At 32.6% G+C, this 130694-nt stretch overlaps 3 protein-coding genes, 1 long non-coding RNA gene and 2 other non-coding genes across 6 annotated transcripts; 2 read left to right on the forward strand and 4 right to left on the reverse strand.

Moving 5' to 3' along the window:
- Nucleotides 1–8930: 8930 nt before the first annotated feature.
- LOC123656277 lies at nucleotides 8931–27363 on the reverse strand. The gene is made up of 2 exons (XR_006743511.1): nucleotides 27327–27363; nucleotides 8931–9074 (listed from the first exon to the last, which is right to left on the reverse strand). It is a non-coding gene; the product is annotated as an uncharacterized LOC123656277 (long non-coding RNA).
- Nucleotides 27364–29137: 1774 nt separating this feature from the next.
- Nucleotides 29138–37094, forward strand: LOC123656589. The gene is made up of 10 exons (XM_045592259.1): nucleotides 29138–29232; nucleotides 29311–29520; nucleotides 29682–29794; nucleotides 30975–31068; nucleotides 31213–31368; nucleotides 31899–32016; nucleotides 32362–32544; nucleotides 32803–32890; nucleotides 32966–33201; nucleotides 33280–37094. The coding sequence occupies exons 1-10, from the start codon at nucleotides 29153–29155 to the stop codon at nucleotides 36985–36987; spliced, it is 4986 nt and encodes a 1661-aa protein (XP_045448215.1). The 5' UTR covers nucleotides 29138–29152; the 3' UTR covers nucleotides 36988–37094.
- An 898-nt stretch (nucleotides 37095–37992) lies between these two features.
- On the reverse strand, nucleotides 37993–39468 carry LOC123656276 (zinc finger HIT domain-containing protein 3). The gene is made up of 3 exons (XM_045591982.1): nucleotides 39271–39468; nucleotides 38880–39025; nucleotides 37993–38221 (listed from the first exon to the last, which is right to left on the reverse strand). The coding sequence occupies exons 1-3, from the start codon at nucleotides 39330–39332 to the stop codon at nucleotides 38043–38045; spliced, it is 387 nt and encodes a 128-aa protein (XP_045447938.1). The 5' UTR covers nucleotides 39333–39468; the 3' UTR covers nucleotides 37993–38042.
- A 572-nt stretch (nucleotides 39469–40040) lies between these two features.
- Nucleotides 40041–61404, reverse strand: LOC123656590 (beta-glucuronidase). The gene is made up of 12 exons (XM_045592260.1): nucleotides 61147–61404; nucleotides 60262–60444; nucleotides 55456–55625; nucleotides 54375–54517; nucleotides 49294–49484; nucleotides 48735–48881; nucleotides 48210–48382; nucleotides 47464–47607; nucleotides 46873–46957; nucleotides 43451–43627; nucleotides 41731–41869; nucleotides 40041–41142 (listed from the first exon to the last, which is right to left on the reverse strand). Exons 1-12 carry the CDS (start codon nucleotides 61402–61404, stop codon nucleotides 40961–40963), a joined length of 1992 nt encoding a protein of 663 aa, XP_045448216.1. The 3' UTR covers nucleotides 40041–40960.
- A 31202-nt stretch (nucleotides 61405–92606) lies between these two features.
- Trnag-gcc lies at nucleotides 92607–92677 on the forward strand. Its single transcript has one exon. It is a non-coding gene; the product is annotated as a tRNA-Gly (tRNA).
- Nucleotides 92678–100839: 8162 nt separating this feature from the next.
- Nucleotides 100840–100912, reverse strand: Trnak-cuu. The gene has a single exon. It is a non-coding gene; the product is annotated as a tRNA-Lys (tRNA).
- Between the last annotated feature and the right edge of the window lie 29782 nt (nucleotides 100913–130694).

Here is a 130694-nt window from a genome sequence, read left to right on the forward strand (position 1 = left end):
AAATACTCTAAAATAATATTTAAGATCGAATTGGCAACTTCTAAACTTCTTATACTTTCGTGTTTAAAATAAAATTATGTCCTCCACTTCTATTTTCTTGCTCAATTGTTTTGTATGAGAAATATTTTTTTAGAAATTCTAATTTAACAAAATACTCGATTAATTTTATTAGTTATCGAAATATGTGACCTAATGGCGCCATCGTTATTTACTTTACGCTTGAAATATTTTTTGGGTAATAGGCGTAGCAACAATATTAAATTAACCTTGAAGGTCAATAATGTATTCTTGAAATTCTAACACAGCAAGTGTTAGCACTAACTTCATTGCTTGTATCTCTGCTGCACATTTATATGGAGTTAAGTAAATATAGATACCAAGTCAGTGTATTTTTAAAATATTAATTAAATAATAGTACAACCAATTTAGAATCAATCAGACTTATAAAATTTTCTTTTACCTCTACAGCAATAAGAATAAAGAGAACTATCAACGAACGGCTAAGCTGTTCTTAAATAGGGTTATTGCGCCTGTTCGCGTCCACCGCCCAATTCGCGTCCATTTTACGGATCTCACTTTCAAAAGTCTCGAAATTAAGTATACTAAGACACCAATAAGTCGAAAAGTAATTACCAGCAATACCTCAATGTATAAGAGGCACGCACGCATAGACAAAAGTTCTGTGCGTCCAAGCAATCCTGGGTAAAAAAAATAGTTAGTGAGGGCTGTTCAACAAGAGAGCGCGAAGGCACGGAATAATGAGAAGAAAATAGTGGGCAGCGGTTCGTTTGAAGGTAAGTCTTTTATTATTTTATGTCTATTTTGAATACATAGCTGTTTCTAGACGTTGGTTATGATAAAAGGAATTATAATAATTATGAATTTGCTTATTTTTTTTATAGTTAACAGTTAAAATAAGGTGGACGCGAACTACTACACCGAATTTATAAAATTTCCACTTTGCGTCCGCAATGGACGCAAACTATACCTAAAGGGATTAATAATAAAACTAAATCGCGTCCATTTCTTAAATTAATTCTATAAGTTTGATACATAAAACTAATAACTACAAGTTTAATACCTATTCTACTTTGAATGAAATAAGTAATTTCTTTCTTATTTTTTTTCTGTTTAAGATGAGTTCTTTGCAGATAAGAAGAAGAAAAAAAGAACATACACAGAGGAAGATTTAAGGGAAGTTTTGCATGACATTCAAGAGAAGAGGAAATCGGTAAGACAAGCACCTATGCAAAAAATATGCTATTCCGATATTGGACAAAATAAGTGGGTGCAGACCAAGAGGGTACAAAACTTATGTACACAAATAAATAAAATTGGAGTGTCTGTTTGTAATATTAAAGTAACAGCTTTATACTAAATGCATATTGATTTATACACGGTACATATACCAAAATAAGCAATCTCTTTACTGTATGATGCCCTAATAAGAAGTCAGCTTGAGTATAATGCGGTAGTATGGTCTCCACATGAAGTCAAATACAGTCTCATGCTGGAACGTATTCAAAATAAATTCACCAGGTTTCTTTACCTTAGGCTTAATGGCGTGTATCCCTTGTATCCCTTGATGTATCCAACATTGTTTGTATTGGGCATGGTTGGATACAACAAGTTGGAGACTAGGAGAGAGCTGGCTCTGGCAACTTATATTTTAAAATTATTCCGCGGTGTTGTCAATAATCCAGGGTTACTGCAGTGGATAGATTTGAGCGTACCCCATAGGTATCTACAACGAAAGCGGCGACCGAGCTTATTTGCAGTACCCCACGGCAGAACTGAGCTAGCTAGTATCAAATAAAACCAAGTAACGAAGAAGAAAACATAACGGTATTATTAATATTTAATGCGAATGGAGATATGTGTCCACCTCGTATTTTGTTTCCATAATTATTAATCAAGGCTGATCTTTGTGGTTCTGTGTGCTTACGGCATCAAAGAATATAGCTACCCCCTCTCTTCCCGTGGGTGTCGTAAGAGGCGACTAAGGGATAACATAGTTCCACTACCACCTTGGAACTCATAAAGCCGATCGATGGCGGGATAACCATCCAACTGCTGGCTTTAAAATACACAGGCCGAAGACGGGCAGCAGCATCTTCAGTTCGACAATGCCAGCCCTGCGGTCACCAACCCTTCTGCCCAGCGTTGTGACTATGGGCAAAACACAGGAGTGAACTTGTCGTGGCCTATGTCCAGTAGTCGACTGCGAAAGGCTGCTGTGATTGTAATTGCAGGCTGATCCTTTAGATTGCTTACATTCCTTTAAAATTCACAGAACAGATAATTGTTGAATTTTATAGGTGGAATTACTATTTACTTACTGAATACACGGGTACCTAATTTGTTTTTTAATTTGAAGTTCTATCAATGTTTAGAAGAATAAATAGGTGTTTTATTTTCTTTATAGTGATTTATTAATGTTAATATGTTGATTTTTAAATAACTATAATTCTTCAATAAATAAATTATTAAAATCCAACCTCTCTTTACATTATCATAAAAATATCACCTCTTTATTCCTTTTCTAAGCTGGTGGACGCGAAGTGGTCCAGCGGGTGGACGCAAATTGGATTTTATGGACGCAAACTGGGTAAATCGCCTAATTCTGAAGTTTGTATTTAAATAAAATAATAACAAGACATTTCGAACAAAACTGAAAATTAATCTTTAAATAGACTATATAATGAACACAGTTAATAAAATTTTCATAGAAATTAGTGCGGGGACATTTTTATTTTCTTCTTCAAACATGCCAACTGCACTAAGTGGACGCGAACAGGCGCAATGACCCTAATACAACTACGAAATTCTTAATAAATCACAATTCAAAATTCAAATCAAATTCAAATTACATTTGGCCACGCACCTTCACCTGTGCTTTTTTTTTTCGTGTGGAATTTACCAAGCATTGTACATACAAATGTTGGGGGATAGTGTAAAACTCAAACTCAGGATCAAGAATAAATCGTTATGTCACGAGACCGTCATAAATAGATACATGTAGATGTACTAATACTAGGTACTTACTTATAACTATCGTCTTTTAGTCATGTGCTTAATAGAGGTCGCTTATGAGTTATAATATCCCTTCTGTATGAAAATGTGTAACATTTTCAAGTAAAGATTTTTGTTCGCTGATGCATATAATCGGAAGTATCAGCTTTTACTCCATTCTAAAAAGTTTAACATGAGGTTTGTTAACTTGTTTCGAATATAATATGTATCTACTCCATTTGCCAAAACGTGAACTAAATAAAAATAGACCACAAATAAATCTTGATATATATTACGTGCACTATTTAAAAATTAACAAAATGTTGCGCGGGCGCATGCGCTCCAAGCTTCAACCGGGTGCGGGTGAACGACCGCCAAACCGCGAGCCCGCCATGTTGGATTCGTCACGGCGCTCGCGCAATATGTCTTCTGCGCCACACTAGCATCGTCTGTATCGCCGCGTGGCAATTTAAGATACAAAGTAACTAAAAAATACTAAGTTGTTTTGAGCTAGTAAGTTCGAAAAGAATATATTTCAGACTTACAATCCCATGAACTAGAACGATTTATATGAACGTAAACGTTTACTTAAGACATGCAATGATTAGATTTTAGTAACACAAAATAGGCAGCCAGTATTAAAAAAAATTTAGCTTTAAGGAAATTTTAATTTAACTAGAAAACTTTTCTAGGATTCACAGTCAATATCTTATTATCGATATGTTAATCGTACGTAGACTATTTATACTAAATTGGATATGATTAGATAAAAATATAAACCTGTCTCCTGTGATAAGTGATATAAGACAAGTTACATCCTTTTTGTGGTTTTAAAGGTAGCCATTGACGATCAGTTTTTCGCGTCAGTTTAATTGATCAGTTTTTGGCGTCAGTTAAACTGATCAGTTTTTCGCGTCAGTTGAAATATTTCCCCTCTGACTGGCGTCACTCCGGCTCTTCAGTTTTCGACCGACCGGGCTGTTTAAAGGATGTGTCGGTACCTACTACCTATTTTTGTTGAGGAAAAAAATGGTTCTGATTCCGAATAAGAAACATTAATTCTTAAAGCGGCTACTGTTTGTTGCCATATACTGGTCTACAATGGTCTATAATTCTATATGAACAGTTTTTATTATTAGTTGTACCTCATCTGTAATAAGTATGTCAATGGTCAATCGATCATGCACGGTGTCGTTAATGACATTAATTATAAATTACTTACACGTCCTTAAAACAGCCTGGTCGGTCGAAAACTGAAGAGCCGGAGTGACGCCAGTCAATGGGGAAATATTTCAACTAACGCGAAAAACTGATCAGTTTAACTGACGCCAAAAACTGATCAGTTAAACTGACGCGAAAAACTGATCGTCAATGGCAAGCTTAACTGGTGCATTCAGTGCGTGCATCAGGAAAAAAAATTAATTCTTTGTCCAAATCACGTTCTTTTATGCGCTATAATTGCAGAAATATTTTTTTTACAATGTGATGTGTTCAAACAATTCTGAAAATCGACATTTATCAAGTTGATCCTTTTTATCAGCACCTAATCAATTACACTAAGTATTCAGCACAATTTGCGTAGTTTGTGATTTTTTATTTATATAGATGAATTTCGACATGTATCACTTGGCGCAGCATTCAGCCTGTAACATCCCACTGCTAAGTATAGGCCTCTTTCTCCATATTGGAGAAGGAGGGTTTATGCGTATACTTGACTATTTTTTCGTCGACCTACGTTGTCTTATACCGCTTAACTTTTCACTGGATGTACCGATTATTATGATTTTTGTTTCAATCGAAATCGGATGCTTGTCATCTGATGACTACTTTTTGAGTAATCCTTGATAATACGTGTTTGTTTGACTATTTTTCGTCTACCTACATTGTATTACCTAATTATCGATGTAACTGAAGTCGGTTTTTTTTCATTCGCGAGCAAACACAATTATTAATACTATTTTTGCGATAAAAGTAGACAAATTCAAAGTATTTACTTTGTAAAAATGTATTTTACAAAGTTGAAATCTATCTAGATAACAATGTTGCAAATACTTACCGGCAATAAAAACGACACATTTAAAATAAATCTTAGTAAGATTATAATTATTAGTTCAATTTACGCCAACAATTAAAGGTAATTTCGACATTAATGTAATTTGATCCGTTGAGAAATGTGGTGTAAAATAAATATTAGCATCGCAAACGATTTAATGGTCTTAATATATCGCATGTAGGTGACATTCCGTTTGCAAAGGAGAAACTAGTCGGACTGCATTCAGGGCTCGCCCTTAGCCGAGGCCGAGTACCGTTGTTGCTAGTGCGATGTTGGGTGTTGGTAGGGCTACCTAATGTAATGTTTACCTTAAAAATAATATTAATTTATCTTCCACTTGTTATTACATTATGTATTAGTAAAAATATTTTTGCAAAATTTTCTCTTATGGGTTATAATTATTTGAAAAAAAAACTTAGACGCGTGACGTCTTGTCCGATCATTAAATTAAAAAGAACATGTTAAACAAAATATAATCTTTTTCTCAATTTTACGAACATGGTCGACAATAATGTCAATGGGAATCTTTTCATTCTATTATTTCTCACTAACTGTATTTAATATAGGTAGGTATTCTACTGAATTTTGAGTACTAATGATGATTCTGTCAGTCATTCAGTCAGTTAGATAGTGCATATTTTGTAAGGAGGTTAAGATAAATGGAGCAAATAGGCAGCAAAATGCATTTTGATTCAGTAAGCTCAGGATGCGGAAAAGATAGTTAATTCACATTCAAAGTTTACCCATTTGGATTCTAAGGTGTGAAAGTCACGGAAGGCTAACGCTACATTGTGGGTACCTAACTAGGCACCAGCTAGCCCTAATCGCACAATGGATCTAAGGCCTAGCTCATAAAGTCACGATCTATCCGTAAACTCGCTTTAGACACTGCAGAGCTTTTTAGACATTGAATTTATTATGGAAACTATTCCTATTGAAACTAGAAAGCTAGAAATTTTACCATACATTTTTAAAAATACTTATTTCTTCACGTCATTTATATCACAAAAATATACTAATTTGCATGACTAACAGTTTATAGAAAGCTTAAGAAAAATTTGTAAAGCTCAATCCACGGTTCTGTGTTAGAAGAAATTAATCAACCAACCTACGTAGTGAGAACGATCCTATTATTAGTTTTCGTTTAACTTAACACTTATTGCTTATACCACATATATTTCCACATTTAGTATCCTATAGTTATTTTTACATATAATGGTGAGTATAATATTTATATAAAGTTTATAACTTTGAAATTATTTGCTTAAATAATAAAAAGTATTTATGAATACATCTTATTAATATTAAAATCTCTACATAAAAACAAAACTAAAATATGAAATACGAAGACATAAAAATTATTTTAGTCGAAAAAAAATCAAAAGTTATAATACATGTATACCTATTTATAATTACATACAATAAATTGATAATAAGCATGTACTCGTATTACTTAATAATGAATTGTTTGAAATACATACTTGACATTATCACAATTTACTGTTTATAATAGCTATACTATTTATAAAAACACACCTAATACATTTTTTTATTATACGTGTATTTGAAATGGAATATCGAAAGGATATAATGCAGAGGAATGACCGGCCTTGAGGAATGCCGTCGCTGCTCATTGTAAGCAGATTCGCCAGCGAGGCTACTTGCCGACGCCTTCCTATCTCGAGTTTCATCTACAGCCAACGTACGACACACTTTAATTGGATCTAACTTTCGAAATATCTTCGCGTTGTTTCACCGATGTCACTATCAAACTTGTATACGAATTATTATTACTTATAACAAATATTCATACGGAAGTCATTATTAGCACATGGATAGTAAAATCTATTCAAAACTAATTAAATTAAGCTTTTTTTGGAAAAAAAATATGTGAATAGAAAAAAAGAAGTTCACTTGTTATTTTAGGTAACTAAATAGATTCATAAATGGACTCAACATGTTGTTCCTTGATAAGTTAACAGTATTTTGTTGCGTCTATCATATTCAAACTTTACTTATAATATCCATTAGATACATATACAATACATGTAGCGTATACACTACAAGAAATTTTATTTATAAGAAGAGTACAAATATTATTCTTCTCGTTTAAATTATAAGCAAATTATAGGCAAATAAATATACAGGTTGCATATAGATATACAAACATCTAACGACAAACCGATTATGTAATTATACCTCCATTTATTTCAATAAGCGTATCACTTTTTGCTGTGACGTTACCAAACTATTTTAGTTGCTGCTGTTTGTTCATCTGTAAAAGGATTTTTGAAATCATAGTAAGTAGACGCTTGGGATTTTCATGGAAAATGTATTAAATACTAAGGCCGCTAACGATACACACGAATAACAAAAAAATAAAGTTAATGAGTAAAGGGGTCCAACAAGTGACTAGTGAAAGTACCAATCGACTCCATTTCATTTTCACTGCGTGTTTTGACAAACATGATTATAGCTCAGTTACGAATTGCGGGAAGGTATGAATCATACTGGCACACAGTTACGTATTTTTCATCGTCAGACCCACAACAAACTCAATTCACTATACATTAAACTTTTTGATAAGTAAAACGCTACACAGAAAAGAAACACTCATACAAGGTATATTGGCCTAATTTTTATAGTTTTTGTAGCCTATTAGGGCACAATTAAGCATATTCTATTTTTCTATGATTTCCAGTGTTGCGTAAACGTAAGAGTAGATAGGTATCTAACTAAAAAAAACTAAAAAAAAAAACATCAAAAGAAAAGCTTTAGAATCCTTTGTGACATGCGAGTTGTATAAACGTCTTAAGTATTATATTTTACTTAATAAGTAAATTAATTACTAAATTAATATATTCAATAATTGTTATAGTTGGAATAGAGACAGCTCTGAATTTTCCGCTCTAAATTGAGGAGTCTAAACAAATGCGAGACATTAGCTGGGTGTTACAGACCAGTGCAGTACAGGTTACTGAGGTAGGGAACAGCAGGAAATGTACTGCTCAAAATTTGGAGTAGGCCGACTGGGGAAGTATCCACCAAATTTTACTGAAGATAGTAGTAGTGTTTGTTCTTTTGGTGAGTAAGGAAGCCAGAGTTCCGGCACGGGATTACGGTTGGCAATGCTCCTGGTGCTGCAGACATTCATAAGCTACGGCATCCGCTGGCTATTAGGCAGACCGTACCAAGTGTACGTTGATACGTTTGTAGTATTAAAAAAAGAAAAAATTTTAAACTTTTTTTTTTCATGTTTTATCCCTAGCACCATCTGCTGTAATTTGGTCAGGGTTGAGCTTCGACTATCTATATTCAGCATTTTGCTTAACTTGGTAGATTACAAAAAACAGGACAATGTCCACCGAATTTCATATCAGTCAGACTATAAAAGTTGTTTACTATTTAGTGACTAAAACTATTTTACGATCTTTAAATGGGCAAAGTATCTTTAGTCATAGCTAAGAACATTCTCGAATAAGTCACCTTTTCAACAAAAAATCTAGATCAAGATCAGTTCGCTCGTTTGGAACTTATGATAACTCGGAAAGAAACACATGTTAAATTAAATTTGTGGACATTTCAAAATAATATCAAAATACTATCTACTATTTTTTACAATTTTAATTTTGTTGACTTATACATGTTTTATTTAACACTTTTTGCAATCATATATATTTTTTTGGTTTTTTAAAAATTATTCAGATAATTCAACTTGATTTAACTAATAACGAAATTTTCCATGTTTGATTCAATCATTTTGAGAGAGCGGTAATGAGTCAGTGTGACGTGATGCACTCATTTCGCTGCGAATCATACACAAGGTTGTATTGCTGATTTCTAAACATGAGGTGACTAGTCATTGTAGTTATTTGAAGCTGACTTTTTAGTTGCGATTATTTACAGCGTATAATAACATCTTATTTTTACTAATACAAAGTCGAAAGTATTGTAAAGTGTACTGTAAATCCGGCATATACGCCCAAGCGGGATAGATGCCTCGACAAAACTGAAACAAAGTATAAAAATAATTGTGACTAAAAATCAATAAAAAGATAAGACCGAAATAAAAAATTAAAAAACAAAGAAAGTGCACAGCTATGAAAATATACAATACAAATGAAGAGGACCATAAAGAGAATATGGACCGTAGCTTTGAAATTGAAGACACAGAAAACTAAAGATTTTTTTTACCAAAAGCGCTAAAACCGCTGAGCCTGTTTTAACATACATAGTTCTGATGATGACAATTACGAACTTGATGACATGGATCTAGATGAAGATCACTGAGTGGAATGTCTCGATTATTATAGTAACACAAATCCAAAGTAGATTGGATTTAATTTATTTTGTATCAAAACTGTCTTCATGAGACATGCACATTATATCTCAATTCGCTCTAACGATTAGTGTGGCTGCAAAAAAAGTAAAATATATTGCTATCGTACCTAAGATGATTGTTACCTTCACGGTTTTGATTTATATGTTCAATGTTTTCCATGTTTAGTTAAGTATGAAAGGAGGTATATATAGTATCATCCAATGATTATGTTGTATGTTTTACTTGAAAATTTTTTATTGCTTGCGTTTAGTTGAGTAGGTAATTGCTTTATCCAATGACTAGTTTGGGAGTTTTTGATGTTATTATAATATTGATTGATCTCTTTGTGTTTAGCTAAAGATGTGTTTGTAATAGTTGTTTTTTTTTAATTCTAACTAGCTATATAACACGTCTTTAATAAAGAAATACTAAATACAAGTAGATGGTAATAAGCACAGGTATATCTCCTCTAGAAAATTAAGACTAGAGCATATACTTAGGTATATCGCGTTTGAGGCGTATATCCCGGTATACAGTTTTATTTTCAATCTAAAATACACAGTTTATTTATTGACTAGTCGACAAAAACAATACATGTTTATTCGAATAAAGGACCAAAGTCAATGAGCATAAGAAAATCAAGTGCATATTATTCGTACGCTATGAATACAATAAAAAAAGTTGTGCGAATATCACGGAATTACTATATACATTTTTTAAAGATATTCAGTGGTTGAATTACAATTTTAAATTAATTGTGTGAAAGCGCTAGAAGCCTATTTAATTGTGTTGTCAATAATGACATCATTCAACCGTTAAAATAAATACTTTTAACGCTAAAATTAGCGTTTTTGGGGTCTGCGGTTAATGAGGTGGAATGTTCAAAAGTCAACTTATAAACAACTGTGTTACTGTGAAGTGAAGAAGGGTGAATTACTTGAACTCCACAAATTAGTTTTACAATTAGCTTTTTATTGATATCCAACTTGGTCATATCATACGAGTATATATATTTATTAGCTTGTAAGCAGTTTCGTTCCAATTTAGTTATAAATAATTGGAAATGACTATAAATTTCTGTCTTTAATTAAAAATAGTTTTAAAAATATTTCAACTGGTTTCTAACCGGTAGAAACATTTAAAATAGATGTCATAAAACCGATATTTATTTAATGACAAATTAATTAAACTTACTGTCGACGTTGCATAAATAAAAATGTACTTATGTCACTTATCCGTGAATAATAAAGCCTGATAGCAATATATCATAAAACACATAGTGCCATTTGGAGAATTTGTTAATTAAATAAATAAATAATATGTTAATTAGTAATAATATGTTAGTAATTTATATGCCAATAAAATATAACAATTTATATACTTAATAAATTTAAAATACATTAATCAACAACATCTTTAACGGGAATAACTTTGGTGAAAGGAGCTTGGAGCTTCTATTGTACAAAGGCGATATACGATTTTACCGAGTTCGCTAGAATTGCAGTATCATAAAATCAAATCAAATTTTACTTAAGAACTAACTTGAGAGAGGCTAAAGTAGCGTCAATGTCCCAGCTTCAGACCGTAACGGGCAAGTAACGTTATACTCAATTTTAAGTAATAATTTTATTATTTTGTGTGGCATTAATTAGTCTCGTTAATTTCAAGACGCTCTCATAATGTATAAGCAATATTTGATATTTATACAAAGTTAAAATAATTTGATGTTTAAATTTACCGTAAATTATAGTCTATGAGACAACTTATAAATAGTGAGGATGTGTAAATCAATTATCTAAAGCGATACGTCGGCAGCTGTGACTGCGCCGTATAAGGGCTTAATTAACTAAGCGAACAGACATGGCATCGAGATCAGAGACGTTAGACGGCACAGACGACCGACCAGACGCGTGGAGGTGCAGGCGAGAGGGGAGGGAGAGGGAAGTGCAGACCGACAGTAAGGGGTCTTGGTGGGGAGCGGGGAGTGAAGGCTGTGTTACGTCAGACTGCCGCATCCGGGTTCGCAGCCGGCGGTTGCGCACGCGCCGATATGTATTGTCTGTGCGCTGCTGCTGTGCAGGTGGACCTCTCACTTGATCGGAAAATAGGTTTGACAGGAAAAAAATATTATGAGATAAATATGACCTCTATTTTTTATTTAGGTCATTTGACATTAATTATAACAATGCATTGACTACTGGATTTAAAATTATGCATTGCATATCGCTTCAGCCTATAATATCCCACTGCTGGGGATAGGCCTCTTTCCCCATGTAGGAGAAGGATCAGAGCTTAATCCACCACGCTGCTTCAATGCGGTTTGGCGGATATATCGCTATCAGGTGTACATGATAATAACCGGGACCGACAGCCTATTGTGCTCTGTAAGGCACAGTGGTGACACTCACAAAGACTGCATAAACACCCAGACCACGGCAAACAACTGTATGCCCAATACAAATGTTTGTCATGTGCGAGGATCGAACCCGCAATCGCCAGCGCAACAGCCACAAACTAGTGCTGTGACCGTTGCGCCAATGCGTCGTCATATAAAATACGTATTATAAACTACGTGTTGTGTATATGTTTCTAAATAGAACGTTTCTCGTTTATTGTGAGCGCTGTTGCTAAGCCAGTCGCTCGAGGCGGCTTGTGGCAATCGGAAATTGTCTAAATTCTGTAACGTTCCGTAACCATTCCCCATCCTTCCTTACTTGTATTGAGAAGACTAAAACCGGTACTTTATATCCTTTTTATGTATTATCAAGTGAGGATCGATTCGGATAATATAATTTAGGTCAAAACAATTCCTTTCATATTATAGGTTTAGATTTTGATTATTTAGGATAATCCGACGACATAGAAATAATTTTAAAATGTAGTCTACACAATATACATAGATATATTATTTTAGACTGGCAATAGCCACAGTCTTATCCTACACGACAGTACAGGTAAGCAATTGACACAAAAAAAAAATTGTCAAAAATTTAGTCAGAATTTTTAAACTTTTCAGCAAAGAAGTTCTATTAAAATTACCTATAAATCCTTCCTTACCTTTTAGGAGATAATCCAAAGCGTTCAACTCTGATTGATATTTAGCAAATTCATTTAAATAAATTTTTGAACATGAATTGTACATGTTTATTACGAATATTAGGCTAATTTTGCGTTTTTTAGATAACAGGAAATTACCCCGGAAAACATAGATCATATAGATAGATCATATAGAGACATATAGATAGTATCAACAAACATCAACTGTTGTCAAATCATAGATTAGCTAAAAACAATTGAAAAATATCACTCACTTCATTCAGTCTCATACAGATGTTATGGAAATTTAAAATAGTAGTTACTATTAAAAATAATATTGATTTACAAAAGCTTAGTTTAAAAAAAAAAGATTAGTTAGATTACTCGTAAATTCATTCTCAAATTTTTGACACGTGATTGCAATAAAACATTAATTTATTCTAAATTAATTAATGTAATCAAATTTATTAAGTTAGGTAAAGCCATAAATAATAACAAAGTACAACGAATACTCTTAAATCAAGTGTTTCCAGGGTCTATATGTGAAAATATCTAGTAATATCAGATTTATCGGCTAGTGCGAGGGCGCATGATCGAAGATAAATCACGAGCTGACGGCATCGATATATTCTGTAAAGATGCAGACATTTTATGCTCGAATAATTAAAATTGTCGTGTTTGAGGATATTTAAATATTACTCTTTGGAATGATAAATAAAATTACTTTATTTCTTTTTTGTAATTTTGAATGATTTTAACTAATTCATATTATCAACGGTGAACCGTGAATCATTATAAAGCACTGTAGGTTTGCTATAAATGTGCGTTCTAAAAAATTATGAAAGTACTTTAATTTCAATTAAAGAAGTGTAAACGCTGTTTATAAATGCACTATAAGCGCCATATTCATAATGAAAGTTACGAAGCTCTGACCATATAAATTGTTCAGGATCCGTGTTTTATGTTCACCGGTTGATTTTGGCGGGAGTCCAATAGCGTTGCATTTTTTGCGCTAGCATCGAACCGGTTACCGAAAGTTGCGATAACGGCATAGCTGGCGAGAGGCGCGAGATCGGTCGTGGGAAGACCGAGTTCCGGCTGTGCTACTTGCGGCACGCCTTTCACCGTGCAAGGTCGCTGCGTGGCCGCGCCACTTTCTTTTATATAATCTCCTGGCGTTCAGCGGAATGCGACATCCAAATTTATTGTGGTGACGTCACACCAAGGTGATTCACCGCTCCATTATTTAGGCAGCTTACTCTTTATCACGGCCGTGCAGGACTTGCTGATGTAACTTTGAACGTGTTGAGGATGTTAAGATGCACAAAAGGTCGGCTATTATTTAAATTTAGTTTTATTTGGTAAAACTTTCCTAGTATTGTCGGCTTACATTGCGCTGTTCATTAAATAAAATTACTTATGATAGGTACTTACTTTACGAATCTGGTAATTTTAAGTTTTTTTTTTGTGATTTTTATTAATTTTATTATAGTTTAGCGGCTACAATGCGTCCCTGAAACGTGTTAGATGAGCAATTCAGATTTAAACGTTGTAGGTATTATGTTTGACAATTAAGTCTATTATTATTTCAACCACACTGATCAATCTCCTTGATTTGATATTAGTAGAATCAATCACGATCGATTCTACCCACCTTATTCATATAGCCATCTCACTGGCCCCGTGGTAACACTAAGAGTCATTAAACCATTTAAGTTTGTAAATTCATATTTTGTGATTCCCTACATAAAAGTAAAATATTTTTTTCTTAAATTTATTTAATAATATTTTTTATTTCTTATTATATTGTCTCAAAGTTAACACATGTGCCTTTTTGAAGTTATACTTTTTTTTGGCGCGGTAGGGAAAAATGATGAGAGTAAATTTTTACAATGCGAGCACACCGTCACAAAAAATCGACACCCTGAAGTTAGCTAGTCAACGAATAAGAAGTTTGCAACGTGGAGTTAGCTATCCAACAAAGTAGGTATAACTTCTTACTTGCGTACATAAGTACACACATACTTTTTTGTTTTCATTTGTAACTTTTTAGTACATTACAATATATTCGCGAAAATATTTAAGTAACAGTCAGGAATATTATAACATTAAAGGTAATTTATGCTATAAGAAATTATAATTTTTTCAAATTATCTTCAATGCAATCAAAATATAGAATGTGAATGAAAATATAATATAAATATATTCCTTAGGCTCTATCAATGTATTTGTAATAAAAGATGTACAAATAGGTAAGTCCGTTTCTCCTGTAAAGCTTTTTGATTAAAGTAGGATGAGGGTTAGTCTAAAATCTAAACTTAACGGATGGATCAACATCGGAACATCAGTAACCACTACCCAGTATCATTTTAATGTTCATTTCAAAGATTATTAAAATACCCGAATATTGTAAAGCAATAGAAAGCGACCAGTAGTCATCCGGTTTAGGACATCCGCAATATTCCGGAACTGAGCTCGCTGTGAATACATTACATCATGAAGTCGATTATCGTCATATGTTAAATTAAAATCAGTTCCGGCATATAAAAAAGAAGAGCAATAATGTGCTATACTTAAAAAAAATCCTTAATCCTCTTGTCTGTCCTGCTGCTTCGCTTATGTGAGCCTAAATTGATTTGTGGCCTAATGCATTACCTTTTATAAAAACTGATTAAACTAAACTCCTATTTAGTACTTATTTAGTATTTAATTATATAAATACATCTAAATATTATTAAGTTACTGATCATATTACAAAGAAGTTTTTTAATATAAATAGTTTTTCACTTGAAAGTAAAATCTATCTATACCTTTCATATGGTAACAACGCTACATCAACCATTCAATAAATACTCACTAACGAAAAAAAAAAATCGACTTCAATTTACATCAATACGTAATACAACGTTGTCGAAAAAATAATCATAGAAATACATTAGAACTGATTCACAGAAACGTACCGGGGTCATATTTTTATTTATTTATTTATTCTTAATGTACACCGAAATACAGACACATATAAAGAAAGATACGATACAAGATGTACAATGGCGATCTTATCGCTAAATAGCGATTTCTTCCAGATAACCTTTGGGTACTGGACACGATACAGTAGCAGCGGTTAGAAGTGTGCACAAATTAAGGAGGAAAAATCAATAATAAATAGATAAGAACTACGATATGATAGACTTACATAACTATTTAAAAAAAAAACATATAAATAAGTAAATATTTTAGTATATAATATATAATACACATATACAAACATACATACATGCAAACATATATACATCTACATATATAAATATATACATACTGGGCTGGGCCGGAGTCACGAAAAATATGGCCCGACCAAATACAAATTAGTTTACCCCACAGCATACTATAAATGCATGTATCCCGTCCGTTGCACGTCCCGGCCCCAGCAAGGTGCGTTATGAGTCATTCTTAATGGTGCTTACGTATGACCGAGCTAAATCAATGTATGGATTTTTTTAGTTTTCTGTAATCGTTTTCCTTGTCTAAACTACTTACCGAATGTCATAAGACGTTCATTGAAGTTTATCTATTAATTGTTAGATAATTAGATTGAAATCAAAGAGGAACGTATGGACTGTGAAGTATGTGCAATGAAAAATATTTGCATAAACATATCAAATTTCGTTCGTGATTAATAAATGAATTACTTTATTAACAACCCTATTAAACGCAAAATATTTTACATGCTACGTCATTGCTACATTAGCTACGTCAGTTATTAAACTAATTATTATTATATAGGTATTTGTAGTATGCTGTTTTCTAGAAATATAATCCTAATATAGCTATAGCTTCGATTAATTCAGATTTAGTTATTGTCTCCGAATGGTATAAACAATATGGTCATACGGTTAATACATCAAAAAGTCAAGTAATCCTGATCGGTAGTCAGAAAATTACTGCAAAAATTCCGACCAAAACTGCGCTTCGAATTCACTTATGCTTTCGATTTCGGACTACGTTGACGTCTGCTATCGGAACCTCACTGAAAATCAGTTAAACAAACTTGAGCGACTTCAAAATATTGCTATTCGGTTCATATTTGGCTTGCGTAAATTTCAGAATTTCGTAAAAAGCTCAACTGGTCACCCAGACAATAATTGTTCGTCATGATTTTTCTGTCCTACCCCACCCCAGCCTATAAAATAATGATATTTGTAATTAAAAAAAAAAAAACTAATCGATAAATTTTTCAATAGCTCAACTCAATTACATTGTTCTTTAAAATTGGTCAGCCTTAAATTATTTAATTAAAAATCAATAGCCTTAGTTTTAGAGCCTTACAGTTCTTGAAGAAGACCGCTAAGGGAAATCCCACTTCTTCTTCTTCTTCTTCTTCACTACTACTTCTTCTTCTTCTTCTTCACTACTTATTCTTCTTCTTCTTCGCTACTTCTTAATAGAATAGGTATAAGAAATATAATAGGTATAAGAAGGTTCGAAGTCGCTGCAAATGACTTGTAGAGACGCACAACGACGCCATATCTATAAATCTGTCCTCGAGGAAGCAGACTCTGCCAAGGTATGGAAATTCCTCAAGTCACTCGGAGTTGGCAAATTCAAGCAAACCATTCCTACAAATTCTGTTGACATTAATGGCCTTAACAGTTACTTTACTAACTCATGTACTATCGATAGTACCACTAATACTATTAACAATCTTTCAGCCTTAAGTACTCCTTTTGAGTTTTCATCTTTCAACTTTAGTCAATTATCTGACTGTGGTGTTAAAGAGAATGAACTTGCTGTCAGCTCCAATGCTGTGGGCTGTGACTCCATTAGCCGAAAAATGATCGTTCCTATCATTGACTACATCGTTCCTGCCTTAATCCATATCCTTAACTATTCCTTCGCCTCTAGTACTTTTCCTTCCTGTTGGAAAGACGCCCATATTATTATTCCTTTACCTAAGAGATCCAACCCATCTGACATCTCCGATTTCCACCCAATATCTATCCTACCTTTCTTGTCCAAGGTTCTAGAGTGTCTTGTTTACCAACAGCTAAAATCATTACTTTCCTTAAACAATCTTCTAAATCCATTTCAATCCGGATTTCGGAGGGGTCATAGTACGGTAACAGCACTTGTCGAAATCGCTGACGACATCAGACACGCAATGGTCGATCGAAAACTTATGGTTCTGGCTTTACTTGACTTTAGTACTGTGACTTTAGTAGTGTGTAGCCTTTAATACTGTGGACTTCGATATACTGTTGTCTGTGTTAGGTTCCTTTAATATATCTCCACCAGTAATTGACTGGTTTCAACTGGTTCTTCTCTTCTTTTTTCTTTATCTATATCTATATCTATCTATTATCTATAATATATATAAACGCGAAAGGTCACTCATCACGAAATCTCCGAAACTATAAGACCTACAAACTTGAAATTTGGCAGGTAGACTCTTTATAAGACGTAGGCATCCGCTAAGAACGGATTTTACGAAACTCCACCCCTAAGGGAGTAAAACGGGGGCTGGAAGTTTCTACGAAAGTCCTATGTTTTTGAAGTAAGAGACTTGAAATTTAAAATGTATGCTCTATAGATGGTGAGGAGGCGTTCAATTAATGTATCTTTAGAAATCACCTCCCTTTTGGGGTTGAAACGGAGGATGGTAGGTTGACTCACACATCACGAAATCTCCGAAACTGTAACAGCTACAAACTTGAAATTTGGCAGATAGGTTCCTTATAAAGCGTAGACATCCGTTAAGAACGGATTTTACGAAACTCGATCCCTAAGGGGGTGAAACGGCGGTTTGAAGTTTGTATGAAAGTCCCATGTTTTTGAAGTAAGAGACTTGAAATTTAAAATGTATGCTCTATAGATGATGAAAAGGTGTCCAGATAATGTATCTTTAGAAATCAACTCCTTTTTGGGGTTAAAACGGGGGATCGTAGTTTGACTCACTCATCACGAAATCCCCGAAACTGTAACAGCTAAAAACTTGAAACTTGGCAAGTAGCTTTCTCTTATAAGGCGTAGACATCCGTTAAGAACGGATTTCACGAAACTCGACCCCTAAGGAGATAAAACGGGGGTTGGAAGTTTGTATGAAAGTCCTATGTTTTTGAAGTAAGAGACTTGAAATTTAAAATGTATGCTCTATAGATAATGAGAAGGTGTCCAAATAGTCTATCTTTAGAAATCAACTCCCTTTTGGAGTTAAAACGGGGGGATAGTAGGTGTTCCGGCAACGTGCGTATAATTGATTATGGGTAGTATTTAAAACGACACGTTGATTACCAGTACAATTTATTATAATTTTAAGCAATAACTTTTGCGGTCACAAAAATGGTATGAAGTTAAAATGGCTTCTAAGTTAAGGTCCAAACCTGTGACGTATAGCGTTCGACCAATCGAGATTGCCCGCGATTGGCCGGGACCGATATGTCGCGATATAGGAGGGATCCTATTGGTCGAACCCCACACATCGCAAATTTAGACCTTATTACAAATAGATATAAGAAAAACGGAGCGGAGCGAACAGTAGGTTGACTCACTCATGACGAAATCTCCAAAACTATAACAGCTATAAACTTGAAATTTGGCAGGTAGGTTTCTTATAGGGTGTACACATCCACTAAGAACCTATTTTACGATACTCGATCCTTAAGGGGATAACACGGGTGTTGAAAGTTTGTATGAAAGTCCTATGTTTTTGAAGTAAGCGATTTGAAATTTAAAATGTATGCTCTATAGATGGTAAGAAGGTGTCCAAATAATGTATCTTTAGAAATACATTTCTTTTTGGGGTTTAAACGGGGGATGGTAGGTTGAATTACTCATGACGAAATCTACGAAATTATAACAGTGACAAACTAGAAACTTGGCAAGTAGCTTCCTTATAAGGCGTAGACATCCGTTAAGAGCGGATTTTACGAAACTCGACCCCTAAGGGGATAAAATGGGGTTGGAAGTTTATATGAAAGTCCTATGTTTTTGAAGTAAGAGACCTGAAATTTAAAATGTATGCTCTATAGATAATGAGAAGAAGTCCAAATAGTCTATCTTTAGAAATCAACTCCCTTTTGGAGTTAAAACGGGGGGATGGTAGGTTGACTCACTCATGACGAAATCTCCGAAACTATAACAGCTATAAACTTGAAATTTGGCAGATAGGTTTCTTATGGGGTGTACACATCCACTAAGAACCTATTTTACGATACTCGATCCCCAAGGGGATAAAACGGGTGTTGAAAGTTTGTGTGAAAGTCCTATGTTTTTGAAGTAAGCGATTTGAAATTTAAAATGTATGCTCTATAGTGGTGAAAAGGTGTCCAAATAATGCATCGTAATATATATAAAAGAGAAAGGTCACTGTTTCACTCTTCTCGAGAACTCAAAAACCGCTGGATGGTCCATCCATCCAGGATAGACATAGATGAAATTTGGCAGGGAGGTAGATTATAGTTAGTAGACATCCGCTAAGAACGAATTTTGCGATATTTCACCGCTAAGGGGGTTTAATTGGGGTTGATAGTTTCTATGAAACATATACAGCAGGGTCGGCTTAAAGGACAATAACCGCGTTTGCAACTCTATGTGTTCAAGAAAGATTTATATTGATCACCTTTAAGTAGTACAAAAAAAAAAATTTTTTACTATATCCAACCTTTAGGTTACTAGAATACTTTTTTATTTACCCCTGTCGTCACGGAGTCCCGGAGGAGCGTGCGTTACGCTATTCCGTGGCATATATTTACGTAGAACTATATTAAAAACTAAATTGCATGCAGTATATTTTAAACATATTTACACTACAATACTATATTATTACTACATTATTTAATACCACAATTCTGACGAATTCAACGAACCATTTTGTTCGACGCGACGCGCGCTTCACGCGGACGTATTCGCGGGCAACAGTCAGTGTATTATAAAACAAAGTCCCCAAAAGTGTATGTGATCGATTCCCTCAAAATCTACGGAACGGATTTTCACGCGGTTTCACCGACGGAGACAGGGCTTCAAGAGGAAGGTTTACGGAACGGCTAAGCCGATTTTGATGAGAGGTTCACTGGAAGTTCACCGGGAAAACGCTGTAACACAGTGATTTAAACGCAGGCGAAGCTGCGGGCACAGCTAGTTATTTTATAAATTCAGTAACGACACACTTATCTTCTCTCTATCACCTGTATGCAGACGATCTTCAAATATACACTAACTTTAAGTTGGCTGATCTACCCACGAGTATTTACCAACTAAATAATGACTTGGACCTTATTTTTAAATGGAGTAACTTGTACGAGTTAAAAGTTAATCCTTCTAAGTCTCAAGTGATTATCGTGAGTAGTCCAAAACTAGTCAGTAGCATTGATTGATTAAAGTTGCTTTGAATGTTAGCATATCAATAGAATATATAGAATCTATATATAGAATATCTTTCGATCGTCATCTCTCTTGGTCACCTCAATTAACTGAGCTAAGCCGGAAATTGTTTGCAGCCGTCGGTTCACTCCGTCGACTCCAGTACTTTCGTCCCTTGCCTACCAAAATTGCGCTGGCACAATCACTACTTTTACTAATCCTTGACTATGCAGATACGTGTCTTCTGGATTTCAAAGAGGCGCAACTAAATAAGCTTGAACGCTTCAGCCTGTAATATCCCACTACTGGGCATAGGCCTCTTTCTCCATGTAGGAGAAGGATCAGAGCTTAATACACTACGCTTCTCTAATGCGGGTTGGTGGATATATTACCTTATATAAAAAGCTGGAGCGCCTTCAAAATCTCTGTATAAGGTTCATATTTGGTCTTTGCAAATATGACCACGTCTCCGATTTTCGCAGTAAGGTCAAGTGGCTCCCAATGGAAAACTATATATAAACTTTGTGACCTCCCATTCGAAAACTATATATAAACTTTGTGAGTAGCGCCTGGAGCATGATGCCCCCCCCCCCCCTACTACACCGTACCAAATTTCGAATCGATAGGACATATGGAAGGTAATCAGATCCCACCATTAACTATTAAAGAGCTGATGATTTCAAAACGGCTGACCAGGCCATGGTTACCTTACCTAGTCAGATCCCCTAATCAACTAGAAAAGAGCTGATGATTTTCAAACGGCTGAACAGATTTTCATGAGACATGGCTAAGACTCGGGCTAAAATTATTTACGACACAAAAAAAAAACTAAACGAAAATCGGTTCATCCGTTTGGGAGCTACGATACTACAGACAGATACACATACAGATACGTTAAACTTATAACACCCCTCTTTTTGCGTCGGGCGTTAATAATATATTTATTTATTTATTTATTTATTTATTTGGAGAACGGTACAGAAACAATTACAGAATAACAGCGTAGCATAAAACAGAAAAAAAATAGATACAAATTGTCCCCTCTATGTCTCACTAAGAACATAGGGATAAGATTTACAGCAAGGACAGTAATGATGATTAATTATTACTATTAATAGTCTAGAGCACCAAGAATGAAAACACCAAGGCAACTAATTGATCTAACTAAATAGCTTCCTAACTTTAGTTTTAAAAAGATGCCGGGAGCACGAGAACATATCAATATTATTAAATAAACTATTGTGTAGGACACACATTCTGTAAAGTGGCGCGCGTTGACCTATATTTGTTCTAGTTAATTCTGTATGGAAAAGGTTTTTAGACCGAGTTGGTTTAGCTGGAGCTCGAAAATACAGTTCTGCAAGAAGTTGTGGTGCGTTTATTTCACCCATGCAAATATGTCTGAGGGTAAGTGCATCAGCCATCGAACGTCTATCGCTAAGAGAAATCATGCTGTATCTATCTAATAATTCATCATAAGAGCACCTTGGGGAATGAATACGGTAGTTGAGGATACGTAAAAACTTTTTTTGTACAAGTTCTAGGCGATTTTTGTATGTATCGTAGTATGGGTTCCAAATGGGGGATAAATACTCAAGTTGTGAGCGCACTAAACTTTTGTAAAGACACATAAATGTTTCTTTTCGCTTAAAAGATTTCGTGATGCGGCAGATAAAACCTAACATGCGGTTAGATTTTTTTATTATGTGATCAATGTGTGTATCAAGCGTAAGCTTTGTATCCAGATAAACACCTAAGTCACGAATCAACGGTTCAGTATCGAGCATATGATCTCCCAGCGAAAAGGTGGATGGTATTATGTTTTTATTTCTTGAAAATCGATATATGTAGGAATGAGGTCACACTGGTTAATAATAATGTTAACACGAGATAGTTATAAGTTAACGGGGGGAGACTAACTTCTTAGCATTCGATGGATTCATTGTGTGGGTGCCGGATCCATCGTGTGGCAGAGGGTGAAACTCATAGCAGTTCCTAGGACTTCCGAACTAGGTGTAGGTTTAAGGAGACCCCTTTGAGATGCCCATCAACGCTCACCTTCCCTCAAATTAAAGATAGTAATTTTTTTATAGTAATATATTGAAAGAGACTAGGTTAAGCTACTAGTAGGATACAACAAGTGCACCGTGCCAAGCCAGAGCCAAGACCAAGCCAAGACTGCCTTAGCCGCGATTGCTCCGGACGTTTTATCAGAATGACTCCAGTAATAGACTGAGTGAGGGTAGGTGAGTATCGAACGATGAGCTAAGTGGCGTGATCGGTGCATCCGTTGTTTATAAATCTCTTGCTAATTACGTACGACAGCACAGGTGCTGACACATACAAATCTTTTTCTATGTATACTATTAGTGTAGTTTAGTATTACTAATTTAACTACTAAGTTTTAAGTTTTTTTAGTATTACTAATAAGACTACATAAGTTTATGGTCCTGATGATAAGTGATTATCATAGCCCATGAAAGCTTGCAACCTTAGGATTAAAAGAGCGTTGCTGGCCTTACTTACATACACACAGATCACACATAACACATAAAAAAGACTACTTGAGGTTAATTTATTTCTTTTCTTCATCTACAGATATACAAAATTCTCGAACACAAACTCATCAAACCAAACAGTACCGAGGCCGGTTATACTCAAAGTATTCGAACATTCACAAGAATTAGAAATAATAATGCCAGTAAAAAACAACGACTTCATATACAATACAGATACAACAACCGGTCGGGTACAGAAAGAATATAAGTTATTTACTTTAGCGGTTCCGGTTGAAGATATAAAGAAAGCAGTGAAAGGACTTAAGGCTCTGCCGACTGAAATCAATCATTGGTTCAATAATTCTGTTTTGTAAGTAAATTTTTGTTTGGTATCATCACTACATAGTATAAAACAAAGTCGCTTTCTCTGTCCCTATGTCCCTATGTATGCTTAAATCTTTAAAAAAAAAAAAAAAATCTAAAACGGATTTTGATGCGGTTTTTTTTTTTAAGAGGAAGGTTACTTATAATAACATCCATTAAATAGTGGAGAAATACTGTTATTTTTGAGGTTTCTAATGTGATGTCGTAAATAATTACATTTTTTCCGCTTATATTGCAAACGCAGCCCGAACCCTACGAGATTTATCAAAATAATGTACTAAGTATTGACACACAAAAAGTTCTACAGAAAACTCCGGTATGGTATATGTCTATCTCTTATGGATATCCCACAATAACATTTTTTTGTCATTTACTTTTTACGACAAATAATGGCTAATTTTCAAAGCGATTTTAACCAATACAGCATTAATCCTTATCTAATTAAATACATTGTTGATTCAATATAGATCTATATGGCTCTTTGCAGCATATGATTTAAATGAATATTTTCGAAGATATTACAGATTTAAAAATTGCGGTACGTAGCGTTTGCGGCGGTTCCGGCCGGCTTTTACTCTAAAGTTAACGCGTGCGGGCTACGGGCAGTAATGAATAAATCAAAACTACTAGATCGATTTTAATCATTTTTTCAGTGAATGACATAGGCTATAATTATATTTTTTCCCCTTGCGAAGCCGGAGCGGGTCGCTAGTTATAAATAAATTTGTGTTTTTTTTGAGAGTACATTGTAATAAAAGATTAGGGTGTATAGAGAAAGAGATGAGTGAGTGATAGCAAATAGAAAGAGAAAATATGAAGAAGTAGATAGTGAATGAACTGAAAATACTATTGCGCGAGTTTTTGAGTAAGTAATTAACCCTTTAACCGGCAACACCGTAATATTACGAGTACTTTCAACTAATTGTAAGTCTTTTAAATAAAATTGTTCTGTAACAATGTTAGTTACCATACTTCTCCAAAACGGCTGGACCGATTTTTATGACATTTTGTGTGTATATCAGGTAGGTCTGCCAACGGCCAACATTTATATTTCATACCCCTAAGTTACAAGAGGGGGGGGGGGAGGATTAAAGGGGTTAATAATATTTATGGCAAAACTACGTTTACTGAGTCAGCTAGTAGTTTTATGATTTTTACCAAAACAGAAAAAATCTAATGTCGATTTTCAAGGGTGAAATATCGATTCACTGAATCGATTCAGTACAACATATCGATTTAAAAATTGATTTATTTGGTTGTTGTTGTTTTAAAATTTGTCCCCAATAGGGAAAGGCAAAGGAATATAATACATACAACCTATTATAGTTTGAATTTGTAAGTTTCGTTCTGATATATCAAAAGGCCGGAGCCAAGGCTGAAGTAGTGAGTATCGATTTATTTGGTCGAGGATCGATTTTTCGATTATTCGATTTCAGATCGTCATGCCTAGCTTGAGTGTAACTTAAAATATTATATTTTATATTAACATACCTATAGCAAAGAGCAACACGGAGGGGAGTAGCCATGTACAGGCGTTCCCCTCTGTCAAGGTATAAGGCCAAATGGCCATATACATACAATAAAACTAGTTGCAGCCGCACTGATTACTAGACAATCTAGTTACGCGATTGAATCAACGTCCTTCAAAAAATGCCAAATTGTTCTGTTTTTTGCTGCAAAAAAAGATCTGCCACGTCAAATTTACTAAAACATGGCGTTACCTTTCATACATAAGTATTTTTTAATCACATTATTACTTGTATACTTCTTTTAAACATTTTTTAAACTTAAAAATTATAAATATTATCGTTCGTGTTGACTCGATTTGTTTACCAACACAGGCCGCTCGCCCTCATACAATATGCGGATCGGTCGAGCGACTGATCGGAGTCTATTTCCGAGAAGTCACTGTCGCCGAGCGATAGTGTTGTTACCGGTTTGTTTGTAGATGGTTATCGATAAAAACGGCAAAGGCAAAAGAGGAGACAGACATTTTTGAGATTTTGATTTATTTAAAATATTATATTGCTAGCTTTTTTTAATAAACATAGTTATATAATAAAATTGCATTAAATTAAATATAATACAAGTATTATGAGTATTAATACATTTTACTAGAATTAGTTAATGTGAACTTCGACCATAATGTTTTATATAAAAATTTGGCAGGTTTTCTAAAAATCCAAATTTAAGGGATACATGGAAAAAAATTGTAATAACAGATTAACTTGGACGCCCACAAAAAATAGTGTAATTTGTTCAGATCATATCAATACCACTAACTTTCAAGTGTTGGCGAACAATAGAAGGATTAGTCGAGGGCACCAAACCAACACTAACGCCACACTGTTTTTGTCCCGTAATTTTGTTTTGCCTCATATACAAGGTAATCAAGATATGTTTCACCTTAGTCATAGTAGTGAAATGAAGCTTTGATTTATCAACTTTGAAAATTAACAATGTCCATCCTTTCAGAGTCATCAACAAATCATTCAATCTAGCAGATGATAAGCTATCATCTTATGATGCCATTAGTGCTACGCTCCCTATTCCCGATTCGTTGAAATCACCGTGTACATCATCAACTCCTCAAAATGTATGTTAACCTTTGATCGTTTATTGTAGACTGGCATTGTTTGGCATAACAACGTTGCACCAAACGTATTGTGACATAATTATAATAGTTAGACATATGCTGCCGCGACACTTTTTAACCGAAAAAGGAGGAGGTTCTCAATTCGACTGTATTTTTTTATGTATGTTACTTCAGAACTTTTGACTGGGTGGACCGATTTTATGATTTTTAATTTAATAGAAAGCTGATGTTTATCATGTGGTCGCGTTCAAATTTCATCGAGATCTGATAACAACTTTTTGAGTAACCTTTGATAACGCGTATATATTACGTATATTGTATTACTTGTCGATGTAATTGAATTCAGTTTTTTTTCGTTTGCGAGCAAATACAATTATTGTAGATAATGATGTATTCTACAAAGTCTTACTACATTTTCTATTTCTATTATCATTAATTTTTGCAGCGCACGCAATGTAAGCAATTTTTTAGGTTATTTTTTTATCCCTTGGGTTACATCATTGGAGTTTTAGTAAGGATCCCTAATATTTTTGAAAATATTGTATAACCTATGTCACTCAAGGATAGTGTAGCTTCTCAACGGTGAAATAATTTTTTGAATCAGTCCAGTAGTTTGGGAGCCTATTCAATGCTAACAAACAAACAACAAATCTTTACTCTTTATAATCGTTTATTTTACATGAAGATGTTTGATTTGTAGTATATAATAAATTAAGTCAATTTTTATAGTAACATACCTTTGTATCACTTTAAAAACCTTATTTCCCTAACCGAGTACTTGAATTTATCGATAATGCATATCGACAGTTGTTACAACCACGGCTGTAAGCAACTTGTTAGTGTAGTTGCGGCGTGTCATTATACTGTAATGACACAAAATGTATCTATGTGTGTGTGAAAAATGTAAGTGTGATTTTAATTTAGTATGTGTAAGTTTCGTAGTGACAGAGGATTATTTTTGTGTGGGATTTAGATAAAGTGTGCATGTGTGTGATTTCCCCCCGCAAAAAATGACAGACAATTTTGTATCGGTAACAAACGCAATGGCTACTCCCCTCCGTGTTGCTCTATGACCTATAGCCTGTTTTTTTTCGCTACGGACTAAATTGACATAAGCTGTGTTGCTAGTTTTTTTGCGAATCATTAATAGTGATATGCCGCTACCGTAACTTTACGTAATTTACAATCTAGTATCGTTTTTCAGCAATAATTACAAAAATATGTCTTTAAAACTTTAGAATGTGGCGACAACCGTAATGTACCTATAGGCATACCTATATATGTACCTGTATGGCTAATGTATAGATATGATAAATAAAACACTTATTTTTTAAGTATTTATTAATCTTAGTAATCACATGCAAATTAAGGCTATCTTTTAGATTAAGAACTATCGAATTATGGGGTTTTGGGGAATGGAGGGTGGACGGTGGATGGGGAGCTATACTAGGTAACATCCGTTCGTGCCATCGTTCGGAAACCAATGGTTATGGAGATCTATCTATCTCAGTCTATGTTGTCTATACGGCTGTTTCAATAGTCTGGTTTTGCCTCTTAGCGATAGATTTTTGACGCAATTTCTATGGAGCTCACGTCAAAATTATATCTCTATTAAGCAAATTCAGAGATAGATAGAATATTGAAAGTGGTCTATGTCGTTTATTTCAGTTCGTATCGTTTATTGATCTTGCAGTCGAGATCAGTTTTACGTACTCCTGTTCGAAAATAACATGTGACATGTGAAATAAATGTGTAAAAGCTGCGGAATTCTTCTTCCAATCTCAAAACTTTAACCATGGATATCTCCATAATATCTGCATAACCATGGGGTTCCGAAGGGTGGCAGTGGTACCGGAGGTACCAGTTTCTCTTTATAATTTGCCTTATGTGCAACTTTTGGAGCGCTCAAATTCTCATTCTCCTTGTACTCCTTGAGCACTTTGTATACCGAACTCCTGGCTATGTTTAAAATTTCAGCAGTTTCTAAAACACATTCGTTTTTCTTCAGCGTTTAGGTTAGAGATTCTGTTCTCTTTTCGGTGTATACATATTTGTACGCGTTCATTATCATATTTTTTTCACTTTCGGCTAAAGAAATATGCTTTATCTTTTTCTTGGCGAAAAGTTTTCTTCATCGCGTTTACGCGACAAAGTTGAAGGCTGAGCGTCCATTATTTATGGTTCAAACAAAATAACAAAACTTAAGAACAAAAAAAAACGTAACAAAAAAAAAAAACAAAACAAACAAACTCAACGAAAAGGAAACAAATAATACGTGAAATCGCATACGACAACGGGCGCATTCGAACACTTCAGAGATTGAAGGACGAATGCCGTGTATTCAAAATAGCACCGTTTTCGTTTTTTGTGGCATAAGCTACATTCTATCGACCAATTTTTAACTTGTTATTGCGTATTCTTCAACAACAAATAAATAATTGTTGTATTTACTCCGTATAATGTGTAATTACAATTAAAAAAAAATATATTTTTTTTATTTGATGCTCCATAGTTAGCATGATTTTAAAAAGATTCGTCAAATAATAATAATAATATTATGTGGGCAAAGTAAAAAATTACGATGCATAAAACCGGTATCGTAGTACAGTACTATTACTAAAAAGCTGGTATCATTATTTCGAAAATTGACATTTGCATGTGTCAATTTAGTCCATAGCATGGAGCATAGAGAAAACAGAGTATAATCTGTCTATAATTTATAATTTGATTTTGAGTCAAACTGCTTAGCAAGATTAGGATTTGAATACATGTATAATATCATTAAATCGCATTTATTTTTCATTTTGTTTATTAATAGAGGTTACTTCACTTAAGTTTAAAGGATTGGGTGCCATCAAAACATATTTATAGGTTATTATCAAAATTAAAATTACTGTAATATGGATCAAGAACCTGAAAGTCCGCAAAAAGTATTGAAAAATATACTTTTGGACAAGATCAACAATAAAACATCTATAACGTAAGTGTCTAAGGTGGGTTAAAATATTTATTAAAAAAAAAAACACTAAGTATCATAACAGTCATATCTTTTGTACAGATGTTCTAAGGTGCCAGAATGTTTATTTGAAGCTAAAGCTGCGGAAAAGCATTTCAGTAAATTTGGTCGAGTTCAGAGGATTCGCTTGTACCCCAAGAGGTCTATGTGTATTGTTGAATATGATCAACAGAATTCAGCAGAGCGCGCTGTGCTTAATGCTGGGGCTTATGATGGTTTCATGTTTGATGTTACAAGAATGAAGCCTAGAGCGTAAGTTGATTACATTTTTATTGTTTATTAATCTTTTTTTTCCTAGATAACACATTTCATCAGTAAAATAAAAGTAAAAGTTTTTATTGTTATTGATTTGTTGTCTAATAACTCGTTTTTATTATGTTTCCATTGAAGTGACATGAATTTTAATATTTCAGGAGAATAAAGAGCAAGAAAGATGATGATCCTGACTGGGTGCCTGATCCTGAAGTTGAAGAAGAATTGTCAGCTATGAGTGGAGCGCCCGTGCATAGAATTTCTCGGCAAAAACGTAAAGAAATTATTTTCTTGATTTGTTGATCATCCTAATCTTGTGTTGTGGGTATTTAGAAGATTATTCCTATATTTTCAACCGACTTCCAAAAAAGAAGGAGGTGCTCAATTCGACTGTATTTTCTTTTCTTTTTTTTATGTATGTTACACCAGAACTTTTGACCGGGTGGAGCGATTTCGACAAATTTTCTTTTAATCGAAAGGTGGTGTGTGCCGATTGGTCCCATTTAAATTTATTTGAGATCTAACAACTTTTCGAGCTATATCTAATAATGCGTTTTTACTTGATGCTTTTTTCGTCGACCTACGTTGTATTATACTGCATAACTTTTTACTGGATGTACCGATTTTGATAATTCTTTTTTGTTGGAAAGGAGATATCCCAAGTTTAGTACCATGATAAGGAAACCAGGATCTGATGATGGGATCCTAAAGAAATTGATGGAAATTCTTGAAAATCCGCAACAACTTTTTACTGGGTGTACCGATTTTAATAATTCTTTTTTTGTTGGAAAGAAGATATCCTTAATTTAGTACCATGATAATGAAACCAGGATCTGATGATGGGATCCCAGAGAAATCGAGGGAACTTCTTGAAAATCCGCAATAACTTTTTACTGGGTGTACCGATTTTAATAATTTTTAATTTAATCGAAAGCTGATGTTTGTCATGTGGTTACATATAAATTTTTTTGAGATCTGATTACTACTTTTTGAGTAATCTTTGATAACGCGCAGTTACTTGACTATTTTTTCGTCGATCTACGTTGTACTACTCGTCGATGTAATTGAAGTCGGTTTTTTTCGTTTGCGAGCAAACACAATTATTTTAACTGTTGTGATGGCATAGGGTATAATTTTTAAAAGTGAAATAAGCCTTTAGAATTTTATTTCTTATTGTTTAATGCCTTCCAGAAACAAAACAGATAATTTCACATATATCTTGTAGGATGAAGAATATATAAATTCTAGAATACCAAAATATTTTTTTGAAAACTTACTCATTGTTATGGTTTTTATCAGAGCTGTTAACTCCAAGGTGATAGTATAACGACACTCAAATGAATTGTAATATGAATTGTGAATATAGTAATATTTCAAAAACTTCTTTTGTGCCTCAGTATTTACCTTACCCTTTTTAGTATTTTCTATTTATGATACTTTATTTTTTGTTACAGCAATGGATTTGGGTTCACCAACAACTTCTTTCAAACCGCCAATAAGGAAGAAAACAATTTTATCAACACCCAAACGAGTTAAAAAAGTAATTGTGTAAGTGATGAGAATGACCAGATGAGAATTGTTACATTTCAATTAATATTATATTATCTCGTAATTGGTAACTTCTTCTACTCTTTGGCTTTTATTGCCAGGGTCTTCATTCCAACTAAATCTAATTTGCGTAATCTTTTACAGACAAACACCTGCTATTAATATCGAGCCTCCTGTTGTGGTGACAACAGTACCAACGACTCTCAATACTAAAGAAGCAGCTGTGGAACTTCATAAACTTCGCTCTAGAGTGTCATTGACATCTGATGAGAAGTGGAGGACATTGGATGCAAGAGACAGGTGAAGCAATCATAAAATGTACTTTGAAAATAAGACATCTAAAAATTTAAGATGTTTTATTAATACAATATTTTAGTGCATACAAATCCTTCAGTATAGTATGCTAAGAATATGATCATACTTCTGTAAGTAACTTTTAAAAGTGATCATCTCAAAATTATTATTATTTTTTTTGATGAAAACAAGTTTTAAGGTTGTATCGTAATAAAACCTGAAAACTTACATGATATGTTTATACTTAAACTTAGAGGATATTATAGAACATAACCTTATTTCCTTTAAAATCAAGTCTAATTTATTGTAAATTCCTAATTTAGTCCCTTTAAAAAAAAATACAAAGAAGTTTATTATCATTGTTGGTGAAATTGTGGATGATATATGACTAGTTTTGGAAATTACCTCCTTAATTATTTTAGGATATTGTAAATTGTTGCTTGTAAATATAATTTTAGCCTTTTTTTAATATTTAAAGAATATTTTTATAAGGCATCTACCAATTGTAAAATAATAGAAAATTATATAATTGCCAGAATTCTTCGATCATGGGGTGGTGCAGGCTCGAGGGTAAAGGTTGGTGGTGCGACCATAGGTACGTGTCCTGATATGTGTCCAGAGAAAGAGTTACTACACAGACAAGCAGAACATCAAGTAAGTGATTCATCTTTTAATTATACTCATATGTATTTCAATTTGTAGATATAATATTTTAATAATACTAGTGTTACATCTCTTTTTGTGCATGTTGTGACAACTTAAAATGTTGCGCATTTAAGCTTAATTGTAGTACCTATGGTTTTTATGTGAAAATTGTAATGTAGCAACTACTGTTTGTCCAAATGAAATAAATAAATCTTCTTTATAAACTAAAAAGGGATTGCTAAATGTGTTGCTAAGCGTAAAAATCATAAATGGCTGGATATCAATCAGGATACTTTCTTTAGTTTTCTTAATACTTCATAGAAGTTTCTTATGAAATCGTAATATTATTTGTAGGTGATGACATTAGAAACAATAATTGATTCTGATGGTCTGTTGGAACCATGGCGTGCTGTGAAACAATACAGTCGCAGTTCAGCAGATCAGGAGATCCCAATGTGCTATGAACTCAGGCCTGCGACAGTCCTCATGAGAACATGTGCTTATCTCCTACATGAGATAGCTGATACTACAAGACAGGTAAATTGTAATTCTAAATATAACTCCTGTCTTTATTTATGAAATTCTGATGCCATGGCATTTTTGGAATTCAAAAAAAGTATGTTAGTTTCCACATTTTCTACTGTACTACTTTTCTTGTTTTATTATCAACAGTTTCTAAATTTGTGATGTTTAAGAATAACATACAATACATATAACATACACGTGTCTCTTATTTTAAGGATTTTTCTTTTTTAATATTGTGATAGTTTAATTTTTTTTTCTTGTTTCGTATAGGTGACTTTAGCCGACTGGTTTCATTTCATGTGGGATCGATTTCGTGGAATTCGCAAAGATATTACACAGCAAGCACTATGTTGTGCCGGTAATGAATATTGAGGTCTAAATTGAATTGTTACTTTATTTGTTGTATACTAATTCAAAACATATTTTTTTACAGATTCAATTCGTATGGTTGAAATATGTGCCCGTTTTCACGCACACTGTGCAGCCCGACTGGCTGACTTAGAACACACTCAATTTGACCAAAAGTTAAATACTGATAATCTTACAAAATGCCTGCAAACTCTCAAACATATGTATGCTGATGTTAGTCCTGACAAAAAACCTAATGAAGCTGAATTTAGAGGATACATTGCACTACTTAATCTTGGTGACGCAAATTTTTGGTGGGAGGTAACTACCAACCTAACTTGTTTTGACTTTAAGAAATAAAATCTAACATTTATTACATATTTTATTTTTATATTCCAGATAAAACAGTTACCACGAGAGATTCAAAAATCCGAATCAATTGTATTTGCTATAAAAGTATATACAACATTGGATAACAATAACTATGTCAAATTCTTCCGCCTTATTCGAGAGAAAGCTACTTATCTTCAAGCATGTATTCTGTTGAGATATTTCAATGACGTCAGAGCCAGAGCATTAGCAAGAATTATTAAAGCATATGCACCGAGAGGCGGGTCTCTATACCCAGCTGCAGATTTGATGAAAATACTTGCTTTTGAAACAGTTGAAAATATGAAGTCATTCATAAGTCACTATGGTTTACGATTTGCAAAAAATGAGGAAGAACTTACTGTTATTCTTAACAGAAACCAGTTTATCGAAGACAGTGATCCATACCCTCTTTCCCGAGCTATAAGTCTTATAGAATCCAAAAGACAAAGTACCGTCGGCGAAGTAATTTCTGGAGGTCTTTTACCTAATTATGATTTTGCTAAGCATCAATTGCATTCAAGTTTTACTGGTGATGGCAAACTAAAAGAATCAGCATTATTAGCTGAAGACTTGGGATATAATACTTTAAATGACAGTAATAAAGATGTAAAATCTTTAAAAATTGAATTAGATAATATTTTGCAGGGAGGTAAATACCATACAGCTACAGAAAGAGTAATAGAAACAAAAAAATCTAACTTGTTTGTTAAACCTGAACCAAGTCCTAGAAAAAATGCAAATTTGTTTTCTACATCAGGATATGATATACCCCAAAGTAAACATTTTTCATTTCAAGCAGCTATTCCTATTGCACCAAAAGAAGTTATATCAAATTCGCCAGAAAAAGTATTGGAAGAAAGTTCGAAAAATGTATTTGTGTTTTCTAAACCAGAAAAAACTGATCCAAATGTTTTGTCTGCTAACAGTACGGGCAGTTTATTTCAATCCTCAAGTGCCGATTTTGGAACTTTTTCAAATAGACAAAATATATTTGGTAAATCAAGTGAAATTAGTGCAAATGCTGCAAATAGTTTATTCAAGTCTAATGATGGTTTAAAAAAAATTGTCGGGAAATCTCTATTTAGTCAAAATGATATGAAAGATGAGACAAATATAGATAGCAGTAGAAATATTTTTAAGAGTGCAAATACTAATATATTTACTAAAGCAGAAGGCGGTGCCAGTAATAATGTTTTTGCTAAAATTGATAGTAATAACATATTTAAGAAGCCTATGGATAATTCTGGTCTTTTTTCTTCATCATTAAATCCTTCAACATCCAAAGCTACATTGGATGTGAAAGACAAATCAGCGTCAACGATTTCACCCGGAAGTTTGTTTAAAAGTGCAAATCAACCATTATCTGAGTCTTGGTTTCAAAGTAAAATTAAAGTACCATCTGTAGCTGAAGGTATATTTAAGTCTGTACCTCAGAATAATAATGTTCACGAATATGATGATAACGATGGTATATCGACGGCTGAAATGGCGCGTCTTATCGAACAAAAAAATGCAGAAGAAAAGAAGAGACAACTAGAAGCAATTAGAATGGAAGAAGAAAAGCTTGAGTTGCAAAGAAAAGAAGAAGCAAAACGGAAAGAGGAAGCTCAGCGAAAAATGGAAGAACAGAAAAAGATTGAAGAAAAACGTAAACAAGACGAGGAAAAAAAACAAGAAGAATTAAAAAGAAAATTGGAGGAAGAAAAGAAAATTCAATTAAAACTTAAAGCCGAAGAGAAAGAGAGGTTATTTAAAGAGAGAGTTGATAATGAATCTGTTGAAATTGTTGAAGAACTAATTGATGAAATAAGAGATGAAGAGGTAAAAATTATTTTGAAAGAAGAGTATGAACGTCTGAAACAGTTAGTTGCTTTGGCTAATGAAACTACTGAAAATATATGTTCCGAATTACTTAACGAAATATGTAATTCCGAATTACAAGCAGAATTATTCCGTGTAAGAAAAGTTATGAAAAAGTGGTTCTTTATATGGAGAAAGCAATTTATTAGAAACTATAAAAGACGAAGTCTTTTAGAAGGAACTCCAGTTTGGTTGCCAGATAATACACCTGAAGAGGAAGCAAGAAACTTGAGAAGATGCACTGAAAAAGCAGAATTAAAAAATATGAATGCCATTCATAGGGGTTACAGATTTACAGGAGAACTGAAACAGATACCAACACCTAAGCCATATAACCTCTTAGATATTATTAGGTCGCCTCTATTAAAGCGTATGAAACAAATAGAGTATCCATATGATAAATGTTTCTTCTGGAAAGTAGCTTTAGTTTCGCCAGGTTCTGCTAAATATCTTTATAAAAAAATAGATGTGGAAAAATGGCTTCACGATGTTTTTTGTGATCAAAAAGCACATAGTACAAGCGACAGCCTGATTTATGTTGATAAACAATCTTGGATTAATTTAATGGATTTTGCTATATCAATAAGTTTAATTAATAATAAGAAATTAAATATAGCAAATGAGGCAATGAATGGCGCTAATGGTGTAATATTTTATAACACTGAAAATGAGAATGACTATGTAGATGTCATAGAGCAAACATTGAAACATAAATATCAATATCAAATAATACCAATTGCTATTATAACAGCAAAACTTAAGGACTCTGATGCATTAAATCGTCTCCAAGAAAAATTAATTGTTTTAAAAAATAGTGAAATCATTTTAGACTTTAAAATTTATACTATTGATTCTGAACAAGTTTTAGATTCCATAAATATTTGTACTAAAAGTGCACTGAAATGGCTGGCGAGAAATTGTCCTAAATCACCACCTATTGAAATAGATTATCTTAAATCGATTTGTCAAAGATACTTAGGCAATGAAATATGGTATCGATTAAAGTCTGAAAAAGACGAAAATATAGATGTTGTGCTTCAAGACTTACAGAAATTGGTAATATGTTACAATAGAGCTGTTGATAATTTAACTCAAATAATAACAAATGAAGATATTTTTAATTACACATCTTTCCCTCTAGAGTTTAGTAAATATTTAGATAATACTTCACCATACCCTAAGCCTTATGAATTCGTAACTAGCAGTGTTAAACAATCAGATAACATAAATGCTATCAAGCACATTATGCAGAAATTAAAACTTTCAAATCCCACATCAGCCTTTCTACCCAAAAGTATAACAAATATGCAAGAGGAGATTAGGAAATACTGTAACCAAATAAGTTGGTTTCGTGATCCAGAAGAAGTAGTTTGTAAAGTTGTGGCAGTTTTACCAAATGAATTCTCTGACATAAATATGAAGATTGATCAATTCAATGAGTACTTCAAAAGTTATGATCTAATAGATTTATTAAATGTCATTGTATATGAAAAAATAAATAGTTTAAATAACTTTGAAAATAAATTTGCAGTGTACAAAAAATTGGAGTTACAGGAATATTGCAGTTATAATTGGTTATTTGAAGTGAATGAATATGCAAGTTGTAAACATAAGCCATTGGATTATGATGATGATATTGAATATCTTATAGAAGCAAAACGCCGAAAAATATGTGATGATTCATTGGAGAATTTAATGTTAGAAGATAAAGATTGTACCATGGTAGAAGAAAACATACAAAGAGCAGATCAGACTATAACAATATACAAGAATTACAAGGATGCTGTGTCAGAACTAGAGCAAAAGTTAAATGAAGAAAAGAAAAAGTCTGATGAACTTGAAAATTTATTGAGACAAGCACTTTCTAATGTTTAGTGGTAATAATTATGTCTTAGTAAAGGCCATAATAATGTGTTTACTTTTGAATAATTATTTTTGATGGAATAGAAAGTGATTGAATAAAAAATTGTTTTTATTTTTTACTTTGTCTTTTATTTAAGAAAAAAATATAGGTACATAGGTATTGTGTCCAAGATACAAGAACAATATTAGTGACAATTTAATAATATGACATTAGATTGTATAGTTCGCGTCATGTAAAAAGAACGCTGGCCTTGAAGCTGCGCAGAGGCAATTTATCGGTCTATTTGGTGGTATGAGGTAGGGGGGCGGGCGTGTTTATCACGCGTCGCATGCTTGCCGGTGTGCTATTGGTTGGACAGATCGACGTCGACTCAAAATACTATCGCGCACAAAAAGTTTTAAATTACGAAATAGTTTTACACAGAGAAGTGAGAAAAATTATTTATAACGTATAATTCGCGTCATGTAAAAAGAACGCTGGCTGTCAAAATGCGCAAAGACTATTTACAGTCTTGCCAACTCTTGAAAATTTTTTTTCCTACTGTCCATTTTTTTGGAAGTCTTATTTGGTAAATAAACCACTGTCAATCGTAATTCACGTTTTTTCCGCAATTTATCACTCACTTTCACAACACATTAGCATACGGACACTTGTAAAACTTCATTTACTATTTATTTCACTAAAAAACAAATATCAATTTATCATTTTAAGCACATAAAAACTATTAAAATACGAATATCGAGAGTACAGATAATATTGAATACGACATTTCAATAACTAAAAAATTTGTTATTTTTTTTGTTTAAAAAAAAATGTAATTTTGTAAAGTGATAATAATTATTATACTTATTTAGTCCGCATTATTCGCACTGGTATTTCTAGTATATTTTAATGTACCTACCAATAACCATTATACGAAGCCGCGGGTAAAAGCCTAATTAAAAAATAAAACTAGTACTTTCGGGCGCGAGTATTCCCCATGCGCAAACGCACCCCCTCCAGTTTCAGCGTTTTTTTTTACATGGCGCGAGTTTTACCTCATTCTTCTCAATTAGTTAGTTGACGTTCAACCATCATTACGGTTGTCTTGAACAACATTTAAACAAGCATCAACAAATTCTGTAAATATTGGTTCCTGCATATATTCACTTATTAGTAAGTCAGGATGTGCAGATGAGTCCAATATTTCAAGAATCTTCCTTACATGGGGGTTTTTTAAACAATTTCTTAATTCTGTTGATTGTTCTGAAATGAATTAATATAATTGGTTAAGACTGATTATTAGATATACTTAAAAAATAAAAATGTTATTTTTTACTATTATAATAAAAATCTTAACTCATTTATGGCTGTACGGTAATTTATGGATAACCAAATTTTTTTAGAAATTTAGTACTTTTCTATATGTTCTCTGTATATCATGCAAAAACAACTAATAAAAATAACACAAAATGTGATCTCGGCAGTGGTATTTTGTTAGAGGTTTAACTTAAAATTTAGTGCAGGTTTCAGGTCAGCTTCATCAGTTTATCTTCATCATTACAAACTATTGTAATGATGGTGAGGACTTTAAAATTTATTGCTTAACTTTCAATCATTGGAAATAAAATGTTTACATGCTTTATTTGGAAAGAATCGTTCACCAAACATGTACTTAACTATGAAACTAACTAACGGTAAATTATTATAAAGCATTTAGCCACGTTTTTTCATATTATAAATACCAAGAGTTCTTCACAGCAGACACTGAAAACCATTTTCTAAATTGGTGGTAGTATAATAGGATAAAAATTGACTTGATAATTACCATTTTAAAATTGACTTTTTACGATTTATAATTTGAAAACATGACACAACAATGGAAGTTTAAGATAAAACAGTAATAGAGGTAAATGTTTTTTACCTAATTGTTTTAGTTTTTCAGACGGTACTGTGTCTTCTGTAGGGAAATCATCAGTCATTGGTGACTCTTCTTTATTATCTATTTGTGGTTGTGGAGGTAGTGAACATGGAGTTTTTTTATGAAGCTTACAGCAGGCGACTGAACAACTGTAATATGAAATGATATTAATGCGATATGAGTTACAATTTGTTATTGTTTCAGTCTTGTATTATTATTATTATTCTTGAGCATAATGACTTTCAATTGTGCTAGGGGGCACTGTCGATTTCGCCAATGTCAATATAGTTGGTTGTGTGTAAATATCTCGTCTTACATTTGAATCTCAGCACAGTTACAATAAAAGTTTAAAAAAGTTCACTGTTTACTATATAATAGATTGTACGATACTTACTATGGCTGTCTGCATATTGGGCACTTATACTTAGAGTCTTTACCACATTCTATACAATCCATGGTGCTATATGATTTTTATTTTAATGTTTAAATTATATTTTATCACGTTTAACGAAAGTTCGAAACAAATTGTTTGACAACATTGGTTTGACAATTAAGCACATGGGCCTTATGTCAAATCAGTGTGGCCATTGTAAAAAAATGAACTTTTATTTATAATCAACAGGAAATTAAAAAAAAAATATACATAGTCTAAAAAAACAAAAAAGACACGCTTTTATAGCTAATTGAACTAAAAAGTAGAAAATAATTTTTAATTACGATTAGCTATAAAAGCGTGGTTTTTTAGTTTTTTTTAACTATTTTTTGTTATTATTCGATTTTTCAATTAATTATTTGCGGACATGGCATGCGCAGATCGCGCGCTAGCTTTATCTCTCTTACTTTCTTACAGAGGATCCACAAAAGAATTTATTAATCCTGGCGGTCCTAATAAGGATATTGGGAAACTGTTATTGAATTATTGCATTGTCATCAGTCCTTGATACGTTTGCAAAGTTTTAAATTAATCAAATTTCTGCAAATTGGTAAAAATTATGCTCAAAGATTCCATTACATACATACAACCCAAGCTAATAAAAGCGTGGTAAAAATACCGTTACAAGAGTAATTGTTTATCAATAACTTGTGAAATGGTGGTCAAACGCAAGCCTACCATTGTATATAAAAAAAAACATCTCTGTATGGACGGAATTAAAACTGCATCAATAATGTTTGTACTTTAATTACACACAATAAATATCAACAAACACAACATATCCGTTTCAATAGATTACATAAGGGAACATGTCAAATAATAAGGTAACACTATTCTAGGAATAAAAAGCTTTAAACAATATGTAAGTTAACTGAAATAATACAATAATTGATTACAAGCGTAAACATATACGTAAACAAACTTATTACTCAATATAGGTCAAATAGGTCTTTAGTTATGTATCGCTGGTGGGTTCCTATTTTTACTTTTCTAGAATTATCCTGGATACCAGGTTCTGTTTATTAAGTTGAGGTTTTACTTTTGTAGAAAATGTTTCTACAACTTTGTTACAGTCAGTACCTATGCTACAACTATACCCAAATGAATTGTTATTAATATAGAGGAATAATTTCAAAACATAAAAATACCACATGAATGTTGGACGGATAACAATATGTACAAGAAAAGGATTTAAAGGAATAATAATTAATTGACATAAATGATAGAAGTAGTTTACTGATAGGGGTTTAAATATGGAAAATATCTTAGAAACAATTGTAACGTAAATTTAAGTTAAATTATAACAGATAAAATATTTCGATCAGTAATTATGATTCTAATATCATCTCTAACGATATTAATTTGAAAAATAATGGCAAAACACAGTCATAACAATTTAAAATAAAAACACATGTTGTACACATGCATAGCATGTGCATTTATTTAAAACTGTAATGGCACTACGTGTAAAAGGCAAGTAGATTTTATTTTTTTCATGTTGTAACTTATAAAACTATCTAAAGTTCTCGAAACTGACAAGTTCGATTACATTTTAAGTATTTTTTATTTGGCAGCACGTCTCGTCTTCTCCCACTGCACACACAGATGCCTGGATGCCTGTCTGGGTGTGCGTCACCCACTACACACCACACTAGAGCTCCTCATGCCGGGCGGGCGTGTGGTCGCTGACATAGTAAGCGGGCGGTGGAGGCGCGGCCCCGGTGTCAGCGGCCGCCAGCGCGAGGTAGCGGTCGCGTAGGTGATGCGCGGCCGCCTTCGGCTGACGCTCGCGCGTGAATATACCCTTCTTGTTTCCCCCCACGCGTGTTATAGCTACGAACACAAGGTAACTATAGAAAATACCTCAAATGCAGCAGCAATATTAATGGATTGTTTTCTTTCAGATAAACGGCTTTTACGGAAGTTAATGTTTTTACAGGTTCTTACTACTTATATAAATTAACATTTCTACCTACCAAAATTAAGTTTGCATTGCATTGTAATTTTACAGACTACGATTGGTTAAATTTAGTTAGTGTACAAAGCTACCATTCTATCGAAAGTTAGAGAATCTAGGATCTAGGTTAGGTTCAAAATAAGAAAATTGTTGAAAAATAGTATAGCGTTAAATAAGGAATTCATAGTTGAAATTTTAAAAATTGGCGTTACGAATACTGGACCGTAAAAATTTTATTAAACAAAAATTTCCATTAGCGTCCATAAGATTTATTATAAAAAGTTGTAATATAGAAAGAATTATCTGTTTGTTTAAGAAATCGAAAGATAATTATTTATTTTGTCTGATAACAAAGAGTAAATATTTAAGACAAATTACGTAACTTCTGATATTTTAGTGTCAATGAACTAAACAATCTGAAGCAACCTTTATCTTATCAATACTACGAATTGATTGTAACTTACTTTGTGCAGTCTTAAAGTCGGCAAAGTTCCAAATAAACTCGCCGGCAAAGAATCCGGCTTGTCGTAGTCTATCGAATGCTTTGAAATGTTCCGACAATATTGCCACTTGGTATTCTTCCGACCATACGTATTCTGGTATCTGAAATTACAGATAATTATTGGAATTATTTTAAAAATGCAGCTAGGTCGACCGTTGCAGTAAGATAAGATTAAGATTACTTGCTTATTTGGGACATTTTTTACTGTGAAACTTAATGTGAAATGACAATAGCGAATAATAATTGTATATTCAGAAGCATATAGACCTGTAGGTATACGCTGTGACATATGTACGACATAAACACCCAAAGTGTCTCTATGACTTTCTCTTATCCATTTTTTCGTGAAGCAAGGACGCCTTAACTACTACAAACTATGATGTACCGTACCTAGGTGTTAGTCTTCCATTGCTTGACGAAGATTTCTTTTACGCTAAGTAAAAGAATTAAGGTTGGAGTTTTAAGAGCCATTTCACAATTTTACGCTCTGCAAGTTTAGGTAAAGGTCGCATCGCGCGAGTCGTACGAGCCGCGCGATCTTTGTGCTAGTACGTATAGTGTGACAACCAAAAGACCATCGTGATCATTTTCTGATGTATAATAAAAATTATAACTATGGTATAAAATGTTTTTTACATAATTAATTTGTTAAAAATTTCAAGTATGTTATATAACAACAGTCAATAAATTTAAAATAAAATTAAAAAAATCAATTTTATGAAACAATTTTTTTAAATTGATTTAGTTTTTTCAGTTTACGAATGAATCCAATATTTACGATATGAATAAAAAAGCATTTAATGACATCGACACCGACAAACATATTAATTAACAAATAACAAGACAAACAGATTGAAATGCCTATTTGTATTGATAGTGTGAGAAAAGAAAATTAAATTATACATTTGTTTACAGAAATTATCATTATATTATTTTACAGTCATTTTCGTAATATGTTTATTTTATTTATATTTTATTATGAAAGTATCAAATGCGTTTTATCCGCTATAACAACAGGCGCTTGGCGCGTGTGAGCGAAAGAGACGGCTGCGCAGAATTTGGCGTGGACCTTACCTCTAAGAGCGCTAGCGCTCGACTGATTTACCGGGCTTGATGCGTGGCAATATATACTATCTTTTTATTATTTAATATAAAATGTATTAAAAATAATTACATCTTTTAATTATTTTTTTTTTGTATTCCTTAATGATGTAAGTTTACTTTGATGAAGATAGTTCGTTAAAATTTCTTAGTTTTCTAAGAGAAATATCGCTTTTAAAATTGTACTTATTTGGAAAATATTCGTAACTTTAAATTTTTTTTATCGTTTAATAGAGATACAAATGGAATAAAAATCTATGATAGTGGACAACAAAATTATATTCCACATATTATGATATTTTTTTAAAATGGTTTCAACGTAGAGGTTATTGAAAAGTAGGACTTCAAAGTATACATTGCGACCGTTTACTCAGGGAGGAGGCTGATGAAAAGGTTAATAATTTTATACACATAATATAAATCAAAATTCTGATTGGACTATGGACTACAACAAAGGTTGCTCTATTATATTTCAAGAATATAAATTACATTATTGCATCCAACACTGAGATTAACGACGTCAAAATATTACAATTTCGCGGATTGTTACCGATTTTTGTGAAATGGCTCTTAATACATACCAAATGCAACCCAGCAATGGTATCGGCTCCGTACTCGGTCATGATGATTGGTTTGTTGTGTTTCCGGAACCAGGAAGTGGCCTCGTCTATGACGTACGTCGCGATGTCGAGCAGTGAGCCCGTGTTCGCGTACCAGCCGTTGTAGCGGTTGAAACAGATGACGTCCAGATGTTGACCCTGATTTAATTAATAAATAAGTGAAGAAAGTTTGTGCGTCAGCTCTCATTCGACTGGAGTTTACTCCATACAAACGATGATCGTGATTTTAAAAATATATTTATCTCTTTCTTGCAAGAGACGTTGCGCGGTAAAACGTCACTTTCAGCGTTACTGTTTCATAAGATTTCTCTCCATTATATTTTTAAACCACGCGCCTTATATCGTTTTTTATGGAGTAAACTCTAATAAATATCTTTAACTTCCAAACACAGTCGTATGTTACAACTTAATGGCTATAGATAGCAGACGGCATATATATATGTGTGTGTGTGTGTGTGTGTAATGTGGGATCCCAGAGAAAACGAGGGAAGCCCTTGAAAATCCGCATAAATTTTTACTGGGTGTACCGCTTTTGATGATTTTTAATTTAATCGAAAGCCACTGCTTATCATGTCTATATTATCATGTGTATATGTATTTTGAAATAATCTTTGATAATGCGTATTCACTTGACTATTTTTTCGTCTACCTACGTTTTATTACTTGTCGATGTAATTGAAGTCGGTTTTTTTTCGTTTGCCAGCAAACACAATTATCTCGACTCTTCTTGCTATAGTATAAAATTATAGCTCAAACATATAATATATAAGAAGTCTATACATTTAAATAAAATCGAAGTGCCTGTCTGTGATATAAAAATATTAAAATAACGAGTGCTTATTGCTATTTGCCTGATACTAAAATAGGAACAAACAATTTTAAAGGTTTTGTTTGTCTGTCTTTCTGTTAGCCGGGTAATCTCCGGAACAGCTTAACCGATTTTTATGGGACTTTCATTGGAAGATAGAGGAAGTTGTGGAGCAACACCTTTAATGCCTTTGACTGCCTTTAATCCCGGGATTCCCAAGAAACGGGATTTACACAAAAAAAACCTCCACATAGATATGAAATAACCATATATTTTACAATTTTTGCGCACAAAATAAAAAAATCCCGAAAGACTTAAAATGTAAAAAAAGACGTATGAGGGTGCGTTTTTAAGTTCGCGGAATGAGAGGGTTGGAGGGGGGTGATTAGGCTCATTAGGATCGTAACGTGTTTAGTGACTCATAATTAGTATAAATAGGAGATTTCATTGTTATTAGACTATTAGTCTTTGAGCTATCGCCAACCAAGCAACATAATCAGGAGTGAAAAGTTAAATATGGAAAAAATCGAATATCGTGCCGTTATAAAGTTCCTTACCAAGCGAGGAAAATCAGTTGCGACCATAATGGATGAGATGTCATCGGTTTACGGTGACTCTTGTCCAGGAGAAACCATGGTGTACAAGTGGCACAGTTTGTTTTAAAAAGGAAGGGAATCCCTTGAAGACGACCCGAGGCCGGGCAGGAGCATCGAGGTGATCACGCCAGAACTTATCCAAAAAGTCGAAATTCGTACTCAACGATGCTCGACTAAAGAAGAAACAACTTGCAGAAATGGTTGGCGTATCTGATACAACCATTTTTAAAATCCTGCACGATCATCTTGGCATGACTAAGGTCAGCGCAAGATGGGTACCGAGAATGCTCACGCCGCCGCAAAAATAACAACGCGTAGAGTGTTCACGTGCATTTTTGGACCTCTGCAATCAAGACAAGGATGGTGTATTGAGTCAAATTGTTACTGGAGACGAAACTTGGGTTCATCATTATGAACCTGAGTCGAAACAAGACTCTATGCAGTGGCATAAAAAGGGCACAGCACCCCCAAGAAGTTTAAGGTGTTACAGTCAGCTGGGAAACTCATGGCAACGGTCTTTTGGGACTCAGAAGGAATATTATTGATCGATTATAAAGATAAAGGTGTTTCTATAACCGGAGAATACTACGCTTAATATACGCTTCAATCTTAGAGCGATTAAAAGAAGCCATTAAACAGAAAAGACGGGGAAAATTGACGAAAGGTATGCTGCTTTTGCACGACAATGCGCCCGTCCACAAGAGCCGCGTTGCGTTGGCTGCCTTGCTTAAAGTGGGCTTCGATATTTTGAACCACCCACCCTACAGCCCAGACCTGGCCCCGAGTGATTATTACCTCTTTCCAAAAATGAAAAAAGAGCTGCGGGGTAAAAAATTTACCACCGTTGATGAAGTTAAGGAGGCAGTTTCAGCGTATTGTGAGGACAAAGACAAATTTTTATGAGGGTGTAAATAAATTAATTGAAATATCTGAAAATTGTGTCCGTCTTGCAGGTGAATATATTGAAAAGGAAAAATAATTTGGTTTTTTTATTTCAACCCCTTACCCTTCATTCCGCGAACATAAAAACGCTCCCTCGTACCTAATATACAATATATAAATGGTAACAAACAAATAAAATTAAACGTTCTGCATTTTGGCAAGTCTATAGTATTTTTTTTTATTTCCATGATGATAAATTGAAAACGGTTTTAAATGTTTGTCTATATGTCTGTACAACTGTCGCTGGAACGGCTTGGATAAAATAAATGAGATAAATGTCACATGGCAACATAATTATACTTTTCATCCCATAATTTCCACGTGATCCTGTCACGCCATTAAAAAAATACTGAATATCCAGTTTGAATCCCCCACGCGAAAGAAGTCGAAACGAAGTAGTATAACAAATTTCTTTAATTTATTTCGATATTTTACAACAATATTCATATTTACAAAGCAAAACTTAAAAAGTAATTAGTTACAGATTATTGTGGTATTGTATGTTACTATATTGTTTTTACTTTTGTGTATCGTACGTAACCTTCTGATAAATGTTAACCTTCTAATGATGTAAATACTAATGAAAACGGTACAAAAGTTGGTCCAGTACGTCATTATTACTGTTAACGGATATGAAAAAAAAATTAAGATTTTTTCTAATATGAAAACTATTGGGAAAATGTGATTTAATGGAGCAGCAATAAAGCAGCAGAGGTATTACTATGTATGGAAAAAAAAATTTTTTAAAGTTCTACTATTGATTTACCACAGTCGTTAATTAATAGATGTAATGTATCAAAAATTTCGCAGACGAAAGTAAATGTACCTTCTTCTAAAATTCAATAGTTTCATTAAACGTTTCTGGTCTTAGTAAAGCAAAAACATGAACTTTAAAACTGCCTATTTCTATGCCACTTATATGCTGTATCTACAAAATTATATATTATCTAAATTTATTATATGTATTAAATAATTATATAATTTTGTGGGTATGTAAAAATAAATGAAATAGTTCAATTTGTGTAAAGTATACGTACCGATTTATCAGTTACATAGCGTTGTGAGATTGCAATAGTCACCGGTCTCGACAGATCCATGGATTTCACGTGTTTCACCACTTTCCTGAAATATATTGGAGTGTAGTTGTTGAGACTTGTATTTATTCTGGAGACTTCTAGGTAACGCTTTTCAAATATACGGATATATTATTACTAAACATTACTAAATGTCGTAATGCCTCTGATACTAGTATAAACACCTAGAAACTTATGATACAAATAGAATCCAAAAAGTCCTGGAAATATAAACTAAATTTCAAACATCTATATTAATATTATATCATGGTCAGTAGCAGTATAACGTGAAACAAGCGATACAAATACCAATTCATTTACATTTCATGCTCTGTATTTAAAACTAGCAACATTTGTGCTATTTGCGCCTGTGGGGAATTTGGGATAGGGTCGACAACGCGCTTGCGATAGTTCTAGTGTTGCAACTGTCTATAAGCTGCGGTAATCACTTACCATCGGGTGAGCTGTACAATTATTTGCCGACTAAGTACCTCTACAAAAAAACCAGTACCTTTATTTAAAAAAAAAAAACATTTAGGGAGGTAAAAATCTTACGCAAAATAAGCATCAGCCTTGACGTTACTGGATCTTGGTTCGTTGGAGATGGACCACATGATGACGCTGGGGTGGTTCTTGTCACGACGGATGAGTTCCGTTAAAGACTGTTTGTGTTTCGCCAGCAAGGAGTCCGAGAACAAGCTATACATAACAAAAAATTCGCAATAAGTATCAACATAAATAAAAAATACTTAGATACAAATTACTTAGATATAATATAATAATAAGTACTGACACTCTTGACCTCAATCAGTCTTCACTAAAATTATTTAAAACAGGATATTTACCATGTTTTTATTTTTATTTTGCGGAGCTCGATATTTCAAATTTTCAACACTACCTACGAATGTTTTGTTCACGAGGTCGTTTTAAATAATTTTAGTAAGGAAAATAACCATCTTAAATGAATCAATCAGTCTTGCTTACTTGTGTCTTTAATATTTTCAGCAAAATACAACTATAGGAAATAAAGATGTCCTATAATCGTACCTAGACACATACTGATTTTGTGCTTAGTTAAACAATAGCTTACAGTTTATTCTTAAATTATATTTATGTTTAAAATTTATTTTAGTAAAGGTAGAATCAGTTTTTTTGCATGCCGTTATCTGTGCGAAAATAATTCTCATCCTTTTTTTCATTACCACGCAGTACATTTATAAATATTTTAGTTTTAAGTTAAACGAAAGAAGTCATGACTAAAAGTTTTGATTTCTTTGTATGCACAAAGCCTTAAATCTTACTCAGTATCGACGCCAGGACATTCGTCTATTATCATGATGCCGTGTTCGTCCGCCAGCTGGTAGATTTCTTCGGCGTACGGATAGTGGGAAGTGCGGAATGCGTTCGCTCCGACCCATTTAATGAGGTTAAAGTTTTTAACCCACAAAACTGGATCCCAGCCTTTACCGCGTAGCTGGTCATTAAATGTATAAATAGACATGAATATTAGTGTTATGATTATTTTTATTTAAGACTTATTATAAATTCAAAATAACATTAAAGATAATAACAATATTATAAATTAAAAAAAAGTGTAAAGGCGGTCTTGTCAGTAGATAATAGTGCCTGATCTCTTACGGAAACTCTAATAGAGAAAATATTGATAACATAAACAATGAGGTATGAAAATTATTTATTATAATTTTTGATGTTTTATATATTTATTTGTGATAGTCTAAGTTAATCACTCAATTCTAAATTAGGTTTATTTTTCAAAGATTATTTAAATCATAATATCGATATAAAAATACAACAGCTTAACTTACGTTTGAATCCTCATGCATACCAAATCCTCTTAAATATATTGGTTTTTCGTTGATATAGATCGTTGTGTTGCTCCATGTCACCGTCCTTATTCCTACTTTTAAACTGTATGTGTCTATTAACTCTCCTAAGGGACCTACTATTGACGCCTGTAAAGTACGATCGTATTAAAAAAGATGTAAAGGTTCCCTATGCGACTTTGGAAAATATTACCGTCAGAGTTTGTTAAATACATAATTCTTTCAATTTTATTTAGAAACTCAAAAGACAACTGTTATATATATAGTAATATTTAAAGTTAAGATTAACGATGACGTTTTCAAATTCAAGTATCAATAAAGTAAAGTAATTACAAAATTAAGAATTTAATAGTTTATTATTAATTAAATTAAAATACAGTAAACAGTAGTAGCTACATAGCAGTAGATTAAATACTTTTACATTTTTTATGTTTTACCGTAACACTCCTTCTTACATCTCTTAAGCTTGAATCTAAGATAAGGCTGTAGTTTTAATTCCGCATTCTGCTCAGTACATTTAATTTACATAAAATTTAATTACCTTTAAAGTATATAAGTATCCAGGCTCTGGGTGCATGAGGTAAGGCCACCAAAAGTTAGCGTTTCCGATTTCCAAGAGGCCAGCGCAGTCGCTAGCTCCGGCTACTTGAGAGCCATCCTTGTCGAACAATTGAATTAGACATTGTGTATTGTAGATCAAGTTTTTGTATGTCACATTGTAGACAATGAAACCTGTGTGGGTGGAAGCAAAGTTATTTTTAAGTAATCTATACTAATGTTATAAAACTGAAAAGTTTGCTTGTTTGTTAGTTTAAACGCACCAATATCAGGAGCTACTGGTTCGAATTGAAATATTCTTTTTGTGCTGGATAGACCATTGATTGATTTGACCCACCCACCCCTAAATATATTTTTTATTTTTTGACAAATTTTTATACTTTTATTTCATTATGATTTGGAATTAAAAATACATACAATCCTAAATTTTCATCCTTCTATTACCAACCCCTATTTTTTAATAGCGTTTAGCGGAAAGACAACGTTTGCCGGGTCAGCCAGTATAATGTATGGAAAGATCATCACGATCAAAACAGTGCCAGTTTGTTGGTTTGGTGTTTGTTGTGTGTTCGACAACTGTCTCGAGTCTGGGTGTGATATAAATTGATAATTATATGTATTACTAGCTGTGCTCGCGACTTCGTCCGCGTGGAATAGTGAATTTACATATTCAACGTGATTCTTTAAATTAGCATAACTTTTTTATTTATGAATTTGAAGACACAATTTGAAGATGATGAAGAACTAAAAGCCACCATAAACGATTTTTTTATGCGCCCAAGATGAAGATATATTTTCAAACGGAATTATGGCTTGAGAAAAAAAATATCTTAAATGTATTAACCTAAAGGTTGATTATGTAGAAAAATAAAATTATAATAAACCTAATAATTTATAACCTAGTTATTCTCATTACTTTTTGAACTCCCCTCGTATGGTTTGATAGTCACAGCCTACAGCCAAGCAACCTGTTTCTCATGAACCGTTATTGTTCGCCTGCCACGTTGATATGATCATTCCATTGTGGTTTACTGACTGATATATGTATGTAGGATAATTTATTCAAGGATAATGTGTACTTATTTAACTTTTGGTAAATCTATTTCATTTGTTTTTTAAATAAAAATGACTCATCGTAATGTATGTACGCGCGTAACTTCCGACAACTGTCCGAAATTTTCAAGTTTTGCATAAAAGAAAATTAAAAAAATATCGGTATGGTGAAAAAAAAAATTGTGGTACCAAGTACGCCGCATTGTGGAATATTTGGGTCCTTTTCGGATCAAAAATCCTATATTTTTACAGCGCTTTTTATCTTGTTTTAAAACGTGGGATTTACTTATAATATCTAGTTCCTCACAGAAAATGACAAGAATAATAAAATATGATGAGTTAAGTTTTAAAAGTAAAAAACAATTAGTTGATAAGTATACCACAACGTACTCATCAAAATAAAAAAGGAAGCCGCAATTGATATCCATTTCCGTTCCCAGACTCGCATTAAATTTTTTCATATATCTTTGTTATTAGCAAATATTAGCCGCTAATTTTTTCATATGTTTTTCAAGAGTATTTAAACTATAAAGAAACGTTAATTTCAAAGCATCGGGAGACGTCGGTAAGTGTTAAAAGCTTCGACGAAGTTCAGATATTTCTGTTTTTCTTCCAAGTCGTAAACATGTTCAAGAAAAAAATAAATATATTAAAATATTTTTTACAAATCTTCTCAAAATAAGTTTTTCAAAATTACATAATACTCAATACTTTACTTTTCAACATTTTTAACTTAACTATATCTTTTTGAAAATTGTAAAAGAAGTTGAATTTTTTCATTAATAAAAATCATGTAAAACAATTTATTTGCGCCAAAAACATAATTAATTGTTACATAATATTAAAGTCTGACTATCGAACTATTAAATAAAATTAATAAAGTAGCCTATTTCTGTCATTGGTAAAACTGATTTATAATGTGCCTTTGTTCAGCCATAATCCACAGTGCGCCGGTTCAGCTAGCAACTAGTGTACCTATACTTATAACCAACCAATAGAAATACACGTTTTTGTATGAAAACATGCTAGTCTGAATCCTATTTCTATAATAGTATGCAAAAAAACTACCTAACTTATGTTTAAATTATTACTTTAGATTTTGACTGTATTAGATTATATAAATTTTTAAACGTATTTTTGTTATTTATTAGGTCACGTTAGCTAGACATAGGCCTCCACAAGTTCGCGCCAAAAAATGGCGTGAACTCATGTGTGTTCCCTATAGTTACGACGCTGGGCAGGCGGGTTGGTGACCGCGGGGCTAACTTTGCTGCACCGAAGACTCTGCTGCCCGTCTTTGGCCAGTGTATTTGAAAGCCAGGAGTTGATGGTTATCCCGCCATCAGTCGGTTTTTTAAGTTTCGAGATGGTAGTGGTGGAACTGTGTAATCCCTTTATCGCCTCTTACGACACCCACGGGAAGAGAGGGGGTGGCTATTTTCTTTACTACCCTAACCACACAGATATTATCTGTAAATATTTAGTTCTTAAGTTGTTGATTGTTAATATTATGTGTGTATTGAAAAAATTCGAAATAAATTGGTTTTTGAAACATAGTCCATAGTCGTATTAATCATCTATTTCTATTTTTTGTATATTTTTTTGTTAATTTAATTAATTTTGTTGTATAATCTATTTTTTTTAATCTTGATAACAAGGTTTAATTAAATCAGTTAGCCTTGTTAGCTCGGTTTAGCCGTGAAAGTCAAGCAAATATACAATTCTCGTACAAAATTGTGTTCTTTATTTTATTCATAATATTTCCGCTATTTCATATCCTCGAATCCTAAATTCTTAATAATCTCCAACTTCAGTATCACGTACGTTTCATAGTTTCAATAACTATTTCTTAAGTCTCTTTACATAAGATAAGTATTTTATACCTATACATATTTATTTTAGAAATCTGAAGTTTTCATTGAACGCCTTTGTAAGATATGCTTACTTGTACCTACTATCGTGACGTAGGGACAACTTCAACTTTCGTTTGTATTGAGTGAGCTACACACCTGTTTCAGGGCCGTCTTTACGAAGGGTAAATAAACATTGATAGTATGAAAAACACTTACGTATTTATAAGTGTACTACATGCAATCGTTGTGAAGGCAAAACTTTTAATAAAGTGTAAGAAGAATTAATAATTTTAATTATTAATTAATCTAATACATATATAAAATTCTCGTGTCGCGGTGTTTGTAGTTAAACTCCTCCGAAACGGCTTGACCGATTCTCATGAAATTGTATGTGCATATTGGGTAGGTCTGAGAATCGAACAACATCTATTTTTCATATCCCTAAGTTATAGGGGGGGGATTTAGGGGGGTTAATAGCATATATGGCAAAACAACGTTTGCGGGGTCAGCTATTAGTTATTCTATAAATTTAATTCAAATTTTCGAACTATGACAACTTTGTTATTTTTCGATAGTCTTATACGGCTGATCTGAAGTGTCATTATAAAACGAACGCGGATAAGAAAAATTGGATGGTGTACAAAAAAGGTCACCAACAACTAATAGCCCGTGGATGTAGTACAAACTGCATTTAAAGTGTATCTATACTAATATTATAAAGCTGAAGAGCTTGTTTGTTAGTTTGATTGTTTGTTTGAATGTGCTTATCTCAGGAACTACTTGTCCTATTTGAAAAATTCTTTCAGTGTTGGATAGCCTTTTCATCGAGGAAGGTTATAGGCTATATTTGTCCAAATTAAAGCGCGTGAAGCTGCGGGGCACAGCTAGTATATTATATAGCGCGTATCAATCGATGAATTGACAAAATGTTTAAGCAAAATGTTCTTTATTAAAAAGTGACAATCATCGAAGTAAGTAATTACAAGAATAATTCAATATAATTAATTCAATTTACTTGCAATATAATTGATGTATCTAACAATTTGTGTGTTTTCTACTATGTAGTCGTATCTACCTGTAGTCAGTATGGGTCTCTTGTGTATGAAATTTTGTGCTTGTATCTTAGTTATATTAGTAATCTGCAAGTTTGTCAGACTGAATACATGTTTAGATGTTCCGGAAGTGCTACTGGTTCAGACTTATGGACATAAATCAACGAAGCGTAGGTAGTTATATTAATATAATGGCTGGACTAATTAGTGTAGGTTTACTTTATAAAATAATAATCGTATTTTGTTAGCATTTTTATAATAAATACAGTTCAACCTCTAATATCCCACCGCTGGGCATAGGCCTCTTTCGCCATTTTTCATATTAGGTTATAGAATACTTTAAAAGTCCCGCTGTCATACTCGCCCATAAGAAATTAATAACACTTGGTTCAGTCATGATTCACATTAGTATTATAATTGTAAAAGTAACTCTGTCTATATGTCAGGCTTTCACTGCCAAAACACTAATTAATACAAGGGGCGCAAGGGCCAATTACTATGAAAATATTTATTCAAGTGAGTTAAATAAAAAAAAATGAAATAAAAATAAACGAATACTCAAACGAGGTTACGTGGCATCATATCTTTGTAACTTATTTTATTTTCTTTAATTAAAAAATATGAAGAATTAAGGTTAAAGAAAATATACGTATTAGTAATTCCATACATGACACGTCATTCGCAATTTAACTAAACTACTGTTATATATACTATTGTTATATATAAAGTATCATATGTTATACGACTTTTTATTTTATAGGTGTTGTCTTTGTATAATGTTCACCAGAATCTTTTCAGTATTTGGTAAGTTTTTCACTTATAATAATCTAGCACACAATTTTATTTTTTATTTTATTAAGGTTTCTTATAAATCGTATCTACAGTAATCTATCTTTCTTATCTATTAAGTATCTATCTTAAGTAAAAAATATCTTACTTCTTTTATCCAAAGGTTGTGAAATTAAAAAAAATCATTGATGAAGCACAAAAACATTTTCGATAACCTAATAGACGAGCTAAGCCACTCATATGAAATATAAAAACAACCATTTGCTATAAAGCTCCCGCCATCATCCGTCATCGTCATCATAAAATCCATAACTCACCAGTCAATCCTTGTATATCCGTGTTCACGATAACATCGTCGATGTAAGTCTGCGGTGTGGTGTACAGGAACACGGAGCGATGGATGCCCGCATAGTTGAAGAAGTCGAATGTGTACGATTGTTCTTGACGTACTTTCGTATTACTAGTAAAGAAAGACAATTACTTATATTCTAATTAATAGTGTATTCACACTCATCACAAAACTATGGACACGGTAAATATTATTGTAATTTGACTTTATCTAAGCTAATATTATGAGTCAATTAGTTGTTCTTTTAATGGAAAATATAGATGAATAGTTTGCCGATGAAACGGCAAATATAAGATAAACGTGTAGATTTTGTGGGAAAATGTCATTCACATATTGTTGATTCTTATCCTAAAAGTAGACGTCAGTGAGATTTAATATTATTATAGACGTAGTCTCAGCAAAAAGCTCAGGCCGCTCTCCAACCATGAGGACTGAAGAAGACAGCGGGAAGCCGCTGGATTCAGAGGACGCAGGACATTCCTTTCTTAAATTTAGCTTCCTTTACTAACCACCATTATCTACTTACAAAATATTTGTTTTATCTCTAATTCAGTAAATATTTATAGACGGATGTGAAAATATAACATCAGACGAACCGGCTGATAACAAAAAATCTACATAAAAAAGAGTAACTTTTATTTGTTTTAGTAAAATCAATATAACAACACTAGAAAACCTGAATCATATCCAACCTCTCCTTTTGTCGTTGCGTACAAAGCTTACATTCAAATTTTTTGATATACAGGCACACAACTTACAAGCGAGAAGTATTAATTTAAACCAAGTATGTACTACAATAAATTCGTTTTAAGAAAATAGTGACTCATCGTTGTTGTTGTAGTTTAACCTTGCCTCTTGATTAAATTGTAGAAAATTAGCACGCGCTAATCATATTGACAGCTTTACCATTTCTAGGCTATGTGTAAAGACCAGAAAAATACAAGTAGCAGTTTAAGTTGATCTGTAAACCTATCATGTTATAGATGTAGTTTAATATCTCTTCTTCCTCGCTTGTATGTGTTTATATGCAAAGACTGTGAATTACTCACTCGACAATAATATCTCTGATGTTGCCCTGTGGCACCGTGTCGCTGAGCAACGTGTTGTCCACCACAACCGTGAGGAGGTTGCTGCTGGTGTAGTTTACGAACTGGGTGATTTCGACCTCGAAGGGTAAGTGACCGATTTCGTGGTAAGTCACCGCTTTTCCGTTGATCCACTAAGAAACAAAACAAATAAATTGCTGTAATAGGTGATATATATAATAATTCACTAAAAGATTGCGCGTAATGACGCTGGCTCTATCGAAATGATGTCACGATCTCATTTATTCATACCAAGTCTATTTTGTGATATTATAATGAATATTACTCGGGACAGGCTAATGAATATCAAAATCTAGTAGAATTATACAAACAAAATTAAATAATCTGTTTGTAAACAGCAAAGGAGCAAAGTTACGGAATAAACTCTAGCCTTGCGCTTTTATAGAAAGGAAGAAGAGAAAGGCTGGCCTGCTTCGCCTAGGACTTTTACATGTCAAATTATTTCAGTACTAAGATGATAACATGTTTTTTACGGATAGAAAAGCTCTGAATTAATGGACAGCTACTCAACTACCTCTACCTAATAAATTTCAAATGGAAGAAGTATCAAGTTAGCTTAAACAACAATGGAGTAGCAGTAGTTTTTGAAGTATGAGTCGTTTTACTCAATTTGTAAGTACTTTTATCTGTATTTCACTTTATCATAGAACGGAAGCTGTTCAAGCGATATTCCATTGAGATAACTAAATACCACTTAAGATTCACGAGTTAAATATTTTTACAGATAACATATTCCATAAAAAATTTGTGTAGTCATATGTATATTTATGATAACAAATAGATACATTTATGAAAATGTCTACTAATTTTGTGTTTATATTAAAAATTGCGTTAGCGCCGTTAAATTTTATATTCGTTTCATTTCTATAATTACCAAATCCGGTGGTAAGTACCTATGGTGAAAGAATTATTAAAATCACTTTCTTGATTTTATGAAATTACAAACAAATGAGTCTTTCCCCTACAGAACTCAAAAATAAGTTAGCATCGCAAACTTTTTTTTTTCTCTTACTCATTTAACCCTAATTCTATTTCCAAAATAAAGGTATTGAAAATAGCTGGATTTGAATTATTACTTAGTTACGAATTCAGCTACATATCAGATAGACTAGTCTTTTTAGATATTAGTAGAAATAAAAAGAGAAATTTAGGGCACAATGTTAGATATAAGTATTGTGCTAATATTAAATTATTAATTCATGCATTTTGAATATTTATTTTTTATTCAATAGGCTCAAAGCTCAACGACATACAGGCTCAGTAATGGGAATATTTCCCAGGTGGGTTTCTGACCGTGGGCTATTATATCACTCCTAACAGGCTTTACGCTTGGTTGAAGGGGAAAATATGAATATTAGTAATGCTTTCAAAATGAATATAAATATGTAAATAGTTTCACTTTTCATATGGTCTTAATTCGTTTGCGTTTATTGTTGTTTAATTTGCTCCCGATGGAAATGCCAATTATTTGATTTTTCTTGTTGTTGAATGAGGACCGCTCTGATTTAATGGTGCGTGTGCCGTGTCGGCGGCGCCTTAAACACCGACGCGACGGTCGCGTTTTCGATTCCCGCTCGGAGTGGATATTTGTATTTATACAAATATTTATTTCCGGTCTGGTTGTTAATGCTTGTGGTTCTATGCCCAGCAGTGGGATATTACAGGCTGAAGCGAGTGTTTAATGTCTATCATATACTTTTTTTTTATATCACTAAGTCGGCAAACAAGCGTACGGCTCACCTGATGGTAAGCGATTACGGTAGCTTATAGATACCTGCAACACCAGAAGCATCGCAAGCGCGTTGCCGACCCAATCCCCAATCCCCTCAGGAGCTCTGATCACCTTACTCACCAACAGGAACACAATACTGCTTAAAAACAGTATTATTTTGCTGTGATCTTCTGTAAGGTCGAGGTACTACCCCAGTCGGGCTGCTCCATATTTTGAGCAGGGAATTCCTGCTGTGCCCTACCTCAGTTAACTTTACTTTCCAGATATCTCTAGAAACATAGAACACTATAGAGGACTTTATCAAAAGATTATTTTTTTTATGTCTCTATGAAAACACTTTACAATTTTCGGATACTTTGACATCTGTTAGTTTTTTTCACGTGTCATTTGCGTTTTCCAAATCATGTAATTTTGTTAAAAAAAATTAACAACTGCAATTTTACCACATTCTATTTACATAACATAATTAATAAATTCTGATTTAGAACAATAGTTACAACTTATACCTCTTTTCATTCCAAAATTTGTCTCTTTGTTCTGAATTGAACAAGATGTAGACTAGTTAATGTAAGTTAACTTTCATCAGTTTCGTGTGACGATGTCTCGTATATCATGACGGTTACCGCATTCTTTAAATACGAATATATGCCACACTCTAACCGCATTATTAATTTCACCTATAGTATTACAAGATTCTAATGTAATGGCTTGAGAAAGCCAAGGGAAGACGTGTTTTCGCACGACTGTTCCATGAAGCGTGATTGAGAGCGAACTTTGCGAGCCGTCTGGTAGTTTTAACGCACAAAATGTGAACTACAAATGTTACCACATTGATGACTCATTAAACCCTAATTCTATTCCAACCATGAGATCATAAATTGTTCTAAAATAAAGTAGCGTTACTTTAGCTCCTCTAATTACAAAATAATTATCAATTTTTACGCGAGCGAAGCCGTGGGCAACTGCTAGTAAATAGATAAAAACATAAGTGATTTGATATTATAAAAATATGTGATATTTTTTATGAGGTATACAACAAATTGGACCACTAAATTCTTCCATATATTAATTTGTACTAATCACTAATGTGAGTAATGATAACTGATCAATAGCAATGCTACTTTCCTTGAATTAACTGAAAAAAATATTTTTACGGAACATTAAATATTGAAGTCACTACAAAAATTAATTGCTATAAACAGCAGAACGAAATGTTTTCAGTAGTATCTAATTCTTAATAGTAATTTTTTTAATATATTTCACAAGAGTAATAATCTACGTATTAAATTATTAATACGCGAAGCAAAAACTTTGTACCACTTTTTACAAAATTTGCGAGGACGGAGGAGTGTGAAATTTCGCAGTTATGTTTATACAATTACAAACAACCGCTCTGGTGTTGTGGTGTGAGTAGTCACCTAAAACACCGAAGGTTTGCTGGTTCGATTCCCGTTCGGAATGGATATTTTTATCTGTACAAATATTTCTTTCCTGTTTAGATGTCTATCCTTGTGGGTCTCTCCAACGTGCCTCGGAGAGCACGTTAAGCCATCGGTCCCGATTGTTATAAATAACTGATAGCGATCGATACTCATAGTAGGGAACATACCCGCCAACCCGCAGTGTAGCAGCGTGGTGGATTATGCCCAAGAGTGGGATTTTACAGGCTGAATGCATCCATGCATGCATAGTTTATATAGAGAAGGAGTACAGAATGATTTTTTTTTAATTATGCATAAAAATACATTAAATTAATTAAAAAAAAAAAAACATTACACTCATTACCATGTATTTGACACACACACACACACACACGCATATATAAAATCTTTTGTTTATTAATTAAGTATAGTTTTTGACAACAGAACCTTAATAATTTTCAAACTTGTAATTTTAAGTTAATTATGGTCGAATTTCGACCACTGGGCGACAACTAGTATTTATAATTGTTTTACCGTTATTATTTGGTAGCCATTACAAGTTTGACATGTCTGATCCTGCTCAAGACTTTAATGTATTTCATACTCTTATATCATAGGAGTATTTTTCTTCTGGGATCGTTCGGTGCGAGGTGTTATGAGACATTTGTAATGTCACGAGTTGAGACAGGTCAGTGGAGTGTGGCGTGTCGGGATCAATTGTGAATAAGTGACTCCATTCAAAAACATGTACTTGGATTCATTTAATCCGAATCTACTGAGATGTATCAGGTTAAAGGTCTATAATTTGTAGTTTTGGTAATAAACGAAAATTTGGCCATTAAAATCGTTCAAAAATCTTAATAGAAATCAAGATTTATCAAATGTATACTCAAGTTCTTATCTTTAATCGCGTTATTAAATTTAATAAAATTTAAGAATCATCTAGAAAAAAATATCTTGAAATTAATTTTGAAATTATTTATGTAAAATTTAATATGCTAATCTAAAAAATGAGCCTCCGAAATCCAAAAATGTTTGTAAAAAATAGCAGTATCAAGTTTGTTCTGTTAGCTATATCAACTAGTCATTTATTATTAAGAGAAGATAAAAATTTATTTGTTACCATAAAGTGGAAATTATTCAAATCACCATAACAGTGATATTCCAAGATTAGTTTAGTATTCATAATTTGACACAGCTTATAGGTCAGTATTGGTCATTCGATTTGTCGTAGTGGGCGCGGCGACCTAACGTGACACCCGTCTCGCGCGCCCTGATAAATTGTTCAATTATTCGAGCAATTGCCTAGTGACAGATGACTGGCACAGATACCTTAATTTTGAATTTACGTGACCCTTCTTCAGGTCCGTCGGAATAGGAATTTACTACAAATCCTAAATATTATGCCTATTACTAGGAAAAGGAATACCTGTCTACTTCATTTGACATTTCCTTCACATAATGTTTTATTTCAACGGGCAAAACCTAAATTTAAGGTTTTTGGGTTAATATTATCAGTTCTCCACTGATGCAAATGACATATAATGTTTTTGAAATATTATGAAGAAAAAAATTAATATAAGAAAATATTCTTACCACTTGAGCAGCGTAGTGAACACTTGAGAATCGGAGCCAAACGCGTTGTTCTTCTTTAATCCACCACGGTGGGACATGGAAACGCCTGTCATACCACACCAGACCAACGTGGTCTCTTAGCGATGCATCTTCGCCAATGTCGTTGTACGATGCCGGCACGGGCATATGTATTACTGGTCCCGTCTGTACCCAAATTTTTATCAATAACGCATTTTTTTTTTGTTTTATCTTTATACTTAAGGATTCCTAATTTTTTATTTAGTTAATAGTTATATGATTAGTTTCAGAGCTATTTTAATTATTAGGCTATTAAGGGTTTATTTCTGCTTTAAAAACAGACTTCTATTAAAATTTAATACAATTTTCTAGATGCGACAGGGGGTTTGAAAAAGTGACGATGGTGATAAAAATAGCCTATGTGTTATTCGGGATAGTTATTATCACCTAATTTGTAATATAATATGTAACTATATGATCCACATATTAATAATTTTACAACGTCTGTTTTGTCGATGCGATAACGATGTGACACGTGTGGGTGTGTGTGTGACAAAGACTTCAAGAAACATATCTGGCATAAATATTAAGTACAAAATAAATTCTGCAACAAACATATTTTGTAACAAAGCTTAAAAGTGTTTTATTGTAATTATACTTACATATACACATATTAATATTGATGATTCTAAAGATTTAAAAGTATGCTCGAGAAACCAGAACCCGAGGTTAATAACCTGGTGAGCTATGGTTGAATAAATATACCATACAAACAAAAAGGTGAGAAAACTTTAAAAACTTTTTATACTCATATGTTTTTATGGAATCTCCGATCAATTAATTATAAACAAATATTACGGTTGATGATTATATAGAATGAATATTAACCTTAACCAAATCCTGTTCATACCAGCCATTACGGTATCCGTATTCAGGGTCTGTTGGTGATCTTCTAAAGTTCCAAATTCCATCTAAATTTTTCAAATCTCTAGTCTCTGTCGCTTTCGGGTACAACGCGGCTCCATTATATTCGGATTTTGTCTTTTGCAATTGGTCGATATCGTTCGCGCTCGCTGTTCCCGGAACGGTCGCATTGATGGTTGATATGATAATGGATATGACTATTAAACTTGATTGACTCCTCATGATTATCTGCAAAGAATGCAGTATACATTGAGTATATTTCCTTAATACTCATTATATAGGCAACAAAGGTCAAAGGAATAAGTACCTATTCTAAATTGTACGTGTTTATTATCAATAACATATGTAATTTATTATTATTTAACACACATAACTTATATATTATTAAAAGATATGATACTGGAAAAAAATGCACTTATGGTAAGTGAAACGCTTTTGAAAGACAAGCAGTTTCGTTATTAGTTTATATTGCATGTTGATGTCGTGAGCTCTCATGAGGCGATAAGAAAGTGATATATTAACTTCTTTCATACATAACAAACTATCTTTGTATTCATTGTTATTGTTAACCGTTCCATAATTAAAACAAGTTTTTTTTTAATTTTTTCCTCCTTGACATCACGTCCAATTTATACAAATAAATAAAATTGTAGTGTCTGTTTGTAATATTAAAATAACCGTTATTTACTAAATGCATATGAATACACGGTACATAAACCAAAATAACATTTTTTACAATTTTTACCTGTTTGTGTGTTTGTTCCGGCTAATCTCTGAAACGGCTGAACTGATTTTGACGGGACTTTCACTGGCAGATAACTGATGTTATAAGGAGTCACTTAGACTTTCATTTTAGAAATTTATTTATTTTATAATGCTGTTAACTAAGCAATAACTTTACTGTTAAATTCCACGAGAACAAAGTCGCGGGCACAGCTATCAATAAATATAACACAAATTTATTTAGTGAGGTGCCACTGTGATAATTGTTCTAAAGTAGAGAAAGATAATTCGATCCGAATCTCTTGAATCCTTCGAATGAGAATTTTTACAAGATTTTGTGAAATTATGAGATCTTGAAAAAATTTTTTAAAGGTTTTTCGAAAATATCCAATTATTAACCTTTTTTACAACAAATGACTCCTTCAGAGAACTTCTTAAATATGACCAAGTAAATATTAATAAAACTAAAAAGTATTATTAGTGATAATTGTATCTTGTTTCAATTTCTTATTTTAATTACAAGCAATATAGGTTACATTGTTTTATTTCTCTTTTAATGCGAATGAATATTAAAATAAATCAATAAAATTTGCATGCATTTACGGTAATATTACTTTAATCACGTAAACGCGGAGAATTGACGAGATTGGATTTATGATATTGAGAGATGTCGGCTACTTCTAAAATATTACGAGTCTGTATTTCTGAATCAATTTTTTTTTAATTGACGGAATACTGTACTGAAGGAGTGAACTGCAACTGAAACGTACTCGTACGTATGTGGATAATGTCGGAACGACTGCCCCAAATAGGATAATTATTTTTTGTGCTCGTTATTGTCATGAAAGAGTTTGTATAAAAGAAAAAAATAATAATTCATATACTCCCAAAAATAAAATACAAAGGCAGTATAAAGTTATTAGTTGGGTTTGCTGATAAAAGTATGTGACAAAAAAGTATTTTAGTACTTTAATATCGATAGGTAATCTTACCACGTATAAAGCGATATAGATTTTGAACTGCTAAAGCTGAATGATCTACAAGCGGGTGAATAATTGGTTATATTGATGTGTGGTTGCGAAACTGTTCGGCTTTCTAGCGCATGCGCATAAACAATAGGACTAATAAAAATTCTGTTTCGGATTCCACATGCCTCCATAGCCGTTGCAGAATGTGACGATAAATGGATTTTTTACAAGCTTCACATAATTGTGACAGTATTTTATTACATAACTTTTAAATGATTAATTATGGCATTGTTTGTAATAGGCAAGTATATTTTCTATCATAGTTTATAAGTGTGACTTGAACGTCGTGACGAGGTGTTTAATCTATTGTGTTTTTATTTAATCTCAGATTGTTGTTAATAATTTATTGTTTTTATAAATTTATATATATTGTAGCAATTGAAATTTTTATCATAGTTTATTATGATTTATTGACTATCTTATATACTGGATTGATTGATGTGTTTCAAATATATCTGGATTTTTATAAGGTATACCATTATTCATTTATTAAAACATTGTAATAAATAAAAATAACATGCCCAAGATTCATCTTTATTGTTATCTATTAATGATAATTAGTAAATATTCGGGTGTAATTTATTTGTACTAAATAATACGTAAATAATTCTAATTTTTTTATTGTTAAAAATGTTTAAACCCAGTTCTTTGCTGATAAAAAAAACCTCAAAACTAAAAATTAATATTAAAATAAAAGTTATACTATTGGAATTTGAGATAGAATGCGAATGAACCTAAAATGAAAAAAAAAAAATGAATATTTGACACTGTCTCGGTACCTTCATTCTAGACAAAAAATTTGATCGACTGGGATTAAGAGGGTTAGCATTGGAATAGTATAACAGCTACATGTCAGCGCGGAATCAGTGTGTACGTGTATTAGGTGAGGTTATTAGCGAAAAATTTTCTATTGAATTCGGCGTGCTACAAAGAAGCGTCTTTGGACATGATTGTAGCAATACAAGGAAAGGAAGACACCATTTGCTATGCTGATGATACAGCGATAATCTTTCAAGGAACTACACGGGAAAAAACTTTCAAAGTGGCAGAGAAAGGATTGACACATGTCAGACAGAAGATTAGCCATTGAGAAACTTATTTTAAACCTTAATAAAACATATTATTATTAGCATTTCAAAAAACGCGAATTTCACAAACTCCCCTAACATTATGTTTAAATTTACATGTGTGCAGTCAAGCATCCGCATCCTGTTATTTTCATACAATAGCACAATATAAAATATTTGGGTGCTACAATAGATGAAAATTTTTTATACAAAAATCACATACACCATCTAGCATCGAGAATTCGCACACTTACCTATGTGTTCAAGTCCCTCAGACACTCAGCACCAGAAAAACTTATGTTGCATGTATACAAGGCACTTTGTCAATCCGTTCTTTGTCAACAGTTCGGGGCGGAGCCCCCAAAACAATTATGATGGGGATCAAGAGAGCTCAGAGATCAGTTGTCACTTAAACATTGACTCTTGGGACCAGATTATATAGACATAGAAAACATACTATAAAAACTGTAATCACGTACTCACACAGACACGAGAACTCGAATCGAAAACGAATTAGTACTTTAATTACTTATTTTTAATATTGTATTTTTACTTATCTAACTTAGTTTAGTTTTAGTATAGTTTAGTTCATAATAGATGTGTTTGGCCATCTGCAATACACAGTAAAAAATAGCAAGTAAGCACAGTAGTGCAGAGGCTAATAGTTATACGTTTCGTTATATACGTTATTGGCAAAAAATATTATTAGTATTAGGTAAAGTCCCAGTCCTAACATTTTATAAATAATAATTAATATGATATACAAATAATATAATATGCAAAATTAATATAGTATACATTGAAGCTAATTAAAATATTTTTATATACATACTTAAGAGGTCATCTATTGTTTAATCGTCACAAGAAATTAATTAACATTTTAATTTTTAACCTGATTATATCCGCATTACCATGTACAAGCTTCTTTATCTATTGCTATTTATATATCTAGTGCTGTTACAGAATTTTGTTGAGGTATATATATATATTTTGTTTTTACTGAACTTATCGCAAGGAAAGTATGTATAACGACGTAATTAGTAAGTGTTTTCAATATCCGGTGTCTGAATGTCGTCCTTTTTATTTTGTATTTTTTTTTCTTTCATTATGTTGTTAAATTAGTTTACGATAACTCCTTGTTCTTTTATTATTTATGTTTCTCATTTAATGTATACTGTAGTGTAAATGAGGCAGGGCACAGCGGGAGATATACTGCTCAAAATCTGGAGCAGCCTGACTGGGGAAGTACTCCAGATCTCTTACAGAAGATCACAGTTAAATAATACTGGTTTCGGGCAGTGTTGTGTTTCTGTGGTAAGGTGACAAGAGCTCTTTGGGAGTGTCGGGGATAGGGTTGATAAAGCGTTTGCGATGCTTCTGGTGTTGCAGGTGTCTACGGTAAAAGGTCAGGCTACGGTAATCGCTTACCATCATGCAAGCCGTAGGCTTGTTTTCCGACCTAGTTGGATAAAAAATGTATCGATGATAAATAATTTACGTATAATTAAACTCGTACCTATTTGGTATAAAAAATCCTATGAAAAGTTATCTCATTTATTACATCTACTATATAATTACGTATATTCAGAATATATCATAGCATAGTTGTGAACGAGCGATGACTACATTTATTTAAAGAAATTACAATTTTTTATGAGATTATTATTAATTTATAAACATTGATTAAGTACGTAACGATGAACCGTTCAGTGACCTTTACGAAGGAATATTATTTTTTATCGCTGCTTTTTTATGTGTGAAAACACGCAGATATACGTTAACTAAATGATACGGCAATTATTAGGTTGTTGATGTCGGATTGATTTTCATTTGATAACTGCTGTGCCCGCGAATTCGTCTATGTAGAATATAACAAAAAAGTTATTGTTCAGTTCGCAGAGTTATAAAATAAATAAATTTTTAAAATAAAGGTAACCTAAGTTACTCCTTATTACACCAGCTATCTGCTAGTGAAAGTCTCGTCAAAATCAGTTCAGCCGTTTCAGAGATTAGCCGGAACAAAGAGACAGACAGACAGACAGACAAAAATTGTAAAACATATTATTTTGGTTTATGTACCGTGTAGTACATTCATATGCATTTAGTAAAAAGCGGTTATTTTAATATTACAAACAGACACTCCAATTTTATTTATTTGTATAGATTGTCCATCTACATAAATAAAAATGAGTCGCCGAAATGAATGCACGCTCTTCACATTTCCAAACGACTGCCGAAAATTGGATATTTCTTTTTTTTTGTTTCGTTACTGTTCAGGATATGGTTTGTATGTATGAGAAAAAAATCGATATACCTATTCCCGAAAAAAAAATTGGCGGTATTGAACTCGCCGGGTCAGCTAGTTTTAAATATGAAGACATGTATCATTTTATTTTTAACCGACTTCCAAAAAAGGAGGAGGTTCTCAATTCGACTGTATTTTTTTTTTTTTTTTTTTTTTTTTTATGTATGTTACATCAGAACTTTTGCCCGTGTGGAACGATTTCGACAAATTTTGTTTTAATTGAAAGGTGGTGTGTGCCAATTGGTCCCATTTAAATTTATTTGAGATCTAACAACTACTTTTCGAGTTATATCTAATAATGCGTTTTTACTTGACGCTTTTTTCGTCGACCTACGTTGTATTATACCGCATAACTTTCTACTGGATGTACCGATGTTGATAATTCTTTTTTTGTTGGAAAGGGGATATCCCTAGTTTGGTACCGTGATAAGGAAACCAGGATCTGATGATGGGATCCCAGAGAAATCGAGGGAAAATCTCGAAAATCCGTAATAACTTTTTACTGGGTATACCGATTTTGATAATTTTTAATTTAATCGAAAGCTGATGTTTATCATGTGGTCACATATCAATTTTATCGAGATCTACTAACTACTTTTTGAGTAATCTTTAATAACGCGTAGTTCCTTGACCATTTTTTCGTTGATCTACGTTGTATTACTTGTCGATGTAATTGAAGTCGGTTTTTTTTTTCGTTTGCGTGCAAACACAATTATGTAATATTGTTTATAATGGCTTAACTTTTATACAGATTGAGTTTTTAAAGTAGTGTGGTTGGACAAATTTCAGTAGTTTTGTAGGCGTTGCATTTAATTTTTAATACAGTTTTTATTACGGTTAAAAAAAATAGCTTTCGTAAAGAAAAAAATCTTGTTTAAAACTTTTAAATATACTAATTATGTATTGATACATTTTTAACTACATATGAAATAAGCAAAGCATTGAAAACCAAAAACTAAAAATAAATTGACAGGTGATTGGGTGTCATCGAGGAGAAGTTTTTCAGAAAAACTTAATTGGATTTGGAACTTATGATTTGGTACTGGAGATCAGAAAGCGATGTGGGTTTATTCCAGCGCTGTGGGGATCGATCGGATTGTGAGGATTATATGCTATTAAAGGTTATATGATGTTATGCCCTTTTAGTGGTGGGTAGAACGTATAGTCAGTTACAAAGAAATAAGTTCTTGAGCGTGTCAGATATTAAATAGTATATGGGGCCCTACGCATTTCTGATGACGGAAAAATATTAATCAGCCAGTTTGCCTGGTGGGTGTGACTGTACAAAGGAATAGGTTTATTTTCCAACCGCCAGATTAAGGAATTTTTTCCACATACTTGTCACATTGTACGACGACAACTTACCACTACTACTAACTTTTTCTGATAATCTTTTTTTTTTAATAATCTAATCAGCTGGCCTATATGTTTGGCACATACAGGGCTCAAGCATGATTGGAGTACTGCACAAGGTACACGACTATCCCCACTATGTTATTTTGACACGCTCGGGTCACTGCCAAAATCCCCGGTAGGCTCGTCTATCATTTGATTAACTTGATGAGCTATTTAAAATGGTTATTTATTATGCAAAATTATAACTTATTTAATTTATCACTGTCAAACTACAACGCTTTCCCACAAGGAAAATAAGGGAAGGTCTGAGTCAGTCAGATACATTGGTCAAAGAATGTATATAATAGATATTAAAACATATTTTCCATATTGACATTGCAAGAAAAGATTGTGAAGTGCCCCAGTTAAAGGTAAAACATATTCAAATAAAAACTGCGTAAAATACCTATAAATAAAGATCTAGTTTTAGGAAAGTAATCCTACTATCTAAACTTTTTTCGTGTGTCGAAGGTCAGTAAGGAATATTCACCCAAGCCAATAGTATAGCTAAAAATAAAATGGATATCAAAAATAAATAATATGTTGTTGGAATCATAGACCGTTTTATATTAAGGAAAAGAGGAAATGAAAAGGAAATTACCTTTTTATTTTCCTAGCGATCACGAAAACTGTTTCAATTCGTGATTTGACACTTGTTTTAGTTCTTTATTTAATGGTCCACAAAATTCTTTCAGACTATATTAAAACTTTTCAAAATATGCGAGGTATCCTCCTTATATATATTAATATTGACATTATACAATTTATATAATTTAATGTTTGATTATATATTTGTTACTTTGTTTTATCGTTAGCTTTTCTCTATATTATTATAAAATTTTGCTCATGGTGTAACTAATTTATGATGATGAATGAATGTAGGTATACTATATGGATGTGGATGAATATGAGGTATATTTATTTATTTATTGTAATGTAATCTATAAAATTCTTTGTTTGTATTTGAAATTGATTTATTTTGTTGTATTTTCTTTGTTTTACGTAAACTATCTTGTATGCTTTTCTTCGTATGGACCTTCATCTGAAATAAACTTATATTATTATTATTATTATAGAATAAGCCTTATATTCCATATTACGGACAATGACAATTTATAGAATACGTAGTGCGACATTTCCTATTAGAACTTTTTACATAGTAATAGTAAATAAATTATTTAAATAATTACATCGATAATACATGTAATTAATGTTAGAAAAATAATTACTTGCCTTGAAAATGTGGACATTTATATAATAACTAAGAATAACTTCTATATTATAGACAATAAGACACATCTACAAACAGGTTCATATTCCTTTATAATATGAATATAACTATCACATTTGTTTTACGTTTAAAATGAATAAGCTTATTTTATAAGCAAATAATTGTCATAATTAATCATCTTCGTTAAACAGCGTTAATTTTTAGACAAACAATGTATAAAACCAATATAATTCATAAATAAGTATTCGAAGCTTGTTTACAAATAATATTTGTTCTACTCGGTTAAAAACCATAAAAAAATAATTTTATGGAAAACTATAAATGTATAAAATATTAATAAACAATAACTAATAACGTACAAAAACATCGTATGCTCTCAAGGTTACCAATCAAGTTTGATAGATCAGCTTTGATTACTCATGCACGATGAAGGTACCATAGGGCTGAGGATTAGTTTAATCCTATACCACGTCGTGTGCTCATTGTACTTCACTCCTTTGTTTTGCACGTACTTCATGAAAAGTTAATGGATAGCCGTTGACCTGACAAACGTCTCATTATAGAACAAGAAGTATAAATGGCTAAGCATTAGTTTTCACTTAACCCGTTTAACCTAACCGTTTGTTTCCATCGCGGTCATATTCAAATTGGTTTAAAAAATTAACTATGTTAAGTATTGTTGTTAGATAAGTAGGTATATTAAAAAAAAAACTAATTCTTGTTCTAAACAGGTATCGCATGCATGCCTATTTCTTTTATACGTCCAGTAGCTCGACTACTTGATCAAATATAGCAAAATATTAGTACTGTGCTTACATTGATGAGGTTTCTTGGCAAAGTTGTTTGTCTTAATAAGGGATGGATAGAGTTCATCACATCATCATCATTATCATCACAGCAGATTTTCGCAGTCCACTAGGGACATAGGCCTCCAAGTTCTCAACAACTTATGTGTTTTGCCCATAGTCACCACGCTGGGCCGGCGGGTTAGTGACCGCAGGCTGGCTTTGTCGCACCGAAGACGCTGCTGCCCGTCTTCGGCCAGTGTATTTTAAAGCCAGTAGTTGGATGGTTATCCCGCCATCGGTCGGCTTTTTAAGTTCCAAGGTAGTAGTGGAACTGTGTTATCCCTTAGTCGCCTCTTACGCCACCCACGGGAAGAGAGTGGGTGGCTATGTTCTTTGATGCCGTAACCACACAGCATATCTTCATAGAGTTAAAAGCTAAGCATTTGTTTAGTACATTTTAAGTATCTAGGTATATTTATATCATAATCAAAGTATTCATGTTATTCAGCTTTACGAAGGGGCATAGTAGGTATATCGAAACAACAATGTGTAAAATTGTATGTTTGTATATTTTTCGTAATCTATTAGTAGCCGTGAACAATGTAAGCAGGGTCTTAACACAATGACCCAGATTAATTTCCCAGCTAACATGATAGGTTTCGTTGGCAGTAACAAGCTTTGAACGTTATCGAATGCCGTATCTCGGCAACAAAGCGTCAAGTACCTCGTAAAATCTTATATCAACACTATAGAAGCCATACAGCCGCAATGCCATTTCCTTAACAAATATATTTAACTTTACATTATAAACATCGTAAGAATGAAAACGTTCGTTCCGTTCTTACGCTCTTTATGACTTTTTTTTTTAATAGTCGTATTTATTTTGCAATATTATTGAAACGCTAAAATACGCAACAAAGGTTACTCTTTATAAATAAATATTATATATCAAAATGCATACACTAAAATGAAGAAATAAGGTGCGAGATAGTGTAAACCAATAATGTACTTGAACGGGTCTCATTATCATTTATTAAGTACTATTTGTTTTCAGTCTATCGAACAATCAAGTAATTAAATATTATTACTTATATTTAGGTATAATTAATACGGATTTAATTTCTTAGTGCTTCAGGTAAATGTTTTATTGATGATGATGTTAGCATTAAATTGTAGAACAAAGTATATACCTACTAGGACCTTGTTCTTTTTACTGTCGAGGCGCAATACCTTTTTGTTAACTATTTGTACAACAATAATGTTTTGGTTTTGTCATAAAATGATAAATGTATATCTATCTATCATAGATCTAGAAGTCGATTTGAAACTTACAATTAGTATTCCCGTCGAGCTAGACCTTATAGCGTGTCAGTGTTTATATCACTTGTCCCACATTGTTATGGTGATTTGTCGGGCATACTAACTACTGAAAGTTTGAATCTTAGTAACGTGTAAATATACAAACCGTTCATATTGTTGCATCGAAACACGCTCCTTAATATTAATTAGTGGTCGTCCAGAGGTCGAATTTCGCCCATAATTAAAAAATTATATTAAAAAAACCAAAAAAAAATATGAAAATAAAGAACATTATACAAGTATAATTAATATGCGTGTGTGTGTCAAATACATGGTAGTGTGTGTAATGTTTTTTTTATAACATATTTATATGCATAGTTACAAAAAAAATATTAGCATTCTGCACTCCTTCTCTATATGAACTATAACTGTGCGAAATTTCATTTCATTTCATTTCATTCATCATTTCATTCTTCTCCGTCCACGCAAATTTGGTAAAAAGGGGTACAAAGTTTTTGTTTCACGTATTAATATATAGATAACGAATTACACAAACATCTATTGTATATTTTTTTGTCTTAATACTTGTGATTCTAATTATAAAACATATCTGATTCAAATTGAGAAATGTGATAACAATAAAAATTATTTAAAAAGATATTTAGTAACACATTAAATCCCATTACTTTTTAATCTTAAAACACTGGTATTATTTTGTAAACTGAAATTTTTGTCTCTTAAATTTTTGTTGTATTTTCAACAATCAAACTTTTCAAACGTTAGTTGTGATATTTATAGAAATGTACCTATACTAAATAAGACCAAAGATTTAATGTTAGTTATGTGGTCGAAATTTCATTATACATCATTCTTAAGTAATATTTATGTAAAAATGTATGATTGCTACGTTTAAAATAATAAATTTTATATTTTAATAAATAAGTAATTTTTTGATACTTTCTTGTCTGAAGACTGACTGTGTGAGTATGAATGTCTAGATAATGTATAAACAAAAAATATGAGAAACGGCAGTATCAAAGGAAACAATACGTGCTTTATATTATTTACACCATTTGTAACTCATATAATGTCTTAACAAAAATACCGAGTCTACTTAATTGTTATTTTGTTTAAAATGTTAGTAAACGGTTTAATGTATTTAATTCTATTATTACTTTTATGTATTTATGTGTTGTCAATTATCCACAGAGATTTAAGTCACGTACAAGATGTATTGTACAATATATATTTATAAATACATATTTTTATAGACGTTTTACATGTATTTTACAGTCACAACAATGCCCATTAAAATTACAATATAGCTGTACCAGTCTGGTCTAGGTTGGTCTGAATTCTTTTGTATTGAAAATAGAGCTATTTTTTTTTAAGTAACACGATGCAAATATATTAAGATTGAAACTCGACAGTGAAAAAGTAATATACCTACTTCATAAAGTTTTATCTAGTGGATAATAATCAGTGTATTATTAAAGTCGTCTACTTTTTTTCCTGGCGACTTTAAATGTCAGCGAGATATTATTAGCAAACGATACAATATCAAAAATACAATTTAAATAATAAATAATATGTATATGCATATACAATAAAATATCTTCAAATGATTGATTATTAGGGTCTGCACTAAAAATAAACATATGTCTATTATTCTATAATTTCGAAATAAATTATAGAATGTATTGTATAGAAAAAAATGTGTTTAATAATTGGACAAAAAAATTGATCTTAGTCACAACACATTTTAATTCGTATGATTTATTTTTGTGTTACCCACACATTAGGATTATGATGATGATTAGGATTTACAACACATTTTTAACCGACCTCCAAAAAAGGAGGAGGTTCTCAATTCGACTGTATTTTTTTTTTTATGTATGTTACATCAGAACTTTTGACTGGGTGGAGCGATTTTGACAAATTTTCTTTTAATCGAAAGGTGGTGCGTGCCAATTGGTCCCATTTAAATTTATTTGAGATCTAACAACTACTTTTTTGAGCTATATCTGATAATGCGTTTTTACTTGACGCTTTTTTCATCGACCTACGTTGTATTATACCGCATAACTTTCTATTGGATATACCGATTTTAATAATTCTTTTTTTGTTGGAAAGGAGATATCCCAAGTTTAGTACCATGATAAGGAAGCCAGGATCTGATGATGGGATCCTAGAGAAATCGAGGGAAACTCTTGAAAATCCGCAATAACTTTTTACTAGGTATACCGATTTTGATAATTCTTTTTTTGCTGGAAAGAAGATATCCCTAGTTTAGTACCATGATAAGGAAACCAGGATCTGATGATGGTATCCCAGAGAAATCGAGGGAACTTCTTGAAAATCCGCAATAACTTTTTATTAGGTGTATCGATTTTAATGATTTTTAATTTAATCGAAAGCCGATGTTTATCATGTGGTCACATTTAAATTTCATCGAGATCTGATAACTACTTTTTGAGTGATCTTTGAAAATGCGTTGTTACTTGACTATTTTTTCGTCGATCTACGTTGTATTACTCGTCGATGTAATTGAAGTCGGTTTTTTTTTTCGTTTGCGAGCAAACACAATTATTATAACTAAAAAATAAACGAAAAAAATTTAGAAAAATATAAAAAAATAAGAAATCGTTGCAATACAATATGCAGAGATAAACGACGTCACCACATTCACAAGCACGTGACCGAGGAAGTCGATCCTTCTAAAGTCTGGAAATTTCTACAAACGCTTGGAGTTGGTAAAGCTAAACAAAACATCGAATCCAATAAATTAGACTTCAATCAGCTTAATCAGCATTTCTTAACTTCTGATTCTATTGATGGATCGATCAAATTAAATACACTTTCACAAATTTCAGCTACATCCACTCCAACTTTCCCCTCATTTACTTTCAGTCAGTTCACTGTACGTGATGTTAAGAGGAATATTTTAGAAATTAGCTCTAATTCTGTTGGCGCTGACAGCATAAGCCGTAAAATGATCATGCCGATTATTGATGTTGTAGCTCCTATTATTACATCAATCTTTAACTTTTCTATCCAATCCTGCTCCTTTCCATCTGTGTGGAAAGATGCTCAAATTATCCCTCTACCAAAAAAGCTGAATCCCTCTAATTATTCTGACTATCGTCCTATAGCTATTCTTCCCTTCCTTTCAAAAGTACTTGAGCGACTTATTTACAAACAAATGACTCCTTTTCTTCTTCAACACAACCTCTTCAATCCTATGCAATCTGGTTTTCGGCATGGTCATAGTACGACTACTGCTTTAGTTAAAATTACAGATGACATCAGATTAGGTATGGACAATCAACTCGTCACAGTATTAATTTTACTTGATTTCAGTAATGCTTTTAATGCTGTTGATTTTGATTTACTACTAGCCACACTTAGTTCTCTTAACATATCTCCTGAAGTGATTGACTGGTTTCATAATTACTTGCACAATCGTCGGCAGCGCATACACATTGATGGTCATTCTTCCAACTGGTGTATGAGTAAAGCTGGCGTGCCGCAAGGTGGCGTGTTGTCCCCTCTATTATTTTCGATTTTTATTTCATCTGTCACTAATCACATCTCTTCTCTCTGTCATTTGTACGCAGATGATCTTCAAATCTACTCACAATCTCATCTCAGTGAAATCTCGCAATGTATAAATTTGTTGAATAAAGATCTTACATCTATTCAACGATGGAGTAAGTCTTATGGTTTAAGGGTTAATCCTATAAAAACGCAGGTTATTGTCGTCGGCAGTCAGAAGTTGATTTCCCGTATCAACTGGACGCAATTACCGCCATTAATAATTGATGGGGTTTGTTTACCGATAAGTGATAAGGTTAAAAATTTGGGAGTTACTTTTGATAAATATCTTTCTTGGATTCCTCATGTTAATGAAGTAAGTAGGAAATTGTTTGCCTCGATGAAATTGCTAAAAAGGCTACGTAACTTTCTCCCTATTTCCACTAAAATAAAGATAGCGCAATCCCTTCTGCTTCCCATTCTTGATTACGCCGATACGTGCTTTATTAATCTAAATGAGGAACAAGTAAATAAACTTGAGCGCCTACAAAACCTCTGTATTCGGTTTATATTTGGACTTCGTAAATATGACCACGTTTCTGAATTTCGAAAAAAACTCAAGTGGCTTCCTATACGACTTCGAAGGAATACTCACATATTGACCCTTCTTTATACTATCCTCTTCAATCCTTCTGCTCCGCACTATTTAAAAAATCGATTTGAGTTTCTCAGTAACTCTCACGAACGGCCTCTCCGTTCGGAAGAAAGCCGGATATTGAAGATCCCTGCACATTCTACATCCTTTTATTCTAAATCTTTTACTGTTGAAGCTTGTCGTCTTTGGAACTCATTGCCACTGTCTATAAAGAATGCTCAAACATTAGAGACATTTAAAAAACTCACAAAAGAAATGTATTTATCGTCTTAATGTATGTCAAGCAATTTTATTTCAATGAGTACTTTATGCTATGATGTTTTGTCTGTCATTTAAAATTTATCAAGTTTTTTTTTTTTTTTTTTTACTATTATTGATATATATGTATTTGTGTATGTATGTGTATGTATATGTATGTGTATGTATGTATATATGTATATGTTTATATCTGAATGTATGTATATGTAAGTAAGTATTATGTATATGTAAGTAAATGTATTTGGTGTACATGTACGTTTGTGACTATGTACATATGTATGTTACATAACATTTTTGCGCCCTATCCCACACTTCTTACTTAGTCCTCTGCCCAAAGGTTGCCTGGAAGAGATCGCTGTAATAGCGATAAGGCCGCCTGTTGCAGCTGATGCAAACTTTATTTTTATATTTCATTTATTATGCTGTTAAAACCTTGTATTAGTGTGCGAAAGTGTAAATAAATAAATAAATAAATTATAGAATAAACCCAGAACACTTTTTTTATTTCTTTATACTTCACTAACACACTTTTACTCTTCACTAATTTAATAAATCCATTCACTAGTTGAAGTCCATTACAAAGATTTATGTTATATGAAAAGAGTACTATTCCTGATAAGATACTATAAGTACTAAAATTTATTTTATTTAAGGCGCGTTTCATGCATAACACAATCAAATGCTTTTGGCAAATATCGGAACATTTCAAAGGCGTTTCTGACTCTTGAAGATTTTTAGGCATTATAGATAGGATACATATTTAAGAGGTAGAACCAAGGTAAGGCACAGCAGGAAATTCCTGCTCAAAGTCTGGAACAGCCCGATTGGGAAGTACTTCGACCTTACAGAAGATCACAGCTTAATAATACTGCTTTCAAGCAGTGTTGTGTTCCTGCGGTTAGTAAGTTGACTAGAGCTCCTAAAGGGGATTGGGGGTAGGGTAGGAAACAAGCTTGTAATGCTATTGGTGTTGCAGGCGTCTATATACAATGGTAATTGCGTACCACTCACCTGAGTGAGCCGTACGCTTGTTTGTCGACCTAGTTGTTTAAAAAACCAAGAAAAGAAATTTCAGCAGTAATTTTCAGAACGATCTCTAAGTATTATAATAAAAGATGGTTCCACACAGAGGTTTTTACGAGTATAATACTTATAAATACGTACTAAGCTACTTATAAGAAGAAATAATGTTATTACGTTTGCCGTTATGGGACAGTATCTGAGTTCTATAATAATCCGGACATTATTTCTTAAATATATATACAATTTTATGATTGTAAATTTATAATATTAGTTGTTGTATTATTAATGATTATTATTTCGTTGTAATTTAAACCTAAGCTCGTGTCGATCGTGATTCAGGAACATACGTATAGCTGAATTGCACAACGGATGAGCAGGCGATTTCGAAAGGTTAGGCTAGTTATTATCAAAACTATAAGTTACTAGCTTTTCGCCGGCGGTTTCCAATGCGTGAATTAAGCAATTTTGCTTTTTACGTTTTCGGTTGTGAAAATATAACTCAGTAATAACATAGGATTCTCGTAGTGAAAGAATTTTTAAAATTAGTCTAGTAGTTTTTGAGTTTGTTACTTAAAAACACAAAAAATTAAATCTCTCCCTTTTATATTTCTATTCTAGATAGTATAGACGACATTTATTAAAAAAAAAAAAATTATTATTTTTTCTTTAAGTGATTACGGATGAAGAATATTTTTCGTTGATTCAATAAGTCTTTAATTTTTATTTGATACTTGTATATTAATTTTAAAACCAGTAAAAAAGTGAAAATTTCACGTGCTTTGCTATAATTGTAAAATATCCCATGTATGCAAGTTTTGGTGTAAATTCTTTAAACAATTCTCATTTTATAATGTCACAATATCTACCAGTACATACTCTTATATAGATTTGTAAAGCTAAATTTTAAAAAAGATGAATATTTATTATTTTCAATTGCGTTTACATTTGTCACCAAATATTCCGAAATTCACACGAAAAAGGAAAATTACACTAATAAAACTATGAGACACGGCTGGTTTGAAATTTTTTTGTTCCCTAGCATACTTTATCTTATATTTCAAGTATGAACTTTTTTTTATATGATTCGGTAAAAAAGGGTACGGCCTACCTGATGGTAAGCGATTACCGCAGCCTATAGACTGCAACTCCAGAAGATAAGCGTTGCTGACCCTACCCTAAATAAATGAAGTATCTATAGGTATACATAGATCTATCATCAGCCTATTGCAGTCCACTGCTTTACATAGGCCTCCCCAAGTAGTAATGTCTGGCGCGAACTCATGTGTTTTGCCCATTGTCACCACGCTGGGCAAGCGGTTAAGTGACCGTAGGGCTAGTTTTGTCGCACCGAAGACGCTGGTCTTCTGGCTCTCTGGACGACGCCCGTCTTCGGCCACTGTATTTCAAAGCCAGAAGTTGGATGGTTTTTCCGCCTTCGGTCGGATTTATAAGTTCCAAGGTGGTAGTGGAACTTTGTTATCCCTTAGTCGCCTCTTACGACACCTACGAGGAGAGAGGGGGTGGCTTTTTTTATATAATGATAGGCTTGCGTTTGACCACTATTTCACCTGATGAAAAGTGAAAATGCGGTCTAAGATGGAGCACGCTTACCTAGAAGTAACCTATTCACTGGTGACTTAAAGATGCCCAGGTTATGGTTTTTCGGAAATACAGACGCTGGAAGTGAGTTCCATTCTTTGGCCGTACGGATCAAGAATGTACCAGCGAATCGCTTAGTGCGTATAGGGTGCTATATTCTTTACTGCCGTAACCACACAGCGGAGATCTATTATATTATACATATAAATAACTATAGCAGTATTCACGAATATAGAAATAAAGTACCTATTCGAAGCCATAAGCGGTTGTATGTAAATTGCTAAATTTCGTAAGCTGCGTTATAAATACGGAAGTATTGTATAATAAATATACTCTGTATTCAATATACAACATGTTATGTACAAGCATAATAGTGCGTGCATCGGATACGAATTAACGACTTTTTTCTTAGCGTGGTGGATTAAGCACCGATCCTTCTCCTAGTTGGATTTTGTTAATATATTGATAAATTAATTCGTACCACCATAGTTTTGTTTGTGAATATATCGAATTTTACTTTTTTATAAACCTGACAGTAAATATCACAAAAAAAGAAATACATAGTTTAGTCCATTAATTTCATTATGCATTACTGTATCGTCGTACTGAAGTAGAATTTGGAATACAAAGAAATATTACAAAATTATAACAAAGAAAAAATACTGCGAATCGATCTGGTCAATTTTTTTTATAGGTACTATACAGCTAGTATATAATAAAGATGTGTACCTTACATATTAATTTTAAATGTAACATGGGAAAATACTTGAACAAAATTAATCACTTTTAATTTTTTAATTGTCAATTGTCTGAATTTTTGATAAGTTTTTGTGGAAAAATGGATAAAATGTCCATAAATGTATACAACTCTGGGAAACTGTATATGAATTTATTCTATAAGAATTGTTCGAGGGCCTAAATTATAGTTATTTAAATAGAATAACGTCTATTCGATCGTCTTATATTGTATGCTGCTTAATGATTTGATTTATTTATTTATTTATAGTATACCTAAATAAAAAACGAACGGCCGAAATGTATGTATGCATATAACTTTCGAGCGATTGAATTAAATTGGATAATTCTTTTAATTGTATATTTGCTATTCTTAGGACAAGGTTAGTATAAAATAAAAGAAAAAAACGAGTGTGCTTTATACACGACTGAAGTAAAACTTTTTAAGCTCCTACAGTAATATACGAAACGTAACTCTCTCTATATATCTTCACTAACTTATATCTCCCTCTCAACTTCCGTTCCCCTACCCCGATCACACTTTTCGTAACGCCCTCGTTACGCACACACCAGCTTACTCCATAAGTCCAGTGTGTGTAAGGAAGTTTTACTTATTTATTTATTTATTTATTTATTTAGTTGCACCAACAAGATAAACACCAATACATCACAAAAAAGTAGCATTAATATAGAATGTTGATTGTTAAGTGTCACCTCAATTACAGGTGCAAACCACAATGCGAATAAGACAATTTTTACTTCAATTGAACATAACAAGTAAATACTAAGTAACTGAGTCAAATTGCAATTATTAGAACATATATAATAAAACACTTAATTAGAAAATATTGATTAATACTTAATTATTTTAACTAAATGAGAATAAAAATATAAAGAGACGGTATAAGCTAGATTGAATTAAAAATTAAAAATTATTTAAATGTGGATTTTTGACAATAGAAGTAGATAAACGCAAAACTATAAGGTCATCATATACATACATCAAGAATTCCAATTACAAACTATCGCTTACAATTCATAATATTTTAAGCCTATAAATTTTCTAAATGAATTCAGACTATTAGAGAATATATCAATTTCATGGCTTGAGTGGTTGACGGACACAGTGGTATTATGAATAGCATTGTATGCTTTCGTGACTCTGTTTAAAGGAGAAAAAAGCCCCAGATTGGATCTAGCACGTTTTTGAGCAAAAGGCCTGTATTTGTTGACTCTCGGTAGACGCTTAGGTGTATTTATATCTAACAAAGATAGAAGCTGAGGAGCATCCATCTTAGCATTGACCAGCTTGTATAGAAATATTGCATCGAGAAACCTTCTACGATTAGAAAGGGAATTCAGGTGGAAGTGTTGCAGCCTATCCGAATAGCTTGTTGAATTCTTCAACATATTACAACTATATGACAAGTGCCATAGGAATCTTCTCTGAACGCTTTCCAAACGCTTGCTATACACCTCGTAATGCGGATTCCAAACAATGCTGCAGTACTCTAATGTACTGCGCACAAGAGCATTATATGTAGTGATTTTTGTTGATGGATGCCTGAACTCTCTACAGCTTCGCAAAACAAATCCCAGCATTTTGAAGCTTTTTTTAACGATGTAGTCGATGTGGATATTAAATCGCAATCTATCGTCAATTATGACGCCAAGGTCCCTAATATGCTCAACCTCCGATAGTGGTTCACCGTGGATGAAGTACGACCGTGGGGGCACTTTTTTCTGTCTTGTAAAACAAATTACACGACATTTATTAATGTTAAGGCTCATGCCGTTACGAGTGCACCACAACACAAGACTATCGAGATCACTTTGAAGAAGCTGGCTATCAGCAGTCGTAGTTATACGCCTGAAGAATTTCAAGTCATCAGCGAACATGTATACCTTGGAGTTCCGGAAGTACGTTCCAATGTCATTGATGAATATGTTGAAAAACAGGGGTCCCAAATGCGAGCCCTGAGGAACTCCAGAGCAGGCAACAAAAGGTTCAGAAGAGAAACCCGCAACCACAACCATCGACCTTCTATTGGTTAAATAAGATGGACACCAGTTAAGGAGCCTTCCTGCTATACCAAAAAACTCAATTTGTGTAAGAGAATATCGTGATTGACTTCAGAAAAAAATCTATATTTTATATATATGTAGTATTTACATATATGTAGTATTTACATATATGTAGTATGAAGTTCGCAGGATCAGCTAATAATAAATAAGTATGTCTCATTAACACCTAATAAAAATGTTAAAAATAAATGGTAATAATTTTTTATTACGTGTTGATGAGATTTATACGGCAAATTATATTATTATTATTATGTATATTGAAGAAGCTTTAATTAATAATAACTTTTTTAACTTTTTAATATAAAAAAATACAAGTCGAAAATATTAACAAATAATACTTTTTATAATGATTTTTATAAGGTTGAATGGACCATTAATAAACATATACAGTAGATATTTTATTGTATTAATTTTATTTAGTCGCTTTTGCAAATAAAATTTATTAAACAGGTTATTAGCGTTCATTGGTACAAATGAGCAAATGACATATCTACGTAAAAGGTGTTTTATTTTATTTTTTTACGGTTATGTAAATTCCACATAAAATGTTGCATTTTAAATCATCTCAGGTTATTAGATGTACACATAACTGATACTATGTTATTAAAAATAACGATAACAGAAAATTATGCGAGAATTTATTTTATTTTACTCTTCAGCACACTAATACGAAATTCTTTAAATTCTAATTTGTATACTTCTAATCTATTTAACATTTGATCTTTTGTCCTTTAAGATATAATATTGAGTTAAAATCATACATAGGATTTTTTTATTATATATACGTATGTACCTATGTGTTTTATTTTTTTTCTTGCTTTGTACTCAACAAATTACAAAACAAATATTAGATATGATTAGAACAATTATTATAAACTAGCGGACCCGGCAGACGTTGTCCTGCCCGGGAAACAGCTACCAAATTTGTTTGCTTGTATTCTGATAGCAGCTCCACCCCATCCCGAAGTTGGACCAAATTACAGATGTTTACAAAATTTCATAAAAATAGGTTCAGTAGTTTCGGAGTTTATCGCTAACATACATCGTGACACGAAATTTATATATATGTATATATTTTCATCTAGTATACAAAAGATAAGCTAATGACTAGCCGTTATAGGCATTGTTAGCCATTTCTTTCAGATATACCGAGATATTTTTTTATTCATATTTAATTAAAAATCAGTTACAACTTATTGTTACAATTCGATATAGATATAGTTAATATAATAAGATAAACAATATTGTGATTTTTTTTCTTTCTAAACTAGTCTAGGCCTGTATCTTAGTCGGTACGATTCCTCCATTCCTCCTAATTTTAGAGAACTCGTTTCGTTTCGTACAGTATTACCTAAAATGGAATATTTATTTCAGAGATTGCGTATGTAGGTAGGTAAGTGATAAATCCACGCATGAAATATTAATACATCAGTGTAGCATAATAAAGTGATAAATATAACAAAAGTATCTAAAATAATTTATTTTCAAAAATAGCACCAAAATATATTGTTTGGGCAACTTAAAACATTTTTTACATATTTACGTAAATACATAAATGTTTAGATATTCACATAATCATTATATATGACACTGAATATTTGATACTGATTTATATTCAAAATATGGTAAATATACTTTGGTTATAAAGTTTGTTTTAACAAGTTAATATTTTGTTTCTATTTTTGTGATTTTTTTCCTTCTGCATAACTTTAGTTTTATTCTATAACCACAAAGTTTTTCTGTTATATCACGTACAATATATTTTGTTATATGTGAGTAGTGACTGTGTATTATTATGAATTTTGTAGCATATTTTCACACAAAACTGTATAGTTGTGGGTAGTTATATCAACCATACAAAATAAAAATCATAAATAGCCATATAGATATTTACAAACGATGATGAAATATAAACAAATTTTAGGGTTAAAAAAATTTACAAATGAAAAAATGTGTTATTCTACAATTTCTTATTCACACAAAAATTAACGTTGTATGTCCCTACGTTGTGTAAAATAAAAAATAAATACTTACGATTTCAGTGAAATTCTTGTATTTTAAAATCGCGCAAATTTATTCCATAACATTTATTTATTAATTTATAATTATTGTTTTATCACTTTTAATGCTTAAATTTTATTTTTAAAAATAAATCTACTAATACATTTTGCTATTATTTAAAATATTTCGCACGTTATTTTCTTCGATACGATATTCAAATTTCGAACACAGACACGTTCTCCACGCAACGCCAGCTGTCGGACTGGCTGGATGTAAAAAAAGTTGTCACATAGATAGAACGCACCGGCATAAACCAACCAAATCGAAATTAATACACGTATTTATTGCTGTACTAGTATTAATTTAAGCAATTCTACGTGGACGGTTACGTTGCACCAATTCACTTTCTAGGTTTAGCGTGACTGAGTTGCTCCAGAGCTAAAACAAACTAGTATAATGTAAACAATGATAAGTAGCGATTAAAGGTTATTGTTTGCAGCTATGATTTCTATATTTTAATTAATAGATTTACTATGTTTTATTACGTAATTTACTTTGTTCTTATTGCGATTTTAATAAATATTGGTAACTTTACGTAATTTTGGAAAAGTATTATTCATGTCGGCGTTTTTTAAGTGTATTGTGTAAACACTTTAAAAAAATATGAGAAATTATTTAGTTACGTTAGTATATTTAAACTTCAATTTATGTTTTTGTGAATGTCAAAAAAAAAAAAACAAGTTGATGAAAAACTAGCAATTTTTCACATTCTCGGAAATCATATTTCACCGAAAAAATAGGTTGGAAATTTTAATCGTGTTGTTGTACCTAATGGTTGTCTCTATAGTTAAAAGATGAGGTGGCGTAAATAGATGTACTTACTACCAACAAGGGCAACATAATATTACTTTTTTAAAATTTCCGTGGAATAATATTGAGAAGATATTACCTACTTTTGTTGTTGTAGGTATCTAATGCGGGTTTTTGATGAATTTAGGTACATATTATAAAGTTGACGAGAATATCTGCATGTGTGTGATTTCGCTGCGTTTTTTACGTAAAAGCAATTTTCCTTCGAGGTTCTGGTAAAGCATTAGCTCTTTTCCAAAAGAGTGTAATGCTTTTAGGGCATAAAGTGTAATTATTTTTATTTTTGTATGATTATTCGACTAAAGCTTTACATATAGGTACACTTGAGTTGGTTGAGTTTATTTTTTTTAAAGAAAAACTGATGAGTTTCTTGCCGATACTTCTCTGCAGAATCTACATTCCGCGTGGTTGGTAACTTCCCTTTTAGATAAAATTAATTAATAAAAACAAATTTAATTTAGTTTGTAAAATGACGATTTGATAGTGCCTTTGAAGCCTACTTGAATAAAACAATGTTGATTGAGAAAGTTCATTTATTACATTTTGGGAGACTACACGTAGACTTGGAGCAAGAATCGAATCACTGCAGTCAATGCTAACCAAATTAATGTCTCTGTCTATAAGATAAAAAATAGGAGAAATGTGTCTTTTAAGTGTTTAATTACTCACTATATATTAGATCATATGTTCTTTACTTATAGTACCTAATAGCTTCAATTTATTTAACCTAAAAATGTTGAAATAAGGCGCAGCTTTTCCGCAGCATGATTAACATATCAAGATAAAGATAGGCGTTTGCTAGTCAACTTGTTACAATAATCAGCCCTAAGATATCTTTACTAACAACATTTGTAACAATAGAGATTCGTACTCGCAGTTTGTTATTTCCATATGTAATGACATGTCATATTGACACTATCACTTAATATCACATCTAAATCTAAAAGCTACGTCACACTTTTCCCGTCGCATGTTCCACCTTTTTGATGCATGGATTAATGCATGCTTCTAGTGTGCGAGTTTTGTGTATATTTTGACGTGTAAACTATGTAACGACCATTCTCCTGCGGTTTTCTCTGAGTCATAAATTTGAGGGGTTTCAAGCGTCGAATGTACCTATAGACATCTTTTCCCTAACTACTAAATATCAGCAGTACATCTGCATCTCCTCTAACGTCATACTTAATGTCTCATCTCCTCTTGTTGCAGATTCCCAAGGCCAGTAGCTATTTAATATAAGTTGGTGCTATCAGTTCATTTATAAAGAAAAAAACGTTACAAAATTGTAGACTTTGATCGTCATGGTATAAAATATTCTTTTCTTTTTTGATAATAAAAAACACAAATAATCATAACTATTATTTAGGTATCTACCATCTTATTTTATTTTAATCGGCATAACATTAATATAGCTACATTCACGACAGTATCCAAGTAATTAATCATAATATATTACCTCTTAGCCGTCAAGAGATACAGCAGTTATTACCATGCAGCTGCACTGTATCGACTCACCAACGTCTGCCTTGGGCATGACTATAATGAGTTACACAAAGAAGACAAGTTATTATAGCAATACTATGACTATCTATAACTAAATAATAATAATAATAATAATAAATAAATAAATATCTGTAACACACACACGGCCCTCTTTTCCTAAAATAAGCAACTTAATGGTTGTGTTATAGGTAACAGCCGACTGATATACCTAATTTTTTTTTTCGATAAACATACATATAAATAATACATATATAAATAAATATAAATATTACACCCAGACTCGGGGTGGGAATCGAATCAACAACCTCCAGAGCAGAAAGCAGGATCACTAAAAACTGCGTAATCAGGCTAGTTAAAATGGCTCTATGGTGCTATGATCGTGAATACATCATCATTCATCACTTCAGTCTACTGCAGTCCACTACTGGACATAGGCCTCCACAAGTTTGCGTCAAAAACTCATGTGTGTTGCCCATAGTCACCACGCTGGGCAGGCGGGTTGGTGACCGCAGGCTCGTTTTGTCGCACTGAAGATGCTACTGTCCGTTTTCGGCCTGTGTATTTCAAAACCAGCAGTTGGATGACTATCCCGCCACCGGTCGGCTTTATAACTTCCAACGTAATAGTGGAACTGTGTTATCCCTTAGTCCCTCTTACGACACCCACGGGAAGAGAGTCAACAGAGAGAAATATTTAGTTCTTAAGTTGTGAATTGTAAATATGTATAATGTTTAATTTAAAAAAAGTAATGACATATTAAGTACATTAATAATACCCGTTAATTAGTATTTATAGTCAGAGAGTAAAGAAAAAATAGGTAAAAAAACTTTTTAAGTTAAACGGTTTTATGTTAAACATACATTGCAATGTTTAAGATAAATGTACTAAAAACCAAAAAATAATAAAATAGATACAGTCGTGGGAATTATAAACATATGCATAGACTAGACTAAAATAAAACCGTGGGGCACGTCAATTGTCTACAATCGTTGATTAAAATGTTTGTTTTGTAATGTTACACTATAATTAGGCAGTTGTTCAACCGACAACGATGGACGTGTGATAAGTAGGGCTAGAATGTGGAAACAAGCTAACAAGCTCGATTATAAGCGAGTTTTAGGGTTTCATAGTGGTGAGCGAGTAGTACTTTTATCATATGTTTTGTCGATTAAAGACAAACTACGAGCAGTGAAACGATTCCTCGCCAGCCAGCAGTGTGAATGTCCAACGATAAACTAGTTGAAACATCTCTTTTATTTACATGGAGTGTATAACTATTGGAATTTCCATGAGCAAGAAAATAGTAAGTAATTTCCTCACCGTCTGCGGGCCAACTGCCTATTTTAACGACGAATTAAACGATTCTTCTATCGCACATTAAGTCGATAATTTGTAGACAATTGACGTGCCCCACGGTTTTATTTTAGTCTAGTCTATGCATATGTTTATAATTCCCACGACTGTATCTATTTTATTATTTTTTGGTTTTTAGTACATTTATCTTAAACATTGCAATGTATGTTTAACATAAAACCGTTTAACTTAAAAAGTTTTTTTACCTATTTTTATTTTCTAGTTTTTAGTTTTTATTTCGCATTCTGTTTAATTCATTTAGTGCTTCATTATTGCAAGGCCCATCTTAAATATTGAGGTAGTATAGTGCACTGTATTCTTCTTGTCAAGCCCTTTTATTTGATACCCATATTGGTGGGATTGATAAAAAATTGTTATCAGACATTTGGTAGCGGCGGCCAGCTTAGATTTCAATTTTGCATAGTAAATTGTATTCTACTTGTTGAGACCTTTCATTTGATACCCATGTTGATGGGATTGATAAAACCTAAGTTATCCGCCATTTTGTAGAGGCCGCCATCTTGGATTTTAATTTTAAATAGTACATTGATTATACTGGTTGAGCACTTTCATTTGATACCCATATTGATGGGATCGATAAAACCTACGTTATCCGCCATTTTGTAGCGGCCGCCATCTTGTATTTCAATTTTTTATAGTATATTGTATTCTGCTTGTTGAGCCCTTTCATTTGATACCCATATTGATGGGATTGATAAAACCTACGTTATCCGCCATTTTGTAGCGGCCGCCATCTTGGATTTCAATTTTTTATAGTATATTGTATTCTGCTTGTTGAGCCCTTTCATTTGATACCCATATTGATGGGATTAATAAAACATAAATTATCCGCCATTTTGTAGCGGCGGCCATCTTGAATTTATAATGATAATGAATAAACATAATTGTATTGTCACCAAAATCCAAAGTGTATACAAAATTTCAGATTAATCGGTTGACAGGAAGAGGGTGAAATTTGAATTACTAAATTTGACCCAAGAATAATAAAAAATAAAACAAACGGGGTGAGCTAAATAAAACCGTTTAAAAATAGTTATGAGTCTTATAATTTTTTGTGCATATAAATTTAAGAATAGTATTTTAAGTTTGTTAAAGTACTAGTTGCGCTTCGCGGTTTTACCTACCTAATTATAATTATGGGTTTTTTTTAGATCTCCAGCAATCTGTGTAACAAGTTTTGTATCAATCAGTTCAGTAGGTTTATCGTAAAAGAGTAACAAAAAACCATCCATTCCAACAAAATTCCTAATAAAACATCTATCCTATATATAGTGAGATCAGTTTTAAAAAAACGTAAATTACACAAAAAAAGGACCTAACTACTAACAATAATATAGGTTAAGTGTACATTGTAAGTAGCAAATAAGTGTACATATATTGTAGCTAGAAAATAAGTGTACATATATTGTAGTTAGCAAATAAGTGTACATATAATAAAAATAATTACTATATAAAAATATAAAAAGCAATATGTAAAATAGTCTTGATCAGTGGACTCGCGTCGACTTTAACTATAAATATCAACTATGTATATAAAAATTTGCGAATTGCAAAATTTTAGAAATGTAACGATTATTTCAACTTATATACATACATATTTTTTTACATGGCGACGCCGCGTTGGCGCAACGGTCACAGCCATGGACTGTACCTGTTGCGCTGGCGGTTGAGGGTTCGATGCCCGCACATGACAAATATTTGTATGGGCCATACAGGTGCTTGCCGTGGTCTGGGTGTTTGTGCAGTCCTTGTGGGTTTCCCCACCGTCCCTCGGAGAGCACGTTAAGCCGTCGGTCCCGGTTGTTATCATGTACACCTGATAGCGATCGTTACTCATAGTAGGGAATATATCCGCCAACCCGCATTGAAGCAGCGTGGTGGATTAAGCTCTGATCCTTCTCCTATATGGGGAAAGAGGCCTATGCCCAGTAGTGGGATATTACAGGCTGAAGCGACATATTTTTTTTGTGATAAAATTAACTTCAGAGTAAACTTTCACGTGTTATGGTTATTAATCACTCCTAGGACATTATTATAACACAATATTCCTTTATTTATTTTTTAGAATAAAAATGAACATGAACATCGATCAATTACAAATATTTAGTCATGGCTGGTTGAATGAAATCAATCATAAATACGAAGTTTTTTAGCTGAGTCAAGTTTTAATGAGGAGATTAATAATTTTAAGAGCAGAATTGTCAATTTAGAGATTTTAATTTATTTATGTTGTAATAAGGTTTTGTTGATATTATTTCGTTCATAAAAATGCAGTGATGATGAGTGACGTCACCAACCCGCCTGCCCAGCGTGGTAACTATGGGCGAAACACATGAGTTCACGCCATTTTTGGCGTGACCTTGTGGAAGCCTATGTCCAGCAGTGGACTGCATAGGCTGATGTGTGATGATTGATGATGGATTATTATTGTTTTTTTAAGGAATAACCATAAACGAACTCGTTAAGTATCAATATTTACTACTAATCACCTAAATATAAGAGTACACACGAGAACTCACACATTTTATTTCGTTTTCGTTTTGTTTTCGTTCACCCAGTCAAAAGTTTTGATTAATACACATAAAAAATACGGTCGCATTGAGAATCTTTTCCTATTTGAAGGCGGTTATAAAGCGCTGTAAGTATCACTCTTAGCGCTGCTGTTGTTTCGTTGTTTCACACGATTTCACTCCCTATAATTTTTCATATCGCGAGACACGTATCGTTTCTTGAGGACGAAGCTTCAAAAAATATCGCGTTTACGAGAAAGTTGTAATTCAGTGTAGGTAGATATAAAATTTTATATAAAATACATATTAAAGGTTACTTTTCTAGTACATGCTTCGATATAGTCGATCAATATATAGAAATAATTTCGAAAAGGTACAAAAATCGTACACTTCCCATTGAAAATGGTCATTCAATGAGCTAGAATTTGGAGTTATCTTTAGATCGTAATAGTATAAAGCTCATGACAAAATCGTGTGTAAAAAGTTTGCTCAAAAGTCCGAATAAGATAAAAAGTAAGAATCTTTGGTACCATCGCCTTCAAAGAAGTTTACATGTGTTATGTATGAGTCTACAAAAATCCACAATAAAAAATTGAAGAAGGATATCTTCATGATGTTTATAAAATATTAATTTACATTTTTATTTGACGAATATAACGGCAAAGAACTGCTGATAAAATTAATATTGAAGACTAACTGGATGTGTATCTAAATAAATAATCTCAAAACTGATTTAAAATTGAGACAGAAATTTAGGTCTATTCTTTTATCGATTTAAGTTTAATATATTGTTTTTTATAAGTGATTTCAAGTTTTACGATCCTTTTTATACAAAAACTATGCAAATCACCTTCAACTCTGTTGAGGTCGGTGATTGATAAAAGTATTCATTGCTCTATTATGAACTCTTCTCTGAATCGCGAGCTAACGGTGTTTTCCTATAAAGCGTGTATTGACAGCATATCAATTCGTGATTGGAGATATAAATCTTCACGAAATGAATACGATACACATCAAACCATCAAACTTACTGGATTTATACTGTTATTCAATTGTACTTGTACCTACTTCTAAATACATATTTTTCTGTTATTATGATTATATTATGATTGACATAGATGTTTAGCTATTAAATACTTAATCCATCAAAATATGCGACAGTACGTAACATTTAATATTACGTAACTAAAGGATTAAATATAGAAAAAATAGTCTCAATGTGTCTATGATTATATCAATAATTGATAATTTATGAGTTCACGCCAAAAATGGCGTAAACTTATGTGTTTTGCCCATAGTCACCACACTGGGCAGGCGGGTTGGCGACCACAGGGCGATTCACAAATTGAATTGTCATGACATGTCAAAAGTGACACAAAAGGTATCGTAAGTGGATGAAAATGTAGTTGATTTTAAAGGTGAGTTAAAGTTAATTAATATGTACTAAATTACTATTGTTAGTTTTTTTTTTGCTTTTGCAGAGAAAAGTTTTAGAACCCGTTAAATTTTAAGTGAAAAAAAAAAGTGCTGCAACAATAATGCAAAATAAAGTGACAGATAAAGATGGATGAATATGGTTACACTGGCACCTTTTCGAATGCTAGAAAATGTTATTACACAGTAAAAGACAGAGTAAAAAAGTTCAAAGTATTATCATTCTTATATTACAAAATTAACATGGGTTATTTAGAACAGTCTGTATAAACAACTAATTTTGCAAGTGCAAAATTCGTTTAAAAATTCATGCTACGCTTAGAGGCAAAAGGAAACATCGTAGTTGACCGTAACAAATAACAATAGCAAGAAATTCTGAGAATTATGAATACGATAACCCGTAATGGATATTTTACACGCTGTCGGGGACTTGGGTACATAAACGATTACTCAAAAATTGTTAGACCTATACGACTATCGGCCGATGTTCTCATAAACAATGTTATGTGTATGTATAGCAACGGCACGTCAACCATTTTATAGATTTCTGTAAAAAAATGGGCAATAATAATAATTTGAGAAGTCATAAATCAGTAAGTTTTATAGAGATCAACGAACCTTACGAAAATACTTAGTCTATACATAAATTTTACGGAGAATGAGTTTTTAAATTTTATTGCAATGTAACAAGTTTTTATTTTATATACTTATATATATATATATCTAAGTTTCGACACTAAAAGAATAGCATATACACAATTTTATCGCAAATTTATAAATAAGTAACAGCTACTTTGGTAGCTGGGGTATGTTTGGATCTCTCTTTGATTATGTACCTTTGTTATTTAATTGTTTATTATTTGTAATTGAGAAATTAGTAACACATAAAGTACTACTACTATACTACAGCGTCTGTCACAAGAATGTTGTGTTTTGGAAATTTATATTCTATTTGGTAGGTATGCTTTTAATTTTCGCAAAATTTTGTAGTAGGTACCATAGCCACGACAAATAAATAAACTAAAATTGATGAAGGTGCTTTGAAAAAGAAGAAGCTCGCTTTTTTTTGTTTATATCTCAATCTTACGAAATATAGCGAAAAATATTGTACGGAACTCTTAAGTCTTTCCCTGGAATATTTTTATGAATATTTTTTTACGAAACACTTATTTTAGGTTATTGTTAATTTAATTAATAATTCCTACTTCAGTATTGTATATAATGTACTGTCTATGTCACAGCGAAAGTAATTAATCAAGATATAATGTACCTATACTGAATATAATATCAACACAATTTAGACAAAGCGTAGTGATGTGGGTGGTGGGCTTACACTAATTACTCTTTACCTACTATGACAATGCTATTAACTAATGAAGTAATAATCTACTACATGTGTTACATGTAGTTTATGTTAGCGTGTATCAAGTATTTTGTCAATTCCATATTTCTGTCAAGTATTGTTGTGATTCTCTAGTGATAAAAGGTAACCAGAGCTCCTTGATATGTGTTTTATTGTCGACGCACTTTGGCAAAGCACTTGAGACGCTCCTGAAGTTGCAGGTGTTGTACTATAGCTGTTTACACTAGTCAGTTGATTCATAAAAGTAGATTTACCTAGGCTTGACATTTAAACTTTTTATTTTTGCATTTTTCAGCTCGTGATAATAAATTAAATCTTTTGAATAAACATTTATCTCTCTACCTTTATTTATATTACAAAGTCCTGCGCAGCTTCTGTCTGTTCGCGAAAAATTCAAAATGTACTGAGCGGATTTACATGAAGTTCTCAAAAATAGTCAAGAGTCATTTCGAGAGGAAAGCTTATGTTCATATTTTGCTAAAGTTTTGTGTAAAATTGCTGAAGTATGACGAAAATTATTAAAAAGTACTTTACTTTTATAATATGTATAATTATTATTATTAATACAATTTTGTCATTTATTAAGGATTTTATAAATTATAAGCTAAAATAATTAGTATAATAATTTCATCAAAAGTAAATGCGCATCGGTGGTTCAGTGGTAGAATGCTCGCCTGCCACGCGGGCGGCCCGGGTTCGATTCCCGGCCGATGCATAACTTTTCTTTTGGATGTTAAATTATTTTTCCCATCAAAATAAAAATATTAAGTTAACCAATACTTGATAGACGTATTTTTAATGTAACAACTGTAAAATAAAATTTACATATGTCTACTATATTTAATTTTATTTATTTAATATTTAATTTTATAACACACACAATTTACACGTAAAAATCGTTAAAATAAGAGTTTAAGGCATTTTTAAAAAATATTCGACAATTTCATTTAATACAATAATATTTCTGAAATTTCGCAGGCTAGCGCCGCCTATAAGTAACACTCAAAACTATTTCTTGATTCTTGAGGTTCTTTCATATGCTACTGCTATTAACCAATAGATGGCGGTAACGCATATACTGTAACAATAAAGTTATAATTACGTTATTAAAGTTACATATTTATATGAGTCTTATTTGTAAGAAATGAGAGGGTATGAATCTTGATCGCCAAGTGAAGCAAAACAGGAATGTCAAAAAATAAATTAAAATAAATTAAATTAAATAAATTTTTTTGCGGTGTCTAAAAATCATAATTTTGTTTGCTCACTAACGAAAAAAAGCCGACTTCAAATACTTTGATAATAAAATACAACGTAGGTAGATGAAAAAACAGTCATCATTACAGCCTATACAGTCCACTGCTGGACATAGGCCTCCACAAGTTTACGCCAAAAATAACGTGAACTCATGTGTTTTGCCCATAGTCACCACGCTGGGCAGGCGGGTTGGTGACCGTCAAAACAGTCAAGTTAATACGTATTATTAGAGATAATTTAAAAAGTACTTGTCAGAACTCAATTAAATTTGTCACACCATTTAAAAAAAAACATCGAAATTAGTTCACCTAGTAAAAAGTTCGGGGATTAAAATAAATAAAACCTCCTCCATTTTTTTGAATTCTTTTACCATAAAAATAACAGTTATAAAATCACTAAAAATTACTTAAGAAGTAATTATTATTATTATTTACTTTTTAATCTTAAATACGTGGTTTGTTATTAGTGTTTGTCAAACAATTAACATTTTTTAGGCAGCAAATTGCGATTACAGCAGCAGACTTCGATTAGGTAGGCCTTAAGAGACATTGAAAACCTATTAATTAAATAGTAACTAAATCATACACTACTGGAATTACATTTAAAACAAAATTTCTAGTGTTAATTGTTAATGTTCTGTAACTTTATATACCTTACCTTATATACCTTTTTTAGTGTTATTAACATAAAAAGGTATATAAGGTATTGCTTCTACTAAAGGGTGCTAATTTTAAGTCATAAAAAACCCTCCAAATATGTCTAAGGTGATTACTAAAGAGAAACAACATAGGATTGAGGTTAACATAAATCACAAATACAAGCTTAAGACAAAAATATTCCAACTTGATTTATGCGTTCAAAAAATGTACCGTGAACAATCGGATACCTTAAGCATATAAGTCCTTAACAGTCACACCCTCAACTCCATATTTGAATCGAAGTGACGCATGTTCTTGCAGTTAGGGGATAATCCACTGCAGCGCACCTAGAACACGCGCCTGGCACTAAAGTCGCGCGTTTAATAACATAACGGTATAAACGAAATGTAATGATCCTGCATGACTTATGTTTATCGTTCTGTACATGTGGTGAACTTTACAGATAATGTGGGTGTGAAATGTTTTTATGTTTTCGTTGATTGAAATGTAATAAATCTTATTATAAAAAAAAATTGTAATGCGATGTTACTGTTAGTAACATTGTTTTGTAATTTATTTTACAACTGTACGTTATAATTATATGGTACATTTTTGGTGGTGGGTCTTTGTGTAGTTTTCACAATATTACGCGTTGTAGGTAGTAAGTAGTAGCGTGGTAATTAGGTAGTAGATCTGTATCAAAAGCTCTTTTACTATTAGTCGAATGTATGATTAAGATTAGTAAATACTTGCTGAATAACACTGGTTCACAAAAAAAGAAGTGCTATTTAAATTAAATTTAGAGGGCTAATGAGCCCTCCGTGTTGCTCTATGGACGAGCCAAACCAACTTCAGACTTGGGCACATACTTGTGTTAGTTAAAAAATCGGAATTCGGAATTTACTCAAAATTAGGGGGTGTAGGGGTACTAAATAGGCAACAAAAAAATAAGAAATATATAACCCTAGATGAGTCTGGTCAAAAATACAGAGCACTTTTGTTTGTGAGCTTGGGTAATTGTTATCAGAACATTTGATTACTAACTTCCTGCTAACTAAAATTTTGACTATCGTACACATTATTCGACTATGAAACGTACGTTTTTACGCTGTTACTAGGCTAAACTTAAATAGTTTCTTTATTTAATCGTTTAGATGAACGCACTAATGGGTATCTACTAGACCGAGTTTATAAATAATTTTTGAGGTAGCAGGCAGTTTGTGTTATTGAGAAAGGTCAATGGCGCCACAACTTATAAAAACGAAGTTCTAACTATAACGCGATTAAACTGCGTGAATTTTCTACAAAATTAATGTTTTGATATTTAATAACTGTAATAGACCTTTTGTTATTTTCATCGATTTGTGACAAAAAACCATAATTACTAAAATGCTTGCATACAAGTAAAATTAATTACATTATAGGAATTTTAGTTGCACTTGTAGAATCCTTTACTTACATGTTATTATGATCAATCCATTTACTGGTACTGCAAAAGCTTGAGATAATTTTTTATACATGCAAGTAATGGTTAAATTTGTATAATCCGGTGAGTGTAGGCAGCCCATTGTTTAACGCGACACTATAACGGAACTTTTGTGATTGTATTTTTATTATATCCACACGTTGCACAGTTATGCAATGTAACGGTTAACTTAATCAGATTGGGAGATTTATAATTAGAGGGATTAAGATGAAATTGATACCTCATTGATAAACAAATCAAGAGGTTTCGAAGATTGATGTATTCGTTACTATATGAAGTATAGACAGTTATAAATAAATTGTTGTAAGGATGTGTTTTACTCATTACCGCTTTATTTATTTATTTTTTTGTTATTTATAACTCCGTAAGGTCGGCAAACAAGCGTACGGTTCACCTGATGGTAAGCGATTACCGTAGCTTACAGACGCCTGCAACACCAAAAGCATCGCAAGCGTGTTGCCGACCCTATTACCCCCTGGTTACTCGAGCTTTGGTCATCTTACTCACCAACAGGAACACAATACTGCCTGAAAACAGCTATTATTTAGCTGTGGTCTTCTGTAAGGTCGCGGTACTACCCCAGTCGGGCTGCTCCATATTTTAAGCAGGAAATTTCCTGCTTTGCCCTACCTCAGTTCAAATTCTATCTTCATCGGATACCTAAAATATAAACCTTTTGTTTATTGTTCTTGATATTTAGACTTTTTTTTATGTATGTTGCTTTAAGCTCAGAAATCAATGTATTAAAATACGTGGATGTATTCGCATGTGTTGCTGACTTATATGGCATCGTTTACGTTTTCGCAATTTGATTGTATTTTTTTATGCGTATAATTTTTGTTAATATCTTTATAACTTTTTACTAGGAGTACCGGTTTTAATGACTTTTTATAGGTTTGAAAGCGGGTGCTTGACATGTGGGTTTATTATAATGACCAAGATCTTACGAGTAGAATGTGAGCTATTTCTACTTAATTCATATCGAGAGTATTTGAAGTCGGGTTGTTTTTTTTTTGTTTCAGAATAAACACAATTGTTTAATGCTGCGTGGTTACGGCATTAAATAATACAGTCACCCTCTTTCTTCCTGTGGGTGTCGTAAAAGGTGACTTAGGGATAACACAGTTCCATTACCACCTTGGAACATAAAAATCCGACCGATGGCGGAATAACCATCCAACTGCTATGCTTAAAATACACAGGCCGAAGACGGGCAGCAGCGTTTTCGGTGCGACAAAGCCAGCCCTGCGGTCACCAATCCGCCTGCCCACCGTGGTGACTATGGGAAAACCACATGAGTTCGCGTCATTTTTGGCGCGAAATTGTGGAGGCCTATATCCAGTAATGGATTGAAATACAATTATATAATAGTTAAAAGTTAAGTTCATTTGTTGAGATGAGCTTACAAACAAGTAAAATGTAACATTACACCCATTAAATCGTGTTGCTCGTTGAAGCAATTAAAACATTATTTACTTAGTTACCGTTTTATGCCTATGTTGTGCTGTCGTTACAATAGATACAAACGTTAACAGCCAGACGTTTGTCGGTGGTGAGTCAGTAGCAGTGACACATTACGCATTAATTTTATAAACGCAATATAAAAATCGATTGCATGTCGCATCCCGTGCATTTTTATCTCATGAAACGCATAGTAACATACAATGCAAAACGTAAATTGTTAGTAGGTATGTAATAACATTTTATAATGTAATATAAGTTATAATGTAATATAAGATAAAGTTTTGTTCTTTTAAGAAAATAAAAAGTAATTTTCAGAGATTTCTTATAAAAAAAAGAGAAAGTTCATAGGACAGTGATAATACCTTCATAACAATAATTAAAAGTAAACGCCTAATACATACTCGTCCCCAGGGGATTGAATTCTCGTGATCGAAAACACACAATACAAAAAACTAAACTGTAACAAACGACGAGACACACGTTGTTGTAAATTTGCTGTAAATGTTTTTATAAGTGATAGTTTTAGAAGAAAATTGAATACACTCTGAACTTACTGTGTTAAACTTTTACAATAAAATATGCTTTACTGCACACATGGCGTCTCTTGAGATTTTATGAACGTTGATTTTCAATACGTGTCAAATCGATTGAGGTTTACGGTTACTTACTTTTAAGAGTTGTAGTAACAGTATATCTAACAATGAGAAGAGTTTGGAAATCAAACCGATGACAAGTGAGAGCATTTAAACAAAGTAGATTTTACTTTTTTATATGTAAACAGGTACACAAATGCATATATATGTATGTATAATAATAATAATGATGATAATATAATATTAGTGTTAAGTTGACATTCAAGTACATTACATATGTACATTATATGGATAAAGTCACATCAATAATACTTTCAAGACTGAGATTTCCGAATAATGTTTTTGTTTAAGCATAAAATGCCTACAAATTCGCAACCTAAAAGGATTATATCTATTTCAACGTCATCATCATCATCATCATCATCATTACAGCCTATACAGTCCACTGCTGGACATAGGCCTCCACAAGTTTACGCCAAAAATAGCGTGAACTCATGTGTGTTGCCCATTGTCACCACGCTGGGCAGGCGGGTTGGTGACCGCAGTACTGGTTTTGTCGCACCGAAGATGCTGCTGCCCGTCTTCGGTCTGTGTATTTCAAAGCCAGCAGTTGGATGGTTATCCCGCCACCGGTCGGCTTTTTAAGTTCCAAGGTGGTAGTAGAACTGTGTTATCCCTTAGTCGCCTCTTACGACACCCACGGGAAGAGAGGGGGTGGCTATATTCTTTAGTACCGTAGCCACACAGTACACCGTAGCCACACAGTACGTATTTCAACGTAACATAACATAATGTTTGAAACTTTGAATATGTAACAGTTGAAAGTATTTTTAAGCTTATAATAAAGATGATGAGTAAGGGCGTCTGATAAGGAGCTTATCAGTCGCTATTTCAAAATATTATAGGCAGTAAACATGAGTGGAGATAACCGGTTAATGTGGGACAATAAATCAGTTACGAGCGTATTGCCTCTTATCTCTGAATGCATTTTGAGCTTTAAGTGTTTCCGTTCTTAAAAAATTCTTGTTGTTGGTAAAGTAATGCATCTTTTTATGTTCATGTGTTATAGGAGCTAATGTTTTTGTGATACATTTTTATATATGTAAAAATAAATGCATGAATAAAAATGCAAATCCACGTGTGGCTCGGATCCACATCCAGAGCTATCCTTACGAGTACATACGTAAAGCGTGACATTTCAAAGTTAAGTCCATATGGTAAAGTAGAGTTAAATATTTAAAAAAAAAATTGTACACTACACTTAAAATTTGCACGTTCATATACAATGTTTTTTAAATTATTTAATTTGTTCAGTTAGTCAGTTCAGCCTATTGCAGTCCACAGCTGGACATAGGTTTCCACAAGTTCGCAACAGAATTAAATAATTTGTAATAATAAATAAATAAATAAATAATTGTTCACAGTAGTATAAATAAAAACGAGCTTCAAAAATATTCAATGTATTGTAGTCACGCAACGGTTTTTTTATTAGTAAATAGAGATATATGGTATATTTAGTAAATAGAATATAATAAGTGTATAAAATAATGGTAAATGTTAAATACATAATAATTGAAATATAGTATATGTACATATATTTTTGACGTTTTCTTTTTATTGTCTGTATAAAAAAATAGCTAACAGTCGGCTGTTGTCTATAACACAAGCATTATGTTGCTTACAATAGATCCCTATAATTATATCAAAATTGGCGTTTCGTCGTACTGGCCACTTGGATCTCAAATATTTACTCTTTACTTAAGAACTCCAAATTCAAATTTATGCAGCTATAATTTACTCATGCATTTACATTTTGAAAACAGTAATTAATTTGTTTTTTCCTCTTTTGTTTTTCATCTTTGCGTCACTCAGTTTACAAAATGGAAAACTTGAAATATCGTGTTATTTACGAGTACAAGTTCCAACGTGGCATCAGTACTGCAGAAACGGCTCGAAGGGTTAATGATGTGTATGGCAGCGGTGTCGCAAAAGAAAACATAGTGCTTTTTTGGTTCCAACGTTTTCGTTCTGGAAATTTTGACCTGCAGAACAAGCCCCGTGGACGGCTGGAGACCAAAGTTGATAATGAAGAATTGAAGGCTATTTTGAAAGCGTATCCATCACAAACCACGTCCGGGTTAGCTGCAGGCTGCGGTGTTAGTGATAAAACTGTTTTAATCTGTGTAGACGGAAGGAGAACGATACAATGCAACTATAGAAAGAGTGGAAGAAAGTTTAATTAGCAGACTATTCGCATCGCTTACTCAAGCTCAAAAACCAGTCCAAAATACCTCTGACATATGCAACAACTCCGTCATTCTGATTAGAAAAACTTTACCTAAATGATTAAACCAGAAACCAAAATATTTTTGATATCTTCAACAATATTTCTATCAATCATAATTGATTCTGTTTAAAACTTAAGTGCAGAAGGCCAGTACTATACTTATATTCATAATTTTCAAATTGGAAAATCGAACAAACATATCTAGAGTAACGTGCTTGTTTATGTGAGTAGTAAGAATTTCAGTACGAAAGTGAATTGTATGAACCTAAGTAAGTGTATGTAACCTTCACATCATCAAATCGTGCTAAGTTAAAAGTAAAAAGAAGTCCAAAAAAAACTAAAATTAACATAAAGGAAATTAATAAAAAAAACAGTTACAGAACTATAATATTAAAACTTAAGCAACGTCAAAAGAAAATTTATACATATTTGAATTTTCTACTCACTGTTTTGGTTGTGTAGAAATACATACACTAATAGAAAATAGTCTTCTACACAATCTTTTTCTCTTTTCTTCGAATTTCTAACAATTATAGACTTTTCTACTTCTTTCTTTCTTAATAATATCTTGCTATTAGATATCTAGCAATGTGAATATTAATTCAATTTGTCGAAGTCACGGGCAAAAACGAAAAGCCATTTCATCTTGTGTGTCAATCTCTCTGAGATCAACACTGGTTTGTAAGGCCCTGGTAATTTCAGGTTGTCGGTAGTTAGTCGGGAGTTTTCGTTATCACTATTTTTGTACATCCGAATGATCCTTTCTTTCATAAAGACACCAGTAAAATCTACAAGAACTGTCTTGGGTCCCGAGAATCGAAGCAAAAGACAAAAAAAAAAGATTTGTTAATTTTAATTTCATTCAAGTTATCTTCAGTATGTACATACGACAAGGCCTTAAGAACCTTCGTATTTAATATTAAGTCTATAATAATAAATAAATAAACGCTTTACACTCAACGGCCCCCAGTAGGATTTTTTCCTGTGTCGGAGATCCAGAAACACACAATACACAAGCACACGACAAACATCTATATGGCCAATACAAATGTTTGTAAGTGTGTGAATGGGGATCGAACCCGCAACCGGCAACGCATCAGCCAGTGATGTGTCATTTTACGAAAAAGTTTTATGAGTTATAAAAAGGTAGACCGCCCAACGTGGGGCTCGAACCCACGACCCTGAGATTAAGAGTCTCATGCTCTACCGACTGAGCTAGCCGGGCTTGTAGTCAGACGATGAAATTAAAGGTTGGCTTTTATCGAAAAGCTAGACATGCTAAGTTTATTTGATGTGTTTTTAAATATTTTTGAGGCAGTACAATAATAAAGATGTCTGATATCAAAATGGCGTGCTGGTTAGGGCATATGATATTCTGAAGTTGAATAAAGTGAATGAATAAGTTCTATAACAAGGGTTTAAAATCATTTTTCCAATAAAAAAACTAGTTGCTCCTCTAAGAATGATTAACGGGATATGAAAAATATAATTATCATTTCCCTTAAACATTAGACGCTAAAACGTCACTCTCAGGGCAACTCTAGTCACGCGTCACTGCTCTTTTCACACAATTTCACTGCCCATATTTATTCATACCACGGTAAAACAGTAGATTTTGCATATTAAACTATAGTGAAGATATCTTTATTTTAGAAAAGATGTCTAATTGAAAGAATTAAGTAGTCTTTATTGCACCACAAATGTTTTATTTATTCAAAAAATCTAAAATTTTCTCGTGAAATCTCATATTAAATATTTACTATTATCAAGCATCACAAGAATGCGTTAAACATAACTGAGCCAGATTGTATTACAAAGAAAACACGGCCAAGATTTGATTAGGAACAAAACCTAAATGTTTTCCAGAACCACAGTAACCTCGAAATGACGTGAGAAAGATAAGAGAGGTGCGAATAGTTGTGTGCAAATCTTTCAGTTATCATTGGACATAAGCGATTTATAATATTTGACTCTTATTTTTTTAGAACAAAAATGTAATAAATTAATAATATATACATTACTAAATTTTATAGGTATACGTATATAGTTTACATATATTATGTGAAAAATAAGTGAGCGTAGGTACTTTTAATATACTTATAATGATTTTCAAATTATAAAAGTAAAATTTTAGACAAATATAAGCCTGACATGGCGAAATCATCTGTGCTCATTTGGCACGCTTTTTATTTATAACAAAAAAAACGGGCTTCATTTTTTAGACATCGGCATTTTAAATCGAAAAAATGTAAAACTTTGATTTTTTTGACGTGAAAGTTCTGTAGAATCGTTGTGAGGCGTCACGATAAAGAATAAAACACATAAATGTATAGGATTAGGTCGGTGAGAGAATGAGATAGAATAAATTACAAGGTATTTTTAACCGACTTCAAAAAAGGAGGAGGTTACTCAATTCGACCGTATATAAATATATCTTTTTTTTTGTATGTTCGGGGATAACCTTGTCGTTTATGAACCGATTTTGATAATTCTTTTCTTGTTCGAAAGGAGATATCCCAAGTGTAGTACCATGATAAAGAAACCAGCATCTGATGATGGGATCCCAGAGAACTCGAGGGCAACCCTAGAAAATCGTAGTGACGACTAGTGCGTTTGTTATTTTTTTTCGTCTACTTACGTTGTATTACTTGTTGATGTAATTGAAGTCGGTTTTTTCATTTGCGAGCAAACACAATTATATATTCTCTATAGAAAAAAATCTCTCGTAGACCACGATTCAGAAGTTTCACTTCTGCTGTGTGTCAATTGCACACACATTTTTTTAAATTGATAGAATACGTAATATAATAATATCACAGTCGCAAGACAAATAACGAACAGCTATAGAAATAAATTAAATTGAAGTGTCTGTTTGTAATATTAAAATAGCCGCTTTTTACTAAATGCATAATTATGTATACACGGTACACATATACCAAAATAATATTTTTACAATTTTTGTCTATCTGTCTGTCTGTTCGGGCTAATCTCTGAAACGGCTGGACCGATTTTGACAGGACTTACACTGGCAGATAGCTGTTGTAATAAGAAATAACTTAGGCTACTTTTAGTTTAGAAATTTATTTATTTTGTACCTCTGCGAACTGACAATAACTTTTTTTTTAAATTCCATACGGATGAAGTCGCGGGGTCAGCTAGTAATAATACAAAATGTAAATAATTAAGTGGTACGACATCGTGTAAAAGTCCCAATTAACTGAGGTAGGGCACAGTAGGCATTTTCCGGCTCAAAATATGGAGCAGTCCTACTGGGGTAGTACTTCGACCTTACAGAAGATCATAGCTAAATAACACTGTTTTCAAGCAGTGTTGTGGTTCTGTTGGTGATTAAGGTTACCAGATTTCTTAGGAGGAATTGGTGGTAGGGTGGGCAACGCACTTGCGATGCTTCTGGTGTTGCAGTCGTCTATAAGCTAGTGGTAGGTAATCGCTTACCATCAGGTGAACCGTGCGCTTGTTTGCCGACCTAGTCGTATAAAAAAAAAATGTTTTGATGTAAGTATATCTAATAAACCACACAACAGTCTAATAAAAACGTCAAAATATGCATATAAAATATGTCAAACGCAAAAAAGAATACAGCCATCAATGTGAATGAATTAAAAAATATATGTTAATATCTGGTTTTAAACTTCAAGTTAAGCTAATTAAGTTATTTTGTCTAAAAATGACAAAAAAAAATTGTAAATATTAAGTCTTATAATTGAATTTTTTTATTACTATAAAAAATTACAAAAGGAAAGAAGAAAAAAACAAAAAACTAAGACAGGTGTAAGGTGCACGACTCCACTATTTACTTCACACATCCTTATTTGATTACATGATTCTAAAACACTCGGTACCTTACATTTATAAATTAGGTGTCCCCTATATCGCTGAATGTGTGTCGAAAACGATTTATTGCGTAATGAAAAAAGTGCACTCACCCTCGTATCTTAAATAATGATTTATAAAATAGGGTATATTCATATTATAAGTGAATATTGTGTGTTATTGATACTTATAATGTTTTGAATAGAAAAGTGCACTCACTTTTTAACCAACTTCAAAAAAAGGAGGAGGTCACTCAATTCGACCGTATATATATATATGTTTTTTTATGTGTGTTCGGGAGGAACTCCGTCGTTTATGAACCGATTTTGATAATTCTTTTTTTGTTGGAAAGGAAATATCCCTAGTTTGGTGATAAGGAAACCAGGATCTGATGATGGAATCCCAAAGAAATCGAGGGAAACTCTCGAAAATCCGCATAACTTTTTACTTGGTATTTTAATGATTTTTTATTTAATCGAAAGCCGATGTTTATCATGTGGTGACATTTAAATTTCATCGAGATTTGATTACAAGTTTTGGAATAATCTTTTATAATAGGTATTTACTTGACTATTTTTTCGTCTACCTGCGTTGTATTACTTGTCGATATAATTGAAGTCGGTTTTTCTTCGTTTGCCTACAAACACAATTATATATTTAAAAATTACTTCTTGAAAATAATAATAATTGATCTGATAATTAATTCTTATTATTATTTCTTCCAGTATTTGGATCACAGTCTTAAAATATTGTATAAATATGTGTTACATGTATTGAAACGCCTGATTTAAATTAATATGTAGGTACATATCAATTATATTAATGATTTAAGGCATATTATTACTTTTATTGTCTTAATGGTGTCGTATAATTGGCGGTCAAGTAAGTCACAGCCAATCGCTAACGGACGTGCGTTCGATCCCCACGATATGATAAAATGTTTTTGTTGAATTTACAATTGTTTGTGATGGAAAGTTGTTTACGCTCGTTTTTGTGTTCCAGGATCCTCACACAGGATGCTTATCCATTATAGACATTATTTGTATTTATATACTGTTGTAATTAGAGCTGACTTGTTACTACCATAATTGCTACCCTGTCGTGACGTGGAACTAAAATACAAGGTATACCATAGGAATACGTTATGCTTTCTGACCACGCCGGCACTAGCAATGACGAGAACGTCTAATTATTATTTTCTTTTTTTTTTTTATATAACTAGGTCGGCAAACAAGCGTACGATAAACGGTAAGCTCATCTGATGATAAGCGATTACTGTAGCCTATAGACGCCTGCAATATTAGAAGCATCGAATGCGCGTTGCCAACCTAACCCTCAATCCTGCCCAGAAGCTCTGGTTACCTTACTCGTACTACAGGAATACAACACTGCTTGAAAGTAGTATTATCTTTTGTAAGGTCGTGTTACTTCCCCAGGCAGGCTGTTCCAGATTTTGACCGGGATATTTCCTGCTGTGCCCTTCCACATGAATTTTTATATAAACCCTATTTTACCAAAACGAACACAAAAATTAATTATCCAATTTAAGGCGGTCGTTACACTATGATGATTGATTTTTATGTATATATTATTATTATTATATTTACTAAATATCACGTTGAAAGTAATATTCCATTCAAAATTAGTTAATGTTCAGCTTAGCTAGGTCATTGGTGTTGCTTAGTAAATCTAACTGTCTACGTCGATGCGTGTTGCTTCCTGCGCGCAACGCTCATGGCATATTGAATAGTCTAGCGTCGTGGCGCCTACTACCTTTTAAGGGAAATTGTTAAGTAATGTCTTTTTTATATCTTTATTTATATCTATTGATTTTATCTGTATTCTATAAGACAAATGGTAATGATATATTAGGTATTACAATTATAAGCTTTTCCAAAGTCAAAATGTTGCAGGTAGCTTCAAGTAATCTACATTGGTAAACAAAACTGCGAAAGCGGTGCCGGTGTTTTATTGCGCAAAGGTGAGAACCTTTAAACCTTTAACCTTAACCAAAAATTACTGACTAAATATTAACGCAGTATTTTAATATATCTTATCTTCTTTCGGAGACATGTTGACTTCATTATGATAACATAGTATTTTGTAACCGATTACAATGACTGTCAGTGCATGTTTTAATTCATTATACTTACGAGTTTATATAATGTAGTCGTATCAACCAATGCAACATGCATGCAAAATAGTTTTTATTTATTTATTTATTTATTTATTTATTTTTTGGGAGGAACAACAGCTGAGAAATACAATGTACACAATTATAGAAATAAAAAGCTACCAATAGTTCCCCACTGGTAGTCACAGAATATTAAAAAGAAAAACTTACGCTACATATAAGCCGTAGTAACAATAACACGTGTAGATTACAAAATGTGGTTAGTAAAATGATGTCAGTAAACAGAGTTAGGTGCAGTCAAACTAGTAGAAACAATCACATTAAAAATATGCATATGAAAAATTCTAAAACTACACAATTACTTATTAAAGAAAGAATTACTAATTAGGTTCCTTGCAGCCGCACAGCTAGTGTTAAATAAGTCTAAGTCAAATTTTTTAGAATATGCATTAAACTTACTACCCGCCCGCCAGACAAATGAATTTTGCATATAGTTTGTGGAAACTAGTGGTGTGTGCACTAACGGATTGTTACGAAAAAGTTTAGTAGGAACTCCTAAAGAGACTTTGGCTAAAAGATCAGGGCAATCAATTAAGTTATTTGTAATTTTGAAAAGATAGATTAAGTCACTAAGTTCACGTCTTAGTTCAAGTGGGAGAATATGAAATTTTTTGCAAAGTTGCAGATAGTTCTTCGAGTTATATGGTTGATTGGATTTGAAACATATGAATTTAATAAATTTTCTTTGTATGTTCTCAAGACGCGCGATGTATGTACCGTACTTGGGGTTCCAGACCTCGGAGGCATACTCCAAATGACTCCGGACTAGTGAGCAGTATAATATTTTTATAGTTTTGATTTCATTGAAATCCACAGAAGTTCGCATCACGAATCCTAAAGCCTTAGATGCTTTGGTTATGATACTGTTGATGTGAGTATCATACAGAAGCTTAGAATCTAGCATTACTCCAAGGTCCTTAATAGAACTCACTCTCTGAAGTGTTTGACCATTCAAAGTGTAATCGAAGATTAAAGTGTTTCTCTTCCTGGTGTACGTTATAACACTACATTTGGAGGCATTTAAGTCCAAGAGATTGTTGCGACAATAATTTTCAAGTCTCAAGAGATCAGCTTGTAGATTATTGGCATCATCCTCACTTACGACTCTGGAAAATATCTTCATATCGTCAGCGAAACAGAGCAATTGAGACGAATGGAGGCAGGAGTTAACATCATTAACAAAAATTACAAACAACAATGGACCAAGCAACGATCCCTGAGGTACTCCACTCGGAATAGTCACCCAACCAGATATATAATTGCTGACAACGACCGCCTGAGAGCGATTATCTATATACGAAGAGAACCATCTATGCAGGTCACCTCTAATACCGGCCTGATCTAACTTGTTTAGGAGGAGTCTGTGGTGTATCCGGTCGAATGCTTTACTGTAGTCAGTATAGATTACATCTACCTGAGCGCCATCCCCCATAGCAGCCAATAAAAAATCATTAAAAAGAATTAAGTTTGAAACAGTTGACCGACCCTTCAAGAAGCCGTGTTGATTGAGACTAGAAGACCCCTGGAGCGCTGCATAAATCTGATCATAAACAATTTTCTCAAATAACTTTGCTAAAATACAGAGTTTTGAGATAGGCCTATAGTTTATTATTTTTTGTTTACTGCTTTTTTTATGAACAGGTGATATATAGGCAGACTTCCATATATTTGGCACAACACACTCTTTGAGGGAACGTTTAAATAGTAGATAGACAGGGAAAGCAAGCGATACTGCACATTTTTTTAAAAAACAAGCAGGTATTTTATCAGGTCCAGCCGACTTAGAAACATCTAGTTTAAGCAGCATCTTTTCGACTATCTTCGGGCACACCGTTATGCTTGAAATATCTGAGACACTTGGAGTGGTTACTGCCGTGACTTCACTTAAGTCAGGAGAGAAAGTACTAGAAGCGAGGAACGTTGAGTGAAAAAACGAGGAAAAGGCATTGCAAATAGCCTCACCTGTATTGAGTAAATCGTTATTGTATTCCAAAACACTTGGCATGGCTGCAGACTTCGACCTTGATTTATAATACGACCAAAAGTATTTCGGATTTTCTGTAATTGAACTTTCAATAGATCGCATGTATCGGCTGTAACATTCCTGTTCCAAGATTTTGGCTCTAGTACGTAGAATCCGAAAAAATTCTTCGTCAGACCTATTACCATACGTCTTAAACTTTTTATAGTATTTAGATTTTTCTTTTAGGACTTTGATTAACGCTCGGGAGAACCACTTAGGATGTCTTTCGTTAGAAGATAATTTGACGGGAACATGTTTATCTTTTATTGAGTCCAGCACACTATAGAAGTGCGCAAGAGAGTCATTTATAGATTCAGCCAAAACAATGTAATCCCAGTTTATGTTTAACAGTTCTGAGTTAATTTCGTTATAATTAGCGCGATGGTATAGATACTTCTTATACCGAGGACGGTTCAGAATGGGACAACAAACGGTGCTCATTTCGATGGTTAATGCGCCGTGGTGCTGATCGACAGGTACCAACGCGCAAGCACTGGCGTCACATACGGTGACAGAAACATTACATAAAACGAGGTCTAGCGTTCTCTTATAGTCGTTCGTGATACCGTTATATTGTTTTAAATTTAAGGAGTTTATTTCATCTATAAGGAACGTCTCGGCCTCGGTATAGTAGTTGGTGGGGTTAAACGAGTTACTGTCGTCATCGTTAGACGGTATCCATAAAATTCCGCTGAGGTTGAAGTCCCCAACAATCAAATACTGATCATTTGGGTATTCCATATGAATTCGAGTAACACATGAGAAATAATTACACAATTTTTGTGAGAATGATAAGCCCTGATTTTGGTTACATAAGTAAAGAACACACACGTGCAACTTGCGTTCAAAAGTACCAGTCCTATATGTTACCGTTATCCATAAATCCTCCGCACTCGAGTGGAACTCAGGCCGGGGGGTGACTAGCAAGTCGCGGCGGACTGCGATTATGTTTTGTTTAAAAACATCTCTACTTTAATGTTTTCTCTTGTATAATAAGTATTAATTCATAATATATCAACCGCAGGATATATCTTGCTTGAAATTTAGATCAATGTGTCCCAAACTTGTAGGGGTTGTGAAAAAAACGTTAAGCAACACATCGTGACTCTGACAGATGAGGCATAATATGTGTGAAATATTGCATAAAAATTGTTTAAAAAAACATCATCTATACAAATAAAATTGAAGGTCCTGTTTGTAATATTAAAATAACCGCTTTTTACTAAATGCATATGGATGTCTACATGATACATATACCAAAATAACAATTTTTAAAATTTTTGTCTGTCTGTCTGTCTGTTTGTTTCGCCTATCTCTGAAACGGCTACTGGTCCGATTTTGACAGGTCTTTCACTGGCAGATAGCTGATGTAGTTAGGAGTAACTTACGCTACTTTTATTTTAGAAATTTATTTATTTTATAAGTCTGCGAACTGAATAATAACTTTTTTGTTAAATTCCACGCGGGCGAACGCGCGTTCACAATATAAACCAAAACGTTCTATTTACTTTTTCAAATACTAAAGTTTTTTTTTTACTTTTATTTTAGAAAATATTAGCTTGCAGAAACAAACTTGTCATTTTTCTATTGCTTGTTATATTCTTTGTGGTTAAGCTATTGAGGCTTTAATGACGTATAAAATGAATCACAATCAGAGAAATCCGGAATCCATTCACCTTATTAAAATGAAACTAAGATTTATCACATCGTTACTGATCAAATGATTGATGGCAGTCATAATTCTACTAAATGATAATTTGTGCAAATATTGTAGAGTATTCACGGTAGTTAGATTTAACGAAAGAGTTATGCGTATAGTAGTCATATGAAGTAAGGTAGTCAAAGTAATTCTTGAGGAATATGTAATCGTGCTTCGATGCACAAAGATATCTTGTTTTTTTTTACTTCCTTGTTTTTTACGCTTTTTTATACGTACTTTGTTGGTGTCAACTGAAACAGACTGTTTCAGAATGGCGTACAATAGATTAGTTACTCCAAATATAAATAATTAGAATAACAGTAACGATCGTTTTTAGATGTCCTGGTGTTTCAGAGTCACGACAGAAGATCCAAACAGCCGGATTGGATGAATGATAGCATCCATTGCAAGCGCGTTGTCAGCCCTACCGCCAATCCCATCTAGGATCTCTGGCTACTTTACTCACAACAGAAGTACAATATTACTTGAGACCAGTGTTACTTAGCTGTGGTTTTCTGTAAGGTTGAAGAATTTCTCCAGTTACCAGTGGGTTGCTTCAAAAACTTTAGTATTGAAAAAGTAAATGGTACTTTTTATAAGTATTTGTTTGTATTGAGACTGAATTTCCTTACTGATATTCCTCATGTGATGATAAAGTCAAGATGTATAAATAGTAATAATCGCATTGTAAACACGAGAAGGAATAACGGAACTCCAAGTTTCCGACTGCGCAAAGTAAACGTTTCCTTTCTGGGTCATGGTATTCGCATGTATAATAAAATCCCAACGATTTTGGAATTGTCTCAACATAAATTTAAAGTTTTTATTTTAAAAAAAATTAATAGACAAAGCTTATTACTCGGTGCAGGATTACATAGTTGATAAAGATGTGTGAACTTAGTGACGCTGCATTTTATGCAACATGTTACTAATTTTGTACTAAAACACAGTTTATATATTAGTTTTCAAAAGAGTAACTACGGAGTTTGCCGATTCTTCTTTGCAGAATCTACATTCCGAATCGGTGGTAGCTTTACTTCTACAAATATAATAATTGATTTTTAAAGTTTTAATTTGTAAAATGACGATTCCAAAGTGCTCTTGGAGCCTATTTTAATTAAGCTGTTTTTGATTTTGATGGATAGCTTAACGTTTTTTAATAATCGCTTCAAATTTTGGGACACATTGATAACGAGTTTAACAAATAAACTTCACAACGAGACCCTAATAATGAACAATGAAAATCTTTAACTATTGCAATTATAATAACTCCCAAGAGCTTGCTAGTCTGCTTATACCAGTGGCGTAGCGTGGTTTTATACCGACCCGGGCCCACAAAAAATTTTCCGCTCCTACCAATTGATTTCAGTTTTTTTACCAAATTAATTAAACAACTAATTGCAATCGCAATTGAAAATATGTTCAGTAACCGACTTCAGTAAAGGAGGAGGTTCTCAATTCTACTCTATTTTTATATGTGTTGCGGAAGCGATTTGAAATTAATTTTTTTGTCAATTGAAAAAAATCGTGGTGATCTTGCCAACCTCTTTCGTATGCAATCCGGGGCCATGACACCTGCAGCACTCCCCATACTACGTCACTGACTTAAACAATGCACCTCATTAATAAGGGTCTAATAATTAAGTCAAAAAAGGTATAAAAAAACAAAGGACAGCAAAAAATCCGTGGCACAACTGCCAATTTAAGAAAAAGTTTTAACAGATTTTTACCTTTCTTATATTGAGTATAGCAAGGTCGCTTTAAAAGTAAATGACCTAACTTAAGCTACAGGGTCACTACCCTAGACATCGATATTATTAAAGGCTTAAGGAGCAATTCCTAATACAGTCGGGACGCTTCCAACCATGATATCAAATTTTTTCGTGTTTGTATTAAAAAATAACCTTTCAAACGAAGTTATGCAGTGTGTAGTAGAGATATAATCAATTCTTGTTTTTTATTCGGTAAAAAGTTTATTCATATTTTACACTAACTTTGTATTTATAAAATTAAATGACAAAAGTAATAAATATAGAGAAAATGTAATATATTGTATAATGACAATATGTAAATTATTAATTGTTGACGTCTATAATTTTTATATCATTTTAATAATATGCAAATATAAATGAGGTTTGATGCATAGACAGTATAACTTAACTTAAAGACTAACATCAATATCAAGGCATCAGGCAGTGATGGTTTGTGCATAGACAGTATAAAGCTTATATACATGTTTGTGAGTACCCCACATAGTGCTAAAAATGGCGAAAACTTATAGGTAAAGGTGACGAGTCTACGTTTAAAAGAACAATTATGATTAATGCGTTTTGGGTAATTATTAATACCCGGCCTTTTTAATAGTGGTATAAGTTTTGAGTCACCTTCTCAACTAATAAACTTGAATTAATTTAGAAAAAGTGGTTTCGGTCGGCATACTTTGCGGTATGTTATACGTTTATATTGAAAATGGGATTTCCAATGATTCATACTATATACTTACAACTATTATAAGAAAGGTATTAAGTCACTGAACTGTTATTTTATACTTTCTTTGCATTTTTAGAAATTTGTAATAAAATAACAAGTACGTAAAAACACTAACTAACCGCTGGAATTTAATTCGGAATCCGTTTGGTAACATTTGAAGGGTCAAGGGAAAACTGAGAGAGGAGACCTATTTAAAGGTTTATTGTTAATTGACTACTATTACAAACAAAAAAAAAAATACAAATTTAACCACAAAATAAATTACCTTTGTGGCATATTATTTTAATCTTTCTGAATAATATTTATTCTTATTTGTTAATAAACTAAAATAAAAAAAACAAGCTTTTGTTTTAAAAGTGCTAATAAATAATAAAAGAAACTTTTCTTTTAGGACTTTATTACTATCAAGATATACCGTCATTAAACAGTTTACATGCTTGTCGTCGTTATAAAAATTAAAATCAATTAGATCAAGCCATTTAATTTACTTGTTAATAGTGAATCGTATGAAGGAAAACATAAAAACTTAGAGTATGCCGACTTTAGAAGTCTGCCGTATTAGATTTAGCATCACTTTATTTTTCGAGTTTCTCTCAGCAAGTCTTTTCATTTGATACCCATATTGTAGGATAGCTTAAAAAACGTAGCATCCCATCTCTAGAAGTCCGCCATATTGAATTTAGAGAAAGGTCGCTTTATTTTTTTTATTACGCTCATGACACGTCTGCTTTAGCGTGCACCTATCCTGCGACACAGGTCATAAACCGACTGCTACTTCAACTTGCTAATTCTTTGGGCTATGTCGGTTACTTTTGTTCTCTCGCGGGTAGTCTCATTTCTAATCCTATCTTTGAGAGAAACTCGAAGCATAGCCCGTTCCATTGCACGTTCAGCTACTTTAAGCTTGTGGACTCCTCTCGTAAGTGTTCACATCTCGGCATCGTATGTTAAAACAGGCAGGACGAATTACTCGAAGACTTTTGTCTTCAAGCACTGTGAAATCTTCTTAGTGAAGAATCGATGAAACCTGCCAAACACTGCCGAACTCAATCGAAATCTATTATCAGCTTCTTTCTCGAAGTTGTTTGGGCCTAGTCGAATGGCGAATGGCTTCCTCGAAAAACTGATTTGGTTCCGCCAGTAGTTTTTGTCTTCTGGTTGTCCAAACTTCTTTCATCTCAGAAAGACTCATCCTGTTTTGACTTGTGATGCGCGGCTCGTCAGAGTTTTCGGCAAAAACTTTGCAGTTAGTGCCAACAATTATGTCCAACGCATTCGCAATTTTAAATACAGAAGTGAAGCCATCATTGTACACGCCAGCAGCTATGTATGTCAAAATTTCAATAATTTTAAGACCAGAATGGAGGTTTTAAGGGCCAATCGTCAGATTGTCGAACCGCTTTCTTTATTAGTTCTCAAACACTTTTAGGGGATGCTGTTTGATTTTTTAACACTCAAACTTATGTTACTACTAGTACTCGCCCCGAAGCTCTCCTCGCTCACAGCAGTGAATCCTTGAAATTTCTGCTCCGCTTCACATTAACTATGTAGATATACTTTTTTAGATTTTATTCCGAGACTTACAACTTTCCTTGCAAAGTATTCGTTTGTAGCGGGACATACGTTATAAAACAAATTATATAGTGATAACGTTATGGTAACCAAATTAAGTTTCATAATATTTTTTTATTAAATTCTGTGTTCTAACCCATTTTAATTGTTGTATTACGATATAGTCCTTGTCTCAACATGAATTAAATTAAATTAGTAAATCGATTAAGGAAATAATATTCGTTTAAAAAGTGAGACCTGATCTCGTCTTACACCTTATTTATGAAATCGACGGTGATAAAGGTTAATTCAGTTCGCATACGTTAATTTCTCGGTATGATCACAATATGAACATATCGAATCATTCACCCGGCGTTTACGAGCGATGCGACGGTTTTATGTTCGGCATAATGGGCGTGATGGAGTCTGTGTTTGTTGTAATTAATTTAGTACATCACAAATTGTATTCTGTTCTGTGATTCTAAATAAAAATATCAAATGTAATGTGTAATAAAAAGTGACGGTGTTTTCGCATACAATTATTAAGTCCTTAAGATGTAATTCGTCTTAGAGATAAAGTCAATATATTTATTGTTATTAGAATTTAAATTTTATTTATTTCATTATTATTCAAAATAATACAATTAAGATAACCGTTAAATTCTGGTTTTTGAGCTATTTTCGTACTTACCAAGTTTCACTGTCACTTTCGTTGTTTTTGTATAAAAGAGACATTCGTCGTAAGAAACATTCGTCCATCCTCTCGAAGGCAGCACGTCGTTAGTTGTACCACCTAATTAATACTATGTAAGAGTAAATAACGTGTAACTTGGAGACCGTCTGCTATGCAGTATGAGGTCGCGGGTTGTCGTGCAGGAGCAGCGGAGCGGATTGACCGAAGCTGATTGGAGATATGCAAGCTTCCCCATTATTGTGTTTAGTTCTTCACAGTACACATCTGCAGTAATGGTCATGCCGTTTGGTAAGAAGCTGTGATTAATTACCCCGGCGCTAGACCACCAAACATTTACCATCACTTTTTTAGATCATTTTTCGTTTAGGGCATTGTTTAGGTATTGAACCAGGGTCTAACCACTTGCTGTGCGCTTGCGCTTGTCGAATAGAATCCATTTTTCGTTACAAGTAAAAATGGGATTCAATATGTCTTCGTTTGTGTGTCTGTTGAGCAGTGCAAGGCACCTCTCGACGCGTATTTCGCGCTGGCGTTCATTCAATTCGTGAGGCACCCACTTGTCGAGCTTCCTTACCTTGCCAATTTGACGCAAATGGAAAAATGTTGTTTTAGTGCTAACTTTGAAAGCTACTGCTAATTCAGCTGTAGTTCAAGAATCGTCAGCCTCCACAATCGCCTTTAATTCGTCATTGTCAACCAACATTTTCGGTCGACCACGTGGTTCATTTCTTAGGTCAAAATTTCCGAAACGAAAGCGAGCAAACCAATAAAGGGGGTACGATCATTAGTAGTGTTCGCACCGTAAACGTCGCTGATGTTACGTGCCGCTTCTGCCGCTTTGCTACCACCATGACCATCCATGATGACGAAAAACGTACAAATGCGATGTAAACAGAACGTTAACATTAAACAAATGACTAATTATAAAAAAATAACTCTATATTTTTAAAATAAAAATAATTTGAAATTCGAGTTCTTAGCAATTTTTTTTTAGTTTTGAAATAGCAAGTACGATGGAACGGCAATTTCATAGGTAAAGACGTAGTTTTACGATTAACGTTAATACGTAAATCAATATTTATATTTCAATTTAAAAAGATTTCAATGAAAATTATATAATGAAAATGTCTACATATAAGTACATCATTAAATAGTATAAAACAAAGTCGCTTCACACTAAATATATGCTTAAATCTTTAAAACTACCCAACGGATTTTTATGCGGGTTTATTAGGTAAATAGAGTGATTCTAAAGAAAGGTTTATATGTATAATAACATGCATAATATAGTAGAGAAACACTGATAGTGTTAGAGGTATCTAATTTGATGTCGTAAATAAACATTTTTTTTGCGCTTACATTGTAAATATTTATTTTATATTTAGTATTTATATTTTATATGTAGTTTTTATATTTAGTATTTTATATTTAGCATTGCACCCATGCGAAGCCCAAACGGGTCATTAGTATATAGATAAAGTAACATGATTGAATAAAAACAAAAGCTTTTTTTAGATATCAGGAAGTAAAACATTCAACAAGATGTTTAGGCTTTACGCCCAGTGTATTTATTATTATCTTCTCAAATGAAATGTAAGTAGATATATATATACACGTATATAAAACTTAATGAACTATATTTCTCTATCATCATATAAAAATTATGTCATGAAAAGAAACAGAAAATATGAAGGTAAAAATAACGTGGTATAATTTATAGTAAAAATACGTTTTTGAAAAATAAGAAAGTTATATAATAAATTTTGCCTAAAATATAAAGAGAATACTTAAAAAGTGTGTAGTAAGTTGCGGAGGCCTATGTCCAGCAGTGGACTGCAATAGGCTGTAGTGATGATGATGATGATGATGATGATGATGATAACTTAAAAGTAAAAAAAAAACTATAAATAAATAAGCATTAATTCTAACCTACATACGTGTGATTTATTTCACAATATATTTTTAAGGAGAAATAATTCTTTACATTACGAATTTAGCGGTTTTTATTGCACTTTTATTATTCGATTGATTTATTGCTTCCTCGTCGCCACCGAGATGAGCTTCATAAGATATCGTTTTTCATATGAAAATTGACATCTCAATATGTGAAACAGTTACTTCTTTATCTTTCTGTCCATTAAACGTTTTATTATAATCATCATTTTTTTGAATAAAGTGCCCCAAGATTGTATTATTGTGTATTACCTCGAAAAGTACCTACATGATTTTAATGACTTTTATTGATGACTTACACAATTTCAATTAATAAGGACAATAAGCTGTTGTACATATATGTTCATTTTCCTACAACAACGCATATCCTTATTGGGTTGTTTCTATATTATCTATATATATTTACGGGACTTTTTAGTAATAAAAATATATCCCAAATATTTCAATTTTCCTCATAAATTTGCATTACGGTAAAAGTACAATTTGTTTATTCAAACCTTGAATAATTTTGCACGTAACTGTAATTATTTGCAGGTTCAATTATGATTCATTACATTTCGATCATGGTTAGGCATTTTCCAGAGAAACTGCGACCAGTTAATTTATTTTTCAAATAAAAAATTAACAATACCAATAATGGATGGATGGATGACGTGTTACGTGCAAGACTGCAATATGACTCATTTTCTAAAGTCTGGATAAAGCCGTTTTGAAGGGGAACGTTAAATGAAAAAAAAGTTGTACGATGCATTCAGTAATATAATTTACATTAGGAAATTAGTTGGGCGTAACACGTCAAATTTCAAATGAGCTTCTGTCTACACCTTCACTCTTCAATTTTCAGAACAAGATAAATAAATTAAAATGTGCAAATTAATGCATGAATGTATATTTGATAGGGTGGAATCTTGCACCTCAATGTTGAATTATATATAAGGTGTTCGACTCCTAACTGCGTTCCTTCAAATGCGGGGGTTCTGTAAATATTACAAATGACATTCCACTTGAGTAAAAATGTAGCCTATTTTTCAATTTGCTTGCCGCGAGATTTACCTGTGTAGTTAAATAAGGAAATTAAATAACTGAATGTGATGGATTTTAATTTTAAACTACGTAAATACGATAATTAAGTATCGTGACAAGATTTTATATCATATAAATTGTGTAAAATGATAATATATGTTAATAGTAAAAGTTTTAAAGGAAAACTTTATTCTATATTTTTAGTGCATTTAAAATAAAAGCTTATCATTTAAAATGTATTTACTTTTATTACCTGACTGCCAAGGAAGGGTTATTTTATTAATTTTTAATGTTCGAATTCTGTATTTTTTAACGTAATATTTGTAATAATGACTTATATTTAACTACACTACCGCCTTAGAAAAATCTTGTAATGTATTGTTCCTTAAGTAAATAAAAAAGTACATGAAATTGATATAATATAGCCTTCTAAAAATTTTAGTTTCACTCTGATGCATCATATATTTAAATGTCAAAACAAAATTTATAAAATTAAATAAAAATTAAAGAAAATAAATCTTACTTCATTTTAAGCATTTACAAGATAAAACGTGGGCATAAACGAAGCTTGTAAAAACAACTTAGACACAATTTGATCAATTAAGCGCTTGATGTGTCTGCGAAACAATTGTAGTAGAGCACAGTATACGTTTCTGTCTGGACATATTTCCGGCCACATTATAATAAAACTATTGTGAAATAATCCTATATCATGATGTATGAAAGCCTATCAAGCTAATGTTGTGAATAAAGGTGTACTATTGTTATGTTATAGATATGTTTCATTTATAAATCCAGCCTAGTCCATTACTAAAAGAATACTGATCTAATTTTATATCCGAAGTTGTGATATAGTTGAATTCTACTTACATTGAATTTCACGAGAGGTTTTGAAAGCAATAAAAGCGAGAGAACGAAAGTAACCGACATAGCGCACATAATTAGCAAGTTGAAGTGGCAGTAGGCTGGTCATCTGTGTCGCAGGACCGATGGCCGTTGAAGCAGACGGGTCCTGGAGTGGAGACCGCGTCTCGGCAAACGCAGTGTGGGACGTCCTCCGGCCCGTTGGACCGACGATCTACGTAAGCATGCCGGTGTAGGCTAGATGACGATTGCGGAAAACCGGGATGTCTCGCGCGAACTTGGGGAGGCCTATGTCCAGCAGTGGTCTACAATAGGTTGAGCTGACTGACTGACTGACTTGAAAGCAATGATATTTTTAAATAATTAAATCAAAGCATGGATACTAAGGCTATATCGACCAATATGTTTATTTTTCACGATTTACTTACTTAAATTAATTGGTTTTACTATACTAATTTTTGTTTTGTTTTTTAGTGAGCAAAACCAAGTCATTTACGTATGAAAGCTCACTCACACACACTAGCCTATCGCAGTCCACTGCTAGACATAGGCCTCCACAAGTTCATGTGTGTTGCCCATAGTCACCACGCTGGGCAGGCGGGTTTGTGACCGCAGGGCTGACTTTGGCGCATCGAAGACGCTGCTGCCCATTTTCGGCCTGTGTATTTTAAACATAGCAGTTGGATGGTTATCCCGCCATCGGTTGGCTTTTTAAGTTCCAAGGTGGTAGTGGAACTGTGTTATCCCACACCACGTATATACACGTATGAAAGTTATTTATGTTATACTAAAATACAATCAAACATGTTACAATATATTAAACTCTGAAAACTTCATTATTGAACCGGATATTATTCCCCAAGGTGCATTCAACACATTGACTGAGTTTAATTATCAAAGTTTATTACGGTATACTAGTTAAAAAAAATTATGTTCTCATATTTTTAGGAATTGCTAAAACCAAACATCTCTCAGTTAATCTCTGTTTGACCCAAACACCTTAACACAATTCCTCGTACAGGTACACCACGTATTGTTATTAAAAATGATTCACCTCTATTTGTGATAGAATGACTGGACCGCGGTTATGTTCTTTACCTTAACATTTCCATTATAATTGATACGGAATATATTTAATTAAGTAAAAGTACTCTTGTTAATTTTATTTTTTCGTATCAGAAAGCTGTTCTTGTCAAATCAGATAGTCCAACAGTACGCTGATATAAATGTTTATATATTTGTAACGTACACACATGCTCCTCTGTTCATAACTTAATACTTGCGAAGACTTAGAAGACAGTAATAGAAGAATACATAACCGAAAAAACAGTGGTTTAAAATGGATATACATATATTATATCCAATAAATGCACATATATATTGTACGTGTACACATTACATCCAGACTCGGCATGGAAATCGAACACACAACCCCCGTATTAAAGAGTAGGGTCACTGCAAACTGGGCTATCGGGACACTTAAAGCTAAGTCACACTTAAAATCAAATAAGAACGTAAACTGATAAATGCATTGCCAATTTTTTCCATACGCAGAATAATATACATTCATACATACATTAATCACCAAAATAAGTGAGTATTCGAAATTCATCATAACTGATATCAAATTACAATTAGATACACTTTTTATCAAAACAGGTATGTCAGACTTACGTACATAAGTATGAGTAAGATTTCAATATAATTTAAGTTTTTTTTAAAAGTAACAAAAATTTCCAAATATTAAACTTTTTACCTAAGCTTTATAAATTAAAATATCGATACCAATACTTTAGTCTCGGTTTTATTTAGCAAATTAAATTCCATTAAATGTTCTATACAACAAGAATTTGTTAATTATATTAGCTGATCTAATTGTAATGTTTTGTAGGTCCGTAGCGTCATTATCTTGCAGGATGTCGGTCGGGTCGTCGCTCTGACAGCCCGAAACTAATTGTTACAAATTGAATTCTGCATCTGTTAGTATCATAATTATTGTTTATATAATATCATACGTAATGATCCCTATTTTAATATCTGTATTATTACACTATATGCGTTTGTTCTCAAATAAAAAAAATCGACTTCAAATTGCTTCGACAAGTAACACATTATGACACATTATTACGAATAACTCAAAATTTTTAATAATCAGGCTGTTTTATTGTCAGGCCCAAATTAAAATGTAAACACGCAACTACCAACAGCTTTCGAAAAAAAATAACCATCAAAATCGCTACTCACAAAAAAATACAGTCAAATTAAGAATCTCCTCCTATTTTTGAAGTCAGTTAAAATAAGAAAAATATGAATAAATATGTTACACTCCTTATAGCTCACGTTCTTTAGTATTATATAGGTATTTATTAATTGCTATAAGTACCAATGAAATCTCTTTTGTTTTTTTTTTAATGGCAAATTTATACATATTTTATTAGTTCCTCTCATAGAAATGAAATAATGATCGTCGTTGAAGCGTTACACCAAAACAAATGAACTAAGGTCCAAACTTAATTAATATACGAATGTGTGTAAGAATTTACGTCTGTTGTATTCGTCGTAAAATTATCAGCATTTCAGGAATGTTGATTCAATCGAGAAGAAATCTCAAGAATTTCAATGGCAGTAATTTTGAATTCTTTTGCTTTGTATAAATGTACTTTAGTAATCGTGCTTCACCTTATTCTTATTGTCTAGCTTTTACGAGTCATAGCATAATAATTTATAGCCTATTTTCTTTCTAGTCTTAGTTTTCTGTTACCGGATGAATTATCAGTTACTAAAATAAAAGTCACATTCTGTTTATGGATTTCTAATAAAGGCATAAATAGATACAAACATTTTTTCCTCTTTATAAAGTATGAATAATGCATATTACTAATGTTCAACATGTTTTTTTTTTAATTCTGTAAATTAGTATATTTTCACAAGTGTTATTGGTGTGTTATTGGTGTGATCTCTGTTGTTACAATTAGTCATTATACGAAAAAACTAGTCATGCGATGCTGTAATGATTACTTTAGTATTAAATATCTGAAACATGGAAATATCGAACTTTTTTACTAAGTTGTCATAACTATATAATTGTGTTTACAAACCTTTACTGTTGTAAGTTTTTGAGTTTTCACAGACTCGTTCAACACTTTTGCGTATAGGGACTTACCGCAACAGTGAAAAAAAATTATGATTTATTATAAACTTATAATTTTTAATATCTTAGAGAAACCGTTGGTTTATGTTAAGGTCAAAGACGGGTCAAATATCCTCGTTGAATCATTTAATTCCCAGCGCGGATCATTTATCAAGACATCCAATGCAGTGCCATACAGACTATTTTTTGCCCTGGAGTTATTTCTCGGAACGACGGATTAGTTTAAAACCTTGAAAGTTATTTTAAAGATCTGAGTTACTTTGTTTGCCGCATTTCCAACATAACTATATATATAAAAAATAAAACAAACCATATAAACTTGAAATAAATTCACACGGTGCAAGAAAAAACTAAGTAAGTTATAAATTGGAATTCTCGTTGTACTTAAATTTAAGAAACTCCAAAAACATTTATATACCTGTAGTTTTATATACACTGTAACAGCTTCTAAATATCCTTCTACTAAGCAAATACCTCATCACCTAAAGAGGAGAATATGCTACAATAATTTAATCCGACACACTCTAATACGGGTTGACGAATATACACGTACATTCGAGTAAATACGATTATCTGAGAATTTCTTCCGAAACATTCTCACTTACTCGGGAAATTTTAAACACAAATTTGTAGGTACTTGGATATTCAGTATTGTTGTTAGTTCTGTATTTGACCTGATTCTGAGTTCTGTGAGAGATCGTTTTATATCCGTCATCCTAATTTCATGATCTCGACTCTGACCACAAAATTGCAGTCCGCAATCCCTTACACAAAATACTTACCCCCTTATACTCCCTTACACAACCTGTAATAATCCCACTACTATAGGCCTATTGCGCCATGTAAAAGAAGAATCAGACCTTAATCCACCAAGATACTGCGGGTGGCTGCTGGATTATTATTTGTTTAACCTTTTAAAAAGATCGATTCGAAGATTCCGCAATTCTTGAAGACAAAAGTAATGCCTGTGTTATATGTCGTTATGTGTTGTGTGTTTATAGTCACTCAACGTGTAATGAAACAGGCTATGCTTTGGGTCTTTTTCAAAGATGAGATTAGAAATGAGACTATCCGCGAGTGAGCGAAAGTAACCAACATGTGTGTGTGTAAAGAACTAGCAAGTTTAAGTGGCAGTGGACTGGTCACCGCCGTTGGAGCAGATTTGTCCTAGAATGGAGATTGTGTGTTGGAAAACGCAGTGAGGGACGTCGTACGACCCGCTGGACCGACGATCAACGTAAGATGAGAATTGTGGAAAACCGGGTTATCTGGTGCGAGCTTAGGGAAGCCTATGTCCAGCAGTAGACTGCAATAGGCTGAACTGACTAACTGACCTACTTTTAAAAACTGAAAAAGTTAAAACGAAATTAAATTATATATTTACATAAAGTGTAATACCTAAAGTGTTGAATGAATTAATTAATTTTTCTAAGACAGTAATGGACTTGATGCAACGGCTAAAAACACACGTTACTTACTAACAGTAAGTTACGTACGTGCCAGTGCGGCGCGGCGCGTTGTTTACTTGAATATTATATTGCATTTGCATATTTTATTTCCTTAAAGCTTGGCACCTAATTTAAAACAAGAATCGTAATTAATATTTTATTTTTCAGTAAAACATTAAAATTGTTCAATTTAAAAAATAATATGAAAACACTGATTTTAAAAACCTCTACAAAATACCCTATATAATACATAAATGAGATAATCGCGTGATTTGGATAGTCTAGTCCGAGTTAAATAAGTAGTACGCATAAAGATCATAAGATATAACTATAATTAGTGTTTTACCTACTTTGTATTCGAAGCTTAATTTTTTTACTTATAAAAAATTATATAGTTATTAAAAACGGACACATTTGTTGAAAGTTAGTATTGATTATTCATGCATTAAATATTATATGATTTTCCTATTAAGCGAAGGTCACAAAATTTAATTAGTTTTTACCGTATAAAAATACATATATGGTGTAACATAACGCGTTGACGATGATATAATTACATAAAATTTAAATTAAGTTGACGCATACGAAATAGAAATTTAAAACGTACTGTAAATAAAAAAAAATATGGATAATAAGTAAAATTAATACATCACATACGAGAACACGTAAAAACTATTGACCTGTCACTTAGTCATCAAACGTATGTAACGGTAGACTTCGAGTAGGTCAAGTACTCGGAAACGACTGAGGTTGCGTTTTGGTGTGTTCCCGTGTTACTCACCGAATCTTAAAGAATAAACACACGGTACGAGTACAAAGCGATTGGCGATTCCTAATTTATTATTCGTGGTAACATATGAATATATTTTCATAAATAAAATCATTTTACACCATCTTATGTAGGTACTCGATATTGAAAGTTAATTATCCAGTCATACATATGTTGACATTTTTTTTAACTGGTAATGTAAATTTAATGTTGATGTGACTGTACTTTGAAACTACATGTACATGTGTCCCGGACACATAGATTTTCGAAAGGTGAACATTTTTTTTCAATAAATTGTAAGATTTTAAGATTAGGATATTCAAAATAAATTTTAAAATCGCTATCGCCACTCACACGGTCCAATAGATATAATAACTTAATGAGAACTCAATGAAAGCAGGGCGAACGTCAGTCTAATGCTCAATTTCATCAATTACCGAGGAATATAACTAAACTAAGTTGACGTCAATACCAGGAAACAAGGATAATTGCAGTGTATTGATCATTAACAAATAATTCCACAGGTTTTACCAAACATTGTATTTCGAGAGTTACGAGTCACGTAAAACAATATGAAAATGTTTTATTAATCACGCATTCGCCACGTTTTCTGTCATTAGAAATTTTGGGTTTTTTGCACGTGAGACGTCAAAATTATAATAGATTATATTCATTATGCTTAAAAATTAACTAATTAAAACAATTTGCATGTGTTTTCAATACACTTACAATTTTTAACTAATCAACTAAATTTGTAAGAATATTAGAAACACTAGCAAATTGAAATTGGTAGTAATTGTATTAATTATGTCATTTATTATTATAAAAAAAATTACATATAAATACGTATGGAAAAATATCTATTAAAATATATAAAAATAAAGTATGTAGACTTAAGACAAGAAATCCTTTAATTAATTATTATAGAAAATATTGAAAATCTGTTTTCATAAATATATTTTATACTATTCGTATGGATTTACAAGTATAGCATATCTTGGTTTGAAGCTAAGTTCCTCATCACGGTTATAAACAACAAGATACGTTTTCATATAAGGTGAGGAAGGTCACGAGTGCATGCCTGTAGCCCACAGCTATAGACGTCGTGACTTGGTACATGAACTTTTATTACACAATCGTATCGATTCAAAGAACAAAATACAACAATATTATTGTATAATTTTATTTATACTGTATAATTCATTTTTATTTTAAATTTATATGAAAAAAATGTGTGCAATTCACATACCGTAGAAATGAAACTTATGAAAAGTCGTAGGAAAGTCGTAGGGACTTGTCCTATCGACGATGATCAAGCAATATTTATATTGTGTTTATTGTTGCATCCCCGCACATGACAAACATTTGTATTGGCCACACAGATGTTTACCGTGGTCTAAGTGTTTGTGCAGTCCTTATGGATCTCCCTACCATGCCTCGGAGAGCACATTAAGCCGTCGGTCCCGGTTGTTATCATGTACATCTTATAGCGATTGTTACTCATAGTAGGGAATATATATATCCACCAACCCGCATTGGAGCAGTGTGGTGGATTAAGCTCTGATCCATCTTCTACATGGGGAAAAAGGCCTATGCCTATCAGTGGAATATTACAGGATGAAGCGAGTAAGGTACACAGAGCTCCTGGGAGGGGTCGGGATGGAGTTAGCAACGCGCTTGCAATGCTCCCGGTGTTACAGGTGTTCACAGGCTACACTATCTAATTACCATCAAGCAGATCTTACACTCGTTTGCCACATTTATAGTGTTTAACTTTAAGAATTTTTGTTGTTGTCATTATAGCTTAACGTGATAATCTGACGTTCAAATGTATGTGGCGAAAAATAGGAATAGAGTGGTAGATTAAAGCGAAATTTTAGTGTTTAATAGACGTAGTTTGAAATGGGATATAATTTAATCAAACGTGTGGCTTGAAATTATAATTCAGAGTGTGACGGCATTCACCCCGAGGAATCGAGATATGAGGTACATGTTCTGAATATCATTATTACCGGTATCAGCACATAAATTTGAAGTTTGACATGTTTTTATACATATATTAATGAGTAGTATGCACTTAGCATTATATGTTTGCAAATAAGTTTTCCAAATCTTATATACATAAATATTTCGTATCACGATGTATGTGGGCGACAAACTCTGAAACTACTGAACCAATTTTTATTAAATTTTGTAAGCATTTGTAATTTTGTCCAACTTGGGAGAAAGTAGTTTTTATCTCAATCTAATTCTTATATCGGTATGTAAGCAATCAAATTTGGTAGCTGTATTCCGGGCAGGACAACGTCTACCGGGTCCGCTGTATATAAGGATATATATATGTATTCTTTTCCTCCATGGAGAAAGGGGCCAAGCAGTGGGATATTACAGACTGAAGCTTATATACATATATATTAATTAATTAGTAATACTAATCTAGTAATTCAAACGTTCGGTTATAGACATATACCAACCGATCTTGTTACATTATGTAAGCTAGAATACTGCGAATAACATATTTTATTTTTATTTTTATAAATCTCATATTTATTTTTAAGCACGCACATATACATACATACTTTTGAAAAATATAAAGTCAATTTAATGGTAAAAACACACATACCACAGAAATCGTCCTTTATTTTACTTATACTCGTAGATAATGTTAGAATTGTAAAATCGTTGAAATGCAATTATAAAAGTTATTGATAAAAATTCTAGAATGTAAATAAAAGCGAATGCGGTAGCTTCACACGTTTTACTGTATTTGGATAACAAGTAGGCCTCATTGAACAATAACGTTTAATCATATCTATTTACGTAAAAGGCGAATACCAAAATCGGAAGTTAATTCACGTTCGTAATTCCTTACGGCATGCAAGATTTGTGATAAATAAGGACTAACGGAATTAGCTGGAAAACTGTTGATTCCATTTGCGAAGTCGGTACTCATTACCTGCGTCATACAACTGTTTCAAACTTTGTAAATGTTTTAAATGATATTAAATAACTATTCGCAAATGCAATTCTTTTACCGATTTCAGGTTGATTTTTGTTGTATTTCTATATGACAAGTGTGTATATGACTGAAGAAGATGTTCCAGTAACGTACTTCTCATTATTTAAGATTTGATATGTAGTGTCTAAGCTGTTCAATTAAAAACCTCTTTATTATATTCTCACAATTGCAATAGCTAGTGTAACAGATATTTATAAATATGCACTGACTCCATAAGGTTTTTTCATCTTATTTTGTACTAGACCTACCCACGATGTAGCTATGCTCTACCGTCACTGCCCTTGACAATGATTAAACTAATTTAATCGCAAGAATTGTATGGGATTCATGTGATTAAATTAGTTTAATCTCTACTTAAATTTTAATTTTGTTTCGTGCAACCCGGCGATAGTCACATAAAGAACTCTAGTTGTCACTAGTCACAAAAAGCAGCGGTTTATTTTAGATTTAAAAAATATAAAAATGTAAGTTTAACTAAAATCTCGATAAATATTTACAAAAGATTTCGCCATTGATAATCCCTATAAGTACATTTAAATTTCTGAACACAATTTAAGTTGTATCAGTTCGGAAGTGAATTGACAACGTTTAGACAATATCGATATGAGACGTATTTCCTTGTCTTTGTAAGGTCGTATATTGTAATGATATATACGATATATTTTACGTTTTATTTTATCTCAGCAAATATTTGTTACGTAATCTTTGCAAAAAATATATATTTTTAAGTTATGAAGCGTTGTATAAAGAAACAGATTAAAATATCAGACTAGATGTGTATAAATTTTGTCTGACATTATGCACTTTAGTTTTACTGGAACTGTGTGTGAAAATTAGTTGTAAGCTCCGACGTTGCTTGATGTCTAGACGCCACTCAAGGGAACTCGATAAACTTACTTCAATTTTCATAAATAACTTGTTTATTTTCATACACAGCAAATACTTTGACTATTGAGCTCAAACATAATGTAAAGCAACTTTGTAAGAATTTAAAATTTTAGAGTGCGCTGTGCTAATTGCATGTTTCCGAATCGAACTACCGACAAATAAGTTTCACCCTAATTTCGTTGCATACAAAGACTCTACAGCTAGTCTTTGGAAGCTCCAGTCATTAAACAAAGGCGCAACGCCAAACCGAAAGAAATAATCAGACAAAATTGCCCTTTATTGTATACACTTCATTGTGTCGACAATAATAACCCACAAAGCGCCACGCACACATGTGCATGTTCACTACTACGCAAGCGAAGGCGCATGCACTACGTTCCGTTCACCCGAAGTTCACGATTCGAAGTTTAGTACAGACTCGCGCGTGGTCGCGGCGAACGCGTGCCGAGCATTTTGCTCATGGACACTTATATTGCTCACGAAGTACTCCGACTGAATGCGATCGTCAGTAAATCGGTGATATTAAAAGAAAACAAAGTTTATACCTCTTCTTACGAATAAATTTCATATGTGACCTATACTCACGGTTTTTTTCTTTTATTAAAACTAGTTAATACGTTTTATTACCGAATTATATTACAATATTCAGTGTAAAGTTTTGTAGCGCAGTGCTTTCAGTGTAGCGGTGTGGATGTTTGTTGTCTCTCTCGAATGAAAGCGAAAGTAAGCGATCGACATAGGGGAGGTTGTTTTGTTTTCGTGGTTTTCTTTGCGGCAAATTTGTAGAGCGAATTGAGAAAACGTAAGTGTTCTATTTTGTCTTGGGCTTAAGGTTCATTTCAATACTAATTAATATTTGTATTTCTATCTTAAGTTATTATACTCAAAATTTTATGTGCATATATTAATAAAATGTATGTTTTATTTTAAAAATAATAACTCATTTACATATTATGATATGTTTATATTGTACATGAAAATGTTATACTTGGTGCAATATATTCAGAAGCTTCAATTGAATCGGTGTTCGTTTATAAATAGTTACACTTAGTCAATACTTGCTTTCAACTGGTGCCAAGCATGATCCGCCGACTGGAACTCCTACATTTATTTAGCTTATTTCAACATATTTCGAACAGGCATCCTACAGTTCAAACTATGCTACTTAAGATAACAAAGTCGAGGCTAATATAACTATGAGAAAAAAAGATTATTGCAAATATCTTTAAAACTAACTTAAAATACAGCATTCATTTCGACACTAATTTACTTTCAAAGTCTTTTTGCTCTCACTAATGGGATTATACATCAAGTTATTAATTAATGACTTTAAATTTTTGATTAATTAATATTTTTTAGCCGACTTCAAAAGGAGGAGGTTACTCAATTCGACCGTATATACATACACACACATATATATATTTTAATGAATGTTCGGCGATAACTTCGTCGTTTATGAACCGATTTTGATAATTCTCTTTTTTTTTGGAAAAGAGTTATTCCAAGTGTGGCACCATGATAAAGAAACCAACATCTGATGATGGAGTCCCAGAGAAATCGAGGAGAACTCTCGAAAATCGTAGTGACGACTAGTGCGTTTGTCGCGATGTAATTGAAGTCGGTTTTTTTTTCGTTTGCAAACATAATTATTTTATATCTTAAGTAATGTTTCGATAGGTTAAGTAAGGTACATATATCATAAAGGTCTTAATTGTCTTAATTGTTTTTTAGTTCAGTAATGAAATTTGATTTGATGAATGAAGTGCGATTATAGCGAATTTCTTATACTGTTTTAATTTTGTATTATAAGCGATACTATAATTTTAACAATATTTTTAAAGCTAATTTCAAAAACTTACACTAACAACTACAACAACAAAATAATAACAATATATGTTGTTGTCATATAAAGTTACAATAAATATATATAAAGTCATATGAAAACAAAAAAAATAAAATAAAATAGCTTAGTAGACATCAATTTATAAGTAGACGGTCGATTAATTCAGACATTACTTGAATTGTGATTTATGTTAGTAGGAAATTACACACTCTTACCGTTGCGTTGAGCAAATAAAAAACGATAGACCCAATAAAATAATATAACTGTATTTAATTGAGAGGATTGACATAACACAACTATGTGTTAAAGGAGATGAATAACGGGTTTTTTTATGAACTATGCTCACAAAAGATCTTTCTTTCAGCATTTTGTATGTAGGTATACTTAGTACACATAATGCGTTTCATTAAATACCTAATTATTAATTAGCATATTAGTAATATTAACCAACCCGCAGTGGAGCAGCGTGGTGGATTAAACTCGATCCTTCTCCTACGTAGAGAAAGAGGCATTTGCCCAGCAGTGAGATGTTACAGGCAGAATCGTGATAATAGTAATAGTTATAGGCTTTGAAGTTTGTTTTTTATGTCACTTAGTGCCTTTTTTTATTTGAATAAACGTTGCATTGTAATATTTAGAGTATATAATTTTTGATTCCTATTTGATATATTTTAAACTTTAAATATATACTAGTATACTGTGAGACGGTAAATCGTGGAAATCTATGTAGTAATAAGAATTAAGTATAATTTTGATAATCATGGGACAGCATACTTGTTCCGGTTTAACTTAGCGATTATCTTTAAAGAAATCTTGATTAACCATTATACCGGTTGTTAAGATTGTTATTTATAAGTTTACGAAACGTGCATAAGCAAATTGTAGTTGCGATGACTTATTAAAATAAATTATCGTAAATTATTATAATTTACCTAAATGTGTATTAGTTTCAAGTGTACTCGTACTTCTATATCAGTGGTTAGAATTCATGTTTATGATTACAGTAGTTTTTATTCACTTTTTGTTTTTTTTTATTTTTTTTATATCACTAGGTCGGCAAACAAGCGTACGGCTCACCTGATGGTAAGCGATTACCGTAGCTTATAGACGCCTGCAACACCAGAAGCATCGCAAGCGCGTTGCCGACCCAATCCCCAATCCTCCCCAGGAGCTCTGGTCACCTTACTCACCAACAGGAACACAATACTGTTTGAAAACAGTATTATTTAGCTCTGATCTTCTGTAAGGTCGAGGTACTTAACCAGTCGGGCTGCTCCATTTTTTGAGCAGGGAATTCCTGCTGTGCCCTACCTCAGTTAAAAATATTTGCCTAAGCATTATCAATGTTTTATATTACAGTAATTATGTATGTATACGAGTATAGGTTAATAGTAATTCATGATAAGTTCATAAACAATTAATTAAAAAAATATATTACCGAATTAGTATTAATCATTAACACATTATTTATGATATGATAAGAATGCATAATAACACGTTGAAAATATATCATTGTTGGACATAACACATGAAGATTTATGTGAGGATGTCCTTCAAGCGTTAT

The sequence above is a fragment of the Melitaea cinxia genome, chromosome 9, assembly GCF_905220565.1.
Source record: "Melitaea cinxia chromosome 9, ilMelCinx1.1, whole genome shotgun sequence".
Lineage (NCBI taxonomy): Eukaryota > Metazoa > Arthropoda > Insecta > Lepidoptera > Nymphalidae > Melitaea > Melitaea cinxia.

Bases quoted from the DNA above. Each gene is read 5' to 3' on its own strand.
- LOC123656589 (XM_045592259.1), top strand. From the start codon at position 29,153: ATGGATCAAGAACCTGAAAGTCCGCAAAAAGTATTGAAAAATATACTT. The intron at 31,369-31,898 runs GTGAAGCAATCA...TATAATTGCCAG, and splicing joins ACATTGGATGCAAGAGACAG to AATTCTTCGATCATGGGGTG. The intron at 32,891-32,965 runs GTAATGAATATT...ATTTTTTTACAG, and splicing joins GCAAGCACTATGTTGTGCCG to ATTCAATTCGTATGGTTGAA.
- LOC123656590 (XM_045592260.1), bottom strand. From the start codon at position 61,404: ATGAGGAGTCAATCAAGTTTAATAGTCATATCCATTATCATATCAACC. The intron at 49,485-54,374 runs GTGAGTTATGGA...CCACCCACACAG, and splicing joins GGATATACAAGGATTGACTG to GTTTCATTGTCTACAATGTG. The intron at 48,882-49,293 runs GTAATTAAATTT...CGTACTTTACAG, and splicing joins GATACTTATATACTTTAAAG to GCGTCAATAGTAGGTCCCTT.
- LOC123656276 (XM_045591982.1), bottom strand. From the start codon at position 39,332: ATGGATTGTATAGAATGTGGTAAAGACTCTAAGTATAAGTGCCCAATA. The intron at 39,026-39,270 runs GTAAGTATCGTA...TTCATATTACAG, and splicing joins CCAATATGCAGACAGCCATA to TTGTTCAGTCGCCTGCTGTA. The intron at 38,222-38,879 runs GTAAAAAACATT...AATTCATTTCAG, and splicing joins TGAAAAACTAAAACAATTAG to AACAATCAACAGAATTAAGA.